The sequence below is a fragment of the Rhinatrema bivittatum genome, chromosome 16 (assembly GCF_901001135.1).
Source record: "Rhinatrema bivittatum chromosome 16, aRhiBiv1.1, whole genome shotgun sequence".
Classification (NCBI taxonomy): domain Eukaryota; kingdom Metazoa; phylum Chordata; class Amphibia; order Gymnophiona; family Rhinatrematidae; genus Rhinatrema; species Rhinatrema bivittatum.
This window is the reverse complement of record NC_042630.1, coordinates 27,956,869-28,097,612: the sequence shown is the minus strand read 5'-3', so window position 1 is coordinate 28,097,612 and position 140,744 is coordinate 27,956,869. Positions and strand designations below refer to the sequence as shown.

At 50.8% G+C, this 140,744-nt stretch overlaps 5 protein-coding genes across 8 annotated transcripts; 4 read left to right on the top strand and 1 right to left on the bottom strand.

Annotated features, from left to right (window-relative positions):
• The first annotated feature begins 8,497 nt into the window (after window positions 1-8,497).
• Window positions 8,498-23,915, top strand: SCAMP3 (secretory carrier membrane protein 3). Of its 2 annotated transcripts, XM_029581421.1 has the most exons (9): window positions 8,499-8,746; window positions 16,641-16,718; window positions 16,810-16,944; window positions 17,479-17,596; window positions 18,605-18,733; window positions 19,493-19,652; window positions 20,748-20,849; window positions 21,162-21,279; window positions 21,563-23,915. In XM_029581421.1, the coding sequence occupies exons 1-9, from the start codon at window positions 8,687-8,689 to the stop codon at window positions 21,704-21,706; spliced, it is 1,044 nt and encodes a 347-aa protein (XP_029437281.1). In that variant the 5' UTR covers window positions 8,499-8,686; the 3' UTR covers window positions 21,707-23,915. The 2 variants fall into 2 exon arrangements, with proteins under 2 accessions (XP_029437282.1, XP_029437281.1); XM_029581422.1 differs by lacking the exon at window positions 16,641-16,718 and having other exon boundaries at window positions 8,498-8,746.
• A 4,065-nt stretch (window positions 23,916-27,980) lies between these two features.
• On the top strand, window positions 27,981-44,777 carry FAM189B (family with sequence similarity 189 member B). Its single transcript, XM_029580987.1, has 12 exons — window positions 27,981-28,713; window positions 32,737-32,793; window positions 32,886-32,996; window positions 36,614-36,742; window positions 37,789-37,896; window positions 38,336-38,496; window positions 39,077-39,176; window positions 39,488-39,572; window positions 41,277-41,852; window positions 42,193-42,261; window positions 42,478-42,740; window positions 43,999-44,777. The coding sequence occupies exons 1-12, from the start codon at window positions 28,414-28,416 to the stop codon at window positions 44,170-44,172; spliced, it is 2,133 nt and encodes a 710-aa protein (XP_029436847.1). The 5' UTR covers window positions 27,981-28,413; the 3' UTR covers window positions 44,173-44,777.
• Window positions 44,778-47,348: 2,571 nt separating this feature from the next.
• GBA (glucosylceramidase beta) lies at window positions 47,349-62,643 on the top strand. 3 transcript variants are annotated; one of them, XM_029579457.1, is made up of 11 exons: window positions 47,349-47,463; window positions 48,660-48,826; window positions 48,940-49,131; window positions 49,387-49,533; window positions 52,574-52,707; window positions 52,995-53,167; window positions 53,626-53,863; window positions 61,198-61,422; window positions 61,627-61,790; window positions 61,907-62,023; window positions 62,210-62,643. In XM_029579457.1, exons 2-11 carry the CDS (start codon window positions 48,760-48,762, stop codon window positions 62,313-62,315), a joined length of 1,563 nt encoding a protein of 520 aa, XP_029435317.1. In that variant the 5' UTR covers window positions 47,349-47,463; window positions 48,660-48,759; the 3' UTR covers window positions 62,316-62,643. The 3 variants fall into 3 exon arrangements, with proteins under 3 accessions (XP_029435317.1, XP_029435318.1, XP_029435319.1); XM_029579458.1 differs by lacking the exon at window positions 47,349-47,463 and adding an exon at window positions 47,489-47,709; XM_029579459.1 differs by lacking the exons at window positions 47,349-47,463; window positions 48,660-48,826 and having other exon boundaries at window positions 49,077-49,218.
• A 2,407-nt stretch (window positions 62,644-65,050) lies between these two features.
• Window positions 65,051-84,965, bottom strand: MTX1 (metaxin 1). The gene is made up of 8 exons (XM_029579460.1): window positions 84,834-84,965; window positions 77,565-77,634; window positions 77,015-77,094; window positions 68,724-68,816; window positions 68,172-68,354; window positions 67,584-67,660; window positions 65,519-65,673; window positions 65,051-65,436 (listed from the first exon to the last, which is right to left on the bottom strand). The coding sequence occupies exons 1-8, from the start codon at window positions 84,912-84,914 to the stop codon at window positions 65,213-65,215; spliced, it is 963 nt and encodes a 320-aa protein (XP_029435320.1). The 5' UTR covers window positions 84,915-84,965; the 3' UTR covers window positions 65,051-65,212.
• An 11,311-nt stretch (window positions 84,966-96,276) lies between these two features.
• THBS3 (thrombospondin 3) lies at window positions 96,277-130,112 on the top strand. The gene is given in 23 exon segments (XM_029580903.1): window positions 96,277-96,659; window positions 102,114-102,320; window positions 103,025-103,281; window positions 103,833-103,935; window positions 104,435-104,461; window positions 106,636-106,770; window positions 106,859-107,007; window positions 107,149-107,289; window positions 109,498-109,575; window positions 109,895-110,047; window positions 110,142-110,252; window positions 117,128-117,235; window positions 117,547-117,706; window positions 118,030-118,148; window positions 118,519-118,571; window positions 124,402-124,445; window positions 124,448-124,594; window positions 125,030-125,208; window positions 125,682-125,730; window positions 125,998-126,194; window positions 126,656-126,828; window positions 127,971-128,110; window positions 129,200-130,112. Coding segments are annotated over 23 exon segments (2,877 nt in total). The 5' UTR covers window positions 96,277-96,571; the 3' UTR covers window positions 129,259-130,112.
• The last annotated feature ends 10,632 nt before the right edge of the window (window positions 130,113-140,744 follow it).

The following is a 140,744-nucleotide window of genomic DNA, read 5'->3' as shown; positions in this document are numbered from 1 at the left end:
TCACCCCCGATGCTACTACTCTAGGTGGGTCCTCGACCCTAGCAGCGTCCTCAACCGGGGGGGGGTGGTCCCCTCAGAACCTTCCAACCCCCCTGGGAGGCAGGACCAGTGGGGATCTGAGGAAAATAATTTCTAACTTCCAACTTTTTTTTTTTTTTTTTAAAACACAAATCAAAACAAGTCTAATCAAAACCACCTGAACAACCAAAAAACCCCAGAGAACAGCCAAAAACCCCCAGGGACCAGGGCTGTGACCAAACCTGCACCATCTACTAGAGACAGAGTAAGACTGAGGGGCTGTGACAGGCGAGTGACCATATATGGGTAAGCCCGACAGGTCTTGCTCTGTCTCCATCTACTGCTGCGGAGTCACAACCCAGGTGTCCTGGACTGATCCTGGTACGTACAGGGAACAACTGATGAAGGTTTTGGGGGAGTCTAAAAGGGAATAAGCTGCTGGAGGATAAGATGACAGGAAGTCTCTTCCATCTCGTTCTAGGTTTCAGGAAGTGCAGTGGTTTTCGTCCCAGTTGAGGGTTCTGCACCGTCTTTGGAGCAGAACCAGGGGTCCGGTAGGCTGCAGTCCTTTTGAGGCACCTATAGACTTCCCTGAGAGGGCTCCAACCAGGCGACTGGCGGTGGTAAGGCTTCACAATGAAGCCAGGCTGGTCCACTCTCTTGAGATGGCAGTAGAAGGCAGTCTTATCAGAATTCTACAAAGAGTGTGGACCAGGATTACCTAGGACCAATGGGTCCTACAGGTAATAAGGGGCGGCTCTGCTTTAGAATTTTTTCACCCCATCACGGAAGCTCTCGTAGAGTCTTATTGCAGTGTCCGAGGCAAGCAAGCGGCGATTCTGGACACATTGTGTCGTCTTCAGTTGCTGGCATGAGTAGCGGGAGGTGCTCTATTTACTGTGTCGTGCCAAAAAAGGAAAGAGCCTTTCGTCCCATCCTCTATCTGCAAAAAGGTGAAATGTGATACTGCAAGTTCCCCATTTTTCTGTATAGAAACGTTGAGGTGATAGCAGTTCATCCTGTGGAGTTTTTCAGGCTTCGCTGGACTTGGCGGAAGCCTATCTGCACATACCCATTCGGGAAGAACATCAAAGTTTCTTTGTGTTATGATTCTGAGGTAACTTTACCAGTTTCAGGCCCTCCCGTTCGGTTTGGCAATTGCACCTCGCACGTTCACAAAGATGGTGGTGGTGGCAGTGGCTTTCTGCAGGGAGGGGATCCTAGTTTATACTTATCTGGACGACTGGCTTATCGGAGGGAAATCTGAAGAGGTATGCCGGCAGTCTGTGTGCATGGTGATGGATATGCTGTGGTTCTTGAGTTGGGTGGTGAATTTGGCAAAGAATCACCTGAGCCCCCTACCCAGATGCTTGGGGGCAAAGTTCGATGCGCGGCAGAGTGTTTCTTACCTTGGAGAGGATTCGGAAGTTACAATCCCAGGTGATGTGGATTTTGCGGATGCCAGTGCCCAGGGCTTGGGATGATCTTCAGGTCCTGGATTCAATGGCATTTACGTTGAATGTGGTGCCATGGGCTTTGCCCATATGTGCCCTGTTGTGGTGGAATCCATTGTCTGAGGAGTTTAATCTGCCTTTACCTCTGCAGGATACTTCCAGGACCAGACTTGGCCCAATTTGGAGAAAGGGATGGGCCTGGAGGTTCTGGACTGAAATATAGGGATCACAGATGCCAACCTCAAGGGTTAGGGGGGGATCTATCAAGAACAGATGGCACAAGGGCTGTGGTTGCCAGTGGAAGCATCCTGGTCTATCAATCGCTAGGAAATGAGAGCAGTCTGCAGGGCGTTGGTGGAATTCCTTCCACAAGTCTGAGTTCATGGTCAGAGTGTTTTCAGACAATGCGACAGCGGTGCTTCTATCAGTCAGCAAGGGGGAACAAAGATTTGTGTGGTTGCCCAAGGAGCCCAAGACCTTTTTGCCTGGGCAGAGTGACATTTGCAGGGGATAGCCACTTCACATGTTGCAGGAGTGGACTACCTCAGCAGGCAAAGTTGGACCCGGGAGAATGGGAGCTGTCGAAGGAGGCCTTGGGCCTTATCCAGTTTCATTGGGGCAGTCCCTGTCTGGATCTGATGGCGTCAAGGAGCAGTGCCAAGGCAGCAAGTTATTTTTAAGCCAGAGACAAAAGGCCGCATCAGAGGGCATAAACGCTAGAATTCTTCCATGGCCGTCAAGGATCCTGCTATACATGTTCCCGCCGTGACTGGTAATAGGTCGAGTAGGCGCATCGAGAGGTATTCGGGCCAGGTGGTATTGATGGTGCCGGAGAGGCTGTGTCATCCATAGTTCACAGATCTGGTTCAGTGCGCAGTTGACGGGTACCTGAGATTGGCTCATTTGCAAGGGCTTTTAAGGCAAGGTCCTATTTTCTCAGATCAGGCAGATCACACTTGTCTCGCAACTTGACTTTTGAGAACGCCGTGGTGAGTTGCTGTCTGTCTGTGGACATTCCAGGCCCATTAGGGACAGTGACTGCGGCTGAAGCAGAAGTACAAATAGCTTGGTGACTGGATTAGTGGTATAACATCACTGTTGATTTAAAGTTACTCTGATGCGTGCTGAGCAGACCCTGGAAGGCTACAGTGTCGGTTTCCATCATAGGTGGGTCATATTTTATTTTGGGCTATTCCGGGTTTTATCTACATTTTGGGGGAGATTTCTTCATAGGTATTGCCCGCATTCAGGGAAGTGAAAACACAAGCCATAAGGAGACCACAGCGAATGGTTTCTTGGTCTGTAACAACCTAATCGTAGACCTCCATTCTGTGCCAATCTGCTTGACCAGCTATTTGACATTTCCTGCTTAGAATGAGATGCCTTACACACCCAGAAGATGGCCGAGAGAAAGAAAATCAGTTCCCTACGGTATGTAATACGGGAGCACAGGTTGCTTGTCTATCTAGCACTGGCACGTTGGTGCCTTTGAGGCACACAATCCAGGCTGCACTGGCATGTCTCTACTTTTCAGACACGCAGTACATACTGCACGAGGATGTCAGTGCTTCCAGCAAAACTATGCTGAAAACGAGCCCTATTGAGTATTTATAAAGCTACACCTTTCCTGATGTCATCCATTTCAATTTTTACAGGATGGAGGGTCTGGGGGTAGACTGCAGCAATATCGGAAAATATTTTTTCATGAAGGGGGGGGGGGCAACAGCCTCCCAGGAGAGGTGGAGGAGGGAATACCCATAACAAAATGCAGGAGAGCCTGGGACCAGCACAGAGAATGTATAGCCAGGGCTCAGCTGTAGTCTTGGCACTGCACCAGCTGTGAGCAGACACAATGGGCCTTAACTTCCATTGTGCTGTATGTTTATATTAATTCTTTTTTTCCTACTCACTCTCCCTCTAGGACAAGATGGATGACTAGTGGGTGAAGTCTGCAAGTACCACTGTAAAAATGTCCAAAGCACTTGTATTAGCCAGGGTGAGGCCAGAACAGGTCCCTGAGAATGAGCTGTCATGGTTTGTCCTGGCATAGTGGTGTCTCTACAGCCAGGCTCACTGTACCTAATCCTGTCAGGCTAGTCCGAGAGCAATGGAGCCTCTCGCTTGTTTGCTTCCTCCACAGAAGAGATGCAACCTGGGTGACTGGTAGGCAGAGCTCTGCTGTGTGGCTGTTAAGCAATAGGAACAAGCCTGTGAGGGAAATTACTGCCCAGGTGGTAGTCACAAGATGAAGAGAGAAACTGCCAGAGGAAGATGGGCAGGCCTGCTGCCTTGGTGGCAGTGCAATGCGCTATGGTGATGTGCTTCCTTGTGTTCCTTTCTCAAGTGCTACCTACCAGCTGGCTCCAACACCTGTGCATGCAGGAATCTGGAAAGAGCTCTGGTGTGTGTGGGCCCTAGCCAGAGGACTCTGTGGTGCCTAGACATTTGGCTGTGAAGAGCAATATAAAAAGTGAAAAATCCCCCAGCTCGCTGTGAATTAAAGCTCAGTGCCAGAATCACACCCACACCCCTGCCCTTGTTCTGATTTTTTTTTTTTTTTTATATTTTATTAAATTTTGAAATTATCATGACATTACATCATCAAATCATAATACGGGTATCCAGAGTTAACATGATATAAAAATCAAAACATTTTCAAATGTTACTAGCAATACAATTTTCTATAACCTGGAAATCCTAATTACCATGCAATTAACAGAAATCCAACTATTCATATAAGGAGCTGAACCAAGAAAAAATAATCAAAAATTTGAGAGTGTATGCTTCTCATTCTTAATGACAACTTTCTTAAACACCTTTATTCTCAATCATCTTTTTTGCTTCCAAAAAGGACTTCAATCCCTCTGGCTCGAAGTATATATATCTGGCATTTTCATATCTAACTAAGCACTTACATGGATATCTGACCACTAATTGAGCACCTACTTGTTCGGCAAGGGTCCTCAATTCTAGAAACTGTTTTCGTCTAATTTGGGTCGCCCTAGTAATGTCAGGAAAAATCCAGATTTGATGTTCTTGAAGTTTTACTTCTCTATTCCTAAGGAACAGTCGTAATATATTGTCCCTGTCAGAGGGGAAAACAAATTTAACTAGAACAGTCCCTTTTTTTTCTATAACATCTTCAGAAGAGGATTCTAATATTTGGGATATGTCTATTGGTGCTACCTGCTCTTCTGTTAAATTAGTAGATTTTATAAAATAAATCTTAGAGATAGGTGGATAAGCCTCTATGGGAATTTTAACACATCAGACATATATTTCTTAAACTGATCCTGCAATACAGTAAACCTGGTTAAAGGAAAATTAATTATCCTTAAGTTTAGGTATCTTGCTTCATTTTCTAATTTCTCTATATTTCTAGTTTGCATTTTTTCCCCTTGTATCAAATTCATCTGTATTTTTTGTACATGAGATAACGTTTGTTCAATATCTGACATTTTTTGTTCCTGTTTTATAACCTTCTCTTCATGTTTCATAACTCGCTGGTTCATCTGCAATGTAATAGTGGTTAGATTAGTTATGGCCTTTTCAAGAGTAACAATCGCAGTCCAAACCGAGTCCAAAGTTATTACTGAGGGTTTCTCAATTTTTATCGAGGATAAGGTGTTTAATTCTGGTATCCCAAAATCCAACTCAGTATTGAGTGCTTTGGGGTAACTCGCCTTATCTCCCTTCAGAGATGGATCTTCCTCCACCACTGGAAACAAATTAGAAGTGCCTTCCAATGTTCCAGCTGGGGTAGCCACATTTGATGGATTAACTCGTGGCTTAACTTGACAAGGGGGAGACGGAGTTGACGGAGCTCCCGGACTTAACGATGTTGACGAAGCAAGCGAATCTAACCCAGGCTCCTCTGGGTGATTTGCAGCGCTTCTCTCGGGAGATGCTTCAGAAGCAATTTTGAAAAATTTCTCGATTTTCTCTTGAGTTGGGGATACTGGGGAGACCACAGATGCCAACTCCCTCAGTCTCCCTTTTCTCTTTGTATGAGGCATTATCAGACTAGTTACTGACGGGAAATTTTCCACACTCTCTCTGTTAATTAGTTGGATACTGCTACAAAAGTGGGGGAGATAAATCAGATTCTAATATAATTAATAGATCACTTACTTGAGACGTAGAGATGAGAGACCGAGGATTCGGAGCAAAGCCGCGCGCCCGGCTTGGGCGACGCGCGCCAACGTCGACTGCGCGCCGTGAGAGGGCCGATTTTGTAGGCCCCAGATGATGACGTCAGAATCAGGAAATGCAGCGCCCGGCAGGGCAAAAAGTGATTCTCACCCTCACCAGCAAGGAAATAGAACTCCAGATGATAAAACAAAGTTCTGGCGTCTCACAAACTCCCTCAGGCTGGTCTCTCTCTCCGTCTCCCCCGCCCTTGTTCTGATTTACCTGCTATTAATCAAGTTGACTTAGAAAATAGCCACTGCTATTACTTGCATCAGTAGCATGGGCTCTACTTAGTTTTGGGGTACTTGCCAGGTTCTTATGGCCTGGATTGGCCACTGTTGGAAACAGGATGCTGGGCTTGATGGACCCTGGTCTGACCCAGGATAGCATGTTCTTATGTAGCCAAGAGGAAGCTGCTAAGTCAACAATAATCCTAGCCATGAGGATATTGCACTGTCTGTTGGAGGATGAGTACCATTAAGATAGGAAGGTTGGCGATCTGTTCCCAAATGCTTCAGCAAGCAAATGCTCCAGAAAGGTGTGCCCCATGGATTAATTACACAGCAGTGGGAAGTGGAGACTGAGCTAGCCAATGATTTCTAGTAAACTGCCTCCTGCTGCCTGTCTGGCCCTGTTCAAGTCCCAGACTGCATTTAAATCTTTATCTCCTTATCCTCCAGACCAGAAGAAAAGCTTTACTATACTGCTAGTGCATAAACTAGTGTGCCACTTGCAGTCTCGCACTATTCTCTGTCTCCAGCGGCTGGAATCACTGTACTGCTGGTACATAAACCAGTGTGCCACTTGCAGTCTCGCACTATTCTCTGTCTCCAACAGCTGGAATCACTGTACTACTGGTACATAAACCAGTGTGCCATTGCAGTCTTGCACTATTCTGTCTCCAGCGGCTGGAATCACTGTACTGCTGGTACATAAACCAGTGTGCCATTGCAGCCTCGCACTATTCTCTGTCTCCAGCGGCTGGAATCACTGTACTGCTGGTACATACACCAGTGTGCCACTTGCAGTCGCTCAGTATTCTCTGTCTCCAGCAGATGGTAGAGTCAGACCTGCATTTGGACTTGATTGCTCCCAGTGGTGACTGGGACCAGCTGCCTGGTAGAGTTAGCAGGGGGTTGGTGGCCCTTATTTTAGCTGGAAAGGGATTTGACAGTCAGTGGCTGTGCCTCCCTCAATCCTTACCCTCGGCTTCCTTTTGTAAGCTGCTCCTCTCTGGCCTTTCAAAGACTTGCAGCAGGAAAGTCGTTTTTATGTTTTCCTTTTTCTTTCTAGCTTGGTTTATGAGATGTGCCATCTCTTAAAGAACAAAAAAAACGAAAACAGCCAAAAGAACTGAAGAGACGTTGGCCTATTGTGAGACAGCTGGCTTCTCAATCCGGCCAAAAGGCTTCTGCCTGCAGTGCTGGCTGTCAGCGGAAGCAAGGCTGAATTTTGCTTTCTGTTTTGAAATTCTGAGGCCGTGCTGGGACCATGGCCATTCCAACTGAGCAGGGGAAGCAGTGCGTGGCCTGCAGGGACCTCAAGAGCAAATTACAAGCCTTAGGGCTTTCCTTTTGTCAAAATAAGGGTTGTTGTTTTTTTTATAAAAGGTGATCAGCTACAGGGAAGAAATGAGAAAAAAAAAATAGATGAAATCAAGTGGAGTAGAACAAATTGGAGAAATTACTTACCTGATAATTTTGTTTTCCTTAGTGTAGACAGATGGACTCAGGACCAATGGGTATAGTGTACTCCTGTTAGCAGCTGGAGACTGAGCAGATTTCAATCTGACGACAGCCCCTAGTACAGTGATGGCCAACCTTTTGCGCTCAGTGTGTCAAAATTCATAAAAAAAACAGAGCATAACTCGGGTGGTGCGTCACTTCTAGAAAAATCCATAATTTTGTGATATTTGTAGCTCTAATATTAAATAACAAAGTTATAATTTTAATGTTCTGTATTTATTAATAAAGCAAAAACAAATAATTATTTACCTTACCTGCTTAGTGACTTTTTTTTGCTGAATTTCATTGGCTAAATCTTCAATTAAAACACTCTCTTCCCTGGATTTTCTCATACACACACATGCTCTCACACTCACTGGTCCTCCACCCCCTTACGATCCGTCATACGGGCAATACAACCAGGAGAGTTCCTCACATCCCCTCACTCATTCCCCCCTCCGAGCACATCCCTGGCCCCCACACACTCACTCATTCCCCTCTCCCCATCCCCCTCCAAGCACATCCCTGGCCCCCACACACTCACTCATTCCCCTCTCCCCACCCCCCTCCAAGCACATCCCTGGCCCCCACACACTCACTCATTCCCCTCTCCCCACCCCCCTCCAAGCACATCCCTGGCCCCCACACACTCACTCATTCCCCTCTCCCCACCCCCCTCCGAGCACATCTCTGGCCCCCCACACTCATTCATTCCCCTCTCCCCACCCCGTCCGAGCACATCTCTGGCCCCCACACTCTCATTCCCCTCTCCCCAGCCCCCTCCAAGCACATCTCTGGCCCCCACACTCTCATTCTCCCCTCCTGATACCTGGCTGTAGCTGCACAGTCTGAAGATCCCTTTGCTGTTGCCCTGCTGCTGCCCTTCCCGTTCCAGGTCTGCCAACAAACATGTGCTCGTGAGGTATCCATCAACAAGGCTTGCAGCTCACTAGTTGAATCCTGCTCTGATTGGCTTACTGCTGCAATATAGGGATAGGGTGTGCCGGATATGGACAGGCTTCATAGCAGCAGCAGCAGCAGCCAATCACTGTAACATCAGAGCACAAGTCCCGCCCAACAAGCCCAAAAAAAACGCGACTGGCAGAAAAAATAGCCCAATTAAAAGCAACCAGCGAATCGGAAAAAAAACGCGAATGACTAGGAAAAGAAGCCCAATCTCGCGGTAAATAAGCGAGGTTGGCAACACTGACCGTTAGCCGTAGTGGAAGGCGGTGGTGCGGTGCGGCTTGCGGTCCCGGAAGTGGTGGCGGCAGCAGCAGGACCGGAAGCAAGGCCGGCATGGCTCAGCGAGATCTGAATCCGTTCGCGGAGGCCACGGATATGGATAACCCGTTCCAGGTGAGAGGGTGAGGGAAGGGGAGCTGTCGCCAAAGATTAGGATCGTAACTCTTAAATCCCCCCCACCACTAGGATAAGGGCAAAACCATATTACCCCCCCCACTCCATATACACATCCTCAGGATCAGGGTAATAACTCTTACATCTCCCTCCACCAGGATCCGGGCAATAACCTTATTATCTCGACCCCATACACACACTCTCAGGATCAGGGTAATATCCTATTACATCACCCCACCAGGAGGATCAGAGCAATAACCTTATTACCCCCCACCCCATATACATGCTCTCAGGATCGGGGTCATAACCCTGTTACATCCCACCACGATCAGGACAATAACCTTATTACCTCCACCCCACTCCATATGCACACCCTCAAGCTCCGGGTTATTACCCTGTTTCACCCCCCACCACCACCAGAATCAAGGCAATAACCTTCGTACCCCATTTCTCCCAGACCAGGGCAACCTTCTCGTTACATGTAAACCAGATTGATTTGTATTGCATACAGGAATTCCGGTATATAAAAATTAAAAATAAATAAATAAATAAATTTCATACCTACACTCGCAGACTCGGTGTGATAACCGGTTTCCCTATATGTACCCAGATCAGTCCAGACTCCAGGGTTTTGCCTCTCTTCCAGAAGATGGGGACAGAAATTTTCACAGCCGTTGGCACATAACCGGCATAGCACCTGCAGTCCTTCAATATTTCTCTGTCTCCAGCAGATGGAGGAGGTGCAAAACCTGCAGTTCAGAACCTAAGAATAAAAAAAGGGGGGATGGGGGGAAGGAAGAGAAATTCATAGGACTTTGTTTCCTTCGGCCTTCTCCTAGGAGGTTGTCAGATCCTGGTGGGACCACCCTCCGGGTCCTAGAGTTAGATGAGCAGGGGTTGGGGATCCCAACTTGCTCTTTGGACCATTTTGGAGGTGAAAGCTGGTGGTCTAGTTCCCTCACCTCTTGGAGCTCGGGAGAGGTCTGGACCATTCTTCAGATACGACCGTTCCCTTTTCTGTTTTTATCTTCTGTTCCTTATAAAGTTAAAAAAAAAAAAAAGCCAGAAATGGGAAAGTGAAGAGCAGGCAGCGTTCAGCCTCTCTTTGCTCTCCCCGGCACCGGTGGTGCAGGGAGGCTGCTCATGGGGGCAGGTTTGTCTTTTTTTTTCCTCCAGCTCTCCCTGTGGTCTGTTTCTCGCCTGCCCGAGTGTTGCTGTGTGGTCGGCGCAGTGCTTAGCGATGGCAAGGGAAGTTCGGTGTGCCGAGTGTGGAGAGGTCTACTCCTATCTCTCCCGGGCTAGCTGCTGTTCCCAATGCCTCCCTGGTGGGGAGGGAACATCGGAAGGGGCTGCAGCAGCATCTTATGTGCGGCACCGGTCTGGGGGGCTGAAAGCTGGACTGCAGGAGGCTGAGGACCCGTTCCTGTGGCCATTTTGCGGTCCTTCACAGCTCAAACGGAGCAGGGGGGAGGGGATCTCCCTCTCATGCTGTCACTGGTCGAAATCAGGTCCGGAGAGCCCATGCAGAGCAGTCTGAGGAGGATTCTGATCCTCTGGCAGAGGATTCAGAGTCCTTTGCTCCTTTTTCTCCAGAGTTTATGGTCCTAATGCTTAAGGCATTTCTGGCGCGCAAGGCAGCAGGCCCTTCGCCCAAGAAGAGGGCCAAGATGCCTGGGGCCACAAGAATTCAGAGGGTCCGGGCCCAATCTGCATTGGGGACCACCGGCGATGCTTCCTCTGAAGAATCTGAGAAGGGAATGTCCCCAGGTGGTGGCTCTCCGGACTCTTATCCGGAGCAGAGCTTCCCAAGTCCGGTCGAGGAGCTGGGACCTCTGATTCCGCATGTCCTGGCAGAGCTGGGCATAGCGGTCCCTCAAGGGAATACTGACCAGGAGGAGGTGGACCCTGTCATGGTGGGCTTGCAGGGTCCAGCCAAGATGTTCCATTTTCATAGCTCAGTGAAGCAGTTGGTGGTCAGGGAGTGGGATACTCTGGATCCTGGCCCTCAATGTGAGCAGGGCTATGGACAAGCTGTATCCGCTGCCCGAGGACAATCTGGAGCTCTTGTGGGTTCCGAAGGTGGATGTCGCTGTCTCGGCAGTTTCAAAGACGACGACCATTCCCATTGCCGGGGCTGCGGTGCTGAAGGCTGTGCAGGATAAGTAGCTTGAGATGCACCTTAAAAAGATATTTGAGGTGTAGGCGCTGGGCATACGGGCTGTGATTTGCAGAAGTCATGCTTCTGGTGTCCTTGCGTTGGATGCAGCAGTTGCAAGTGGACAGAGATTTATCTCCCTTGGAGTCTCAGCAGGTGGAGCATCTGGAGGCTGCGGTCGCTTATGGCGCGGACGCCTTATTTGATCTCATCCGTACATCTTGCAGAACGATGATGTCAGCAGCCTCGGCCAGGAGACTTCTTTGGTTGCGGAATTGGTCAGTGGACGTTTCCTCAGAGGCACAGCTTGGAGCCTTGCCGTTTAGGGGCAAGCTCCTTTTTGGAGAGAGATCTGGAGCAGGCTTATAAAGCTCTTGGGTGACAATAAAGTGCCCAAGTTGCCAGAGGACAAGTCTAAGGGACCTGAGGTGTCTTTCCCAGTCTGCTCTCGGTATCGGGCCCAGAGGTGTTTTCGGGAAAAGCAGAGTTCCGGCGGCCAGGCAAAGACAAGCCTCAGGGAGATCACAGGCCTGGAACCAGTCCTTTCGAGCCCATAGAACAGGGAGGGTTGGCCCCAGCCAAGGGTCTGGAGGAGCTAAGTCTGCACAATGAAGTGATGTGGACTCACTCCTCAATCCCTGTAATGGGGGGGTCGTCTTTCTCAATTTTATGAGAAGTGGACCAAGATCACGTCGGACTGGTGGTTCTAAGCGTGATAGGGTAACAAAAAAGAGAGAGAGCAAAAAGCCCTTTAAAAAAATGTTTTACTATGCACTCGACCGCCTGCAAATGTTAGGAGCCATAGTTCCTGTTCCTCTGCACGAGCGAGGGAAAGGACGTTATTCCATTTATTTTGTGGTTCCCAAAAAGGAAGGGACATTTCGTCCAGTTCTCAACCTGAAGAAAGTGAATTGGGCTCTCAAGGTTCCTCGGTTTCCCATGGAGACGACGTGGTCTGTCATCGCAGCGGTGCGATGAAGGTAGTTTTTGGCCTCTTTGGATCTGACGGAGGTGTATCTGCACAACGGGATCTGCCCGGACCATCAAAGGTTCCTACAGTTCATGATCCTAGGAGAGCATTTTCAATTTTGTGCCCTTCCGTTCGGTTTAGCGATGGCGCCGCGGACCTTCACCGATGTTATGGTGGTGATGGTAGCAGCGGCCCTACAGAAGGAGGGTGTGTTGGTGCACCCATATCTAAACTATTGGCTGATCGGGCAAAGTCACAGGACCTTTGCAGGCAGGCGATGGAACTGGTGTTGCACCGCTTGAGTTCGTTGGGGTGGACAGTGAACTCTTCCAAGAGCCACCTCCTACCCTCACAAGTCTTGAGTTTTTTGGGCCCTCGCATCCATACCCACATCAGGAAGGTGTTTCTTACAGAGGAGCGGATGATCAAGTTACAGTCCCAACTTTTGAGTCTTTTGCAGGCTCGGGTGCTCAGGGTCTGGGATTACTTACAGGTTCTCGGCTCCAATACATCTACCTTGGAACTCGTTCCTTGGGCATTTGCTCATATGAGACCTCTTCAGCAAGCATTGTTGTCATGATGGGATCCGGTGTCGGAGCAGTTTCATCTCCCACTACCATTTACCAGTTCGGCCAAGTCCAGTCTGTCGTGGTGGCTGCCTCCCCACCATTTGGGTCGTGGAATGGACCTAGAGGTGCCGCAGTGGATAGTGGTTACTACTGATGCCAGGCTCTCTGGTTGAGGAGCAGAGTGTCAATCTCCTTCGGTTCAAGGACAATGGTTGCTGGAGGAGGCATTGTTGTCCATCAATCATCTGAAGACGAGAGCGGTACAGCTAGCCCTCCAGGCGTTCCTACCTCTGTTGTGCAATCGCTCGGTCTGGATCCTGTCCGATGCCAAAACAGTAGCTTACATCAACCGTCAGGGTGGTACCAAGAGTTGAGCGGTGGCTCAGGAAACGGAAATGCTGATGGCTTGGGCAGAATAGCAACTGTCCTTGATAGCGGCATCTCACATCAGGGCATCCGATGATGTACAGGCCGATTTTTCCCAGCCATCAGCACACAATTAAGCTCTGGAATTTGTTGCCAGAGGATGTGGTTAGTGCAGCTAGTGTAGCTGGGTTTTAAAAAGGTTTGGATAAGTTCTTTGAGGAGAAGTCCATTAATGGCTATTAATCAAGTTGACTTAGGGAGTAGCCACTGCTAATCCTGGCATCAGTAGCATGGGATCTTCTTGGTGTTTGGGTACTTGCCAGGTTCTTGTGGCCTGGTTTGGCCTCTATTGGAAACAGGATGCTGGGCTTGATGGACCTTGGTCTGACCCAGTATGGCATGTTCTTATGGATCCCGGAGAATGGGAGTTGTCAGAGGAAGCGATGATTCTCCTTATCTCCAGATGAGGCATTCCGCATATGGAACTCAGCGTAATGCCAGAGCTCCGTTATTCTTCGGTCGCAGAAGAGAGCAAGGGGCGGAGGGAGTTGATGCCCTGGTTCTCCCTTTGCCAAGCGACATTTTGATATAGGTGTTTCCGCCATGGCCTCTGGTGGGCAAGGTACTGGTGGCTCCCGAGTGGCCTTGGTTCTTGGATCTGGTCAATTTAGCAGTGGACGGTCCACTTCATCTGGGGCATCTTCCGAACCTTGGTGTTATTGTCCTGATCCTTGGGGAGAGTAATAGGATGATTATTCTGATCCGGTGGGGGTGGAGGGGGGGCAGGAATAGGGTTATCATCCTCATCTGGGGGGCGGGGGGAGAAGTGATACAGGATTATTCTTCTGATCCTGACAGCGTGTGTGTATGAGGGTCATTAAGTAACATAACATTTAGAGAATTTTTATCTAGAGAAATTTATATGCCGCTTATCCACAGCTCTGTGTGGTTTACAATAAAACATTCATAAAGCTAATTCACATAAAATAACAAACAGCATAATAAAACAAGAATAAAACAAATTAAAAGCTGTAATAAAATCCTATAAAACAAGTAAACAGGACATCTTTCCCAGTCCACAAGTCTTTGTTACTAATCCCTAAACCTCGGCATCAGGAATCAGGGAAAGCTTGTTTTTTTTTTTGTTTGTTTTTTTTTTTAAGTCACGGAGCCCTCTCTTGACCAGTCTTGCTGCGGGAGCTGATGGGGCACCTTAACAGCCCGTCCTGAAAGGGCAGCATTTTATTAGCCCATGGAAGGAGAGTCGGTCCTTTTAACAATGTGTGAACGCGTAAAGCCAACTTCTCTTTTAATTCTCTCTCCATGTTAACACTGGGGAACTACGCTCTCTCTTCCCCACACCCGACATCAGTCGTGCCGCAGAGCAAGCATAGTAAAGGCAGCAGGGTCCATCCAGTCTGCCCAGCAAGGTTCTGACGGTAGTGACTGCCGCTCCGTGCACGTTACCCCCCCACGCCTTCTGTTAAAGCTGATTTGTCCTGTTCCTGGAGGCTGTGGTATATGACATTGTTTTACTGTGACTGCAGCTGTTCTTTGGCACCCCCCCAGATGTTGCCATCCCAGGCCACCGGCTAGTTTGCCTGAGAGTTAAGTTGGCCCTGCACAACCTTCTGGGATCAGGGCTATGGCCCTATTATTTCCCCTTCCTCCAACCCAAGATCATGACAATATTCCTGTACCCCCTCCCTACCCTAGATCAAGGCCATAAACTGAAGCCAGAGCCCTAACCTTTATTACCCCTCCATCGTTCCAACATCAAAACAATATCTCGTGTGTCCATTCCCCTCTCCAGGACCAGAAACATAATTCTGTTACCGCCCCCTATAGCTTTATCAGCTTTCATCACCCCTTTCCTGTAGGATCAGGGCTGACGTTTTTGTCTTCTCTCCTCCTCCCTCTGCAGCTTTTAGCCTTCCCTCCACCGGGATCAGGGGTTTGGCTATAGTCCCTTCTCCAGCCTCGGGGCTGCATCTTAAGTCTTGGGACCTCGCACGCTCATCTGGCCAGGACCAGAGCGAAAGATCACGAGCGCTTGACTTGCGGGAGGAGGTCATGCTGTGTGGCTGGGAGCTTATCCGTGCGGCATGCACAGGACCGAAGGGGGCTGGGTTGCATTTTTATTTGCCGTCAGGCACTGTGTCACTGTCGGTCCTCGCCCTACCCCGGGGCGACAGCTCTTCCAAACAGGAATACCCACTTTCCCCGGCTCCCTGCACCCAGGAAAGCTCTGCATTTTTTAGCCATCTGTAGAGTAAGCAGGTCTTGTAACTTGCGAGTCAGGCTAATGTGGGAAGGAGAAAAGCAGCGGTATTAGCCAAAAAAAAAGTTTCACCTTCATGAGCTAAGAGAAAAGGTCCTTGTGTCCTTTCTTAGTCTTCTAGCTAATTGCTGTCTAAGGAAGTTTTTTTTGTATTTCAATTTTTTGAAAGCCCTTCCAGCCCTGTGTAAATCCTGCTGTTGTGAATCTAAGCAAATTGGAGAGCAGGGCTGTGGCTGCAGTGCTGGTGTCTCAATAATTAATGAAAAGGCTACAGCACGGAAGGGCAGATCTTCATCAGAGCCCCTTGCAGGCGTCACACTGCATGTAAAGCATGACTACAGCACGGACAGCTGAAGGGCAGATCTTCATCAGAGCCCTATGCAGGTGTCACACTGATGCACGTAAAGCATGAATACAGCACAGACAGCTGAAGGGCAGATCATCAGAGACTCATGCAGGTGTCACACTGATACATGTAAAGCATGACTACAGCACAGACAGCCGAAGGGCAGATCTCCATCAGAGCCCCGAGCAGGCGTCACACTGATGCATGTAAAGCATGACTACAGCACGGACAGCTGAAGGGCAGATCTTCATCAGAGCCTCATGCAGTGTCTCACTGATACATGTAAAGCATGAATACAGCACGGACAGGTGAAGAGCAGCTCACACATGTGACTTAGCCCTTAGAAAGCGCTTGCATTCTTGGAGTCATTTTTGTGCTTATTGAAATGTGGTGTTGAAACATCCCTTATGTTACCGTACTGTAACATGTGTTACATGTGTGCTGTAGCAGCTTTCTTCCTGCTTCCAATAACGTGGTAAGGAAAAAGCTGTTTATTTTGTATGTGTTTCCATTTGTGATAAGGGTTGATTGAGGCCACACTCTGTTTTTTTTTTTGTCCTTGAGACCCTGCTGTACCCTGCATCTCTGAATGCTGTCACCAGGTCTGCAACGTCCTAGGGCTGGCAGGAGTGTAGAGTTTGGATGACAAACAGCTCAGCAGTCTCTCTGTACACTCCCACTCCCCTCTTCCGAGTCGCTAAGCAGGTGTAGGCTCCCTGGCGGGCTGCCTGTTCTGAGCGGTTGGGGGGCGATAGAGCCTTGCGTTGGCCTGCCTGTGCGCTTAGGGATTGCCGGAAGTGAATCTTTCCTCCTTTCTGGGCTGCCCCCGGCTTCTTAAATCTCTGCAGCAGGGCACAAGGACTTTATTTCTAACGGACTCCTCCCTGGCCCCCATTGAGCCCATTTTATCGTCTGCATCTGGATGGGGCTGGGCCGGGGATACTCCCAAAAAACCTGATGAGGTGTATTGCAGGTGTTCGAGACAGTAGACAAGGGGGGGGGGCCAAAACCTGTATCTGAATTGAAGCAAGCCGGAGATAAATCCATCTTTGGCCTGCTTGTGCGTTTTTAAGTGGAGGATCTTTAAAGACGCAGTAGTGTAGGAACCTTCAAAAGCAATCAGAAGGGAGATGTGAAGTCCATCCCTACCGAGTAGTGTACAGGAAGGGTGTGGCCGGGGGAAGTGCTGATCTTCTCTCTCCCCTAGGATCCTGCCGTGCTGAGCCAAAAGCCGAGCTCCCAGTATGCAACGCTGGACGTCTACAATCCCTTCGATAACCAAGGGGTAAGGAAATGGGCAGTGGGTGTGGAGAACCTACCAGGGAAGGTGGCACAGCTGTGTCAGTGCTCTGTCCTCTCGCCCTCTCTCTCTGCAGCGGCCTCCCCCTCCATACCAGCCCCAGCCAGCAGTGCCACCGGCTAGTGTGCCCCAGCCGCCAGCCGAAGCCTCGCAGCTCCCCCGGAAACCCAGCCCCACGGAACCCAAGAACTACGGCTCCTATGGAAGTCAGGTACATCAGGGGGTGGCAGTGCCGCTCGCAGGGCTGGGTTGCTTTTTTCTCTCTTGCAGGACAGCTGTGCCTTGCCAGATTTGTGTCTGATTGACGTGAGGTGACACAGGAGGCGGGAGGCCAAGCGTGTGGCATGAAAAGGGTATTGGTGGGGGGTGGTGAAGAGAGAACGCCTGGATAATTCATAGATTGTGAAGCCCCATGTGAAAAAGAGCAGTTAGGACAGTGAAGAAGATGAGGCACTGCAGGAGAACGCCGGTTTTCACCCTTCTCTGCTGAGGAGAAGACGGGAGACCGACTCTTCTCTTCCTGGGAGAGGAAGGCCCTCCTGGGACCTCTTGTCTGTGTTTCCTCTCCTAAGCCTCGCTGCTTCAGCCCAGGTTGCAGCTGGGTTCCTGCTCCCTAGTGCGGACCGAGCAGAGGCCACAGAAGCGTTCGGTGCTCACTTAGCCAGGGAAGGGTGGGGGAGGCTGGATGCGCCCCGGTCTGTGGCATTTGCTGAGTGCCGTTTCTGCTCTGGTTCTACTGGGACAGGAGGCCACGGCAGCCAAGGCAGACTTATTACGGCAGCAGGAGGAGCTGAACAGGAAAGCAGCGGAACTGGACAGGAGGGAGCGGGAGCTCCAGAACGCCGCCCTTGGAAGCGCTGCAGGTACGACCTCGTTTCGCCTAACATTATTTGCGCTCTGCTCCTGACTGTTTAACCCACTGTAAACCGGAATGAGCAAACCAGTAAGCTTGATGTCGCCGCTGGCAGAATGGTAGAAGCAATAGCTAAGAACAGAATCCCTGCCCGCAGAGACAGACCTGGTTTAATGGGGACGTCGTGCCTTACAGATCTCTTAGATTGTTTTTGAAGTTAGAAATAAACGTGCTGATCTAGTGTATTTGGACTTTCAGAAGGCATTTGGCAACGTCCCCTAGGGGAGACTCCTCAGGAAATGACAGTGGTGGCTAGGAGGCAGCTTCCTAGGGTGGATTAGTGATAGGGCTACGTGGTCCCTGTTCCAAATGGAGAAAGACACTTAGTGGCGTGCACAAGGACTGGTACTGGGACCTGTGCTATTTAGCAGGGAAAAGAGGAACAGCGAGCGAGGTGGTCAGATCTGCAGAGGACACAAAATTATTCCAAGTTGTTGAAAGGGCAGGGGACTGTGAGGAACTGCAGGAAGGACCTTCTGAGACCAGGAGCCTGGGCAACTGAATGGCAGATGAAATCTGATGTGGACGTGCAATGGGAAGCTCGTATGGAAAAAATAATCCCAACTACACGTGCACGGTGCTGGGTTCCACACTAGGAGTCACCACCCAGGGAAAGGACCTTGCAGTCCTTGTGGACAATACTTTGAAATCCTCTGCTCAGTGCATGATGGTGGTCAAAGAAGCAAATAGAAAGTAAGGAATGGAGAATAATACAGAAAATCTCATTTTGCCTCTGTATCGAACCATGGTGTGGCCACACTTTGGGGACTGTGTGCTGTTCTGGGTCCGTTCCCCCCGCCCCCCCCCCCCCATCTCAGAAAAGGTGCCACAGTGATAAAGGGGGTTAGCCAAGTAGACTAAAGAAAGCTCTTAGAGTTACTTCATGGGATCTGCCAGGTGCTTGTGAGCCGGGATGGCTGGGCTCATGGACCTTCCTTCTGTTCTTCTTCCCTTCCAGTGCGGCAGAATAACTGGCCCCCGCTCCCTTCCTTCTGCCCCGTGCAGCCCTGCTTTTACCAGGACATCTCGGTGGAGATCCCACAAGAATTCCAGAAAACGGTTTCCACCATGTACTATCTCTGGATGTGTGAGTGTGGGGGCGAGGGAGGGGGTGGCGGCACCGTGCTTGGACCCCTGCTTCCTGAAAGTGAGCTTCAGTGCTTAGAAATCCATTTAGCACATAGTGGGGAAACCAGAAGCAGCTCTAGGAGGAAGGCAGCCAGTCGGCGTAGTAGAGCAGCAGGGAAAGCAGATGGTGTGCTCGGGGGCATTACTGAAGGTAACAACAGCAGGAGGAGGTAATATTGGCCTTGGTTCACAAGACAGGTGGAAACGACCTGCCCTTTGTGCCTTCTAGGCAGAGGTAAGGAGGAGGAGGACAAAACCAGGAATGGATGAATGAAGCTAGATCTAGAGATACCACCGTTTACAGGGTAGCCAGATTGATACCAGTGGGCCAAACCTCTCTAGAAATCAATCGGGCTGGTGCTAGCAAGTTGCTGATAACCTTGCTGGGCGGTACCAGGCTATAGGGGCCTAGGAGGTCCTGTGTTCAGGCAGAAGCCTTGCTAGTTTTGGTTGCTGTTTAGACTATTACAAAGCTTGGGGGTAAGATGTGAGATGGGTGGAGGGCCTGGGACTTGTACCCTTCTCTACCCAGAGAGCAAGATGATAAAATCTGACTTGGGTCAGGAATGATCTCCTACAGCTGGGATGGACAGGAAGAGCTGGGCAGACTGGGGGGAGCCAGTTGGTCTTGGAAGGCTTTCCTCTGCTCTGTTTCCAGCCGGGCTGTCAGTGCTGCCGCCTTGAGGTGTGTTGATGAGTCCCTGCTTCTCTCCCTCAGTCAGCTCGGCCACCCTCTTCCTGAACTTTTTGGCATCCCTGGCCTGGTTCTGTGTGGACAGCAGCGTGGGCTCTGGCTTTGGCCTTTCCATCCTCTGGGCACTTCTCTTCACCCCCTGCTCGTTCGTCTGTTGGTACAGGCCGCTGTACAAAGCTGTCAGGTGAGTACCATCTGAGAACAAGAAAGAAAGGGTGCTGGCATTTAAAAACAAAACCTAGAGGTGGGATGATCACCAATCTGTTGCAGGAAGGAGCTGCCAGTCCCACACAGGGACCGCAGCGAGGTAATAGATAAAGCTTACGTATCCCCAGAGGTGCTCTTTTCAGAACTGATGGAAAATTTGAGAGGTCTGTGTGACTTCAGTCACAGAAATTGCGACCCTACCCCCACCCCCACCCCCGACAGCCATCCTGTTGAGTGATGTCACCTCCCCGTGGGCCTCATTCCAGGGCTAATTACCAAAAGGATCTCCGAGGTCCTGCATTATTGATTGAAACAGTGAAAAAGGAAACACTGTATGCTGAGCATTTTAACTCTGCCAGTGTTGTGTGCCAGTAAAACTCCACTGCTGTGACATTCACCCTGGGGGTAACTGCTCACGTGCTTCTCCAATGATCTGTGTGACTGTGGTTGACAGAAATTCTCAGAGACCTGTGCAAGCTGTTCGGCATTGCGTCCCCTCACACCACCAGCGAGCAGTTTTCATCATGACCTGAGACCCTGGCCCCACAGCCAGTCCCAGATTACAGAACATCCTTGGATGGCTCCCAAGAGGCCACAAGCCAACAGATATGGGATGGAAAGGTCCAAACACTTCTTTGGGCTTTGAATATAAAACCTCAGCCTTTCCCATCATTTGTAGCCAGATTTTTGGCCAGGTCTAACCTTTTCTTTGTATTTTTGCTTTATGACCTAGAATATATTTCTCACTACTTGGAGCTGGAATGTGATTTGCTTTCTCTCTAACCTTATGTGATCCACTTTGAAGTGGTTGTCCAGCTACGAAAGGTGGAACCAAAATCCAACATTTTAAATTAAATTAGAACTGTAACTGTTAATTTTTTAAATGGGGGTGAAGTGGGGCCGACTAAGAATCTTCCTTATATTGGTGACTTGTTTCAGGGACATCTCACTGTGCCCCATGATCCCCTCCCTGTTGTGCTGTATTAAAGGGTGAGATGTCTGCTGCCCACCCATGACACTACACTCATGTTTGCCTTTTGTTTTTTTTTCTCTTTCTTTCTCTCTAACACAGGAGCGACAGTTCCTTCAACTTTTTCGTGTTCTTTTTTATCTTCTTCGTGCAGGACATAGTGTATGTGCTGCAGGCCATCGGAATCCCAGGCTGGGGCTTCAGGTGAGAGGCCGGCAGGATGCTGCAGTCTGACCCCTTTCCCCTTCCCTGCGCTTGACACCAAAGTGCATCTGGTGCTACCTCTTACACCCATTTCTACAAACTCTGTACATCTGTATCCTGCTCACATCGCCAGTTTTCAGAGATGGGGAGAGGAGGGTATCTGCATATGGGGTCCCCCCCCCGTTCACTCAGTTCCTCTTCCTTCCTGTGTTAATCTGTGACATGCTGTATTGGCACCCAGGCAAGGGATGGAGCTGACAATACTTGAGAGAGAATCCCATGTGGAGTGTTAATCTTTGTATCTTCTTCCAGCGGTTGGATAGCAAGTCTCTCTGCCATCAAGCGGAATGTGGCTGTGGCTGTCATCATGATGGCCGTATCTCTGTTTTTCACCGCCACTTCAGTCCTGGGAATTATCATGCTAAAGAAGGTGAGTATTACTCAGAGATGTGAGAGATTCCTGCTCTTTTAGAATGTCGGGCAAAGTGAAGGACACACATCTGAGTCTCTGACTGAAGCCAGTGGCACAAGACACTGATTTGCAGAAACAAACTTACAAAAGAGAGCAGACTGGAACAGTGCTCCTCTGCTCTCAGATTCTGTCTTGCTCTGCAGTACTGGCCGGCTGAAATGGCATCAGTTGACCAAACAAAATGCCCAGCTTTGCATCAGGGTATTTTTAATCTGCTGCCTTCTCCCCATCTGTCTTTCAGATCCATTCTATGTATCGCCGGACAGGTGCCAGCTTCCAGAAAGCGCAGGAGGAATTTGCCACAGGAGTCTTCTCCAATCAGGCAGTGCGGACCGCAGCAGCCAGCGCAGCATCGGGAGCCGCCCGGAGCACACTGCAGCCATAGTGAGGGTGCGACCGTGGACCCCGCCGGGGATGTTTTCTTATTTATGCACATTAGGAATAATCGTCTTAAGATTCCCTTCACTCAGGCACTTTCTCCCCTCTGCATCCACTGTCCCCTCCCCTTTTTTTCTTCGTCAGGGGAAAAAAAAATTGACGTTAGCTGCACATCCCCTGGATGAGATGAGACTGCATTAACCAAGCGGAGATCAGATACCAGCTTAACACCCTCCCCCCCCAGTGAGAGTGAAGAATAAGCATGCTGGAGAAGGGCTGGTGCCACTATGTGCCAGAGCCATGAGGCCCTGCCTCCTGCCACCAGAGTTTGAGCTGCTGACCCTGGCTGCACTCACTTGGGTCTGCATTTTTTTTTTTTTTTTTTGTATTATGGGAGAAGCTGAAAATATCTGTAAAATGCAATTTGAATTGTATGGATTGGGAGGATGTTGCGTGGGGTGGTGTTTCATGGGCTGTGCATTCAGTATAGGCCTTTTTTTTTTTTTTGGTTGCTTCTGGGCGGCCATCGTGTGTCACACAGGAAACATCACAGCTGCAGCGCCTTTTACTACGTGCCACGGCCCCGATCACGCACACGTCTGAAAAGAAACACTAGGGTAGAGCCGAGCACGTTTACGGCACACAGAAACCAAGGAACCGGTGAATGCGAGAAGAGGATCTGGTGACGGTTCCATGAGGAGTGGCTGAAGGCCGTTCTCCGCTGTGAGGGAACTCTGTGTGTTAAAGGATGGAGGGGCCCCAGCTGTTCCTGTCTAGCTCAGGCATGAGGCACGGGAACAGTAGAATGCCTGCGTTCTTCCTCTCCTTTTACGTTCCGGCTATGCACCAGGCTCGTGTGGTTCCAATCCGTTCGTACTGCTGAGGAATGAAAGGAGAAGGCCATGCACGAGTCCCATGCTGGGAGAGAAAGTGCTTTCTCCTAGGCTAAGATCAGTACATAGCGGTGGCCAGCTTTGCACCCTCCTTGTTTGTGGAGGACCTGTCCCCTGCAGTCCTCATTTGTGTCCATTGCTTCAAGGCATCGGTCTCTTTACAGGAGTAAATAAATCTGATTTAACTGGAAATGCCAGATTAAGACACACTATCTTTTTTTTTTTTTTTTCTCCCACTGGCTCTTGGATAGACTGTTGTTGTTGTTGTTGTTGTTGTTGGGAGAACCCGTGGAAGAGTCTGGGCCTTCAGAATCCTAGTGCACTATACTAACCACTAGCCCACCTCTCCTCCCTGTAACCCCTAGCTTCCTTTTTGCCCTCTTAGGCAGAGGAAAGAGATGCTTTCTTTGTAGAAATATAGTGCATTACTTGAGATGATTCTCTGTGCTAAGCTGCCCCCTCCCAGGGCGTTACCCTGGGTCATTTCACAGTCTGAGCGATGGCAAGGAAGCTGGGCCAGCAGGCTGCGGGGGAAATTTCTGTAATGGACCAGCATTGCCTGTGCCTAACTTTGGAGAATTACAGAGTTTAGCTCTTGGGAAAGTTAGCCAAGCACGTGCCCAGCTAACACATTATGCAGCACCAGACTTGAGAAATGCTAGGGTCTAAGCTGAGGGTAGGGAGCCCCTGGCCAGTAACGTGTTAAACCCGCTACCTTGATCGAGATTGTGGGCGCCCACAGCGTGGTGCTGTGCTGGTGCCTCCATCCCTGCTGCCAGTCTGGAAATCCCACAGAAACCAGCAGCAGCACAAGGGTGTGAGGGGAATCTCTCTCTGGGCCTTTCCTTCCCTCTCACACACACTTAAGGCCAAAGCTGAGGCCACAAAGGTGGCCTATTTTAGCATCTTTTCTTTGTTTCACATTTAGACTTGCAGTCTGTGCCTGGGGTCAGGAGTTTGGAGCCTGCAGCCCCCTCCGTTACGGGACCCGTCCCCTGCGGTGCCAGTTGTGCTGCAGCTGTGATCCCGCACATGGGGACCTGCTGTACTGAAGGGTCTGGAGGGAGGCAGTGGCAGGAGGAGGGAGCCTTTAACTCTTCAACATTACACCCCCTCCCTGCTTGTTAATAGAGATCATATGGAAATGCAATCGTGGATCTTTTTTTTATTTTCTGCCATTAATCTACTAACTGGATGCATCCCGTCGGGCGTTGGTTTTTTTTTTTTTTTGTTTTGTTTTTTAATTATGTTTCTTGCTGTGCCAAAAAAAATGCAGATCCAGTTTTGATTTTATTTAAAGAATAAAGAATGTTTAACTCTGTATGCTTTGCTGTTTCCTTCAGAGATGACTTAATAGAGAGACAGATGCAGATGGGGGGGTTATAATATATTTTCTCTCTGCCTTTTGAAGTTTTGTTTGGAGGTGTTTTACTGTGCCTTGATGTTAAGTTGCCTGTTGCTTTCTCTGCTACTCCTAGTATTTGCAGGCTCCATCCTGCTGGCAACTTAAAGCTAAGGCTAGCGAGGGTGTGGGGAGAGGGCTGCGGCGATGGAGGGCCACCATAGGATCGAGAGAAGCAGCCTCCGGTGCCTTGGGCCATGTGTGCCTTTCGATCTGTGCTTTCTTGTTTGCGTTTTTTCACTACCCAGTAATCACATGATTTGATTATATAAGAGGTGGAAAAAACCCCAGAAGAACCCAGTAAACAGGGAGCATCCCAACAACTTTATTGGCTACTAGCGGTACCCGGCCACGCATTGCAGTGGCAGAGTCAGGTTCTTTACCCTCCCTCCCCCTTCCCCTTGCTTATTTACCTCAGTCACTCATCCTCCTCCTCCTTGATCACTCACCCCCCTTCCCTCCCCTGTCCCCACTCCAACTCTCTCGCCTCACACTCACCTCTCCCCTCACTGTCACCTCCCCCCGCCTGCTGCCTACCCTTCAGATCAGAAAACCTTTGTCTTTCTATTTCGGTGGGAACCCCCAAAACCCCCCCCCAATCCCAACCCTTTAAATCAAATAATAACCCCCCACCCTCCTGCCCCCTCCCAAGATCTGGGAAATTAAAATTGTTGCTGCTACATGTGGTCTGTCCCTGGGCGTCTGTGCGCGCTATGTAGCCAAATAGGGGAGTGCCTAACCAAATTTGTTTTGTGGTCTGGGGAGGGCTATTTTGGTGCGTTCCGGAGATCGTGCAAGTTTAGTGTATGTATTTGTGTGTGAACCTCCCCCTTCCCCAAAAAACAACCCTATGAGAAAAGTTCTCTTAAACTAACCACCCCCTGCCCTCCCCCCAGAGTTGCTGAATGAATGAAACCTACCCCTCCCTAAGATGTTCGCAATAAATTAATTACCACCCCCACCCTCCAGACCCCCCGAGACCTGATAAAAATGTCTGTCAGTGGAGCGGTTGTTCAGGAGCGGTCCGGGAGCGATGTATTGGCGTTGGTCCATCGGCTGCGAGCACTGAAACGGGTTCCGACGGCCCTTTGCCCTTACTATGTCAGTGGGGTGGAGCAATGGCAGCGGTAGGTCCTCTGACATAGTAAGGGCAAAGGTCCCCCGGCTGCCAGTCCTGAAAATAGCGCCGAGGGGCCCTCGCCCTTCCTATGTCACATGGGCTACTGCCGCCATTGGGGTCCCCGAGTGGCATAGTAAGGGAAAGGGCCGTCGGCGCCATGTTGAGTGCTGGCAGCCGACAGCCGTAGTGCAGGAGATGTGTCCCAGACCGGTCCTGGCCCCCCGCTGGAGCCTCCCGGACTTCTGTCAGGTTTTGTGTGTGTTGTGAGGGCCTGGGAAGTAAATAAATTGGGCATATGTGTGGGGGGGCATGAGGAGGGTGGTGGGTGTATTTTATCTGTAAAGGAAATAGTTATCTTCTGGCGAAAAAAGTGCACGAATGTGTTAAAATGGAAGTGAACCGTGGACCTGGACTGGCGAAATGATTAGTGTAGCGTGTGTTAGTGTAAGGTGTAACAGATGATGCTTATGTCCAGCAGATGTCGCTGTTTTCTCAAAAAAATGTTTAAACCTATTTTACCTGTCACAGGTGTGACATATCTGTAATGTAAGTACAGAAGAACCTTCCTGTATGCGAAATGAAGGTTGTGTCCAAATTTGAAAGCAATCAGTTCAGTGGTTTCTGAGATTAGTGATTTTGTCCAAACTATTTAACATTTTTATTTATATAGATGTGCAAGTTAAAAAAAAACAAAAAAAAAAACCCAACAAATCTGGGCACCTGGTCCATTTGGTTCCCGGAAACTCAGGGGTTGCTCCTGCTTCCAGTATTCTGCATGTCTGAAAAATATTATTTAAAATAATAGCCGTAAAAGCCATTTTATCTTAGCATAGCAGTGGGTGCTGTTGGCTGGGATGGTTATGGTCTAGCACTGATTATTAAGTACCCTGTGTTTTCCCCCACTGTTTAGGCTGCTTTACTGCATCCATTTTAATGGATTTTTATTCGCGTTGAAAACAAATGGCTCCTGTGTTTGCTTTGTCTCCGTGTGCCCATTATCTCCTGATCCATGCAAGCTACTGCAACCGCAGCTTCAGAATTGGTAGATCTATGCACCGGAATAGCATTTTCCCAGAAAACCCAGGGATCTAACGCAGAATGGAAACACTTAGAGAAAAGGCACTCTTCCCAGTTCATTTGCACTTTGTATGTTTTTGTGAATTGCTGCTGTGGAAAGCTTAGTGCTGCAAGAGTGCTACAGAGCCATGGTACGGTGAAACATACCCCATTCTGTACCTGCCAATAACATCCCTTCTCCCCCCTCCCCAGGATCCACAGATCTGCTTGGAAGAGGCCAAACCATCTTTACCTCTGATGGAATTGTGTGTGGTGTTCGGAATTAAAAATAGATTAGCGTTTAGTCTTTTTTTTTTTTAATGTTATTTTGCTGACTGTGAAATGAGCCTGTGGTTGAATCTGCCTTCCAGTATCTTGAGAGAAAGCTTCCATTAAAGCAGTTAAGTACAGGCACAATGCCCTAGGGATCCCCTGCTCAGTCAGCGAGAGGATTTGATGTTACTGGAGCTGAGAGGCAAAAATGGGGGGGGGGGGGGGGGAAGAGGAGAAGGGATTAAATCCACTCCTAGACTTTTCAAAATCCACAATGTTACTTGGCTTCAGAGCTTTCTGGCAGATGTGCAGCCAGACAAAATTCCTGAGCCTGACCTGATGAACTAAGAAATCTGCATTCTAATTCCACCACTAAAACATAGCCGGTCAATGTACTACTTATACATTTAAAAAAAGTCAATTTGATATTGCAGAAGCAGATGATTATGATTTGAATAATGGATGCCGACTGTACAGAGCCACATGTATGGGCCGCCCCTAGTCCTTGGAGCTTACCCTCTAGGCAAGATAAAGCAAAACTGAGAATAAGAAGCCAATAGGTATGTAGCAGCTGCAAGGCTGAGGAGGCTGCTCTTCTGAAAGCATCCCTTAAATACACTGCTTGAATTGAAAAGGGCTTTTGAGACACCGCTCGGACTCCAAGTCCCAGGATGCAGTCCAGAGTGATGTCAGGGGGGCGGAGCTTGGGCTGCTCCCTGCTGCTGCAGCCTCAGCATCCTCCTGGCGCTGCAGGAGGGGGGGAGTGCAGGTGGCAGGTCCCTGCCGCTCCTCTCCCCTCTAACCACCCCAGGGCAGGAGGAGGAGCTGCCCCAGCATCGCCCCCACCCCCCGCCCCCCCTCCGGCAACACAGCTGGCGGCCACATTCCAGGACTCCGCTTGCAGAAGTCAAGGCAAGTTTGGGGCTGTTGGCTCTCTCGGGCTTCCAGCCGCTTTCCTCTTCCACAGGGCAGCATCTTCCAGGAAATTCCTTCAGCCCGGAGCATCCAGGGCATCTCCAGATGTGGGGGGGGGGGGGGGGGAGCGAGCTGCAGCCCGTGGATTACAATAAAAGGGCTGAACTTGCCTACAGGGTGCACGCAGGGGCTGCAAGATCCACCTCTCTGTCTTTGCCTCCCTCCAGCCTCTGCTGCATGGTGAACCCTGGGCTCTGCCTGGTATCTTGCAGCTCCTTTTTACCCCTTCCCAGGGGCCAGAACTGAAGAAATGCCTTTGACCGGATACTGTATAATAGGAGAACAAATCCCCCCGCCCCCCCCTCCCACATGCCTGAGCAGATCAAGTGACAGAGACATTGCTGCCGATCGATGCACCCACACTGCACCTTGCTGGCTGAGCTTTTCCCTTTGAAATCTCTCCGTAAGATGTGAACACTGTTTCCCCCTCCAGCGGAGCAGAAGTCCAGAGGGGGCCCCCAGGTGCAGAGATTGTGGATTTTACATGGGGCCTCCCCCCCCCCCCCCCCCCCTCTGCTCGTTCAGAAAGATCCGGTCCCGTGGGTCGCTGGGGGCCGGCGTATTGTCATTAACATCTTTTCCTAGCTGAACTTGAGCATCTGGGACAGTTCGCCTTCCGTCTGCGGCTCCTAAAAATCCATTACAAATCGGTTGTTTGAGGGAACTTTAGGACCAGGAGCTTTGTCTGATCCGGAGCCAAAGCGTCGACGCTGTCCCTGCCTTCAGTCTGCTCCTTCCTGAGTTCTAGAGATGAAGGTACCTTTGTGTCTAAATGGCTCCTTGTCTCTGTAACCTGCTATCTTGAGGCGGACAGGATGGATCCTGTCAGCGTCTGAGGCACTTGGGAACACAACTCAGTGCAGGGCAACCCCCCCCAGCCCTCCTCGGGCTTCAGGCTCCAAGTGCAGGGCCCTGCAGACACCGAATTAAAAGTCCCTGACAAGAGCGCGTGGAGCCAGCGAGTGGAGGGCCGCTCCCTCTCAGACGATTTCTGCATGCCAGTCCTCCTAGGGCTTCTCATGAGGGTGCAGGCTGAGCGCCTCCGCTGGGCTTGCATCCTCTCTGCTTGTGAAGCCATGCCGTCCCCTTCCGATTCCAGCCTGTCCCTGACGGCCAGGGCATCCCGCAGCCTGTCCCATCTCCGGGTGCAGAGAGCCTGGTCGCAGATCCTCCTGGCCCTGGGCTTCGTCCAGGTCACCTTAGGAATCCTCATCGTCACGTTCAGTCTGGTGGCAGCAACCATCACGCCGTCCCTCAAGATCAAGCACTCCTGTCCATCCTGGGCCGGCTTTTCGGTAAGTGTGTGAAATTCGTGGCGGAATAGTAACTGTCCAGAGCCCCAGGTTCCAGTTTACCAGGTCTGGTACCAGATCACGCTCATTGCAGCCTTGTGAGTGCAGAGGTTCCTTCTGTCCCCGACAACAAGAGAGTGTTCTGGTCTATCGTGTTTTTTTTCCTACTGTAAGACCCTTTCTAAATCCAGATACAACTGCAATAACACTCAGAATCTGTCTGATATAAACTGCAAATCCAATTACCCCAAACACCCATAACTCGTAAATGTCCTTTCACTCTGGCTCGGCCGTGCTGCATTTGTGCATTGAGTGAAAAAAGCACCGTGTGTGGTCTGATATCCACGGGTGTAAGAGTCTCTTTGCCTATTGCAGCCTCTCCCATAGGATGTTGCTGTAAAAAATCACAGATCAAACCTACAAGGCATCTGAAGAACTGCAAAGGACTTATCCCCGCTGCTGGAATGGGCCAGTCTCTTCCCCCTTCCCTGCATGCCACCATGGCTCTCCCAGAAACGATGTCTAGCTTAGGTTGTCTTAATTCAAGCTCCCTTTCTTTGCCTTTCAGATTGACAATTGACACTACTGACCACCAATATCCCCCCTTAGTACCAAGGCAAAAGCTAGGCGAGGGCTTCAGGGAGACAGAGTAGTGGTAGCTGCCTTGTGAACTGGAGCAGGGCACATGCATCCTCAGTCAACCTCTCGAACCTGAGCGCAGGCTCTGAAACTCCCAGATCAGAGTTGTGGTAATGGCTTCTTTGTTTCACTGCCAGCTGCTGCTGTCTTTTCTATTTTGGCAAGCAGCAGGTCCATTAGCACAAGGGCTAGCTGCAAGTGCCTGCCAGGGGGAACCCAGAGGATCCTTAGCTCTGGGGGGAGAGAGGAGAAAAACCTGGAATAAGAAGATAAGATCCTTAGCTGGGGGGGGGGGGGGGGGGGGGGAGTGAGAAGTAAAGCCTGGGATAAGCACAGAGGATCCTTAGCTGTGGGGGAGTGAGGGGTAAAGCCTGGGGTAAGCACAGAGGATCCTTAGCTGTGGGGGAGTGAGGGGGTAAAGCCTGGGATAAGCTCAGAGGATCCTTAGCTGTGGGGGAGTGAGGGGTAAAGCCTGGGGTAAGCACAGAGGATCCTTAGCTGTGGGGAAGTGAGGGGGTAAAGCCTGGGATAAGCTCAGAGGATCCTTAGCTGTGGGGGAGTGAGGGGTAAAGCCTGGGATAAGCACAGAGGATCCTTAGCTGTGGGGGAGTGAGGGGTAAAGCCTGGGATAAGCACAGAGGATCCTTAGCTGTGGGGGAGTGAGGGGTAAAGCCTGGGGATAAGCACAGAGGATCCTTAGCTGTGGGGAAGTGAGGGGTAAAGCCTGGGATAAGCACAGAGGATCCTTAGCTGTCGGGAAGTGAGGGGTAAAGCCTGGGATAAGCACAGAGGATCCTTAGCTGTGGGGGAGTGAGGGGTAAAGCCTGGGATAAGCACAGAGGATCCTTAGCTGTGGGGGAGTGAGGGGTAAAGCCTGGGATAAGCACAGAGGATCCTTAGCTGTGAGGGAGTGAGGGTTAAAGCCTGGGATAAGCACAGAGGATCCTTAGCTGTGGGGGGAGTGAGGGGTAAAGCCTGGGATAAGCACAGAGGATCCTTAGCTGTGGGGGGAGTGAGGGGTAAAGCCTGGGGTAAGCACAGAGGATCCTTAGCTGTGGGGGAGTGAGGGGTAAAGCCTGGGATAAGCACAGAGGATCCTTAGCTGGAGGGGAGTGAGATGTAAAGCCTGGGATAAGCACAGAGGATCCTTAGCTGTGAGGGAGTGAGGGTTAAAGCCTGGGATAAGCACAGAGGATCCTTAGCTGTGGGGGGAGTGAGGGGTAAAGCCTGGGATAAGCACAGAGGATGCTTAGCTGTGGGGGAGTGAGGGGTAAAGCCTGGGATAAGCACAGAGGATCCTTAGCTGTGAGGGAGTGAGGGTTAAAGCCTGGGATAAGCACAGAGGATCCTTAGCTGTGGGGGGAGTGAGGGGTAAAGCCTGGGATAAGCACAGAGGATCCTTAGCTGTGGGGGAGTGAGGGGTAAAGCCTGGGATAAGCACAGAGGATCCTTAGCTGTGGGGGGAGTGAGGGGTAAAGCCTGGGATAAGCACAGAGGATCCATAGCTGTGGGGGGAGTGAGGGGTAAATTCTGGGATAAGCACAGAGGATCCTTAGCTGTGGGGGAGTGAGGGGTAAAGCCTGGGATAAGCACAGAGGATCCTCAGCTGTGGGGAGTGAGGGGTAAAGCCTGGGATAAGCACAGAGGATCCTTAGCTGTGGGGGGAGTGAGGGGTAAAGCCTGGGATAAGCACAGAGGATCCTTAGCTGTGGGGGGGAGTGAGGGGTAAAGCCTGGGATAAGCACAGAGGATCCTTAGCTGTGGGGGAGTGAGGGGTAAAGCCTGGGATAAGCACAGAGGATCCTTAGCTGTGGGGGGAGTGAGGGGTAAAGCCTGGGATAAGCACAGAGGATGCTTAGCTGTGGGGGGGAGTGAGGGGTAAAGCCTGGGATAAGCACAGAGGATCCTTAGCTGTGGGGGAGTGAGGGGTAAAGCCTGGGATAAGCACAGAGGATCCTTAGCTATGGGGGAGTGAGGGGTAAAGCCTGGGATAAGCACAGAGGATCCTTAGCTGTGGGGGAGTGAGGGGTAAAGCCTGGGATAAGCACAGAGGATCCTTAGCTATGGGGGAGTGAGGGGTAAAGCCTGGGATAAGCACAGAGGATCCTTAGCTGTGGGGGGAGTGAGGGGTAAAGCCTGGGATAGGCACAGAGGATCCTTAGCTGTGGGGGAGTGAGGGGTAAAGCCTGGGATAAGCACAGAGGATCCTTAGCTGTGGGGGAGTGAGGGGTAAAGCCTGGGATAAGCACAGAGGATCCTTAGCTATGGGGGAGTGAGGGGTAAAGCCTGGGATAAGCACAGAGGATCCTTAGCTATGGGGGAGTGAGGGGTAAAGCCTGGGATAAGCACAGAGGATCCTTAGCTGTGGGGGGAGTGAGGGGTAAAGCCTGGGATAGGCACAGAGGATCCTTAGCTGTGGGGGAGTGAGGGGTAAAGCCTGGGATAGGCACAGAGGATCCTTAGCTGTGGGGGAGTGAGGGGTAAAGCCTGGGATAAGCACAGAGGATCCTTAGCTGAGGGGGAGTGAGGGGTAAAGCCTGGGATAAGCACAGAGGATCCTTAGCTGTGGGGGAGTGAGGGGTAAAGCCTGGGATAAGCACAGAGGATCCTTAGCTGTGGGGGGAGTGAGGGGTAAAGCCTGGGGTAAGCACAGAGGATCCTTAGCTGTGGGGGAGTGAGGGGTAAAGCCTGGGATAAGCACAGAGGATCCTTAGCTGTGGGGGAGTGAGGGGTAAAGCCTGGGATAAGCACAGAGGATCCTTAGCTGTGGGGGAATGAAGGGTAAAGCCTGGGATAAGGACAGAGGATCCTTAGCTGTGGGGGAGTGAAGGGTAAAGCCTGGGATAAGCACAGAGGATCCTTAGCTGTGGGGGAGTGAGGGGTAAAGCCTGGGATAAGCACAGAGGATCCTTAGCTGTGGGGGAGTGAGGGGTAAAGCCTGGGATAAGCACAGAGGATCCTTAGCTGTGGGGGAGTGAGGGGTAAAGCCTGGAGTAAGCACAGAGGATCCTTAGCTGTGGGGGGGGGGGGGGGGGGAGTGAGGGGTAAAGCCTGGGATAAGCACAGAGGATCCTTAGCTGTGGGGGAGTGAGGGGTAAAGCCTGGGATAAGCACAGAGGATGCTTAGCTGTGGGGGAGTGAGGGATAAAGCCTGGGATAAGCACAGAGGATCCTTAGCTGTGGGGGAGTGAGGGGTAAAGCCTGGGATAAGCACAGAGGATCCTTAGCTGTGGGGGAATGTGGGATAAAGCATGAGATGAGCATTGAGGATCCTTAGCTAGAGATGAAGTGGGGTTTATGGGACTGAAGCTTTGAGCTCTTTATCTGTTCTGATATTCTGTTTTTCTTTGTAGCACTTAACTCTTTTCTCTTCCTCTTTGCTCACAGTTAGCCCTCTCAGGCCTGGTTGGTGTTGTTTCCTGGAGACGACCTTTTACCCTGGTGGTAGGTGTCCTGGAGTTCTCCTGGCATGGGGCAGACATGGCCAGAGGCCACCACCGGGTTCCTGACGTCATGTCCTTCTCTCTGTCTTTCAGATCACGTTCTTCACCTTGCTCTCTGCGCTCTCTGTCATGCTCAGCTTGGCTGGCTCCATCCTGTCCTGCCAGAATGCCCAGTTGGTGAAATCTTTCGAAACCTGCCAAAGGGTACAGAGCTATTCCCAGTCCAAGAGACTATACAAAAATAGTTACCTGCAGGTCTGTCGCCCTGATGGGGAATACCCTGCTAATTTATCATTTCCATGTATATGCATAGACGGGATTATCACAGAGCTCCTCAGCAGGATACAGAGGCTGAGCCAGTTCCATGCTGGGACTTGCAGGTTCAATTTCTTAAAGAGCATGGAACTACAAATCCCAGCATGCAATGGGCAGACAACCAGGCCTGGCTCAGCCTCTCCCTACTGTCGTAAAGCTACCTTGCATCCTACAAGTTCATGCACCGGTGATGTCTCTGCCCCAAAGGCCTTGTGGTTTGCAGGGGAGTTGAGTGGCTTTGTGAAGGTCACACGTAGGGGAGAAAGGATCTGAGTTCTGAGCTGCACAGCTCTCTGTCCTGGCTGTCACCTGCAGTAATTCTCAGTAATAATATGACCTTTCTTGAGTGTTCTGTAAGGTGCCAATGGGCCCCATTCCAACATGCTGTTTGGTAAATCTCATGGCCTTAGAGGGCATGTGCAAGCCGGATCAAGGCTGGACAGGCATGTCAGGATCATCAGAAATGCCAGGCTGGGTCAGACCAAGGTCTATCCTGCCCAGCATCCTGTCTCCAACAGTAGATCCAGGGTTAAGTGATGGCTTTCCCAGAGTCACAAACAGTCAGAGGCGTTGCTGAGCCTCTAAAATATCTGCCACACAGGCCCATAAGCACCCCCCATCCCCCCCCCCCCCCCGAGGTTTTGAAAATTAACTCGCCATCATCAGCTTCTCCCCCGCCACCCCCTCTAAAGAAACGTCCTATAAAAAAACACTTAATTGGACCCTGCCCTGCGCTCCCATGCAGCTGTTATCAGGAAGTCATCATACATGACCTGTGACAGGGAAATGGTATTCGATCCTGGTCCCATGCCACTCTCCACACCCACCTCTTACCTTCATCCATACGGATACAGGATGCCCCCGCTACAAGCATTTTGCACCATTGTCCCAAGGTGCTGGGGATGCATGTCACTGACACGTCTAGACAGAAGGACTTTCTGTAAGCAACGAAGAAACCTCCGACCAGTTTCAGCCGTCTGGTAAAGCTGCCACAAAATGATGCAACAGCATCAGTCCAAAAAAATTCTGCATGGGAGTGAAGGCCCGATATAAACCCTGCACCCCAAGTTCCACAGTATCCTGCATTCATAGAAAATCCTCCAAGAAAGGGTGCAGAGCAGAAGAAGGACACTTCCCCCTTAGCACTCACCATAGAAAAATAACAGCAACACAAACTCCCAGAAACATTGCATAATAATTCAAAGCCCTGCAAAAAATGTACTCAGAATCTATAGAAAACCTGCCATACTTTAACACCCTAACTGCCAGACTCCAACAGTGACAACCCTACCCATGAAAAGGCAGCACTGCAAATATTACACCAGGACCTAAAACACCAAGCCACCTGCTATGAGGACAACAGAACAAGTTAGGCTGCTATAGATCCCTGTTCAGAAGCTACAAGCTAGGAGAATCCCTCACCTCGATCACACATGCAGAACTTAGACAGACTCTCGCCAAATACAGAATAAAGGGACCATAAATTATAAATAGAAACGTGGATAAAAACTGAACTGGAAACTGCAACAAGTCAGACTCTGCATGCAGTGCAACAGTGGAAAAAACAGAAACATCACCATGCCTCATAAAACAATAAAATAAAAAAAATATAAATGCTCAATCAGTAAAGTAAAACCATACTAATAACAAAAATCCATATTTTAAAACAAATGATGAAAAGCATAGTATCCAATAAATAAAACTCATAGAAAGATGTTTAAAATGTTCTCAAACATCAGTAAAATATTTAAAAAGAGCAGATACATCAAATAATACCCAGCTATTAAAACTAAAACAGATAAGCTAATCTACTCTCCATATCTAGAACATTTTGATTTCCCATCACCCTGAGATTGTTGTGCATTAGTTGGGGGGGAGGCCTTTCTGTGCCATACACATACACTCCCTCTCTCTGACACACAAACACATACACACACAATGTTCTCACGCCAACACATTCACAGACATTCACATGCTCTCACACACGCTCTCACAATCACTCATGCTCTCACACACACACTCTCTCTCTCACTCAGGGCCTCCCAGGCCTCTTCTTGGGTCGCCATGGGATGAGGTGTGCGGCAGACAATCCTACCCTTATCGCCACCAGAGACTCGGAACAAAGAGCATGGGCATAGGCCCCGCATTTCCAAAGCTATCAAAGCCCTGCAAACAGCCAAGGGTGGAAATATTTATGGAGGAAATGGATGCTGGTGCACTTGGGGAGGGGGAGGTCTGATCTCACCAGCTTTCGCTGGGAATGGAAGTTTGGCAGCAGAATGGGTTGTGGTGGATTGTGTTGTTCACTCTTGCTGCTCCCTGGATGTGGACACAGGTGCGCTGTGAATGAGGGGCAGGTCACGGAGCCCCGACTGGCTCCCTATTTCTGCCCAGATGTTCCTCCAGAGGATGTTCACATTGAGCAGCCAGAGAGGGAAGCCATGTCAGTGGGGTCACAGAGGCTGGTGGTGCCTGGAATCATTGCGGACAAGAGCCCACCTCGTCAGAGGCAACCTAGCTCGTGTCTCACTAGAGTTGTCAATCTCTAAGGTGCCACCAGCCTCTGTGCCGTTTTGCCTTTAATCAGGCGAAGGTTGAGAATCTGGACCTTGGAGTAGGTAAAGCCAGTGTAAAGCTCTGGAATTCATTGCCTGAGGATGTGGTAAATGCATTTAGCAAAGCTGGGTTTAAAAGGATTGGACAAGGCCTCGGAGAAGAAGTCCATAACCTGTTATTAACCAGGTAGGCTTGGGGAAAGCCTCTGCTTCTCTATGGGCATTAGCAGCATGGGATCTATCTACTCTCTGGGATCCTGTCAGGATCATGTGACCTGGATTGGCCACTGTTGGAAACAGATAGTGGGCTTGATGGCCCTTTGGTTTGACCCAATCTGGCAGTTCTTGTATTCTCTATGGATCAGGCTCCCTTGCTATGGAGTGCAGTCAGTTTAGAAGCAAGGCCTGTCTTTTTAATGTTTAAGGTACCATTCTAGGTTAGTGTCACAGTGATGCTCACATCATGTCCTTGTATTGTGTGGCAAGGCTCAGGGTGTGAGAAAGTTAGGACTAGCATTCCTGGAGTGTGCTATCTTCTATGGGCTGGACGTTGTGTACGTGGTGTGCAATATTGTCATTATTTTATATGTTCGATAGTATGTGGCATTATTTGTATTTTGTTATTATTTTTACTTGCATTTGCTTTGTTTTATCTGAAGTGTATTTTTAATTGATATCGATTATTGATATTTATTGTTGTATTAAATGAACCACTTTGCTTGCAAGACAAAATGTTAAAGATCTTTCAAATGCAGCAGCTGGAAACACTGGCCCCTGCCTTAGGATGAACCTGCTCTAGGCATCCCTGATACCCGAGCCTAGCAAAAAATGCCACCCAGCTTTAGAAAGCTTTCTGATGGTGCAATGCAAAACATTTCTGCTGGAGCTTTGTGCATCCTGTGACCTCTGTTTCTATCCTTCTCCCCCCCCCCCCTCGATTCTGGCTTTGAGGAGCGGGATTGGTGCGTCTGCTGTCAGGTCCTCTCGGAGCAGTCCCTCCCATTGTCCTGCAACAGGGAGGATGAGATCCTGACAATGTATCCAAACCCAGACTGCCGTGGTATCCGCACCATCCTGAAGGTAATGCGGGTACCAGAAGGGGTTGGAGGGGAGTGACTGTGAGCAGCGGGTTTGGGGGGGTCTGAGGGGGTTGGAGGGGAGTGACTGTGAGTAGCGGGTTTGGGGGGGGTCAGAGGGGGCTGGAGGGGAGTGACTGTGAGCAGCGGGTTTGGGGGGGGTCAGAGGGGGCTGGAGGGAAGTGACTGTGAGCAGTGGGTTTGGGGGGGTCAGAGGGGGATGGAGGGGAGTGACTGTGAGCAGCAGGTTTGGGGGGTCAGTGGGGACTGGAGGGGAGTGACTGTAAGCAGCGGGTTTGGGGGGGGGTCAGAGGGGACTGGAGGGGAGTGACTGTGAGCAGCGGGTTTGGGGGGTCAGTGTCTGTGAGCAGCGGGTTTGGGGGGGTCAGAGGGGACTGGAGGGGAGTGACAGTGAGCAGCGGGTTTGGGGGTCAGTGACTGTGAGCAGCGGGTTTGGGGGGGTCAGAGGGGACTGGAGGGGAGTGACAGTGAGCAGCGGGTTTGGGGGGTCAGTGACTGTGAGCAGCGGGTTTGGGGGTCAGAGGGGGCTGGAGGGGAGTGACTGTGAGCAGTGGGTTTGGGGGTCAGAGGGGGCTGGAGGGGAGTGACTGTGAGCAGCGGGTTTGGGGGTCAGAGGGGGCTGGAGGGGAGAGACTGTGAGCAGCGGGTTTGGGGGTCAGAGGGGGCTGGAGGGGAGTGACTGTGAGCAGCGGGTTTGGGGGTCAGAGGGGGCTGGAGGGGAGTGACTGTGAGCAGCGGGTTTGGGGGGTCAGTGACTGTGAGCAGCGGGTTTGGGGGTCAGAGGAGGCTGGAGGGGAGTGACTGTGAGCAGCGGGTTTGGGGGTCAGAGGGGGCTGGAGGGGAGAGACTGTGAGCAGCGGGTTTGGGGGTCAGAGGGGGCTGGAGGGGAGTGACTGTGAGCAGCGGGTTTGGGGGTCAGAGGGGGCTGGAGCAGGTTGTCTGTGATCAGGGATCAGCACTGGGTATCCTCAGATCGCGCCCGACGATGCTCACAGTTGTTGATTTCTTCTGGTCTCTGTGTATCCTTAGGATCTGCTCTTCAGTGTCTGTGGTCTCACCATTCTTTCCACCATCATCTGCATCCTGTCCGCCGTCATCTGCTGCATTCATATCTTTTCTCAAGATGTCATTCATGTTGTAAGTGGGGTCTCCAGTCCTCCCACATTCCCAGGAGTTGTGCCCTCTCTCCTCCTTTAAGGCTAAACTATCAGACCACTGCCCCGTGCTGAGGACCTGTCACCAGGGGCGGCTGCAGGTCTCCTAGGGCAGACTGCATCAGTCCCAGTTCTGATCCACTGCAGATGTCATGAGCTGTGCAGCGGTTTTTGGAGGGGAAGGGAAGAGGGGATTGTCGGACATTGTGACACTAAAAGGCGAGGAGAGGGTAACCAGCAGACATGTCCAGAGCAGAAGGTCTGATGATAGTTTTCCTTCAAGGTCACCCCTATTCATGCTCATGCCTCAGCCAGCGTCCCCATTCGTTTCTGTGCTGTTTGAAGGTCGGTACAAGGTCATAGTCGCAGCAGGAAAGGCCTCTCCGGGTCCTTTCTCACTTCTTTCGCTTTGCATCCCTCAGCTCATTCCTCAGAGGTCCACCTCTGTCAATCTGGAGTGCCTGTCCGCTCAGGATACCTTCCTGCAGAACATGGCAGAGAGCGAGGAGTTTGTGCCCCCAGTGCCACCCCCTCCGTACTACCCTCCGGAATACACCTGCAGCTCCGAGACCGATGCTCAGAGGTGAGATTGCCGAGGGACACCAAGGGGGGGCTGGGAGGGATTCGGGATTCTCCCCTGTGGTGGGGGTTTACCAAGTCATCCAGCAGGAACTGAACGAGTCCTGGTTTTGCCGCGGCCCGTGCAGGGACTTGGAACCAGGGCTGGCGCAGGCCGTTCCTCATGCCAGGGATCCATCTGGTAAGGCCGCGTGATGGCAGAAACCAGGATGTTTCTCTTACACGTCTGACTTTGGAGCCTCCTCTGCCTTCCTACGGCGCTCACCTGAGCTAGGCCGAAGGCCGAATTTCAGGGGTTGGCACTCCTAGGCAGGAGAGGGTGCCAGACTGCCCTGGAGGGGAGCCCCTTTGAAGCCCGTCCATCGGGTCGGGTATTTGGCGCTTTCAAATACTCGGGGCCCTAGGTAGATGGCCCCATGCCGCCTGCGCAGCCCCAAAGCTGATTCAGCACCGTCCCTGGAGACAGCTCTGGGAGCTTTTAAGGTCAGAGGGAGCAGTGGGATAAAGGCGGGGGTTGGGGTGACTCCCACACCGCGGGTTATTTAAAGAGGAGCAACTGACGCGCTGATCCTGTCTCATTGCAGCATCACGTACAACGGATCCATGGACAGCCCCGTTCCTCTGTATCCCACGGACTTCCCCCCATCCTATGAAACCGTCATGGGGCTGAGGGGAGACAGCCAGGTAAGGGGCGGAGGAGGCGTGTGATGGGACGATAGTAACCAGAGGGAATCCAGGACCGCGGGTGCCAATCCCGCTCTACCACCTTGGTGTAGCTTCACTTTACATTTCCGTTACAGGGGTAGGAACAATCTCGTTCACCCCCCCTGCTCTTGTCAGCTTTCATCCAGCTCACAAGCAGTGCGATTAGTGGCAAAGCCATCTGTCCATCCCAGAGGTGGCTGCATGCAGCACTAATTGCCACAAAGCTAATGGAGATGCTGTTTGGATAACATTTGGGTAGAAATGTCAATTATTAATTTGGTTCCTTTCAGGCAACATTGTTTGACTCTCAGGCTAACGAAATGCCTCACACAAGTGCCCGTGACAGAATTAACTCAGCTGCACTGAGTGGGGAAGGTAAGAAAACTCTACTCCAATCCTACATATGGAGAGAGAGACATGGAAAGGGAAAGTAAGACTTGTGATACTTCTTTATTGTGGTGTCCATGGACAGTGACTCTCTGGTAACATGATACTTGTGCACTGTAATGTCCATGGACAGTGACTGTCTGTTGACGTGATACTTGTGTACTGCTGTGTCCATGGACAGGGACTCTCTGGTGATGTGATATTGTGTACTGCGGTGTCCATGGACAGTGACTGGTGACATGATACTTGTGTACTGCGGTGTCCATGGACAGTGACTCTCTGGTAACATGATACTTGTGCACTGTAATGTCCATGGACAGTGACTGTTGACGTGATACTTGTGTACTGCGGTGTCCATGGACAGTGACTGTCTGGTGGTGATGTGATATTGTGTACTGCGGTGTCCATGGACAGTGACTGTCTAGTGGTGACGTGATACTTGTGTACTGCGGTGTCCATGGACAGTGACTGTCTGGTGACATGATACTTGTGTACTGCGGTGTCCATGGACAGTGACTCTCTGGTGACGTGATATTGTGTACTGCGGTGTCCATGGACAGTGACTGTCTGGTGGTGACGTGATACTTGTGTACTGCGGTGTCCATGGACAGTGACTCTCTGTTGATGTGATACTTGTACATTGTAGTGTCCATGGACAGTGACTCTCTGGTGACATGATATTTGTGCATTTTAGTGTCCATGCACAGTGATTCTCTGGTGACATGATATTTGTGTACTGCACTGTCCATGGACAGTGACTCTCTGGTGACGTGATACTTGTGAATTGCAGTGTCCATGGACAATGACTCTCTGGTGATGTGATACTTGTGTACTGCGATGATACTTGTACATTTAGTGTCCATGGACATTGACTCTCTTGTGACGTGATACTTGTGTACTGCGGTGTCCATGGACAGTGACTCTCTGGTGACGTGATATTGTGTACTGCGGTGTCCATGGACAGTGACTGTCTGGTGGTGACATGATACTTGTGTACTGCGCTGTCCATGGACAGTGACTCTCTGGTGACATGATATTGTGTACTGCGGTGTCCATGGACAGTGACTGTCTGGTGGTGATGTGATACTTGTGTACTGCGGTGTCCATGGACAGTAACTCTCTGGTGACATGATATTTGTGCATTTTAGTGTCCATGCACAGTGATTCTCTGGTGACGTGATATTTGTGTACTGCAGTGTCCATGGACAGTGACTGTCTGGTGACATGATACTTGTGTACTGCGGTGTCCATGGACAGTGACTGGTGACATAATACTTGTATACTGCAGTGTCAATGGACAGTGACTGTCTGGTGACGTGATACTTGTTAATTGTGGTGTCCATGGACAGTGACTGTCTGGTGACGTGATACTTTGTGCATTTTAGTGTCTTTGGACTTGTGTACTGCGGTGTCCATGTATAGTGACTCTCTGGTGACGTGATACTTGTGAATTGCAGTGTCTATGGACAATGACTCTCTGGTGACGTGATACTTGTGTACTGCGATGATACTTGTACATTGTAGTGCCCATGGACATTGACTCTCTGGTGATGTGATACTTGTGAATTGCAGTGTCCATGGATAATGACTCTCTGCTAACTTGATACTTGTGCATTTTAGTGTCCTTGGACTTGTGTACTGCGGTGTCCATGTATAGTGACTCTCTGGTGACGTGATACTTGTGAATTGCAGTGTCCATGGACAGTGGATCCCTGGTGATGTCTGAGATTATCGATATGCCCAATGAGAGCAGCTCCTCAGAAGACTCCTGTCTGCTGGAATTACAGGGTTCGATGAAATCCGTGGACTACATTCTCTTCCGCTCCATTCAGCGGAGTCGGGCAGATTACTGTCTGAGTGTGGACTGTGTGCAGTGTGGTCACCACTTGCACAGCCCCACCCTGGGCCTTCAAGGACCCTTCGAGGAGTGCCCGCGCCCCAGGGTTAGGAGTGAAAGGTCCTACTCCTGCTCGACCCCCAGTGCTTGCTACGATAGTCTTCCTGAGGCTGGCGGGGCTATGACCCACAGCTGCAACAGACTGGAAGCAATTGGACAGTCTTTGGGACCCTGCCTTCCAGAAGTCCGTGTGAAAGGGAAAATACCCGTGCATGGACAAGGGAGCTTAAGTTCTTCACGCCAGGCCTCAGAGCGTCCCCAGAGACGGTGCAGTGAAAGCGCACGTCTATTAACCCCCGGCGGGGGGTGCACCCTCCAGTCACTTACCAGATCACACAGCGACCCTGCAATTTCCTCTTCTACTGACACTGGTGAGTAACATAATCAGTCCAATTGAATTTCTGATGTAGGAGGAGACTAACAGACAGGCCAGAAAAACAGGGGGGGTGAAATAAACAGAGATACAGTAACTTCTGTGGGAGGAGGGGGACAGATAGGGCACAGCAGGGGCAATAATCAGATACAGTAACTGTTGAGAGACAGAGAGAGGGGGCAGGAAGGGGACAGAGACAATATGGGTGGGAAGAAGAAATCTTGCAAGGATTTATCTGAACTCTCTGTGTATCGGAGACCAGATGCGTTTCCATCCCCACACTGCCCTGGGGCCGGGGCTCTCCGATGGGTTAATGCTCTGTCTGTTTCCCCTTCCAGCGGATTTCAGGGATCCTCTGTACAGCAAAGCTCTGCAGGACGAAGCATCCTTCTCCTCCAGGAACACAGGTGAGGAGGGAGTCCCTGGGCAGTGTTTACTGTAACGTGGAGTAAGAAATTCTAAACCGGTAAATCTTGGTTTCGGAAACCACCGGCAAGTTCCTTGAGGAATGTTATCCGTCAGGACCCGGAGTCTTGCTCAGAGTAATAAGCGCAAATGTTTGGCCCGTCTCCCCACCTGGCTGTGTATGACTCCTTGCCTCTCTCTGATCTCCCCCCCGGCAGTGCTGTGCTCCGAGGCTTGCCTCCTCCGCGGATCCCAGTGCGACTCCCCGCAGCTGTTCAGGGCCATGTCGTTTGGACGGAACAAGCTTCGGGTGACCAAGAGAGTGGTGCAGAAGCTGTCGCAGAGCGGCGCCCGCTCCCTGGGCGACCTCAAGGTGTGCCGCGGCACCAAGGTCCTGGTGGCCAGGTTTCTGCAGAGGTCCAAGCGCAACCTCGCCCCGGGAGCAGAGCAGGCTGGGAACAGCTCCTGCTGCCAGAAGCAGGTAAAAAAGCAGGGCAGGTAGGCTCTGGAGAGCTTGGGCCTATGAAAGATTTCACAGCTGTCATAGAAACCTGCTGCTAAAGCTCTGCAATCTTAGTATTCCTGTTGACAATTATTATGAAGGCTCTATTACTTGGAAAGTAATACCTTTACATGTGGAAGTCTGACCCGACCAGATGTCTCATGCAGACCTGGATTTACTCTGTGGGGCACCGGGACAGGAAAGTTTGGGAGGGGGGGTGAGGCGCATTTCCTGCCCCACAGACTGCCAGATGTTGTCCGAAAATTCTTTATTTGAATGGAGACACAAGATTCATACTTTTGCCCGACTCAGGCCGAGTTTCGCCCCACCGGGGCTGCCTCAGGGGCTGTATGTAGATTTTTATAAATTCAATATTCAATATATTTATATACATGATTCGAGTGTCTGATAGCTGCCAAAAACGTGATCTTTGCTCAGGGCAAGATTACTTCTCAAAGTGCTACATAAACTGTGAAAAACGTCAAACGCTGCGCATTACAGTTTATGTAGCACTTTGAGAAGTAATCTTGCCCTGAGCAAAGATCACGTTTTTGGCAGCTATCAGACACTCGAATCATGTATATAAATATATTGAATATTGAATTTATAAAAATCTACATACAGCCCCTGAGGCAGCCCCGGTGGGGCGAAACTCGGCCTGAGTCGGGCAAAAGTATGAATCTTGTGTCTCCATTCAAATAAAGAATTTTCGGACAACATCTGGTGTCTAATCCACTATTTGCCTACACGGCGTTCTTAGATCACCTACCCTCTTGCTTCATCAGTCCCACAGACTGCCAGTCCTGCCTTGCACCTTTCAAGAGCCGGCTGCGGCCACACCTCCTCCATCAAGGAATGTGTGGGGAATAAGTCTGCACTCCAGTCGCCAGCCCCTCTGGGCTTCTCTGTGGGGACTGGGCCTGTGAAGGTCCGAGCCTTGGTTTGCTCGGGGGGTGGTGGTGGTAGAGGCAGCAGAAGGAGCAAGGCAGGACTCCGAGGTTCGCTCTTGGTGGGGGAGGGGAAGCGGGGCACGCCGGCACCGACGCTGTCTAGGGATGGCATTTGCCCAACTCCCATCACTGGTCACCCGGCATCTCCTGAAGCCCCTGAATGCTTCCGTAGCACTGTGGAAGCGACGAGTAGTAGGAACAGGGTGCCCTGGGCGGGGTTTAGGGCTCAGTTTGTGGTGCGCCACCTCTTCACCTCATCCTCCACACTCTCTCTTTTGCGGCTCTAGATCCCAGGAGCACCATGGCAGGCGGGGCTCGTCCCGTCTCAGGAGGGAATCCACCTGCAGAGCTGCGGCGACCTCAGCTCCACCTCGTCCCTACGGCGCCTCCTCTCCGGAAGGAGGCTGGAGCGCAGGCGACCCCACAGCCTCAGCTGGGTTTACAAGGAAAGCATCCTCTGAAGGGAGAGGGAGGCAGGGGGCTTCTCCACTGAGGCTTTCCCACCTGAGGAGACTTGCAGGGAAGGGAATGGCCCAGGTTTGCCAACCCCGCCTCATCCTTTCATCCGGGAAGAGAGAGAGAGAGAGAGAGAGAAAAGCGCCGGGGTTTGTCACTCAGGGTTCTCAGGCCAGGTGGAGGCCCCCATCGAGCCCTGCGCTGATCTCCCTAGGACGCACTGAACGACCTCTCAGCTCTGTGGTGGAGAAGAGGAAGGAAGACCAAGATCAGCTTCACTCCCGGCCGTGCCGGAAGGCGGATTTCCTTTCCTTATGCTTTGATTTGGTTCGGTATGGAGCAAGCATCAGGTCCTGCTCCTCCAGCGATGATGGAGCAGGACGCAGTGACTCCTCCGCCCCCCCCGGTCCAGGAAACTCCACCAGGCCAGGAGCCTCCTGCTCGGCTCCACCATAATGGCTTCTCTCTCCATCCCCCACTCCCCTGTTTCACCACCTTCCCCTGCCCTCCCCTCCCTTCACACACACCTCCTAGGAATGAGCAGGGCCAGGGACACCGTTTTGAGGAGGGAGGCCTGGCTCCTACCCTGTGTATTCTGCTGGCAGTGGGGGGGTGGATGGCAGCTCGGGGAGGGAGTGGGGCCAGTATAAGGCGGGGAGGGATCTTATTTTTGCAGTGAGTGTAACACCTTACACAGCATGCTGGGAATATTTCAGCTGTCCGAGAGAGGGGGGCGTTCCTCCGGGGCAGAAGCTTTTGTGCTGTTTGTCACGTCGGCCAATTAAAATAAAGAGGATCCCCATATAACGAGTGCTCTGAAATAAATGAAGGGGGCTCCAGTCTCTTTCTTTCCTGTCCTGCTTCTCCTCCCTAACACTCCAGCCTGGGCCTTCTCAGCCCTCGGGCAGCTCGCCCTGGAGCCCTGTAGGTGGAAGGAAAGTCACCCCCCCCAAAAAACTGAATGCAACGCCTGCGAGGAGAAGGAGCGCAGCTTCTCCTTCTCAAGTGGCAGGGCTCTGCCTAATTTAGCAGATAAAAGGGATCTAGAGTTTGTGACATCCTTCGAGGCCACACCCAGCATGATCAGGAGCGCTGCAGTTCTGCTCATCACCCTCTCCCCCCATTCCCATGCAGACACACAGATGTCAAACCGATACCGGTAAAGCAGGAATACAGCACAGACAGCTGAAGGACAGATCCCCATCAGAGTCCCATGCAGGCATCACACTAATAGACATAAAGCATGAATACAGCACAGGCAGCTGAAGTACAGATCTCCATCAAAGCCCCATGCAGGTGTCACACTAATAGACATAAAGCATGAATACAGCACAGGCAGCTGAAGGACAGATCTCCATCAGAGCCCCATGCAGGCGTCACACTAATAGACATAAAGCATGAATACAGCACAGGCAGCTGAAGGACGGATCTCCATCACAGCCCTGTGCAGACATCACACTAATAAACATAAAGCATGAATACAGCACAGGCAGCTGAAGAGCAGATCTCCATCAGAGTCCCATGCAGGCTCATACTGATACATGTAAAGCATGAATAAAGCACAGACAGCTGAAGGACAGATCTCCATCAGAGCCCCATGCAGGCGTCACACTGATACATGTAAAGCATGAATTCAGCACAGGCAGCTGAAGGACAGATCTCCATCAGAGTCCCATGCAGACTCATACTCATACATGTAAAACATGAATACAGCACAGACAGCTGAAGATCAGATCTCCATCAGAACCCCGAGTAGGCGTCACACTGATACATGTAAAGCATGAATACAGCACAGACAGCTGAAGAGCAGATCTCCATCAGAGCCCCATGCAGGCTCATACTCATACATTTTTTTTTTATTTATTTCAAATTTATATACCGGCATTCGAGACAGCAGTCACATCATGCTGGTTCACATAAAACAGGGGTGCATAGTAAACATAACTATAACAATGGTGCTGAAAAGGCAGTTACATATAACAGGGTGATAAGAACTTGGCTGAGAAGGAAGAGAAAGGACAGGATTAATTCACACAGGTAAACGATAGAAGATATGGTTAATCAAGATATGGTTAATCAAGGTGTAGTTGGAGATTAGTAATTGGTGTAGTTGGAGATTAGTAATTGGTGTAGTTGGAGATTCATGTAAAGCATGAATACAGCACAGACAGCTGAAGATCAGATCTCCATCAGAACCCCGAGCAGGCGTCACACTGATACATGTAAAGCATGAATACAGCACAGACAGCTGAAGAGCAGATCTCCATCAGAGTCCCATGAAGGCTCATACTGATACATGTAAAGCATGAATACAGCACAGACAGCTAAAAAGCAGATCTCCATCAGAGTCCCATGCAGGCTCATACTGAAACATGTAAAGCATGAATACAGCACAGGCAGCTGAAGGACAGATCTCCATCAGAGCCCTGTGGAGATGTCTCATTTGTACACATAAAATAGGAATATGGTTTCAGATCTCCATCAGAACCCCATGCAGATATCACACTTATACACGTAAAGCATGAATACAGCACAGAGAGCTGAAGAGCAGATCTCCATCAGAGCCCTATGCAGGCATCACACTGAAACACGTAAAGTATGAATACAGCACAGACAGCTGAAGATAATCTTTATCAGAGACCCATGCAGGTGTCGCACTGATTCACATAAAGCATGAATACAGCAGACAGCTGGAGAGCAGATGTGCAGAAAGGCAATTGATTTTTTAAATAAGAAGCGTGTTCATAGTAAAGGTGGCACCAATCCTGTTGTTTTTATTGCTAGACATTTGATATTTCGCTTTTTAGCAAGCATGGCCTTAAAATGGAAAACAGCAAATTTAAGAACAGATAATACCTTTCAATTACTCTACAATTAGTTTCAGTTCCAAAGTTGGCATAGCGGTAAGAATGCAATATGTAATTTATGGCCTTCGAGATAAGTAGTCAGGTGGTTAGATTCTGCCGTAAAGGAGATGAAACGTCAGATCAAGAACAGGATATTTTGACCTCAACCTAGGGGTGTGGATGGGAATAGCTGTGGATTATAAAAATGTAGAATTAAACAAAAACATTTCAGCATCCTTCAATCTTTGTAGCTCTGGGCAAGTGCCAGGTAACACCAGGATGAGCCAGTCCTGGACTTCCAGTCAGCCAGGAGGGGAGGAGGCAGAGCTGCAGGATGACCCTCCCCTGACGTCATCTTGGCCTCGCCCTCCACTGCTTCCGGGTGAGAGTCAGCTGATGATCAGAAGTCTGGGTCCTGTGACCACTTCTCCCCGAGGGCTGCCAGTGTTGGTGAGTGTTACAGGAGCAGGAAATGAAGGGGCTGAAAATACCGGAGGAGACTCCAGCAAAATGCAACGAGTACTGGAGCTGAAAATGCAGAGTGCAGGGGCTGAAAATACCTGTGCCGACTCCAGCAAAATATAGAGTGCAAAGGCTGAAAATATCAGGAGAGACTCCAACAAACTATAGAGGAGCCTGAAAATAGCAGAGGAGACTCCAGCAAAATGCAGGGACTGAAAATACCAGGGGAGATTGGTAAATGCAGAGAGTGCAGGGACTGAAAATACCAGGGGAGGCTGGTAAAATGCAGAGTGAGCAGGTGACTTTGGCTCAAAGAGTGGGAGGGAAATCTCGTTGACTTTGTGATTGAAATCTGTAAAATCCCCAGGTGTCATCTCTGACCAGCTTCCGGGCTGGTTTTCTTCTATACACCAAATTCTTTAGGTGGCACCGTGGAGGCCGGAGGTGGTTACACCTTATTGCCCTCTCCGTGCACTGTCAAGCTTTGTGCGTGTGGCACAGATGACTTTATGCGCACACTGGCTTCTGATTGGGCCAGTCGTGACTCGTGCGTGCACGAGGTTACTTGGGATCCTCGTGCACATAGGTGAGAAGGTCTGGGGACAGGGAGGACATCGCTGCAAGCTGCTGGAAGATTTTTAACCTTTGCATGCTAGCAGGGACAACCTTTGCACACTGATTTGAGCCGTTCTAGGTTTTGCTGTCAGCCTCACCCAGATAAGTCAGAAGGCCTTAGCTGAGGGCTTTCTAAATTTGTCCTGGTGACACTATAGCCTGTTGTGGACAACCGCAATGAATGCGTAGGAGATAAATGAGCAGACACTGAAAACCTAGTATATGAACATTCATCTCCTGCACTTTCAGTATGAAGTATCCTTAAAACCCAACTGGCTATGGAGTCCCCAGGATAGGATAGGATGAGAGGGCCCACCTTAGCTGCACCTTTCCAGGTTATAGAAAAGGATAATTCTAATTAAATGTAAAGTAAAACCTGAAAGAGTTTCCCAATGGGAGACTTAACGTACCCAGCTCAACTGTAGAGCAGACTACACCTGCTGGTTTGCTTTAAGCTTCAGCAAAGGAATGAGAGCTTTCACTGTAGCCCTGATCTGATGTAATTCATCCAACTGATAATCCTCCTCCCCACACACTCTCCATTCTCCCACTTACTCCATATCTTCCAGAAAAGACCTCCCCAGCTCTACTCTGCTCAGCTCTGTCCTCCGTGGTGAGTGCTCCAGACCAGACTTCTGTAAAAAGCTGGGGAAAAAGAGGGAATGCACCATGGGGCCATGGCACGCTAGGATCTTAGGCTTGATGGCAGTTATCTGCATAATGTGCTCAGCCATGGGTGAGTAGCAGGTTTTTTTTTTTTCTCTTGTGGTGTCAGGAGTGGGATCCTGATTTAGCTGCTCCGAGAGCATGGTGGTGATTCTTCCCTGTCCGTCTTCTCTTCCTCTCAAGGTGGGCGCCCGTGTGTCCCGTTAAACTTCGGGCACAGCTCTGTGGTTTGTGTATGCAACGCCACTTACTGTGACACCCTGGACCTGCTCATCATTCCCAGCCTGGGCAATTACAGCATGTATGAGAGCAGCCAGGCTGGGAGCCGGTTGGAGAGCAGCGAAGGGACAATCCAGAGGAACCACACATCCTCAGGTATAGATAGCGGCTGTCAGCACATGCTATCAAGTCGGCATGGGCCGCCACGCATGTGCTATTGGGGATAAGCACGTGTTATCAGAGGTAAGCTACATCAGCAGAGGTCTGCTACTGGAGGAGTGTGCATACATATACGTTTCCTGTGCTGAGCATGCACTGCACTGCACTGCATGGGGCTCTGCTTTGGCGATTTCTTTGACTGTACTGATGAGAGTCTCTTGCTGATCCCTAGAACATGTGCCTTCCTTGTAGGGCTCATGCTGAAACTAAACACAGCAAAGAAGTATCAGAGGATGAAGGGGTTCGGCGGGGCAGTGACTGATGCGGCAGCATTGAACATCCTGGCACTGTCCACAGACACCCAACAGCACCTGCTCAAGTCCTACTTCTCAGAGAAGGGTGAGCTGGAGTCTGCTGGTGCCCCTTTGGGTTCTCATCTCACTAAGCAATCATTAGTTGGGCTCTGTCAAGCATAGCACTGAAAATACTGTTGAGCCTGGATTGGAAGTTAGAACCCTAGAAAGAATGGGCAGGGAGGGGCCTTGGAGCATCACCTAGAGACATAGAAAGAATGGGCAGGGAGGGGCCTTGGAGCATCACCTAGAGACATAGAAAGAATGAGCAGGGAGAGGCCTCAGAGCATCACCTAGAGACATAGAAAGAATGGGCAGGGAGAGGCCTCAGAGCATCACCTAGAGACACAGAAAGAATGGGCAGGGAGAGGCCTCAGAGCATCACCTAGAGACATAGAAAGAATTGGCAGGGAGAGGCCTCAGAGCATCACCTAGAGACACAGAAAGAATGGGCAGGGAGAGGCCTCAGAGCATCACCTAGAGACATAGAAAGAATTGGCAGGGAGAGGCCTCAGAGCATCACCTAGAGACATAAAAAGAATTGGCAGGCAGGGGCCTCGGAGCATCACCTAGAGACATAGAAAGAATGGGCTGAAAGGGACTTCGGTAGTTCACTTAGGGACATAGAAAGATGGAGCTGGAAGGGACCTCGGGAGGACACTTAGGGACATAGAAAGATGGGGCTGGAAGGGACCTCGGGAGGACACTTAGGGACATAGAAAGATGGGGCTGGAAGGGACCTCGGGAGGACACTTAGGGACATAGAAAGATGGAGCTGGAAGGGACCTCGGGAGGACACTTAGGGACATAGAAAGATGGAGCTGGAAGGGACCTCGGGAGGACACTTAGGGACATAGAAAGATGGAGCTGGAAGGGACCTCGGGAGGACACTTAGGGACATAGAAAGATGGAGCTGGAAGGGACCTCGGGAGGACACTTAGGGACATAGAAAGATGGAGCTGGAAGGGACCTCGGGAGGACACTTAGGGACATAGAAAGATGGAGCTGGAAGGGACCTCGGGAGGACACTTAGGGACATAGAAAGATGGGGCTGGAAGGGACCTCGGGAGGACACTTAGGGACATAGAAAGATGGAGCTGGAAGGGACCTCGGGAGGACACTTAGGGACATAGAAAGATGGAGCTGGAAGGGACCTCGGGAGGACACTTAGGGACATAGAAAGATGGAGCTGGAAGGGACCTCGGGAGGACACTTAGGGACATAGAAAGATGGGGCTGGAAGGGACCTCGGGAGGACACTTAGGGACATAGAAAGATGGGGCTGGAAGGGACCTCGGGAGGACACTTAGGGACAGAGAAAGATGGGGCTGGAAGGGACCTCGGGAGGACACTTAGGGACATAGAAAGATGGGGCTGGAAGGGACCCTCGGGAGGACACTTAGGGACATAGAAAGATGGAGCTGGAAGGGACCTCGGGAGGACACTTAGGGACATAGAAAGATGGGGCTGGAAGGGACCTCGGGAGGACACTTAGGGACATAGAAAGATGGGGCTGGAAGGGACCTCGGGAGGACACTTAGGGACATAGAAAGATGGGGCTGGAAGGGACCTCGGGAGGACACTTAGGGACATAGAAAGATGGGGCAGGCAGGGACCTCGGGAGGACACTTAGGGACATAGAAAGATGGGGCTGGAAGGGACCTCGGGAGGACACTTAGGGACATAGAAAGATGGGGCTGGAAGGGACCTCGGGAGGACACTTAGGGACATAGAAAGATGGAGCTGGAAGGGACCTCGGGAGGACACTTAGGGACATAGAAAGATGGGGCTGGAAGGGACCTCGGGAGGACACTTAGGGACATAGAAAGATGGAGCTGGAAGGGACCTCGGGAGGACACTTAGGGACATAGAAAGATGGAGCTGGAAGGGACCTCGGGAGGACACTTAGGGACATAGAAAGATGGAGCTGGAAGGGACCTCGGGAGGACACTTAGGGACATAGAAAGATGGAGCTGGAAGGGACCTCGGGAGGACACTTAGGGACATAGAAAGATGGAGCTGGAAGGGACCTCGGGAGGACACTTAGGGACATAGAAAGATGGGGCTGGAAGGGACCTCGGGAGGACACTTAGGGACATAGAAAGATGGAGCTGGAAGGGACCTCGGGAGGACACTTAGGGACATAGAAAGATGGAGCTGGAAGGGACCTCGGGAGGACACTTAGGGACATAGAAAGATGGAGCTGGAAGGGACCTCGGGAGGACACTTAGGGACATAGAAAGATGGGGCTGGAAGGGACCTCGGGAGGACACTTAGGGACATAGAAAGATGGAGCTGGAAGGGACCTCGGGAGGACACTTAGGGACATAGAAAGATGGAGCTGGAAGGGACCTCGGGAGGACACGTAGGGACATAGAAAGATGGGGCTGGAAGGGACCTCGGGAGGACACTTAGGGACATAGAAAGATGGGGCTGGAAGGGACCTCGGGAGGACACTTAGGGACATAGAAAGATGGAGCTGGAAGGGACCTCGGGAGGACACGTAGGGACATAGAAAGATGGAGCTGGAAGGGACCTCGGGAGGACACGTAGGGACATAGAAAGATGGAGCTGGAAGGGACCTCGGGAGGACACGTAGGGACATAGAAAGATGGGGCTGGAAGGGACCTCGGGAGGACACTTAGGGACATAGAAAGATGGAGCTGGAAGGGACCTCGGGAGGACACTTAGGGACATAGATGGAGCTGGAAGGGACCTCGGGAGGACACTTAGGGACATATAAAGATGGGGCTGGAAGGGACCTCGGTAGTTCACTTAGGGACATAGATGGAGCTGGAAGGGACCTCGGGAGGACATTTAGGGACAAAGAAAGATGGAGCTGGAAGTGACCTCGGGAGGACATGTAAAGTCATAGGTAAGGATGAATGGGATCTCAGGAAGTCACAGAACCACAGACACATAAGACTGGAAGGAACCTCTGGAGGTCATGCAATTCATTCCCTGCCTCAAGTTCTAGCCCTTCACCCCTAAAAAGTGATCGCCAGCCCCGTTCCTGGAGTATGTGGACCTGCGCTCCCTCAGTGCCCCTTGAGTCTTATTTCATCGTCGCTTCGTTCTTTCATGCAGGCATCGAGTACAATGTGCTCCGAGTTCCCATGGCCAGCTGCGATTTCTCCACACATGCTTACACATACGATGACACTCCAGGTGACTTTGAGCTGAAGAATTTCAGTCTACAGATGGAGGACACCAGGCTGAAAGTAAGTGCCAGTTGTCATGGGTGAAGAACCAAAATATCGAGGTCCCTGTTTGGGGTGGGGGAGAGTTTCCAACACATAACGTTAGTGTTTTGTATAATAGGACCTGCTAACATCTCCCCTTCATTGTGAGGGTATCTGACGACGACTCCACCTACCAACCATTCCCCTCTTCAATACCATTCGAAGCACCAAGTGTCACAAACCAACTGCGCCATTAGGGACTCTCCTAGGGGAAAGGCCTACGGGCTACTTCATCTCTACTGCTGCCTGCTTGTCTTTCTTTTCAGATCCCCATCATCCAAAGAGCAATGGCAATGACCAAGAAGCCCATATTTCTATTTGCCAGCCCTTGGACCTCACCATCCTGGCTAAAGACTAATGAATCCCCGATCGGCAAAGGCACCTTGAAAGGGGAGCCCGGTGACAAGTACCACAAGGCCTGGGCCAATTACTTTGTCAGGTGAGATGGAGCTGGGAAAGAAGGGGCACCCGCAGAGGTCAGAAATCGCCCTCAGGTGGTTAACCCGATCAACAGCTGATGGAAAGTGCTGGCCAAATCAGCCAGGTTTTTCATGGTCTTTGGCTGCTTCTGGATAAGTGAGCGAAGGAGTGGTTTTCAACTATGCATAAAGTCCAGTGGGGAATGCTGTGGGTTGTGTCTTGCCTAGGAACCTGCCAAGTCTGGTCTTTGCCTTGAAATGAATGACTTGGTTATTCTTGGACATTCAAAAGCCACCTAGAACGTACCCAAGTCAACAACTAAGCCATGTCAGGAGCAGAGCACTGGGGAAAGGCAGGTCTAGATACTCATGGGTTGGGTCTTGGATGTGAATATCTATAACAGCAGCTAGTCCCAGGGGTCAGGAGATGGAGGATCTGGTTGGTGGGATTAATAATTCACAATCATCCTTTCTACAGATTTTTGGATGAATATGCGAGATACAACTTGACGTTCTGGGCCGTGACTGCGCAGAACGAGCCAAGTGCCGGGATGCTAAGCAAGTACCCATTCCAGTGCCTGGGCTTCACGGCTGAGCACCAGAGAGACTTCATCGCCTTAGACCTTGGCCCGGCTCTAGAAAGCAGCCAGCACAGCCACGTGCAACTGCTCATCCTCGACGACCAACGCCTGCTGCTCCCGTACTGGGCCAAAGTCGTGAGTTCAGGAAGCGTCTGTGCCTTTGAAAGGGGATTCGCTTACCTGTTTTGGATGGGGGATGTTGTTTTATACAGGAATCCCCTTGCAGTTATCCAGATGCTAGCACACTGAATTTTTAGCGGCTATGCAAGTCTAGAATGCCGCCTCCTCTCTGGAGCTCTCTTGCCATGAATTTCTTGGATGTAATCTCTCTCTCTCTCTGTCTCCCGTGTGTTGCCATGGCTTCAAGCTGCTCCCATGCCTGCAGGATCGCACACAAAATGCTGTCCGCACACCCCACTTCTCCTCCTCCAACCTATACCCACACACCTCAATGTACTTCTAGGCAGGTGCCCTTTTATCTTGCTTTTCAAAATTGCCCTCAAAGTGATAAAAGGACGACAGGATTACAAAATACAGAATTCTGGGTTCTGGTCCGTACTGCCACGTTTCCAGCAGGGTATAACAGATTTTGCTGCCGTTTCTTCTCTTTTCCCCGGGATTATGCTGGGTGTGTGTGTGGTTTCCCCTGTAGGGAAAGTCTTTGATTTTCTCTCTCAGCTTCTGGGAAATGTGCGCCTGGGATCCCTTTGTATTTTGCACAGCGCGGGAGGACGTGCATTTCTGCTTTTCCTGCTCCAGAGTCTGACTTCTGGGGCTTTTATTCCTCTTCCTAGCTTGCAGGCCTTGCTTTATTAGGCGTGCGCCTGCCCATGTTTTCCGTGGGTGACCTCGTTGTAGTGCCTGTGTCAGGGAGGAGTACTGCTGTTCTGTGCCTGGTGTAATACTTGCATTGCTGCCTGTTCCTAGGTAGAGATTTTACTGTTTTTGAGTCCGGGAGTTAATGCTGTTTTGGCAGAGCGCGTAGATGCTAATGGGTAGGTTTTCGCAAGGTTTAACCAGCTAGCTTTGGCAGTTAGTGCGGTAAGTTAACTGTTCAGGAAAGGGCAGGTCGAGGGCGCTCAGGAGGGGTCAGGACTGTACAAGTGACAGGCCTTTGGTGGAGCTGGTGACATTTTCAGCCAGACTTGAAGCAATTAGCTCTGCCGCTCTGCGGCTTTTTGCAGATTGATTTTTGCAGGGTTCTGTGCTTCATCACATGGTGCCTGTTACATAACATAGTAACATAGTAATGACGGCAGAAAAAGACCGTCTGCCCAGCAAGCTTCCCAAGGTAGTAACTGCCGTTCCATGCAGGTTACCCCCATGTTTCTGTTAAGGGTGGTAACTACCGCTCCGTGCGGGTTACCCCCATGTTTCTCTTAAGGGTGGTAACTGCCGCTCCGTGCGGGTTACCCCCATGTTTCTCTTAAGGGTGGTAACTGCCGCTCCGGGCGGGTTACCCCCATGTTTCTCTTAAGGGTGGTGACTGCCGCTCCGGGCGGGTTACCCCCATGTTTCTCTTGAGGGTGGTGACTGCCGCTCCGGGCGGGTTACCCCCATGTTTCTCTTGAGGGTGGTGACTGCCGCTCCGGGCGGGTTACCCCCATGTTTCTCTTGAGGGTGGTGACTGCCGCTCCGTGCGGGTTACCCCCATGTTTCTCTTGAGGGTGGTGACTGCCGCTCCGTGCGGGTTACCCCCATGTTTCTCTTGAGGGTGGTGACTGCCGCTCCGTGCGGGTTACCCCCATGTTTCTCTTGAGGGTGGTGACTGCCGCTCCGTGCGGGTTACACCCATGTTTCTCTTGAGGGTAGTAACTGCTGCTCCATGCTGGTTTAGCTTTTTTATTTATTCCCATCCTCTAGCCTTTTAGGGATCCCACAGTGTTTATCCCATGTCTCTTTGAAATACTTCACAGTTTTAGTCTTCACCACTTCCTCCGGAAGGGCGTTCCAGGCATCCACCACCCTCTCAGTGAAGAAATATTTCCTGACATTGGTTCTAAGTCTTCTTCCCTGGAGTTTCAAATCATGACCCCCTAGTTCTACTAAATTGTTTCCAATGGAAAAAAGGTTTGTTTAACTACCATGGATCATTAAAACCTTTCACGTATCTGAAGGTCTGTATCAGTGTATGTTAGTGGAGGGAGTTTGCGTGGCTGTTATTGAGAAGCCACTTTGGGTAGGCGCTAATTTCTGAAAGTAAAATGTGCAGCTTGGCGGGAATAGCTAATAGGGCCATCAACATGCATTTGCATGTTGATGGCACTATTATTTTCGGGGGGTTGGACGCGCGTTTTCGACGCGCTATTACCCCTTACTGAATAATCACACATACACACGTTCTCATGTGTATTGGCCTGTGTGTAAGTAAGAAAGAGAGCATGTGTGTGACTGAGAGAGAGGAGAAATTTACAGACACCCACCCCCTCCTATTTCACAGCAATCTCAGGGCACCTGGAAAACGAGCATTTTCAGGTATGGAGAACAAAGCATCTTTTAATCCTTATTTTTAATTATTGGGTCTTTGGGTCTGCTATTCTGAAATATTTTATTGGTGTCTAGAAATTTTTGATATAAGTTTTTAATTATTGGATATTCCATTCATCAGCTGTTTTGAAAAAAAATCTGTTCTTTTTATTAGAATGGCTTTACTGCTATAGATTTTATATTTGTTGCTTTATTTTATGGGGACTGGTGATTTCCATTTTTCCTTTGTTGCACTGCATACAGTCTCTGGCTTGTTGCGGTTTCCAGTTTAGGTTCTGACTGCATGTTTCTGGTCTCTTTATTCTGTTAGGTGAGGGTCTGCACATGTGACTTGAGGTAAAATATTCTGCTGGCATGTAGTTTCTGGATAGGGCTCTATTGCAGCCTGTGGCTTGTTTTCCTAACAGAAGTATTGGAGTTTTAAGGCCCAGTGTAATATTTTCAGTGTTGCCTTTTCTTAGGTAAGGCGGTTACTGTTTGAGTGCTGGACGTTGATGCTGTTCTGGTAAGGGAGGTTTACTATTATATAATTTACGTTCAGAGAGAATACTCTTATTTTTCCTTGTGTCATTCTTAACAATTAAGGAAATATTGTAATGAACAGTGTGTTACGCCTGTGAGAACCATCTGTCAGTTGTGTCCTGACTGAGAAAAGGTTGAGAACCACTGATCTAGAGTATGCTCAACCTCCTCTTTATTTAGCAAGGATTGGAACTTGTGTGGATTTGTTGGCCTTTTCTGGAAAACCATTTGGGTTGCTTTCCAGATTTTAACTTTCTGAACCATCTTACCTACATATAATAAATTACAAGGGCAACGGATAATGGACACAACTGTGGCAGTATCGCATATCGTTAATGTTCTCAAAAAAAAAAAAAAAAAGTCTTACCAGAAACAGGATGTACAAAAGAGTAAAGGGATGACAGTTTACAAACCACACAGCCAATGCAGGTTCAGCAATTTTGTTCTTTATGATAGCTTCTACCATTTTGCCTGGCACAGATGTCAGACTCATTGGTCTGTAGTTTCCTGGCTCACCCCTTGATCCCTTTTTAAAACCTGGCATTACACTGGCAACCCTCCAGTCTTCAGACAATGTTAATGATAGTTTACAAATTCCCAATAGCAGGACTGCAATTTCTCAGCTCTTTCAGCACTCTGGGATGTATACCATCTGGTGCAGGTGATTTGTTACTCTTTAGTTTGTCAATTTGCCCTAGTACATCTTTCAGGTTCACTGAAATTTTTCAGTTCCTCTGAATCATCACCTTTGAATTTCATTTCTGGCATGGGTATATTTCTTACATCTTCCTCAGTGAATGCTGAAGCAAAGAATTCATTTAGTCTCTCTGCTATGGCTTTGTCATCCCTAAGTACTCCTTTTACCCCTTGATCATCTAATGACCCAACTGACTCCCGTCTCAGGCTTTTACCTCAAATGTTCCTGAAAAAGTTTTTATTATGAGTTTTGGCTTTCACGGCAAGCTTGTTTTCAAATTCTCTGTCTTCCTTAATCAATGCTTTGCATCTGATTTTCCAGTATTTATGCTGTTTTCTGGGGGTTTTTTTATATTTGGATCCCTCTTTCATTTCTTGAAAGATGTTCTTTTAGTTAGAATAGCCTCTCTCACCTTTTAACCATGCTGGTAGTTATTTAGCCTTCCTTCCATCTTTTCTAATCCGTGGAATACATCTGTTCTGGGCTTCCAAGTTGGTATTTTTAAATAATGTCCATGTTTGAGCTAAACATTTAACCTTTGCAGTTACTCCTTTCAGATTTTTCCTAACCATTTTCCTCATTTTATCAGTCACTTTTTGAAAGTTAAATGCTGTTGCAGAAGATTTTAGTGCCCTCCCGCATTATGAAGTCAAATTTGATCATGTTGTGATCACTACTGCCAAGTGGCTCCAACACTGTTACCTCTTGCACCAAATCCTGTGTTCCACTAAGGGCTGGGTCTAAAATAGTTTCCCCCTAGTTAGTTCTTGTACCAGCTGCTCCATGACGCAGTCGTGTATTTCATCCAGGAACTTTACCTCTCCAGCATGTGCTGAATGAGACATTCACCCAGTCAATATTGGAATAATTGAAATCACCCATTATTGCTGTGCTGCTGATTTTGTTAGCTTTTCTAATTTCTTTTAGCATTTCATTGTTTGTTAGTTCTTTCTGGCCAGCTGGATGGTAATACACTCCCACTACCATTTTATTCCCTTTTTCACCAGGAATTTCTATCCATAAAGATTCAATGTTGCATTTTGTTTCCTGCAGACTTTTATCCTGTTGACTCAATGCTCTCTTTAACATATAGGGCCACCCCATCCATCAATTTGATCCATCCTATCCTTGGAATATAATTTGTACCCTGGAAGCACAGTGTCCTATTGATTATCTCTGAGATGCCAGTTCTATCTTCCTCTTCATCCAGTGCTATACACTCTAACTCTCCCATTTTATTTTTTAAACTTCTAGAACTTGTGTACAGACATTTCAAAGTATGTTTCTTGTTTGTATTAACAACCTGTGTATCTGTTGACAGGGATAATTTGGACTCTTTCTGCACTTTATTTAAAGACACCTGGTCCACTTTAGCATTTATTGTAACCTCTGTACTGGGATGCCCTATTTTCCCTGTTCAAAGATACTTCTGAGTGACTGTTGGCTTTTTCCCATCATCTAGTTTAAAAGCTGCGCTATCTCCTTTTTAAAGGTTAGTGCCAGCAGTCTGGTTCCATTCTGGTTAAGGTGGAGGCCCATCCCTTCGGAAGAACCTCCCCCTTCCCCAAAAGGTCCCCCAGTTCCTAACAAACCTAAAACCCTCTTCCCTGCATCATTGTCTCATCCACGATTGAGACTCTGGAGCTCTGCCTGCCTCTGGGATTCTCTTGTAGACCTTCATGGTGGGGGATAAAATGATCTGCATGCAGCAGGCATTTGATTTCTGGGGCTCAGGGTCTCTCCAGTAATGTGGGGAGGATCATCTATGTAGATATTGAAGAGGGGCTCAGGCTGCATCCCCGACTCACTCTTCCTTCTTGCCTGAAGCTGCCTTGGCTGCAAGTTGTTTATTTTTACCTTATGGTTGATGGATCAATACATGGATTTCATATCAAAGACTTTGCCACTCCAGCGCCATGAGAATCACCCACCCCCCCCCCCCCCCCCCCCAGATGTTGCTCTATCTGACATTCACAGCCTATGAGAGGCCACCAGGAAATACATACAGTACAAGTCCTGACGGCCAAGATTGAACCAGAGCAATCGATCCCTTTGGCGCTGATCTCCCCTCCTGCAGCTGAAAAACCTGTCCGCCTTGGCATTTCCTCGAGACCCCATGAGGGCCCACACAGCCCATCCAGGACAGGGTGCAACCTTTCATTGTCTGAATCCTCCTACGTGACCTTGATCCCCAGCCCCTCCAGCACACGGGGAATGAAAGGACGCAGTTCTTCCTTACAGAATAATCTCACATTCCTAGGGTCGTCCCCTTTCACGACAGGAACCTCCTCCATATCAGGCACACTCCCACTGGTGCGCCCACATGATCAAGGCCCGGATCACCTCGCGGACTCTCCTGTAGACCTTCACCTTCTGAAGGTCTTCACCCTAATCCCAGGAACCAAAGAAGTCCCCCTGACCTTGCCTGCATAGCTACTCTAGGCCTCTTAGCAGAGAGCTGGGACTCCTGGGTGGACAAACGCTTACTCGCTGATTTCCTCTTTGCCAGATAGGCCTTATGGAATAGCAGGACACAATCTGTGGAAAAGTCCTCAGAACCACTGGATCCCCTTATCCAGAGCGTCCTCATCTGGCTCCCCTGCCCCTTCCCAGTCCTCCACCGAGCGTTGATCCACTGGAGAATGCAGGGGAGGGAAGTCCCTAAACTGTCTGTCTCCTGCCACATGGCCGCCCCTCCTGACCTCACCGGGGCCTCCTGACCGAGTCCTGAACAGCATGCGCAGCGATTGCTTCCTGTCAGCTCTTCGGAGGTTCATTCCCCAGCCGGGGCACGGCGAGGCCCCTCTGAGGCGCGATCGCCTCAATCCGCAGGCCCAACACACTTTCCTGGGCTCAGCAGGAGGCGCCATGCTTGTCGCGGTCGGTGTTGAAAATAACCTCCCGAGCGCCACAATCGCTGAGTTACTCTTGCTGGCACTGTCCCGGACCTCTGGTGCTGCCGAGCCGTGTCCGTGCCTTCTCACTCGCACCCTTCTGGTCTTGCCGTTCAAATATCGATGCCCAATCAGCCCTGGTCCTCTAACTCTGCTTCCTTTTTTTTTTAATTATTAAAGAAACGGCAACCAAAGAAGCCAATTTAAAAGAAAGATATACTTCCCTGCTTCTGGCTGTCGACTGAGGGTGAGAAGGCCTCAGAGGGAGTGAGGGAACCAGGACCCCTGTTCACCCTCCCTCTGGAAAACGAGGGTCGAGTCAGATCAGGGATCTCCATCCCCCCACTTGCCCTGTTCTACCCGAGGGATGGTCCATGAAGGCACCTAACACCTCAGGGAGCACTCCAAGCTCTTTCCTTCTCACTTTGTTCCTTTTTTGATTTTTAAACTCCAGACTGCAGCTTTGCACCTCTACCATCTGCTGGAGACAGAGAAATACTGAGGGACCGCAGGTGGCACTCTCGGACGTGTAGCAGTGCCTGAAAAGGTTTTGTTCTCTGCCTCCATCTGCTGACAGGGATGCAAAACCCACGTGTTATGAACAGGTACAAAGACTTCTCCCCCAGTTCCAGTTTGCAGTAGTGTACGGTTGAGGCCACAGTGCCAGTAAGAATCAGAAGCTTTTACAGAAGCAATGAAACATACAGATACTCTCCCTGCGGGGGTATTTCTTATGTGCAGGTTAAGGTAAAGATGTGGGTAGTGGTTCGGTGCTTGGGGAGCAGCCCAATCTGACGTCTCTGCAGACAGTACAGGACCGCAGCTTGCTAAGCTTTACTGCTGACGCAGAACCCTCTGGCTCTCCTCAGGTGCTGAGCGACCTGCGCGCTGCCCGCCACATCCACGGCATCGGCGTGCACTGGTATTTCGACTCCTTTGCCCCCTCTGACGTGACCCTGGGGACCACTCACCGCCTTTACCCGGATTACTACCTCTTTGCCACAGAAGCCTGCACGGGTGTCGCGCCCTGGGAGAAAGGCGTCCGCCTGGGCTGCTGGGACAGGGGCACCCGGTACAGTCACAGTATCATTCAGGTAAACTGCCCCTGACACGTTAGCGCCGATGGATTGTGTTTCCATCCTAATTAATTTCATCCTCTCTCTCTCTCTCTCTGCACACACAGTTGCATGTGGAAATATACGTGTGAACTTTTACAGTTACATATTACAGTGCGTGTAGTGCTGGACAAGATGATACCCCTGCCTCCTCCCCCCCATCCCCACCTTTTCTGGCTGCAGGATCTGAACCAGTACGTCACGGGCTGGACCGACTGGAATCTAGCCCTGAATATGAAGGGAGGGCCCAACTGGGTGGAGAACTTCGTGGACAGTCCCATCATCGTGGATCCGGGCCAGGACCGGTTCTACAAGCAGCCCATGTTTTACCACATGGGACACTTCAGGTGAGGAAGGGGCTGCTTCCTGCCAGTGGACTGCATGTGCCCGCTTTACTCTCTGGGGAGCTGCTCCTCCACTACTAATCCTTCCTTCCCCCCCCTTTTCCTCTGTGTCTGAGCAGCAAGTTTATCGTGGAGGGCTCTCAGCGTGTTGGACTGGAGGCCAGCGAGGAGACCAGACTGGAGTCTGTAGCCTTCCTGCGTCCAGACGGGGTGGCAGCCTTGGTGATCTTGAACAGGTGAGCGGCTTGGGGGCCTGTGTCTGCTTTGGGTGACGTAAAGCTGCTTGGGGAGAGTGTGGGGGTTTTTGCAGGGCTCAGTTCACCTCTCCTTCCAGTGAAGAGATTTTATGTTCTCGGCTCTCCCTTTGTTCCCTTTTGCCTTTCAATTTCCCTACCATCCTCTCTTGTTCCTCCTTGCACCAGGACACCAGACAACGTGACCTTTGTGATCTCTGACCCTGAGGTCGGGCAGATGCAGACCACGTCTCCTGCAAACTCCATCCAGACTTATCTGTGGAAGCGCCCGTGACGGTGGTAGCTAGGCAGTGGAGAAGGGGAAACGCCGGGGCCCAGCCTCCTCCTGGGTCTGTGAAGAGGGAGACATGTGAACCGCCGGGGAGGGTGGAAGGAGGAGAGCCAGGGCTGCTGGGCTGAGGCCGTGTCGCACCTCGCTAGGACCACAATGAAACCGCAGCAGGGGGGGGGAGATCTCATTGTAATGCGCATTGCTCTCTGAAGACCACACTTATTTCAGTATCTCCGAGATCATCCAAGCAGGAGCAACAGAATTTGCCTTCAGTGCTTGTTTTGTCTACATTTCAGATGCTGCTGTAAGAGATTAAAGTTGCCTAAACCTGCTCCTCTCTTTCTGGTGTGTTATTCTGTCCTGTCTTCAGGAATTAACCTCTGTGCTTTCACCCCCTCTCTCTCTCTCCTCCTTCCTACTGTGCTGGGGAGAGGGGAAGGGTGCAAAACCTGGCAGTAGCGATCCACACCCTGTCAGTCCGCACACAGGGAGCCTTCCCCTTCAGGGAAGATGGGGGGGGCTCAGATTTGGAGGTGCGAGGCTGCAGTCTCAGAAGCAGGAGCAGTTTTTTAAGTAATGCATCACCCAAGAGGTCGCAGGGTCCGTGTCCACAGCCGGCACGGGACCTGTCAGAGGTTTCTGGCTTTCGTGCACCAGGGGGAGCCCTGACACAGGAATGATTCTGGCAGGTCAGTGCCACATTGCAGAGGATAACAGAAAGGCCTGCGCACATGGCTCCAGGCCTGCCCTGTCGCCACTGGGCGGTCCAGCCTGCAGCAGCGACCTATGCTGGGGCAAGAATGACGGCTGCTTGGAGCCCGACACTGGATCTGCTTGTGCCGGCTCGGCTTCCTACGGGTCGTGTGCTGCAGGGCCAGAGAAAGTATTCCTTGCATCCGGGGAGTCAGGCTGCTGCATTTACTCGCCTGGCTGCAAGTCCCTGCTTCCCTTCTCCTTCCCATTCCTCTCAGTGGCTCTGACTCGTTCTTGGCTTGGAGACGGTCAAGGGCTAGAGTTTGTGGACTCAGGTGCCATCTGTTCTAGAAAAGTTCTTGTCTTTTTTGGGTTTGGTTTTTTTTTTCCCCCATGGTTCCTGGTATGTGTTGGTTGTGGGTTACAAAAGGAAAAGCCAGAGCAGCTGTCACCCTTGGGTTGAGACGTCCTGATCCGCTACTGCAGTCTATTAAAACGCTGCCCCTCTGCCAGGGTCTGGGGTGGCACGTAGGGGGCAAGAGAAGGTCCTGGGTCATAGAGGGGACTGAATCCGCTTGTGGATGCGAGAGGTGGGGGGGGGGGAGGGAGAGAAGGCAATATTTGGAAATGGGAAGATATGGCAGGCGGGGGGAAAGCTAAGGGAAACCGTGAAGCGAATTGTTAGCAGAGACAGAAAACCTCCTTCGGTTCAGCCTGTAAGTCATTCCAACCTTGGCACGGTCCCAGCAGCCAGTGTTTCCCTGAAGTCGAGTGCATTTTTCCGGCATGATGCAACCTCAATTTTATGGGGAAAAAGTGAGTGCGGCAGCTTGGGCTGAGCCTCGCCCCGGTGCCCGTGAGTGACTCAGCAGGGGCGGGAGGTTGCCAAGTCCTTACGCTGATTTAGCAGTCACAAGACCGCGAGCCGTTCGTTGATGCATGGGGGGGGCGCTGGGAGGGACTGGTAACATCTGCTAAAGAACCCCCGTCTCACCCCTCAAGGAACGCCAGGGGACGGGGCTGGGATGCGGGGGGGGGGGGGGGAGAAGAGCTGCCTTGGTCGCAGCCCCACCGATCCCAGCCTTTTCCCCAGAGCATCGTGTCTCTCTCTCTCGATCTGGCAGCAGTCCAAAGTCTGACCTCAGGCAGCCTGAATGTGCTTCTGTCCTGGAAACGCACCCAGAGAGCCCCTTTCCCCGGCGTAACTGGGCATTACCGCAACTGCAGCTCGTGATTAATCTTCCGGCTGCTGGAATGTGTCTGCCGCAGAGTCCCCAGCATGAAATCTCTCGCACAGCTGAGGATGCTGAACGCCAGCTCCTCCCTACCGAAGCAGCAAAGCCAAGTGTAAGTCCGCGCGGGGGCTCCCCAGCTGTTAGGAGGCTCAGCGTTGACAGCCGCTTGCACAACCGGGGCCGTGACATGGTCCAGGCGTGTCTCGGCGCCGACGTACAGCTCGCACAACACAGGCGAGCTCTCGGCCCTGGGACGGAACGAGGCTGCACGTGCTCCGCGTTCCCCCGACACGGTTCATGGTGTTGGGACCGCAGAAGCCAGTCCTGCTCCGTCGTCACATCCTGGGGTCTTTCTCACATTAAACGCCTGAAGCAGGACTGGCTCACTTGTTCCTCCTAGAAAGAAGCCAGCCGAGTACCCTGCAGGTACTGCATCTCCATCAGGGCAACTTTTCAAAGCCGGTTACGTGGGGGGAAAGTGCCCTCACTCTGGCCAAAGGGACAGGTGGTTTGCCATCAGCTATGCGCGCACCGCAAAACACAAGCCGTACCCGCGTCATCTTCCTTCACAAGTCCACCTGCCCAGAAGGAGCAGCACAGAAGCAGAGACAGGTTAGGGATGGCGGGAGTCAATAAATCCAGCCCGACAGATAGGGCCTCCTAGCGAGCTGCAGATCAGGAGCCCCGCGACGGGCCTGTCCCATGGGCAGAGAGGCTCTAACGCACGCAGACACCTCGCCGTTAGTAAAACCTTTTTCTACTGGACTGGCATTCCTGGTGCTGCTGTCACGTCACAAGATCAAAGCCAGGGACTATAGCAAGGGGCATACTTTTACTTTCCAGATTACTTACAGCCTCACTGTACAGGAGGCAGAGTTATTAAAAAAAAACCAAACAAACAAACAAAAAAATTCAAACAACTGTCTCTTGTGACCCATGACCCGAGACCGGAGTGGTTTCATGCTGAGCTCCTCAGGTCTCCTCCTCCTCCTCCTCCTCCATGTCGAGCCGCCCAATTACGGCACTGCCAGACGACCCCGCGTGGATGGAGATTATCCCGCTCAGGAAAGCGTATCCAATCATGGCGACCAGCCCCGCTGCCACCGACAGGATCTGATTGCGCCGTTTGTGGGGTTCCTCCTCGCCGTCTGGCGCGTCAGCCGGAGCCGTCCTTGGGGACGTGGGCTGGGAGACCCCTGCAAGGGAACAAGCAAGCCAGTTACAACTAATCCCCCTTCTGCCTGTGTCCTGCTCACTGCCGAACGGAGGGGCCCTTACCTCCATCCCAGGCAAAGTAAATGCTCAGGATTGAGATGCAGTAGTTACACAGATTGTCCAAGGTCTTCAAATGCTGCTGTAATTTACTGCTGGGTAACTTTGCTTTCAGGAGAAGTGCCAAGTGGCTGAAGATGTAAGCATCGAGGGATGCAGGGCTGCAAGGGAAAGAAAGAATACATGGGGGTAGTACCTCACAGCATCACAGCTATTAGAGAGCAAAGGGGAAGCCTGAAGAGTCACTACAAGGAGCACAATGGTGAAAGAAGCACACAACTGCAGTCCCAGCCTCTCCCAGCAGGAGGCACAGTAAGGAAATGTGCAGAAGCGCTGCGTGTAGTGGAAGGGGTGGATGGAGCTCACAACTCCTGCAGACCCAGTCTCTACCAGCAGGAGGTGCTATAGGGAATGGTGAAGGTACACTGGTTGGGAGGGCTGTGACAGGGGATCTCACAGCTCCTGAAAGCCCAGCCTTTCCTACAGGTGACGCTGTATATAATGGTGCAGGACCGCTGGCAACAAACGAGCTTTTGAGATCACTTAAGGCAGCTGGAGACTCTTCTGAATAAAAGCCTCTTGTTTCTGAGTCTTCCTGCACTCAGCTCCTTGTACTTAGAAATGACTCACAACTAAAGAAGTGTTCGGCCTCAAAGATTATGCAGCCATCAGTACAATTCCTCTAAAAGAAGTAGTACTTCTTGTGCTGGCTGGCTCCCACTTACATGTCACTGGCCCCGACAGGAATACAAAGGGTTTGAGCAGTAATGCACCAAGGCAAACATTATATGGATCATTTCGCCAACCCACAGGAAATGCCGATAAAGCATAAGCATATTCCTTCACCAAGGCAGAAGGGTTTGGTGAAATTTAACAGCAAGAAGAAATAAGCAGGAATGATGAGAGAACGACTTCAAAGAGCAGCAGCAGGCCAAATACTACAGTCATCTCTCGGAACCTTCTGGGACCTGGATGGGCATTGCCATGGATCCTCCAGCACAGCTGGTTCCACGTCCACTGCCAAAGCCAAAGGAAGATGTAAGGATGCTTTGAGGGAATTTTCTATGAAGCCAGATTAGTTTAGTGGAGGTGAAGAAAAAGAAAATTACAGCACAATGAGATTGAGCTGATCAGATTTGTAGAAATAGCCAAGGCTGCTGAAATGCTAAAATGTATGCTAAAGGTTAGAAAGTATGTTAAAGGTCAACATTAAGTTTCATTTTTGCCTTCTGGGCTCAATTTACATGAAATCATATAATTTACAAATTTCAGTCTTATTAGCATTTATGAGATAAACTTATAATGCCAACCAGTTAGAAAAATGTTATGTTAACTAAGTAACTAGTTTATTGGTATGTAAATTAAAGGTAGTGACCTACTTAGCCTATTGTATAAATAACGATCTCTAGACTGCTTCTGAATTGCCTTTGCTAGTAATTGTACTCTCCTCCTGAGATATCACAATTTTGAATAAATTATTTTTCTCTCGTTAATTTGTAAAGACATTTCTGTCCTGTCCCCCCACCTGAGACCCATCTTTCTTCACATTAACAGTCTTCATCAGATATATTTTATCAGCATTTCCTGGGGGCTGCTTGCCTTGGTGCATTTCTGTTCAAACCCTTTGTATTCCCGTTGGGGCCTGTAATGTGCAAGCTGGGCAAGGATGTTCTCCTGCCAGCCAGCACAAGGAGTGCTACTTCCTTTAGTGAGATGGTGCATGACTTTCTTCTAAATATGGTACAAAGTACTTCCTAATCATATTGCAACAGGAAGGCACAGCTTTGTCAGGAGAAGAAGGAACCACACCATTCTTATTGCCCTGTCATGATTGGTACGTCCTTGCATAGGGACATCATTCTTCTCACAGTAACACACAGAAGTGGAGGCAGAGCTGGGATTAGAACTCCAGAGTTCCATTTCATAGTTTTTAACTCTATAGTGTGCTTGGTGCATGAGACTATGTGCCCAGCTATTCTGCAAGCTCTCAGTGCCAGGAGGCACAAACTGCTTTTATGCCAGTAATCCAAAAAGGACCTGCTGTCACCCTCGGCTCCCAAATGCTACTTACGAGTCTCCGAAGAAGAACTTCTGCGTCCCCAGCCTATGCGACAGGAGGGATAGGCATTCCTGGGCCTCTCGATATAGCTATGAGACAGAGAAAGAGAAAGGTGATAACGGCCCTCTGTAGGCTCCTGGTGCCATCGCTGAAGCCTCTTCCCTCTCCCCAGTGAAAGAGTGAATGAATGAGGGCAACAGATAGATGCCAGAAGGTAAAATGCCCTTGAAAATATCAAAACTCACATGACTAATGTAGGACAGAGCAGGTTGCTGAGTCCTCTGTTCTTGTTTGCTTATGTATCAAGGCAAGTAGAGAAGTGAACTCTAACAGAATATCATGCCTACCATGGACAGTGCAACATTTCAAAGCTGAGCAAGACAGAAATGTTCCTTTCAAACGCTATGGTGGATCAGCCACAGATGCCCACTTGACGCTCAGAGTCAGACGGCGCTGCGTTTCATGCCTGGCTTAACGAGCATGCGTGAAAACTTCGTCCCGTCGCTGGGAGGCTAGAAGAGCATCAATGTGCAAGCATCCAAAAATCAAGAGATCTTCCTTCTAGAGCTGCGACAGCCTCTCTCGCTGCCAGAGGGTTACCTCCTTCTCCAGCTCCTCCTCGTCCTCGATCCAGGCATCTCCGCGGATCAGCTGCAGCCTCGTCACGTGCTGCCGGTGCATCTGGTTTGGCAGGAAGAAGTTGAAGGGGAAGGGGATGGTCTCCGCGTACCACTTCCTGGTGTGCTCCACGTAGTTTTTGGCATCAATCCAGAAGGTGTGAATCTGCAAGAGGGGCCAAAAAAAAAAAAAGGATTCTTCTGCAAAAAAACACAATTAACTGGGCACCCCCTGTCCAACAAAAGGTAGCGGCAGTGCAAGCTTCTCACTCGCACACTGTCCCACCAGAGAACAGGTACGGCGCAGGCAACTACAGTGCAAGCTCCTCTCCACTCCCCTCCCCCAAACCCGGCAGCAATGCAAGCTTCCCTCCCATGCACAAGTACAGCTTCACCGGTCTGCCCGAAAATTTGCTGCAACAGGACCGCCAGCAGGATAAGAGCAGAGATTGGGCGCACACTGATGAAGTCTCCCTATCAAGCCATTTAATGAGACACTAATGGTGAAGACGGCCTCAGGCACGCCAAGACTCACCAGGGCGGGAAGCAGCTTCTCCTCCAGCAAAGACACAAACGCCAGGGTGTCAGCCCCCTGCCTGGCCGACAGGTCGTAATCCGCATTGTATTTCTGAGAAAAGAAAGCAGAGGGAACGGTAAATGAAGGAAAGCCACAGAACGTGGTCAGGGCCACGACTCGGCAAATGCGCCCCGGCTCTGGCGGAAGCGTCTTTGCCCCCTAAAGCGAGAGCCTGTTGGAAGAAAACCTCTGGATCCCTTAGGTTTATCCTCAGGCAGCTTGGGGACCTTGTCGTCGCCCAACGGCTTTTACCAGTTGTTCCAAATCCTCCCCAAACAAAAGCTTGCCCTTGAGGGGAAGAGCTCCAAGTTGAGCCTTAGAGGAAGCATCAGCCGACCACTTACGTAACCAGAGGAGCCTCCCGGCGGACACTGCGGATACCATTGTTCGGGAGGAAGTACGAAGCAGGTCATATAAGGCACCCGCCCCATAAGTCACGGCCGCCTCCAGGCGCTCCGCTTGCACCGACTCCCGAGCTGGAAGATCTCTTGCACTCAGCAACTGCCGCCCCCGCCTGAGGCTTGCCCGAAGCATGTAACTGCCGCCCTCGCCTGAGGCTTGCCCGAAGCATGTAACTGCCGCCCCCGCCTGAGGCTTGCCCGAAGCATGTAACTGCCGCCCCCGCCTGAGGCTTGCCCGAAGCATGTAACTGCCGCCCCCGCCCGAGGCTTGCCCGAAGCATGTAACTGCCGCTCCCGCCCGAAGCTGCCCGAAGCATGTAACTGCCGCTCCCGCCTGAGGCTTGCCCGAAGCATGTAACTGCCGCTCCCGCCTGAGGCTTGCCTGAAGCAGGTAACTGCCGCCCCCGCCCGAGGCTTGCCCGAAGCATGTAACTGCCGCCCCCGCCCGAGGCTTGCCCGAAGCATGTAAACTGCCGCTCCCGCCTGAGGCTTGCCCGAAGCATGTAACTGCCGCTCCCGCCTGAGGCTTGCCTGAAGCAGGTAACTGCCGCCCCCGCCCGAGGCTTGCCCGAAGCATGTAACTGCCGCTCCCGCCTGAGGCTTGCCCGAAGCATGTAACTGCCGCTCCCGCCTGAGGCTTGCCCGAAGCATGTAAACTGCCGCCCCCGCCCGAGGCTTGCCCGAAGCATGTAACTGCCGCCCCCGCCCGAGGCTTGCCCGAAGCATGTAACTGCCGCTCCCGCCGAGGCTTGCCCGAAGCATGTAACTGCCGCCCCCGCCCGAGGCTTGCCCGAAGCATGTAACTGCCGCTCCCGCCCGAGGCTTGCCCGAAGCATGTAACTGCCGCTCCCGCCCGAGGCTTGCCCGAAGCATGTAACTGCCGCTCCCGCCTGAGGCTTGCCCGAAGCATGTAACTGCCGCCCCCCTCCCGAGGCTTGCCCGAAGCATGTAACTGCCGCTCCCGCCTGAGGCTTGCCCGAAGCATGTAACCGCCGCTCCCGCCTGAGGCTTGCCCGAAGCATGTAAACCCGCCGCCCCCGCCTGAGGCTTGCCCGAAGCATGTAACTGCCGCTCCCGCCTGAGGCTTGCCCGAAGCATGTAACTGCCGCCCCCGCCCGAGGCTTGCCCGAAGCATGTAACTGCCGCTCCCGCCTGAGGCTTGCCCGAAGCATGTAACCGCCGCCCCCGCCTGAGGCTTGCCCGAAGCATGTAACTGCCGCTCCCGCCTGAGGCTTGCCCGAAGCATGTAACCGCCGCCCCCGCCCGAGGCTTGCCCGAAGCATGTAACTGCCGCTCCCGCCCGAGGCTTGCCCGAAGCATGTAACTGCCGCTCCCGCCTGAGGCTTGCCCGAAGCATGTAACTGCCGCTCCCGCCTGAGGCTTGCCCGAAGCAGGTAACCGCCGCCCCCGCCTGAGGCTTGCCCGAAGCATGTAACTGCCGCCCCCGCCCGAGGCTTGCCCGAAGCATGTAACTGCCGCTCCCGCCTGAGGCTTGCCCGAAGCATGTAACTGCCGCTCCCGCCTGAGGCTTGCCTGAAGCAGGTAACTGCCGCCCCCGCCCGAGGCTTGCCCGAAGCATGTAACTGCCGCCCCCGCCCGAGGCTTGCCCGAAGCATGTAACTGCCGCTCCCGCCTGAGGCTTGCCCGAAGCATGTAACTGCCGCTCCCGCCTGAGGCTTGCCTGAAGCAGGTAACTGCCGCCCCCGCCCGAGGCTTGCCCGAAGCATGTAACTGCCGCTCCCGCCTGAGGCTTGCCCGCAGCATGTAACTGCCGCTCCCGCCTGAGGCTTGCCCGAAGCATGTAACTGCCGCCCCCGCCCGAGGCTTGCCCGAAGCATGTAACTGCCGCCCCCGCCCGAGGCTTGCCCGAAGCATGTAACTGCCGCTCCCGCCCGAGGCTTGCCCGAAGCATGTAACTGCCGCCCCCGCCCGAGGCTTGCCCGAAGCATGTAACTGCCGCTCCCGCCCGAGGCTTGCCCGAAGCATGTAACTGCCGCTCCCGCCCGAGGCTTGCCCGAAGCATGTAACTGCCGCTCCCGCCTGAGGCTTGCCCGAAGCATGTAACTGCCGCCCCCTCCCGAGGCTTGCCCGAAGCATGTAACTGCCGCTCCCGCCTGAGGCTTGCCCGAAGCATGTAACTGCCGCTCCCGCCTGAGGCTTGCCCGAAGCATGTAACCGCCGCCCCCGCCTGAGGCTTGCCCGAAGCATGTAACTGCCGCTCCCGCCTGAGGCTTGCCCGAAGCATGTAACTGCCGCCCCCGCCCGAGGCTTGCCCGAAGCATGTAACTGCCGCTCCCGCCTGAGGCTTGCCCGAAGCATGTAACCGCCGCCCCCGCCTGAGGCTTGCCCGAAGCATGTAACTGCCGCTCCCGCCTGAGGCTTGCCCGAAGCATGTAACCGCCGCCCCCGCCTGAGGCTTGCCCGAAGCATGTAACTGCCGCTCCCGCCTGAGGCTTGCCCGAAGCATGTAAACTGCCGCTCCCGCCTGAGGCTTGCCTGAAGCATGTAACCGCCGCCCCCGCCTGAGGCTTGCCTGAAGCAGGTAACTGCCGCTCCCGCCTGAAGCTTGCCCGAAGCATGTAACTGCCGCTCCCGCCTGAGGCTTGCCCGAAGCATGTAACTGCCGCTCCCGCCTGAAGCTTGCCCGAAGCATGTAACTGCCGCTCCCGCCTGAGGCTTGCCCGAAGCATGTAACTGCCGCTCCCGCCTGAGGCTTGCCCGAAGCATGTAACCGCCGCCCCCGCCTGAGGCTTGCCCGAAGCATGTAACCGCCGCCCCCGCCTGAGGCTTGCCTGAAGCAGGTAACTGCCGCTCCCGCCTGAGGCTTGCCCGAAGCAGGTAACTGCCGCTCCCGCCTGAGGCTTGCCCGAAGCAGGTAACTGCCGCCCCCCGCCTGAGGCTTGCCCGAAGCATGTAACTGCCGCCCCCGCCTGAGGCTTGCCCGAAGCATGTAACTGCCGCTCCCGCCTGAGGCTTGCCCGAAGCATGTAACTGCCGCCCCCGCCTGAGGCTTGCCCGAAGCATGTAACTGCCGCTCCCGCCTGAGGCTTGCCCGAAGCATGTAACCGCCGCCCCCGCCTGAGGCTTGCCCGAAGCATGTAACCGCCGCCCCCGCCTGAGGCTTGCCCGAAGCATGTAACCGCCGCTCCCGCCTGAGGCTTGCCCAAAGCATGTAACTGCCGCTCCCGCCTGAGGCTTGCCCGAAGCATGTAACTGCCGCTCCCGCCTGAGGCTTGCCCGAAGCATGTAACCGCCGCCCCCGCCTGAGGCTTGCCTGAAGCAGGTAACTGCCGCTCCCGCCTGAAGCTTGCCCGAAGCATGTAACTGCCGCTCCCGCCTGAGGCTTGCCCGAAGCATGTAACTGCCGCTCCCGCCTGAAGCTTGCCCGAAGCATGTAACTGCCGCTCCCGCCTGAGGCTTGCCCGAAGCATGTAACTGCCGCTCCCGCCTGAGGCTTGCCCGAAGCATGTAACCGCCGCCCCCGCCTGAGGCTTGCCTGAAGCATGTAACCGCCGCCCCCGCCTGAGGCTTGCCTGAAGCAGGTAACTGCCGCTCCCGCCTGAAGCTTGCCCGAAGCAGGTAACTGCCGCTCCCGCCTGAGGCTTGCCCGAAGCAGGTAACTGCCGCCCCCGCCTGAGGCTTGCCCGAAGCATGTAACTGCCGCCCCCGCCTGAGGCTTGCCCGAAGCATGTAACTGCCGCTCCCGCCTGAGGCTTGCCCGAAGCATGTAACTGCCGCCCCCGCCTGAGGCTTGCCCGAAGCATGTAACTGCCGCTCCCGCCTGAGGCTTGCCCGAAGCATGTAACTGCCGCTCCCGCCTGAGGCTTGCCCGAAGCATGTAACTGCCGCTCCCGCCTGAGGCTTGCCCGAAGCATGTAACTGCCGCTCCCCGCCTGAGGCTTGCCCGAAGCATGTAACTGCCGCTCCCGCCTGAGGCTTGCCCGAAGCATGTAACCGCCGCCCCCGCCTGAGGCTTGCCCGAAGCATGTAACTGCCGCTCCCGCCTGAGGCTTGCCCGAAGCATGTAACTGCTGCTCCCGCCTGAGGCTTGCCCGAAGCATGTAACTGCCGCCCCCGCCTGAGGCTTGCCTGAAGCATGTAACTGCCGCTCCCGCCTGAGGCTTGCCCGAAGCATGTAACTGCTGCTCCCGCCTGAGGCTTGCCCGAAGCATGTAACTGCCGCCCCCGCCTGAGGCTTGCCTGAAGCATGTAACTGCTGCAGACGGCGGCTCCAATGCAGAGGGCCGAGACCTCAAAAATCCCTTTGAGCAGAACCTCAAGCTTCCTACCTTGGAGATCTTTAAGCGGTGCTCTTCGTGACCGCTGAAACTGAAGCGTCCACTTTAGGAACCTTCAGGAGGTCTAAGATCTCCTCAGGCAAGGGGTACAGTTTGTCCATCCCCCCTCCTGGACCAACAGCTGTTGACGCATCTGATGCAGGGGAAAAGCCTAGGCTGGGCCCTGTAAGCCGGCCACAATGGGATCGACAGTGTCTTGGCCCGGATCAGCCTGGGGAAGGGCAAGCTCCAGTTCCTCCAGGACAGAGGGAATGAGGGGGCTTCCAATTCCTCCCTGTGAAATAAGCGACCGGCTCTTGGATCATCCCCATCCAGGGGCAAAGGCTTTTCCGGGACCTCATCCAGATCGGCGCCACTGCCGAGAGGAGGAGCTGGGACTGCGTCCTGAGGCAAAGGCCTCATGGGCTCCAGAACTCCCGCGGGAGCTTCAGCCGGACTTGCTCCCTGATCTTCCGGACTCAGACCGAGCCCGGGGGCTCCGTTCGCCTGGGGACCCTGTGTCAGAACGCCCACCTGCTGAGACCGGCTGGCCAAATAGGCTCTGTGCATCAAGCACACAAAGTCCGGAGTAAAAGCAGGCTGGTTTGCCAATTCCCCCCCTCCAGGGGAACGGGTTCCTCGTCCAAAAAATCTGAATAATCATCCCCAGGATCCCCCCCCCCCCTGGACTTCTTGCGGCAGGGGACAGAGCCGGCGGGAGATCCCCCCTCCCCCAGCCGCCTTCTGAGCCGCAGAAAAGGTTTTTTTTAAGATGGCCGCCGCGTTTATGGGGGAACGTATCGGCATCATCCTGCTGCGAAGTGGGGCATTTACCCGCAGCGCGTGTCCTGCCATCCTACCTGAGGTTCCCTCCCGACCAGGGGGGAGGGGCACAATGCGAACACAGATCCGCGTGAGAGAGCCGCCATGCTGACTCTCCGCAGCCGGAACCAGCCTCACGCGGCATGGCCGCTGCGAGGAGGAGCGAGCAGATCGGCGCCCAGCCAAAGAACACCCCCCCCCCCAGCCTGCCGAGGCGGTCCCCCGCTAGAGGGAGAACTAAGACCGGCCCTGCCGCCGCACAGCCGTGTGACTAGTACTATAGCGCTTAGGAGGGCAGGCTTGATCCCGGCAGAGAAGGGGGGAGGGGAGGGACCGGACCATCGGTATCACCCCGGCCGCCTCACCAACAAAAAGAGAGCACTGCGGACTTCCAAGCCCGGCTCCCGCTGTACCTGCTACCAGGGGGGGTGGTCCTCCCAGGACCTGCCAACCCCCTGGGAGGAAGGAAAAAAACAAGATGCTGCTTCTGTCCTGCTGGCTAAAACAATAAAACTGCTCGGAGACTGTTCTTTCTTTTTTAGGAACCCAAACTCCCACCTCCATCTGCTGGAGACAGAGAAATACTGAAGCGATGCAGGTAGAGGGAGTAACAGTTTTAAAACAAGCTGCAGAGATTGTAATATAATTGCCAAACTTGAACAGTCACAGAAACCTAAGAATCTCTTTTCCCTGTTCCTGCCTCGCCGGCTGACGCTGCTAGGGAATCGAAAATGGCCGCTGTTTCCGCGCTGATGGGGAAAGCCTCAGCATTAGGACCCCCGTCACCTGCAAGGCTTGTTCTCCTGGTGCGGTCATGCTCGATGCAGACCTCCCCCCCCCCCCGAACGCCATGCCTCACACACTGTTCCTCCCCGCCCCTGCGGCACCACCAGCCCCTCAACGGCAAGAAGGGACACAGGCCCTCAGCACCACGGAGCTCAACACCCGGTCTCCTCCGCAGGCAGTGAAGCTGCTGATAAACCCCATTGCTGAGCTCCCCGAGCTGCTAAGGTTGCTTCCCCCTGGGAACCTCGCCGCTGCACAGACTCCTCTAACAAGCTCCTCGTTCTCTCTCTCTTTTTTTTTTTTTTAATTCTTGGAGAACAAATAAAGATACATAGAAACCAATACTTTTCTTTTGGTGCAGAGGTTCAGGTTGCAGGACAAACCGTATAAAAGGGACACTTCCCTGCTCCACTGGGCTTGCAGTGCAGAACTGGCAGCAGATTCCACTGCAGTCTCGTGGGGGATGAGGGATCTGGACCACCAGATGTCCACCCCACAGACCTCCAGACCGAGCTATCAGAAGGGTCACCAACCCAGGGGGGGGATGGCCCCACCAGCACTTCACAATCCCCTGGGAGTGTTGGTGAAACTTTCTCTGTCTCCATCTGCTGGCAGGGAGGCAAAACCCAGGCGTCTGGACTGATCTATGGCACTACAGTAACAAAACTTAGCAGGTGAGAACTAAATTTTCCTTTTTACCATCTTTTACAATTCTATCCTTCATTACCCCCACTCCTCACTTCTCATCTAGGAGCTTTCCTAGAAGTATTTTGGGAGTGTCCCGTGATAAACTCTTTTTGGATGCACATTTTATTGCATCGGCCTCAGAGTGCACTGCTACTAACCAGCTAAGAGCTAGGAAGGGACACGAATACACTCAGCGACCCCTCCCCAGCACACACAGCCTTATAGGAGGCCTGCAGTCTCTCCTCTCACCTAACAGGATGCTGTTCCTGTACCTTCCCCCGATGACTAAGAAAGCGGCTTTCACACGGAGAGAAACTGCAGCTGCTGAATACACCAGGACAAGACCTTCCATCTCTCAGCACAGCTGGGCAGCTGTTTCATTGCTAAGCATGGCAGCTTTCACTTCCAGAGTGACTTCTGGGTCCAGGTGGCCTGCAGGGGGATCAGCGCTAGAACTTGGATGCTCTCCAAACCTCAGGGCCTGACCTCGGGTGGTCTGCACACCCCGGAGCCTGACCTCAGACGGTCTCCAGACCACAGCTGGCACTGCGCGTCGGAAAGACTTCCCGCTGACACACAGGGTCTCTCATGCCCTGCAAAGACTGAGGGAATGCATGTGCCCGGCTGCCCGTCATTCTTTCAATGAATTTCATTGTATGAGATCTGTGACTCATTCTATGCAATTTTTTTTTTTAAACAAAGTTTTGCAGACCTATTTTTCCTGGACGGATGGCCATGTGTGCGCTTTTGTGTGTGTGTGTGTCAGGACTGTGTAGCCAGCTCTATAAATGGCTCTCTGACCCTTTGATGCATGCGGCTGGGGGCAGAGGGTGACAGGAAGCTCTCAATTTGGTTTGGGAAACCTGGGGCATGCACGGAGTGCCTCTAAAGTCAGAGACCTCTTCACACCTAGAGGAAGCCGAGTTAATAGCACATAATCACATGAATATGGTGTATCAGGGAGGCCCCCTTACTGGGAAATACGGTCCCTGAACTGGGAAACATTATAAATAACTCTAAATGCTTTCATTTGTGCAATGTCACTGACAGACTGTGAAGTATGATCAATGGACCCTGCTGAATACCGAGGGGGAGGGGGGGGGGGCGTGCTGGCAGTAAATCACAGAGCCACACACGCTCCTACAGGCCTCTCGTACGCCTTGCCTCGGGTTCATGCGAGGAAATGACAAATTTAACCCTCTGTGCTTTCTCCCTGTCCGCTTGCGTTTGAAACGGCGTTGCCCAACCTGGCCCTGCGGAGACCAGGGTGGCTCACCTGCTTCCGAAGGTGGGTGATGATTGCTTGCGTCTGGGAGAGGACACCGCTGTCCTCCGTCGTCAGGGCCGGTAAACTTCCTGCAGGGAAAGGAAAGTATCAGGAAGGTGCCTCCCACATAAAAAAGTCACTTTTCCATGCTCACAGCCACCGGCACAGAGGTGGAGGGTCCATTCCGTGCTCAGGACCTTTCACCACACGGTCAGCTTTTAAGAACTTCTGAGAAAGTTTCGGCTGCATCCCTCACTTCTGATTTAGAAACATACACATATCTAAAACTGGTGCAATCCGTATGTTTTTTGGACCTGACTAATAATCCAGCCCCTGGTTTTTTTTTTGGCTCCTTCCGTGATAATTAACCTGAATCATTAGCTATTACCGAGGGGGAACGTGGCTTCTGTTTTGATTCTCTTTGATTTCTTCTTGTCTCATTTTTTCACATTAACTTACAAACTCAGGCTCACATCCTAACATACGTTGCTCTCTCCCTCTCCACTCATGAATTCCAAGCACATGCTCTGGCATCTGGACACCCTGCAGCCTCCCTTACCTGATGGGCTTCTCCAGGGATTAGTGATCTTGTGCACTTTGAGAGGAGCTCCGGAGAATCTGGCATAGGTCTACAAGAAGGGGAGAGAGGGGGACCGTTAAAACGCCTGGTGACGGTTCCCTGCAGGGCTGGGGAATTGTTAGACATTCCCCCCCCCCCCCACAGAATGAAGCCCCAGAAAGCCGCAGGCTACGCTTGTCTTCAGATAGCACAAGATACACAGAAAAGACGGGAACAGCTACCCTCAGGCGATATCCGCCATCCCATACTCTGAACCGTAGGGGGGCAAAGACAAATCATTACAAAGCTCTCAGTTTCCCCACCAGCTATTCTAATATCATCTCACCATCAGGCAGTCCCAATCCCCCCACAGGTACCAATCAGTGCAGTAATCTTGGGCACAAGGGGACCTGCAGACAGAAATGTGTGGGGGAGAAGAGTCTGCCCAGCCGCACCACTGCTCAGCTCCTCAATTTATTTATTTATTTATACATTTTTATATACCGACCTCGGTTTACATTGAAACAATGGAAGTTACATAATAACATTTGTTTAAAGCGAACAGTTTTTTTAGCATGAACAAGGGAAACTATGCATAAGAGATACAGATCAAATTATAGAGTTAGTTTGGAGATATATTGAATAGAGAAATACGTGTAGACATAAAACAGGAAAATACCCAAAGTGCATTCATTGATAATAAACAGGCAATAAGTGTGCAAAGTCAGGCAGCTCCAGACAAAGTTGTCTATCTGGTGACATGCACCAAACAAGAGAATGCAAAAGACCAGGATGTCATCTCCCATCATTAGGCTCCATCTGGCGTTCTGGGATTCAGATTTCAATACCCATCCTCAGAAAGGATAGTCAGTTGTTTGGAAGAAAGCATAAAGAACCACAGTTAAGCAGATACAGTAACGTGTTTACATATGCTAAAAGGGGTTCTCCAAACTGGATTCACTTTCCTTGCATAACAGATAACTACAATCCCTACCACCTCCCCCCCCCCCCCCCCCCCCCTTCAGGGATCCCTGTGCTTGTCATGGGGCAGAGGAGGCAGGTAGAAGCCTCAGCAGAAAGGTGCAGCCCACAGCAGAAGGGAGCAGGACATTCAGGGGACGCCTGCTCGGTTGTTTCTTCGCTGGGGATAGTGATGTAATGGATGGAGTGAATGGAATGACTGCAGCTTCCAAGCGAGCCAGCGGAAAGTGAAAAGGCGCCAGGGCGTGCAGCCTTGTGGGATTACGTCACGGGATTTCAGGCAGCGGCTCTCAGCCCAGTGAGATGGCAAGTTCTGTGGTTAGCGTAATCTCGGTGCATCTGTGCAATCTTTGGTGTAATTACAGCTTGGGCTGCGAAGTTCTGCCTTGCCCTGTCCCCCTGCTCCTGCCACAAAAAAAAAATCTGCAGATGTTTTCCTGGGGCCATGAGCAGGAAATCAATACTGTGCTTATGCCCTAGCAGGCATTCTGGCCCGGCCTGAAGGCTCAGCGGGAGACTCCGGTTGGCTTTTTTGGAGCCAGATCCTGCTCCCCGGAGGAGGAGGGAGTCCCACGTATCCTTCAACTGCGACACCTATCAGGATGGTCGTTGGAAGGGTTGGGTTCTAGGCCGGGGTATTAACAAGGGAAAACCCCTGCACTCATCTCACCTGCTTAATAAGTACCTAGCCATAAGCTTCCGTTCTGCATTTTGGGCCATTTAAAACTGTCACCCTACACCTACCCACTGCGAGATCTCACAGGATAACGCAGAATTTACAGAGAGGACGAAGGTTAAGTCTAAATCTCGAGTGCCTATGTGTCTTAATACACAGATACCCTCGAGGAAAAGCAGGATACGGGAGATACAAGGGACGTTTAAATACCTCCAAGCTATCAGTGCCCAGGAGGCGAGCCTCTTTCGTCGGAAAGGGGATAGACTCAGGAGTACTGAAAGGAAATGTTTCTTTACGGAGACAGTGGCGGGTGTGTGGCGTGGCCTCCCCTTTCAGTTGGTGGAGACAAGGACAGCATCTGGATTCAGGAAAGCAGCTGAGCAGTTGGTGTGGCTGGGCAGAGTGGGTAGGCCACGTGGCCTTTTTCTACCCTCAGGCCTCTGCGTTTCTAAAGCAGATAAAAGAGCAAAACAAAAAAAAACAAAAAACAAGGGAGAGATGGGATGAGGAGGCCTGAGGGAGGACAGCCCCGTTGAAGCTAGATGGAGGTTAAACGAGTTTAGTCAATGTTATTTTTGAATATTATATTTTGCTTTCGAGAGCCTATCTTTGGTCTTGAGGAGTTTCTCTCTCTGTGCTTGTGGGAATTCTCAGGGTTGGATGTTTTTTTTCCCGGCGGGCTGCCTCGCCTTTATACTTAAAAAAGAAAAGGGATGTATCTTTTTGTGGACACAAAATACAAGTTTTCCCGGATGTCGCCCGAGCCACCCAGGCAAGGAGGAAAAGCTTCTTGTTATTAAAAAATCGAGTAGTGGCTCTGGGGGTGACTTTCTTTCTTAAATTTCCTTGTGTTTGTCATCTCAATAGCTGGACCACATCTCTGGAGCTCTCTACCCGACAGTCTAAGACTACAAAGCGACACAAAAATATTCAAAAAGCTACTCAAAACATGGCTTTTCAAACAAGCCTACAAGGAGGGGATTGGATAAACCAATCAAGATGTCAATACACCCGTAAAGACAATAATCCCCACTACCCAACCAACCACCTAATATCTCTCACTACACCTCAACCATACCTCTTTAACATCTCATAACATACTGCCAGACTTATCACTCAACCCTCAATGTTACTCAGTGTTAATGATTATTATATATTACTATTTATATATCATTTATTATTTTTTCTTATATTTATTCATCAATCAACCTAAATGGTTACGCAATGCTACCCATTGTTACTCAATGTTTCTAATGTCACTCAATGTCACTCAATGTTACTCAATGTTACTCAATGTCACCCAATGTTTCCATTGTTACCTAATGTTAATTAGTTCCCTGATATTTTAATGTAAATCACTGTTACAATTGTAAACCGGAGTGAAGGATGACACCAAACTTCAATATATAAAAACATTCAAATAAATAAATAAATAAATGATCCAGGGAAAAAATGTGGTTTTGTGGATCCAGTTCATCTAGAAACATTCTTGTTGGATAAGACTCAAGCTGAGAATTTAGAGATAAAAGGTCATTAAACTAAGAAATGCTCCCTCCTCCTATTACCTATTTCGAATTAAAACCCAAGATGCTTGACTGGGTTTATATGAGACAGTATATTCTGGTATCATATAGTTTTTCCGTGCGTTCTCCCCCAGTTGTGTTATGTGTAGAACAATAATAATTATATTGGAGTAAATTGTGAAGATAGATGTTGCTTTAATATCGTGATACATATTTCTCAAACCTTTTCAGGATGTAATCATTGTAGAAAATTAATAAAGTATAAATTTAAAAAAAAAAAAATTGCATTTTAAGAGCCTTCCCCACAGTCCTGACAGGTACGAGGGGACAGAAATGCCAGAGTGTGGGGTGGGGAACGACTGTGGGGAGAAGAGACAGGATCGGCTGCACCATGAAAGCAGACCCGAGCTCGTGGCTTTCCGCGGGACAAACAATTCACGATAGCAGCTTCTTCCCTCTCAGCTGCCAGAAACATTAGAAATACAGGTTCCGGGCTTCCCAGAAGCAGCCACCTCTCTGCTCTGATGCAGTAGTGCACGCTTTCCTTTCTGACTTTCAGGCCGACGCAGTAATTGGGTTTATATGTAAGGGGTAATAGCGAGTCGAAAACGTGTGGCCAACCCCCCCAAAACTAATAGCGCCCGCAACATGAAAATGCATGTTGATGGATCTATTAGTCATTCCCGCGTGATACAGAAAGCAAAATGTGCAGCCAAGCCGCGCATGCCTTTGGCAGGCGTTAATTTCATCCGGCACCGGGAAAGTGTACAGAAAAGCAGAAAAAACTGCTTTTCTGTACACCCTCCGACTTAATATCATAGCGATATTAAGTCGGAGGCCCCAAAAATAAAAAAAAATTTAAAAATCTGCCCGCTCAATTTTGCCGGTGTCCGTTTTCCGAACCTGTGGCTGTCAGCGGGTTTGAGAACCGACGCTGGCAAAATTGAGCATCGGCTGTCAAACCCGCCGACAGCCACCGCCTCCTTTTACCATGGGCCCTCATTTGCATGCGGGCCGATACTGAATCGCGCGCCCAGGACACGGGCCTGTGCGCTCGCCGACTCTCCTGCGCTTCTTTCTGTATCGGCAGGACGGAAGGCTTCCGGGGACTCTTGGCATTACGACACTGACAATAAATACCATGAAACCAGGGTAGATCCACAAGAGCTGAATGAACTACTCCACCTATACCCAGGAGGGATTCAGCTCAGGACTGGGGGATGAGTCCACATGTAATTAAGAAGGTGTAGCACTTTGTATTTATGGGACCTAAATAAACCTAAAAACAAAACTAGAGCAATGCTTGCACAGATACACAGAAAATGGCAAGCTAGCAGTTTACCGTTTTAGCAGCAAACAATCCTCAGGACCAGCAAAAGTCCAATTCAATATCTGGCCCACAGCAAGCCCATGTGCGCTCATATTTTCATTTCTCACCCTTCAATAAAAATCCAGATCTCCTCTAACTCTAGTTTAAGAGCACGGGGGTCGTCTATACATAGGTGGAGTTTCCAAAAGGTAGCAAATGTGAAACGAGCTGAGCTCCTAATATTCTAAACCAGGACGGTTTAGTGCCTTTTTTAAATGACAGCATGTGGCTGGCTCAAGGACCTGAGTGGTCAGCACTTTGCACAAAGCGAGTCAGTAAACGTTGAAGGAAGGATGGAGGTCATTTATCTACTGGGAAGTGGTTTAGTGGCAGTAACAACTGAACAATGCGACATTAGGCAGCAGCAAGGTCAGGAGATACTTTTTCAGAGAGAGGGTGATGGATGCCTGGAAGAGATGAGGACGAGAACCGTGGTGGAATTCAAACGCAGAGGATCCCTGCTGGCTAGAGGAAGGAAATGAAGAGCAGTGTAACCAGCCCAGGGCGGCATCTTGCGGGGCAGCCTGGATGGCCCATTTGGTCTTCATTCTCTAGGTTACTATGATACATTACAACATCGTTTATTTGACCCGGCAGTTTATTCTTGCTGCTTTGCGCTTCCAGCTCAACTGGAACTGGCCTCTTTGGGCTATGGTGCCACCAGCCCATCATTCAAAGTTCCCCAGGGTTTCCTCCCCTAATCTTGACCCTCTCCTCGTAGCCATTCCAATGATAGTTCGGATGGGAGCCACGAACAGCAGCGCCCTGCGGGCTGGCCCAGTTGTGCACTGCCATACAGGAGTATTCTGGTTCGATCCCCAAGTCTAGGCTTCCACTCCCCAGGTTGGCTGAGGGAGGCTGTGTTTTACAGCCCTCAGGGCAGGGAGGGCAATCATGGTCATTACTCAAGGGCGACATCTAGTGGCTAAATTCAGGGCCCATAATTGTAGGGTTCCAGAAGGAGACTGGTGCAAAGCCCCCTAACCCAGTCTAGGTATGGCAGGGGAGGGGGGGGGGGGGGGGCAAGGTCAGCTAATATAAAATTGAGAAACAAATCCTTGGTCAATTGTAAATGGAAGCTCACAGCACCAGATCCCAATCCTGATTCTGACTGAACAAGAGGAGACCACAAGGTCCAGAACAAAAGGAACAGGAGCCAGCTGTGCATTATGTGTTGGGATGGTAGCCATTTGGTTAGGCAGGGGTCAGAGGTGTGTGGTCTCCAACAAATCTAGCAAACCAATCAGCTAGATGAGCTGTCCATCTGCTTTTTCAGAGACAGGGCCCAGGGTCTGTGATCTGTAGGCTCTGTCTGGCTGCTGTTTCATTTGATGTATGGCACAGCAGGATCTCCAAGTCAGCATCTGGCTTCCAGGATGTGTTTTTGTGTCAGACGGTGGATACCCATTGTCAGTGCAATACCTCAGTTGCTTAGGAGCGTGTGCCTTACTACTGCTGTTTTCATAATCCAGGTAAAACCACCTCCCCCATGAAAAGGTCATCAACCTGGAGTCTGTGCCTATCCTGAGAGCTCTGGGAACCAGTGAAAACTAATGAACGGGGCTAAGGAGTATACAGCTTATGAAATATTCAAAGAACGGTAGGGGAGCTGGAAGCCCTATAGGAACAGACCCTAGGACAACATCTAACCTACTCTGGGAATTCTAACCTCAACCTCAGAGGAAGCTAAGGCCTGGGGATTTTAGCAGAACTCATTTCCGTGCTCCTGCATAAGCTGCTTCTCTGCACAATGGACTCTATTGATGTTGATGTTCCAGCCCTTGGGGGGGAGACTGGGCTCCCCCACAGGCTGCAAGGGCTGCCTGACCACGTCCTACCTAAACCTCTCACCACAAGCAGATGGAATTTTTTCAAAGGCGCCCAGTGTCCTTGCCCCTGTCTGTTTCCGCAAGTGTTCCTGGGTGGCGCCTGTGACCTCTGAATGTTCAAGTGTGCTGTATGCAACAGCTCTGGAACAAAACCTGGCATTACTTTCCTGCTTAGCAGCAGTTGTGGTGCGGCATGAACAGGACTTTACAACCCAAGGTACAGAGGCCTTCCAACATGCATACAAAGGTCGAGTGTAGCATTAACTGCACCCCTAACTCATCAACTCTAATTATCCACTTGCCTGTTTCTTGACTCTCATTTACCCTTTTAGGTATTATTCCCAGATCTACTTCCTAAATTCCCCTTTCCCCTCCATTTATTTTATTTTATAATTTTGGGGGGGGTTTTTTGCAATCCCTTAGGCTGACTCTGCAGTTCAGGCGGTGCATGCAGCATTCTCTCCCTGACTAAGAACAAGGTCCGGAGGGGTAGATGAAATCCTACTAAAGCGGGCAGAGCATCCGATGACGATCAGTACGGCAGCACCGCGGCTTGCTGCCATTCACCATACCGAGAGCAGCGAAGCCCAGAAAGGGGGCTGAAGAAAATGCTGTCAGCTACCAACTACAAGAATCTGTACTGGGGCTTATTACAGATGAATGAATAATTACAGTTAGCCACAAAAATGTAAAACTAGAACCACCTCCCCCCTCAATGCATGTTATATTCCCATATACACACGCGTTATAAATAAATCACGCTCTCTAAATAGACGCTTCCTGCTTCGCCCTCTCCAGGTGCATTCTGGGACTTATAGTCCTGGCCCTTCTGGTACGAAGAAGGCCTCCGTCTCACTCTGTCTCCCTCCCCCATCCTCGCCCTCGCCTCACCAGCACTGCCAGGCAGTCTACGTCCACAGACGGCAGACCCCAGTCTCCTTTCCAGCAATACAGCTCCATGGGCGCCGCCATCTTCCACTCCGCCTGGCTCTCCGGCCCCGCCCCCTTCCTTCCAGGCGCTCGGCGCCGGACCACGCCCGCGCCCAGCAACTGCGCGCCCTCCCCCTAGCAACCGGAACTTCGACTCCTCCCCTCCCCTGACAACCGCCCGCCCCCCTCTTTCCGGGTGTGCAGCTCCGGGACACGCCCCTCTGTTCTCAACCGCCCCGTCCTGCGCTTCCTGGAGCTTGAAGCGCATGCGCCAGATGCATGGTGACCTCATGACCGGGGAGGGTCCCAGACATTATAAATCCCACCATGCACTGCATCTCCTCTTACGACTGTCCCGTTCTTTTGTGCTGGTTGTGTGTTGGGGCTCTTCTCTCCCACCTCCAGACTGTTTCAGAATGACCTTCATACCCCTTACCGTCTCTTATTTATTTGTCTTTATTTCTATAACGCCTTTGCCAAGGCCTTAGGAGGTGAACAATAAAAACATGGAAAATTAGGAACAAAAACATAAACTTCAAAGCTGGTGCACATCGGCCTACTCCTTCACGCTTGTACAAACGTAAACCCTGACATGAAAAGAAAAAGAAAATATAATCCCTCAGAGTTTAAAAGGGGCAGCCCTGTTAGTCTGTTGATTACCTCCAGCTTCCTCTGTTCCCCCCTGTCCCTTGGCCCTGCATACTTAATTGCCCACTCCTGGAAGAGTCTTAATGGAGACCCCCCCCCCCAACACATACAGGTACATATCTCCCTGCTTTCCTGTCTGGTGCAGAGGGTGCCTCTGTAACCAGGGCTCTCCCTTACGGGCTACCTCTTTACCCAGGCTTGACTCCCCTATTTGTGCCCTCTTCTGCCTCTTTCCTGTGAAACTTGTCTCTAGTACCGTTTCATTTAACCCTCCTGGTGCCTTCCTAGGAAAAGGCAGAATATCCCAGTGATATAAATAAATAAAACATTTTCATTGGGGATAGCCTCAAAACTCAGGTCTGTGGCACTAGTTAAAAACCATACTTGCCATAATGGGTAAGGCCAAAGGTCCATCAAGCCCTGTTTCCAACAGTAGCCAAGCCAGGTCTCAAGTACCTGGCAGGTCCCAAGAGGTAGATAGATTCCAAGCTGCTTATCCCAAGAATAAGCAGTGGATTTCTGCAACTCTACCTTAATAATGGTTTATTGCCTTTTCTTCCAGGAACTTGTCCAAACCTTTTTTAAATGCAGAGTTGAGTAAAAAAATATTTTCTCTTATTACTTTTAAATGTATTACCCAGTAACTTCATTGTGTGTCCCCTGGTCTTTGTACTTTTTGGAAGAGTAAACAGCTGATTGACGTTTACTCATTCCATTCCACTCATTATTTTACAAACCTCTATCATATCTCCCCTGAGCCATCTCTTCTCCAAACTGAAGAGTCCTAACTTCTATAGTCTTTCCTCAAGGGAAAATCATTCCAACCTCTTTATCATTTTAGTTGCCATTTTCTGTACCTTTTCTAATTCTGCTATATCTTTTTTGAGACATATTGACCAGAACTGCACACAATATTCAAGATGAGGTTGCACCATGGAGCGATACAGAGGCATTATGGTATTCTCAGTTTTATTCTCCATTCCTTTCCTAATAATCCCTAGCATTCTATTTGCTTTCTTGGCTGCTGCTGCACATTGAGCCTAAGATTTCAACGTATTTTCAATTATGACACCTAGATCCTTTTTCACAGTGGTGACTCCTAATGTGGAACTTTGCATTGTTTAGTTATAATTTGGGTTACTCTTCCCTAAATGCATCACTTTGCACTAGTCCATATTAAATTTCATTTTCCATTTGCATGCCCAATCTCCCAGTTTTGCAAGGTCCTCGTGCAATTTCTCACAATCCTCTTGTGATTTAACAACTTAGAATAATTTTGTATCATCAGCAAATTTGACCAACTCATTCTATATTCCCATCTCTAGTTAATGTATAAAAATATTAAACATAGAAACATAGAAACATAGAAATGACGGCAGAAGAAGACCAAACGGCCCATCCAGTCTGCCCAGCAAGCTTCACATTTTTTTCTCACACTTATCTGTTTCTCTTAGCTCTTTGGTTCTATTTCCCTTCCACCCCCACCATTAATGTAGAGAGCAGTGATGGAGCTGCAACCAAGTGAAATATCAAGCTTGATTAGTTATGGGTAGTAGGGGAAGTAACCGCCGCAATAAGCAAGCTACACCCATGCTTATTTGTTTTACCCAGACTGTGTTATTCAGCCCTTATTGGTTGTTTTTCTTCTCCCCTGCTGTTGAAGCAGGGAGCTATGCTGGATATGCTTGTAGTATCAGTTTTTCTTCTCCCCTGCCGTTGAAGCAGGATATGCATTGAAAGTGAAGTATCAGGCTTATTTGGTTTGGGGTAGTAACCGCCGTAACAAGCCAGCTACTCCCCGCTTTGTGAGTGCGAATCCTTTTTTCTTCTCCCCTGCTGTTGAAGCAGAGAGCTATGCTGGATATGCGTGAAGTATCAGTTCTTCTTCTCCCCTGCCGTTGAAGCAGAGAGCTATGCTCTCTGCTTCAACAGCAGTGGTCCCAGCACAGTTCTCTGGGGCACTCCACTAGTCACTTTTCTCCATGGAGAAAATTGACCATTTAGCCCTACTTTCTGTTTTCTATCTTTTAACAATTTCTCAATCCAAAACGGAACATTTCCTCCTATCCCATGACTTTTTAATTTCCTCAAGAGTCTCTCATGAAGTATTTTGTCAAATACTTTCTGAAAGTCCAGATACTCTATATCAACTGGCTCACCTTTATCCACATATTTATTTACGCCTTCAAAAAAATGTAGCAGATTACTGAGGCAAAACTTACTTGGCTAAACCCATGTTGGGCTTGTCCCATTAAACTATGACTATCTACAGTATATGTTCAGCAATTTTGTTCTTTATAAAAGTTTCAGTCACTTTTCCTAGCACTGACATTAGGCTGATTAGTCTATACTTTCCTGGATCACCCCTTGATCCCTTTTTTAAAACTGGCATTACATTTGCCACCCTCCAATCTTCAGGTGCCATAGCCAATTTTAATGATAGATTCCAGATTAATAATAATAGGTCTGCAATTTCATTTCTCAGTTCTTTCAGGACTCTGAGATGTATACCATCTGGTCCAGGTGATTTGCTACTCTTTGGTTTGTCAATTTTCCCTATTACATCTTCCAGGTTCACTGAGATTTATTGATTTATTTATTTATTTTTATTGTTTTATCTCCTCTGAATCATCACCTTTAATATCACTTCTGGCATGGGTATCTGTCTTATATCCTTCTTAGTAAACCCTGAAGCAAAGAAATCATTTAATTTCTCTGCTATGGTCTTGTCCTCCATCAGTGTACTTTTTACCCCTCAATCCTACTGACTCTCTCACAGGCTTTTTGCCTATAAAGTACCTGAAAACGTTTTTTTTAAATGAATTTTTGCTTTTTCAGCAAGCTTCTTTTCAAATTCCTTTGTAGCCTTCTTATCAATGCTTTGCATCTAACTTGCTAGTGCTTATGCTGTTTCCTGTTTTCTTCATTTGGATCTCTTTTCCATTTTTTTAAAGATGTTCTTTTTACTATAATAGCCTTTCTCGCCTCATCTTTAAATCATGCCAGTAGTTGTTTGACCTTCCTTCCACCTATTCTAATGCATGGCATACAACCTGTCTGGGCTTCCAAGACGGTATTCCTGAACAGCATCCCATTCCTGATGTAAATTCTTGACCTTTGCAGCTGCTTCTTTCAGTTTTTTCCTAACCATTTTTCTCATTTTATCATAATCTCCCTTTTGAAAGTTAAATGCTATCACAGAAGATTTCTTTAGTTTCCTCCTTCCAGTTATTAAGTCAAATTTTATCATGTTTTGGTCACTATTGCCAAGTGGCCCTAACACCATTACCTCTTTCACCAAATCCTGTGTTCCACTAAGGATTAGGTCTAAATAGCTCCCCTCCCTTGTCGATTCTTGTACCAGCTGCTCCATAAAGCAGTCACTTATTTCATCTAGAAATTTTACTTCCTTGGCATGTCTTGCTGTGACATTTACCCAGACAGTTATTGCCAGGATAATTGAAATTGCCCATTATTACTGTGTTGCTAATTTTGGGCCTTATTTACTAAGCATTTTTCCCATAGACACTGAATGGGAGAAAAGCCTTAGTAAACCAGGCCCTTTGTTAGCTGCCCTAATTTCTAATAGCATTTCATTCTGCTCAGGTGGATGGTAATATACCCCCACTGCTATTTTATTCTCCTTCTCATATGGAATTTCAATCCATGATGCTGCTCTACATTTTGCTTCTTGCAGAACTTTTATCCTGTTTGACTCTATGCCCTCTTTAATATATAGCGCCAGACCTCCCCAATTTGAACCATCCTATCATTGTAATATAATTTGTATCCTGGTATCACAATGTCCCACTGGTTACCTTTCTTCCACCAAGTCTCTAAGATGCCAATTATATCTTCAGGGCTATATATTCTAATTCTCCCATCTTCATTTTCAGACTGCTAGCATTTGCATACAGACATTTCAAAGTATGCTTTTTGAATTTGCATTAACAATCTGCCTATCAGTTGACAGGGGTAGATTAGGATCTATTTGCACTGTCTGCTCTTTACTTAAAGGCTGCTGGGTTACTTTAGCATTTATTGAAACCTCTCTATCAGGATGCCCTACCATCCATGTTTTGTTAGTATCCTTTAAAGATAATTCATTCCGAAACATGCCTTCTGAGTGGCTGTCGGCTTTCCCCCATCATCCAGTTTAAAAACTGCTCTATCTTCTTTGTAAACACTGGCGCCAGCAGTCTGGTTCCACTCTGGTTAAAGTGGAGCCCATCCCTTCCCCATAATGAAGTGGGGCCCATCCCTTCCCCATAATGAAGCCCAGTTCCTAACAAAGACTCCACACCATGGTCCAGTTTGTAAAGAAGGATTCACCAAGAAAGACTGTCCCTGCTGACTCTCTCGAGTGGCAGGGGAAGATGAAACTCCTCCGAGAGTGGGTTCCACCAGGTGAGAAGAGCCCTCTGCAGGAACCGCATATACACAAATGCCCATGGCACCAACTCCAAGGTCGAAGCCATAGAGCCCAGGACCTGCAAATAATCCCAGACCTTGAGCACAGCCAGCCCCAACAACCAACGAATGTGCTCCAACCTGCTTCTGCGTGAGAAACACTTTGCCACTCCAAGTGTCAAAATGAGCCTCTAGATTCTCCAGGGACTGCGATGGAACCAGATGACTCTTTGCTAAGTTCACCACCCAGCTGAGCGACTCGAGCCTCTTTCTGAACTGACAGACAACCGAGGGCCTCCAACTTCACCCTGATGAGCTAGTCGTCTAGAAGGGTGTACCAGAACTCCTTCCCAACATAAATCTGCTGCCACCACCACCATAACTTTGGTAAAAGTGCATGGCACCCTAGCCAGACTGAACAGAGGAGCCTGAATCTGAAAATGCTGACCCAGAATCATGAACCGCAGAAACCGTTGATGGTCTGGGCAGATGGCTATGTGCAGATACGCTTCGGTCAAATCTAGAGAAGCCAGAAACTCATCCTTGCGCACCGCCACGATAACCTTCAGTGCTGCATTTACTCTCTTTAAGTCCAGAATTGGGTGAAAGGTGCCTTCCTTCTTTGGCACAGTGAAGTAAATGGAATCCCTTCCCATGCCTCGCTCTTCGCGGGGGACTGGAATTACCACACCTAGCCTCTGCAACCGGTCCAACATTTCCCAAACCGCTAGCTGCTTGTCTAGAGGCCCACAAGGGGAAACTAGAAACAAATCTTAAATGGGACAAGCAAATTCTAAAGCATAGCTGTCTCTCACTACACGGAGAACCTACTGGTCTGTGGTAACTTTGGTCCACTCCCTGTAAAATCACGCCAATCGGCCTCCTACCACAGGAACGACGGAGTGGACCACCCTCACCTCACTGCGAGAACTTAGCCCTAGCTGTGCTTCCCCCTGTAGTGTTCTGGAAAGGACTTCGGCCCCCTCAAAAGGACTGACTCCAGAATTGATGCCAAGATAGAATTGCTTCTCTGGACCTGGAGCTCCCCTTGCCGGGCAAGACCCCCCTATTATCCTGAAAGTGGGTCTGAGCCTGAAAGAACCTCTTGCCCTTAGGTTTATCCTCTGGCAACCTGTGCACCATGTTTTCTCCCAGATGCTTCATTAGCTGCTCTAGGTCCTCGCCAAACAAGAGTCTCCCTTTGAAAGGCAGAGACCCCCAACTGAGACTTGGATGACACATCCGCTGATCAGTTATGCAACCATAACAACCTCCTGGCTGATACCGCAGACATCACAATCCTAGACAATCTTCTGACTAGGTTATAAAGAGCATCCGTTCCGAATGCCACTGCTGCCACTAAGCGCTCAGCTTTTTTAGTCTCCTCGCCTGACTGCGGCTGAGCGTCCTGTAGCTGCTGTACCCAGCGCAGACAAGCCCGCTGCATAAAACTAGTACAAATGGCCACTCATAAGCTCAGGGCCAACACTTCAAAAATCCTTCTGAAATGTACCTCCAATTTTCGATCTTGAATGTCTTTAAAAGCTGTGGACCCCGCAACCAGAATAGTCATCTTCTTAGCGACCTCCGACACCGAAGCATTGACTTTAGGAAGGGCTAGGAGCTCCAACATCTGTTCAGGCAAAAGATAAAGCTTCGTCGTAGCCCTCCCCACTCTCAAGCTGGCGTCGGGAGTTCCCCACTCTCAATCCACCAGCTTTTTCACAGACCTGTGGTATGGGAAGGCTTTTGCTGGACCCCTCAGCCCATCCAGCACCGGATCAGCCCCTTCCAAATCCGAGTCCTCCTGAGGAGCCTTGATCCCGAGCTCCTATAGAACCTGAGGAATCAAGGACCACAGTTCCTCCTTATGAAAAAGACAGACCACCCTGGGGTCACTTCCTTCAGTAACTGGAATCTCTTCCGCACCATCTACCTGATCCGTGCCGCCCGCATCCGGATCAATTGCCTGATCATCCGCCAGTGGCACCCTCGTTCCATCTGGGGCATCATCTGAATCCTCCGGCTCAGCCACCGTGTCTCCTGAAAATGGAGAAGGGCCCAACAAACGCTTGATGGGAGAGGTTCGCTTTCTCTTTGCCTGGCCAGGTTTGGAACCCGTAGCCAGACCCTCTGAACGCTGGACCCGGGCCCCCAAACACGACTGTGCAGCACGCTGCTTAGCTAAACAGGCTTCATGTAATAACAAAACAAAGTCCGTGGAAAAAGGCCTTGTGGAGTCAGAAATTGTCTGAGAGGACTCAGGAATTGGGAGAATGGGAAAATCCTTCCTATTCGAGCCCCCCTACTACCCCCCAGAGTTCGAACACACTGGAGAAAGCCTCAGAGGAGAATTCCCCCTCCCCCCCTGCCAGCGCAGCAAAGGCCACTCGAGTATTCAAAATGGCCACCATTCTTGCACCTAGAGAAAAGCCTCGACTCAGTGCAAACCCCGACGAGTTTGAGGATCAGGAGTGGGAGACAGTTTCTGCTTTTTCTCGGCAGTAGGGCCATCCAATGACCCCTCACCACCCGATGCACAGCCAAACACAATTCAGCCATGACCGAGCTGAGCTGCACATGCGGTAGATAGAGCTGTGCACCATCACACAAGCAGGGGGAAGCTTAGCTTCAATCAGCCGTCCACCTCGCACGTTGTGCCACTGTAAAGCCAAAAACCCCAGCTATCAGAACAGAAAAGGCAGGAAGTCATATGTTTATATATATATATATATATATATATATATATATATATATATATGTTAACCTGCCATTGGACGCGCATTTTCCCTTACCCCTTATTCAGTAAGGGGCGGAAAACGCGCGTCCAACCCACCGAACCTAATAGCGCCCTCAGCCCTATTAGGTATGCCCGCGCGATTCAGTAAGTAAAATGTGTAGCCAAGCCGCACATTTTACTTTCAGAAATTAGCGTCTACCCAAAGGTAGGCGCTAATTTCTTCGGGCACCGGGAAAGTGCACAGAAAAGCAGTAAAAACTGCTTTTCTGTGCACCCTCCGACTTAATATCATGGCGATATTAAGTCTGAGGTCCCGAAGGGTAAAAAAAAAATAAAAAAAAATTTTGAAGTCGGCCGGCAGCTGTCGGGTCTAAAACCGGACGCTCAATTTTGCCGGCCTCCGGTTTCCGAGCCTGTGGCTGTCAGCGGGCTCGAGAACCAACACCGGCAAAATTGAGCGGCGGCTGTCAAACCCGCTGACAGCCGCCGCTCGGGGCCAAAAGGAGGCGCTAGGGATGCACTAGTGTCCCTAGCGCCTCCTTTTACCCGTTTCTACCGCCAAACCTAATTTAAATACTGCATCGCGCGAGTGGCCTGTGCGCGCCTGTTCACCCGCTCTCCCGCGGACTTTACTGAATCGGCCCGTAAATGACTTCCCTAAGGCAGCCAGAGAGAAAGTGGCTTGCCTCTATGGGACCGGAAAGCTGGCTGCACTGAGGCACAGGACGCTGCTCTCAGTGCTTGGGCCAATTGTTCCCACATGGCCGCCTTGCGAGCCCAGCAGCACAGGCTTGGCTCCAGCATCCCTGCAATCATTTCTCAGTAAATGTCATCTGGCGGGCATGCTTTCCGCTCCCATCAATCATGCGTCCAGTGAAGGGAAAGGTGTGGAAAATAAACCCCCCAAACCTGAAGTTTCCGAAGATTTGCAGCCTCCTGCTCTGAGCGGATGCTAGCCTGGCAGCCAGAATAAATAGCCCGAAAGGGAAATGCGCGAGGGGGAGGGGGGGTTCTCGCCAAAATGGATTTCAAATAAAGAAAAGCACTTTGTAGCTGAAGGTTGAAGTCCTGGCAGCGCCCCCACCACCACCACCCACCAGGACGCTCCATTTTCTGCCCTCTTCATGCCTGGAGGCCTTGGTTTCTGTATCAGGAAGGGTTGGGGGTTTGCAGATCAGCTCTGCCCCAGACATCTACTGAGGATGCCACATCCCCAAGAGCCTTCTGGAGGTTAGCCGGGATCATTCTAGTGAGGGTGGGTGAAGTGCAAGGGCACTCGGACCTCGCAGCCCGCTCCATTAGGGACTTTCTAACACTGAAGCAAATCCAAAGGCAGGAGGCCATGGGCCACCAATTTGGTGGGCGTACCTGCTGTTTTTATATAAGATTATTGGGAGAGGAGAGGGGAAAAATATGTGTGTGTGTGTGTATATGTGTGTATATACATATATATATATATATATAGATGTGCATGTATTATCTATCTATATATGTGAGCTTATGTGTCTGTATCTTTCTCTGTATATATACATTTGTTGATATGGCTGTATATATGTGTATATATGTACAGTTGTGCGTGTATGCATTTATCTCTGTATATTTATATGTGTCTGTGTCTATATATATGTGTGAACAGCTGTGCGTGTATGTATTTATCTCTATGTATAAAAAAAAAAATATATATATATTTGTGTGTGTGCAAATCTGTCTGTATAAATATATGTGAATATATGTATAGCTGTGCATGTATTTATCTGTGGATATATGTGTGTGTATATATGTACAACTGTGCATGTATGCATTTATCTCTGTATATTTATATGTGTCTGTGTCTGTATATACGTGTGAATAGCTGTGCGTGTATGTATTTATCTCTGTGTATAAAACAAAAAAAATATATATATATATGTATGTATGTGTGGGTGCAAATCTGTCTGTATAAATATGTGAATATATGTATAGCTGTGCATGTATTTATCTGTGGATATATATATGTACAGCTGTGTGAGTATTTTTCTCTGTATATAAATGTGTATATCTGTGTCTGAATATATGTGTGCATATATGAACAGCTGTGGTGTATGCATTTATCTGTACATATGTGTATATATTACAGATGTGCGAGTATGTATTTATCTCAGTATATATGTGTGTGTGTCTGTATATATGTGTGTATATGTGTACAGCTGTGTGTGTATTTATCTCTGTATATATATATGTGTGTATATATGAACAGCTGTGCGTGAATGTATTTATCTGTGTGTATATATGTGTGTGTGTGTTTTGCCTGTGAGGTGTGGTGTGCATTGCCGTGGAAACAAAACAGAGGTGAGGAGCTGCTGAGGCGGAGGAGGGAGGAGTGGGATGATGATATCTCCGGTTACTGTCTGTTCTGGGGGGATGCATGGCTTCTCCTTGGATTCTGGGGTTTCTTCTTGGCTGCTCTTGCTCATGGCGGCTGCCTGCAGGGTTTGGAGAGGCTCTCCCAGGTGCCAGGTGAGAGACACACCTGTGCATGTTTCTATCCCGTACCCATGGCGACAGAAACAGAAAGCCGACATGTCTGGAGGCTGTTCTGGGGCGCTCGGCTCCTGGCAGTTATCCAGCATGCCAGGAAATACCTCTCCAGGATGCTCCTGGACCCCAGCCTGCTGTCACTTTCCTCCTGCTGTTCTGCCCTGAATGGAGGGCGGGGTGCCAAATGGCCCAGGTCAACTCCTAGACCCTGACCCAGTCCTGGTTTTAGCCCACTGCATGCCTGCAGTTGTCGTTCTGAGTTTCCTGTGGGGCTAGGCCCGTAAGGATGCCATCTGTAAGTCCAGGGATGGCAGAGGGAAAAGTCATTGCTAGTCTGGTTCGGGATTTCCTACCCAGCAAAACGAGAACTGGACCATCCTCATTGGGTTGACCTGGGTCAACTGGAAACCCTAGTGGGAGAAGAGCTGCCTCCAGGCGGATTGTGGCCATCCCAACCACTAACTACACAAGCCAGCGGTGCACTTACGCTCTAAAGCCTGCTGGCGTGGAGCTGCAGCCAGGGCTGCGGATATTATATCACCATGGATCTCCTTTCTGTCCTGCCGAGCAAAAACTCAGTTTCCCCCTGTGTCCCATAATAGGCGGAAAAAGCATCAGGTCATCAATCCATGCTGGATTCCCCCATGGCAGGGGCAACTAGGGTAGGTAGGGGGTAATTAATTCACAGAATGGGGAGCTTCACTAGAGGTGGAGGGGGTCACCCAGAGGTGGAGGGACAGCCGCTACTGATAGGTGCCAGTCCATGGAGATGCTGTACCAGCAGCCTCTGAGCCCCCTCTCCTCTGCCAATGGGTCCCTTCCACATCCCGGATTACCATGGTGTCCCCACCCTGGGAATAAACTTTTACCACCTAAGCCACCCCCAGTCCCCTGTCTCAAAACAAGGTAAAACCTGCAGCTTGTCTCCCCTTCACATGTCAGGGGACATTGCAGGCACTAATGGTATCTGGAAGATGGATTTCGGTTTGCAGAATTTGGATGCATTATTCAGTGTTTGTTTTGGGCACAGTGTTAGAGGGGGGGAGCAGGGAAACGTCAGAGCCCTGAGCGGAGTTAGAGGAACGAAAGGCAGAGACGTGGGTTTCAGCTCCCAGCTGGTCCTGCAGGCGAGGGGTGGCTGCCTGGGCTCCCTGCACAGCCTGGGAGGGGAGGAACGTCCAGCCCCAGCTGACTGCCTGTGTCATCAGAGCTCGGAGAGGCAGAGGGAACGCTGCCTGCCAGGGGGAGCAGGGATGGGTGCCTGTGACTGACAGATCCGCTCCTCTCAGTCAGCCCCAGCCAGGGTCTCGCTCCGGGCTCCGCTCTCCTTGCAGACGCCGCAAACTCCAAACTTCCATCTCCACAGGAGCTCAGAAGCCACAGCATGGAGCTGACAGGACCTGCACGACTCCTACTGCTGCTTCTCTTCACTTCTTTGTGCCCGCAGATGTCAGCCAGGCAGGAACTGCAAGGTAGGGGAAGGCTCTGAGAGTCCTGTTCACAAGTGTCTCTTTCCCTCTGTTCACAAGTGCCTCTTTCCCTCTGTTCACAAGTGCCTCTTTCCCTCTGTTTATATGTCTATATCCCTCGGTTCACATCTGTCTCTGTCCTGCTCACAAGTGTCTCTGTCCCTCTGCTCACAAGTGTCTCTTTCCCTCTGCTCACAAGTGCCTCTGTTCACAAGTGCCTCTGTTCACAAGTGTCTCATTCCCTCTGCTCACAAGTGCCTCTGTCCCTCTGCTCACTTGCCTCTTTTCCTCTGTTTTATATGTCTATATCCCTCGGTTCACATCTGTCTCTGTCCTGCTCACTTGTCTCTTTGACACTGTTGCATGTCTGCTCACAACTACTTCTTTCCCCTGTTCACAAGTATCTCTTTCCCACTGTTCACAAGTATCTCTTTCCCTCTGCTCATGTGTCCTTTTTCCATTCAGTTCAATTTAATTCACATAATTTGAATGGAATAGCAAGTGTACAACTTTTATTAAAGTTAACCCTTGTGTTTCTGTCTCTTGGAAGAATGTCAGGACCCCGTCTGTATTGAATCCATGTTAATTGCATCTTTGCTAATATTATTTATGTAACTGCTGGTTTGGTAGCCCTTGGCTTCCTTTTGTATACCAGCAGTAAATTAAATACAGTAAATTGGAATCATCACAGAAAATGCATGGTTTGTTTGAAGCAGTTCTCTTAGATTCACACTGAGACTTGGGAGTCGTGGCAGCAGCTTGCAGGATTTCCCTGGAGTGGAGCAAAAGCAGAATTTTCTTCTCCGCAAGGTGTTAAGAAAAGATTGGGGAAGGACACTGAAAGAGAGGCTGCGGCCCCTGGAATCCACCTTACTTACATGCAAGTCCCACATACATGCAACCTGCACATACATAGGATGGCAGAAGGCTTGCAGCCTGCCTATAGGTCTGCAAGAAGCTAAATCCCCCCCGTAATATCGGCCCATGCTCCTGCAGTGAGAACAGAAGGCCCTTGTCAGGAGAGTCAGGCATGACCCCAGCTGCCCTCTGGGCCCCTCTCTCAGGGGAACTCACCTGCACTTCAAGGGAAAGAAGACGGGAAGGTTGGGATTAACAGGCAAGTGGTGACTGGGAAGCAGCGAGGCCAGTCCCAGCCAGCACAGCTCGACAGCGCCACCATGTGGACGATGAAATCTTCAGTGCAGGACTGTCTGGAGCCAGGCTCTGCCTGCAGGAGTGAATGGAGGGGAAAGGGAGCCTTCAATACATTAACATATGAATACACTGAGAATACTACTTCCCCAATGTCCCTGTAACCTCCTGGGCTCTGCTCCCCTCTCTCCCCTATACTGTAACACTAGATGAGTTCCCCTGTGTCCCTGTAACCTCCTGGGCTCTGCTCCCCTCTCTCCCCCCTATACTGTAACACTAGAGGAGTTCCCCCATGTCCCTGTAACCTCCTGGGCTCTGCTCCCCTCTCCCCCCTATACTGTAACATGAGAGGAGTTCCCCTGTGTCCCTGTAACCTCCTGGGCTCTGCTCCCCTCTCCCCCTCTCCCCCTATACTGTAACACTAGAGGATTTCCCCTGTGTCCCTGTAACCTCCTGAGCTCTGCTCCCCTCTCCCCCTATACTGTAATACTAGAGGAGTTCCCCTGTGTCCCTGTAACTTCCTGGGCTCTGCTCCCCTCTGCCCTCTATACTGTAACACTAGAGGATTTCCCTTGTGTCCCTGTAACCTCCTGAGCTCTGCTCCCCTCTGTCCCCTATACTGTAACACTAGAGGAGTTCCCCTGTGTCCCTGTAACCTCCTGGGCTCTGCTCCCCTCTCCCTCTCTCCCCCTATACTATAGCACTAGAGGAGTTCCCTCGTGGCCCTGTAACCTCCTGAGCTCTGCTCCCCTCTCTCCCCTATACTGTAACACTAGAGGAGTTCCCCTGTGTCCCTGTAACCTCCTGGGCTCTGCTCCCCTCTGCCCCCTATACTGTAACACTAGAGGAGTTCCCCTGTGTCCCTGTAACCTCCTGGGCTCTGCTCCCCTCTGCCCCCTATACTGTAACACTAGAGGAGTTCCCCTGTGTCCCTGTAACCTCCTGGGCTCTGCTCCCCTCTGCCCCCTATACTGTAACACTAGAGGAGTTCCCCTGTGTCCCTGTAACCTCCTGGGCTCTGCTCCCCTCTGCCCCCTATACTGTAACACTAGAGGAGTTCCCCTGTGTCCCTGTAACATCCTGAGCTCTGCTCCCCTCTCTCCCCTATACTGTAACACTAGAGGAGTTCCCCCGTGTCCCTGTAACCTCCTGTGCTCTGCTCTCCTCTCCCCCATCCTGTAACACTAGAGCAGTTCCCCTGTGTCCCTGTAACCTCCTGGGCTCTGCTCCCCTCTGCCCCCTATACTGTAACACTAGAGGAGTTCCCCCGTGTCCCTGTAACCTCCTGAGCTCTGCTCCCCTCTCTCCCCTATACTGTAACACTAGAGGAGTTCCCCCGTGTCCCTGTAACCTCCTGAGCTCTGCTCCCCTCTCCCCCCTATACTGTAACACTAGAGGAGTTCCCCTGTGTCCCTGTAACCTCCTGGGCTCTGCTTCCCTCTCCCCCCTATACTGTAACACTAGAGGAGTTCCCCTGTGTCCCTGTAACCTCCTGGGCTCTGCTCCCCTCTCCCCCCTATACTGTAACACTAGAGGAGTTCCCCTGTGTCCCTGTAACCTCCTGGGCTCTGCTCCCCTCTGCCCCCTATACTGTAACACTAGAGGAGTTCCCCTGTGTCCCTGTAACCTCCTGGGCTCTGCTCCCCTCTCCCCCCTATACTGTAACACTAGAGGAGTTCCCCTGTGTCCCTGTAACCTCCTGGGCTCTGCTCCCCTCTCCCCCCTATACTGTAACACTAGAGGAGTTCCCCTGTGTCCCTGTAACCTCCTGGGCTCTGCTCCCCTCTGCCCCCTATACTGTAACACTAGAGGAGTTCCCCCGTGGCCCTGTAACCTCCTGAGCTCTGCTCCCCTCTCTCCCCTATACTGTAACACTAGAGGAGTTCCCCTATGTCCCTGTAACCTCCTGGGCTCTGCTTCCCTCTCCCCCCTATACTGTAACACTAGAGGAGTTCCCCTGTGTCCCTGTAACCTCCTGAGCTCTGCTCCCCTCTCCCCCCTATACTGTAACACTAGAGGAGGTTCCCTTCTTGTCTCTCATCTATTACTTTGGCATCACAGGTACAATTGTCATGTATTTATTTATTTATTTGAAGAGTTTTATATACCGTTATTCGGAAAGCCATCATAACGGTTTACAAAGTGAATAAATTTTAACAAAGAGGTTTTGAGATATCATAACATGTTGTAATTTCAATAATAAACGTAACCAAGTAAGTCTCTGAAGATATAAGGTTGAATGTGGAGGGAGGTTATTTAGGATGAGAATTAAGGTCATGCCAATAAAGTTATCTGATTCTGGTCCTGGGCTCTGCTCCCCTCTCCCCCCTATACTGTAACACTAGAGGAGTTCCCCTGTGTCCCTGTAACCTCCTGGGCTCTGCTCCCCTCTCCCCCCTATACTGTAACACTAGAGGAGTTCCCCCATGTCCCTGTAACCTCCTGGGCTCTGCTCCCCTCTGCCCCCTATACTGTAACATTAGAGGAGTTCCCCCGTGTCCCTGTAACCTCTTGAGCTCTGCTCCCCTCTCCCCCCTATACTGTAACACTAGAGGAGTTCCCCTGTGTCCCTGTAACCTCCTGGGCTCTGCTCCCCTCTCCCCCCTATACTGTAACACTAGAGGAGTTCCCCTGTGTCCCTGTAACCTCCTGGGCTCTGCTCCCCTCTGCCCCCTATACTGTAACACTAGAGGAGTTCCCCCGTGGCCCTGTAACCTCCTGAGCTCTGCTCCCCTCTCTCCCCTATACTGTAACACTAGAGGAGTTCCCCTATGTCCCTGTAACCTCCTGGGCTCTGCTTCCCTCTCCCCCCTATACTGTAACACTAGAGGAGTTCCCCTGTGTCCCTGTAACCTCCTGAGCTCTGCTCCCCTCTCCCCCCTATACTGTAACACTAGAGGAGGTTCCCTTCTTGTCTCTCATCTATTACTTTGGCATCACAGGTACAATTGTCATGTATTTATTTATTTATTTGAAGAGTTTTATATACCGTTATTCGGAAAGCCATCATAACGGTTTACAAAGTGAATAAATTTTAACAAAGAGGTTTTGAGATATCATAACATGTTGTAATTTCAATAATAAACGTAACCAAGTAAGTCTCTGAAGATATAAGGTTGAATGTGGAGGGAGGTTATTTAGGATGAGAATTAAGGTCATGCCAATAAAGTTATCTGATTCTGGTCCTGGGCTCTGCTCCCCTCTCCCCCCTATACTGTAACACTAGAGGAGTTCCCCTGTGTCCCTGTAACCTCCTGGGCTCTGCTCCCCTCTCCCCCCTATACTGTAACACTAGAGGAGTTCCCCCATGTCCCTGTAACCTCCTGGGCTCTGCTCCCCTCTGCCCCCTATACTGTAACATTAGAGGAGTTCCCCCGTGTCCCTGTAACCTCTTGAGCTCTGCTCCCCTCTCCCCCCTATACTGTAACACTAGAGGAGTTCCCCTGTGTCCCTGTAACCTCTTGAGCTCTGCTCCCCTCTCCCCCCTATACTGTAACACTAGAGGAGTTCCCCCATGTCCCTGTAACCTCCTGGGCTCTGATCCCCTCTCCCCCCTATACTGTAACACTAGAGGAGTTCCCCTGTGTCCCTGTAACCTCCTGAGCTCTGCTCCCCTCTGCCCCCTATACTGTAACACTAGAGGAGTTCCCCTGTGTCCCTGTAACCTCCTGAGCTCTGCTCCCCTCTCCCCCCTATACTGTAACACTAGAGGAGGTCCCCTGTGTCCCTGTAACCTCCTGGGCTCTGCTCCCCTCTGCCCCCTATACTGTAACACTAGAGGAGGTCCCCTGTGTCCCTGTAACCTCCTGGGCTCTGCTCCCCTCTGCCCCCTATACTGTAACACTAGAGGAGTTTCCCTTCTTGTCTCTCATCTATTACTTTGGCGTCATGGGTACAATTGTCATGCAATAAAGTTATCTGATTCTGGTCCTGGGGTCTTGTCCCTTCTCTCCTTAAGTGCTTTTTGCATGCGAGTCGGTTTAGAAATGATTATATGACAATAACTGGCATATTCCCTGGACCCCCAGTGAGAGGAGGAACAAGATGGAACACAACATATATTGTTTATTCCCTTCACACAGTTTTACACTCCGAGAGCCACTAATGGACCGGGAAGTAATGCTGGAGTTCCAGTGCCAGCCCTCACTGTGTGACTTGGAGAGTTGCCTGACCCGGCCTGAGCTCACTTAAGTTATTAATCCTTGGGGGTGGGGCCTGTAGCCGCAGAGTTTGTCTTGCATGAGAGTTGCAATAAATGATAATTTAAAGACGTCCCCTTCCTTTCCTCCTTCCTCACCCTGGCAGTGGTAGACCTCCTTACCGTCAGTGAGGCCAGGCAGATGTCCAGCGTGGTGGACAAGGTCAGGACGGAGATGCTGGCAGTGAACGACCTGTACCTCATCACCACCCTTCGCCTGCCCCCCAAGCTCGGGGGGGTCCTCTTCGGACTCTACTCCAAAAAGGACAACACCAAGTGGCTGGAGATCTCCATCGTTGGGAAACTCAATAAAGGTGAGGCCCGAGGGGCTGGGGACGTGAGCGGCCCACGGTGGTCGCTGGAGGACAGTGCGAGAATATGCCTGCAGCTGTTTACCCAGGCCACAGCGTCACGGTCACAAAGATGCAGGGCCACAAAGTTGTATTATTGGGTGGGCTGAAGGAAGCTCAGAAGGCTATGGAGCCAAACCTTCTGATTCCCTCACCCTCCTGTAGCCCATTCCTTCCTTCCTGATCGCACGTATGGTGGTCAGTTATATCTCTGGGTCCCTAGAACTTGACTCTGCCACTGCACTCTCCCATACCCCTGGGGGGGACCAGACTGAGTGCAGACCAGGTTTTCTGGAAAGGTCCTCACTTCACCTTAACCATAGGTTCTGGATGACCCAGCTGCTTTGCTACTGCTGGACAGTCCCAGATCTTTGCTATAGAAATCAGCCATTGGCTTCACCCTGCCCAGCCCAGAAATTACTCTGATTCAATGCTCCTATAGTCCTTCCAGCTTGCTCTTGGATGCCCTCCTTCTTGTCTCCAAATTAAGCAGGGGAAGTCCCTTTCTTACTGTATCTGAATGCTTTGTCTTCAACATTCGCTGCGTGCTGTGTCTCCAGCACCTTCTGCAGACGTCCATTTGCTATCGGTGCTACAGCAGAATGCGTGATTAATTTCCCCAGAGGCCCTTTGAGCGCTGACCATCCCCTGCCTCAATTGCCTCGCAGTTCTTCTGCGGTACGTGCGGGAAGACAGCAAACTCCATGCAGTCAGCTTGCAGAATGCCAACCTGTCGGATGGACGGAGCCACACCATGATTGTGCGGGTGAGCGGCCTGCGCAGGGACACGCTCTCCCTGGAGCTCTACGTGGACTGCAAGCAGGAGGACTCCAGCATGGGGCTCCCGGACCTGATGGTTATCCCCGCGGCAGAGGTTGACTCTGCTGAAATTCGGACGGGGCACAAGGCATACCTGAGGATGCAGGTGAGTGGTGCACACCCCCCTCCCCGGGACTGGTCTGGGTGGAGGAAAGCCAGGTGTGTGTCTCAAAAGGTTGTGTTTTGTCTGAGCAAATGTTTTATTTATTCATATATGAATGAATTATAGCCACATGGTATTTGCGGACAACCAGTTCCCATTTTTAGAATAAGGAGAAGTTGAATTTATAAACAACTTTTGGTTGACATCCATTGAAGCTCTCTGTGTAAAGTCGACACTGCGCAATTATCCAGGCACATTTCGTGAAATCGTACACATTTTTTTTCTCTAATGCAGTTGGGCACTGAGCTCTAGCCGTACACTGAGGTTCCCCTCCCTGCCCATTTCCTGGTCTTCCCCCTTCTCTGAGCCTGAGGGTGCTGCAGAGGTAACCTGAAGCAGATGTTTGAGCGGTGCCTCTCGCAAAGCTATGACATCATCATAGTTTGTGATGTCATCAGTTTTGTAGCCACAGTCAGCACCTGCCCTCACAGTGAGGGAGAATGCTTCCCCCCACCCCCCTCCTCCTCCCTGATTGGTTCCTCTTTCTCCGTTAGGGCTCCATTGAATCCATGAAGTTAATCCTGGGAGGATCCATAGCGAGGGTTGGAGCCCTGAGTGAGTGCCCCTTCCAGGAAGACGAATCTATACAGAACACAGGTAATGCCAGATTGCATGCGTGTGTGCAACACGCAGCACGAGGGAAGCGAAGGACCCATAAGGCCTGCTCAGTCTGCTTACTTTCAGTCCCGGTGGAACGCCAGAGACCCCATCCGGATTTCCGGCCTTCCCCTCACGTCTTTGCCACTAGGAAAGCTCTAGTGCAGGGCAGTGGGAGACTATGCATGTGTGTGATATGCAGAGCTATTCGTGCGACGTACGGACAATTCCAAATTAGCTACAGGTGACAAATTAACATGTAGCATGCTGAATACAAGGGATTCCAAATTAGACACACGCAGGCTTAACATAACGAGCAGGACACGCATGTACCAGGCAGAGCACGTAGAATGGCACAGCACACCCATGCACACGGAGCTCCAATTACACATCACGTAAGCACCTGGAACTCTATATGACACGCATGTCCAAGGCATGATATGCTCCATGATCTTGTGATTGGGTTTATGACGCCTTTCTCCTGTCTCTTTACTTCCAGTGAATGGAGTGATCAATTCCATCCTAGGTGAGTTCTGCCGGCGCAGGGCGGGCAGGACGGGGTGGGATTGGGGGAGACACCAGGTGCTGTGAGCGTGCCGGAACGGCAGAGAGAGGTTGAGATCTGAGCGCTGCCTGCGGAGATCCTTCTGGCGGTCTGCGAGTTAGGGGATCCTCACTTCTTAAGTGCGCAGTGGCGTTGACAGAGCTCCAGACTTTTATGCATGATGGGGGCTGTTTCTACACCGTGCGCCTCGGGACTAAGACGGTGGGAAAAATGTCCATAGAAAGTAACGCACAGAGCTATGAAATTGTAATCTGGGCTTATTATTGTCATTCCCCATCCTACACACGCCACCAGGAACGCCCCCTAATACGGCCAAAAGGACGCACGCTATGGCACATGGTCCCCACATGGGCAGCTTTCAGACCCAGGTACATGACTTTGGCTCCTGGTGTTTGAAGTTAGAATAGAAAAGAAAACTGTAAAAGTGAAGGGAGCGAGCATGTTACAGACACTCTGAACATCACCCATGAGGTAAGGACACGGACATGGAAACAGGGGTTTAGCAAAGGACCCATATGATAACCTGCATGGAACAGTACCACCCCCTTCTTCCCTCCCTCACGCCCTCTCCCTCTCTTTCCCTCTCTCTCTCTGGGGCTGGGGGTAGAGTCCCTCTGTGACCCTGCGGTCATGTCTCTGGTTTACATGGGACAGTGCTCCCTAACCTCCCCTCCTCCCCTCCCTCGTACCCTCTCCCTCTCTCTCCCTCTCTCTCTCTGGGGCTGGGGGTAGAGTCCCTCTGTGACCCTGCGGTCATGTCTCTGGTTTACATGGGACAGTGCTCCCTAACCTCCCCTCCCTCGTGCCCTCTCCCTCTCTCTCCCTCTCTCTCTCTGGGGCTGGGGGTAGAGTCCCTCTGTGACCCTGCGGTCATGTCTCTGGTTTACATGGGACAGTGCTCCCTAACCTCCCCTCCCTCGTGCCCTCTCCCTCTCTCTCCCTCTCTCTCTCTGGGGCTGGGGGTAGAGTCCCTCTGTGACCCTGTGGTCATTTCTCTGGTTTACATGGGACAGTGCTCCCTAACCTCCCCTCCCTCGTGCCCTCTCCCTCTCTCTCCCTCGCTCTCTCTGGGGCTGGGGGTAGAGTCCCTCTGTGACCCTGCGGTCATTTCTCTGGTTTACATGGGACAGTGCTCCCTAACCTCCCCTCCCTCGTGCCCTCTCCCTCTCTCTCCCTCGCTCTCTCTGGGGCTGGGGGTAGAGTCCCTCTGTGACCCTGCGGTCATGTCTCTGGTTTACATGGGACAGTGCTCCCTAACCTCCCCTCCCTCGTGCCCTCTCCCTCTCTCTCCCTCGCTCTCTCTGGGGCTGGGGGTAGAGTCCCTCTGTGACCCTGCGGTCATGTCTCTGGTTTACATGGGACAGTGCTCCCTAACCTCCCCTCTCTCGCGCCCTCTCCCTCTCTCTCTCTGGGGCTGGGGGTAGAGTCCCTCTGTGACCCTGCGGTCATTTCTCTGGTTTACATGGGACAGTGCTCCCTAACCTCCCCTCCCTCGTGCCCTCTCCCTCTCTCTCCCTCGCTCTCTCTGGGGCTGGGGGTAGAGTCCCTCTGTGACCCTGCAGTCATTTCTCTGGTTTACATGGGACAGTGCTCCCTAACCTCCCCTCCTCCCCTCCCTCGCGCCCTCTCCCTCTCTCTCCCTCGCTCTCTCTGGGGCTGGGGGTAGAGTCCCTCTGTGATCCTGCGGTCATGTCTCTGGTTTACATGGGACAGTGCTCCCTAACCTCCCCTCCCTCGTGCCCTCTCCCTCTCTCTCCCTCTCTCTCTCTGGGGCTGGGGGTAGAGTCCCTCTGTGATCCTGCGGTCATGTCTCTGGTTTACATGGGACAGTGCTCCCTAACCTCCCCTCCTCCCCTCCCTCGTGCCCTCTCCCTCTCTCTCCCTCGCTCTCTCTGGGGCTGGGGGTAGAGTCCCTCTGTGACCCTGCGGTCATGTCTCTGGTTTACATGGGACAGTGCTCCCTAACCTCCCCTCCCTCGCGCCCTCTCCCTCTCTCTCTCTGGGGCTGGGGGTAGAGTCCCTCTGTGACCCTGCGGTCATGTCTCTGGTTTACATGGACAGTGCACCCTACCTCCTCATTTCTCTGGGTGAAGGTGTCCATTTGGAAGTCTTTTCTGTGCTTCTTCCTCTTACAGGGGAACAGACCAAGGCTCTGGTACGGCAGCTGGCGCTCTTCAACCAAGTGCTGATGGAGCTGAGAGAGGACATTAGGGACCAGGTGAAGGAGATGTCTTTGATTAGGAACACCATCATGGAGTGTCAGGTGTGTGGTAAGTAGCGGAGTGGGCTCTCCGTCTGTCTGCCCCTGCCCCGGCACTTTCTTCTGGGCCCTGTCACCCCCCTCTCTCTCTTTCTCAGGCTTCCATGAGCATCGGTCACGCTGTAATCCCAGCCCCTGCTTCCATGGCGTTGACTGCATGGAGACCTACGAGTACCCCGGATATCGCTGTGGGCCCTGCCCTCCCGGCTTCAAGGGGAATGGGACATACTGCACTGACATTGATGAGGTAAGGGCTCATCCCTACTGTCCGCCTGTCTGTCCATCCAGTCCTATACTATCTGTCTGTCTGTCCCCTGGTTTCTGTCTATTAATATCTCTCTTTCACATTCCATCTGTCTTCCTGGGTTTTTTTTTGTTTTTTTTACAGTGTTCTCATGCCAATCCCTGCTTCTCTGGCTCCAAGTGCATTAATACTGCCCCTGGATTCCGATGTGAGCCCTGTCCCTGGGGCTACAAGGGCAACTTCATCTCTGGGGTAGGAGTGGACTATGCTAAAGCCAGTAAGCAGGTGAGATACTTGGAGACAAGTGAGGTTTTAAGTGCAGGTGAGATACCTGGGGACAGGTGAGGTTTTGCACTCAGATGAGAGATACCTGGGACAGATGAGGGTCTGAACTCAGGTGAGATACATGGGGACAGGTGAACCTCTGAGCTAAGGTGAGAGATACCTGGGACAGGTGAAGTTCTGAGCTCAGGTGAGATACCTGGAGACAGGTGAGGTTTTGCACTCAGATGAGAGATACCTGGGACAGATGAGGGTCTGAACTCAGGTGAGATACATGGGGACAGGTGAACCTCTGAGCTAAGGTGAGAGATACCTGGGACAGGTGAAGTTCTGAGCTCAGGTGAGATACCTGGGGACAGGTGAGGTTTTGCACTCAGATGAGAGATACCTGGGACAGATGAGGGTCTGAACTCAGGTGAGATACATGGGGACAGGTGAACCTCTGAGCTAAGGTGAGAGATACCTGGGACAGGTGAAGTTCTGAGCTCAGGTGAGATACCTGGAGACAGGTGAGGTTTTGCACTCAGATGAGAGATACCTGGGACAGATGAGGGTCTGAACTCAGGTGAGATACATGGGGACAGGTGAACCTCTGAGCTAAGGTGAGAGATACCTGGGACAGGTGAAGTTCTGAGCTCAGGTGAGATACCTGGGGACAGGTGAGGTTTTGCACTCAGATGAGAGATACCTGGGACAGATGAGGGTCTGAACTCAGGTGAGATACATGGGGACAGGTGAACCTCTGAGCTAAGGTGAGAGATACCTGGGGCAGGTGAAGTTCTGAGCTCACGTGAGATACCTAAGAACATGTGAGGCTTCAGACTCAGATAAGATACTAAGGGACAGACGAGATTTTGGACTTAGCTGAGAGGTACCAGGTGATATGTGAGGCTGTGAGCTCAGGTGAAATACCAAGGGACATAGAAACTTATTGTATCTGCTGCGTCATGCAGGTTACCCCCATGCTTATCAGTTTCCCAGACTGTAAACGTCAGGGCTCTGGTTGGTTGCTGTCTGAATCCAATTCCCTGTTACCCCTTGCCTTTGAAGCAGAGACCAATGTTGGAGTTGCTTCAAAGTATCAGGCTTATTGGTTAAGGGTAGTAACCACCGCATCAGCAAGTTACTCCCATGCGTATTTGTTTCCCCAGACCGTAAAAGTCGGAGCCCTCATTGGCTGCTGTTTGAATCCAATTCCCCTTTTCCCACTGCCATTGAAGCAGAGAACAATGATGGAGTTGCAACAATAGTATGAAGGCTTATTGAGAGTAACATCTGCACCAGCAAGTTACCCCCATGCACTCTTTTCTTCATTCCCATCCTCTGGCCTTTAGGGATCTCCAATGTTTATCCCGTGCCCCTTTGAATTCTTTCTCTGTTTTCATTTTCACCACCTCCTCCGGAAGGGCATTCCAGGCATCCACCACCCTCTCCGTGAAGAAATATCTCCTGATGTTGGTTCTGAGTCTTTCCCCCTGGAGTTTCATTTTGTGACCCCTAATTCTACTGATTTCTTTCCAACGGAAAAAGTTTGCCAAATGTGCATCCTTATCCTTTCAGGTATCTGAATGTCTGTATCTTACTTCCCCTGCACCTCTCTCTTCCAGGGTATACATATTCAGATCCTCTCCTCATAGGTCTTCTCATATAGACCCCACGCCATTTTGGTCGCTCTTCTCTGAACTGCCTCTATTCTCTCTTTGTCGCTTATGAAATACGGTCTCCAGAACTGAACACAATACTCCAGGTGAGGCCTCACCGAGGACCTGTGAAAGGGCATTATCACCTCCTTTTTCTTGCTGGTTATTCCTCTCGCTATGCAGCCCAGCATTCTTCTGGCTTTAGCTATTGCCTTGTCACATTGCTTTGCAATCTTCAGATCCCCAGACACTATCACACCAAGGTCCCTCTTCCAGCCTGTGCGCACTAGTCTTTCACCCCCCATCACATACAGCTGTTTTGGATTGCTGCACCCCAGGTGCACGACTCTGCACTTCTTGGCATTGAATCCCAGCTGCCAACAGGGGAGGTTCCAGAGTCAGGTAAGAGATACCTGGGACAGGTGAGGTTCTGAGCTTAGTGAAATACCAGGGGACACGGGAGATTCTGAAGTCAGGTGAGAGATACCTGGGACAGGTGAAAACATAGGTGCATATATCCCCTTAGACATGATATGTGTTTGTTTCTTTTCTTCCCATCCCCTGGCTGTAGATTTGCACGGATATTGATGAGTGTAATGATGGGAATAATGGAGGCTGTGCGGCCAACTCCATTTGCACCAACACTGTGGTAAGTGCATGATGCTGCCTCCCTCAGCACCCCAGGATCAGTCCTGTCCTGCCACTGCTGGGCTTGCTTTACTTAATCTTCCCTCTCTAGCATTCCAGAACAGGAAGCAGTAAAAGCAGTGCCAAACCCCAAAATGCCATAGGCAGATCTGGTCCTGGAGAAGGGACCCTGTCTGTGGTCTCCACATTTCATGTATGGCCTCCAGAGATTGATACTCAATTAAGGGTGTCACGGCCCACGAAGAGTCCAGGACCTGTCAACAGGATATTGTGAACTTATCCGGTGATCTACAGCTTGTGTTTTCCTGTGCTCGTTGCAGGGCTCCTACAAGTGTGGTCCCTGTAGGACGGGCTTCATTGGAAACCAGAGCCTGGGCTGTGTTCCCAAGAAGTCCTGTGTCAGCCCTGCCTTCAACCCCTGTGATGGGAATGCGCACTGCGTGTTTGAGAGGAACGGCGAGGTCTCCTGCGCGGTAAGGACCCCCCCCCCCCCCCTTGAGATCAGGGTGAGGGAAGGGATTCTCCAGGCTCAGGTGTGATCCGTGGTCTCTCCTCTTCCTGCTGCAGTGTAACGTGGGCTGGGCAGGCAATGGCCACGTGTGCGGCCATGACACCGACATCGATGGATACCCGGACCAGCCGATGCCCTGCATTGATAACCACAAACACTGCAAACAGGTGAGTCTGGGAGCCCTGGGTGTGGCGTGACAAAGCATATTCCAGGTCTTTTCAAAGTGACTTCATTATGAACCTATGGGACTGGGTGCCTGGTGCTGCCTGATCACATTCTCTGACAATCAGGGGACTCCTCTCATCTCCATCTCCTTTCTCAGGGGGTCCCTGCTACTCCACATTGAGATAAGTGCCCACACATGGGTTGGTTTTGTGCACACCAAGACAAGAGTGAACCAGGCTATGTTAGATATGATCTCAAGCTCTCAAATTTACTACTAGGCCACTTCTGGAGTTCATAGGATGTAATATGTACAGGCAACATATCAAGGAAGTTCTTTTTAATCAGGCAAGTGGCATGCTATACAATTGAAACTATTTCTGTGTCTTTCTGCAACATTTTCTTTGTCTCTAATTGCATCATTTGATACTTGAGGATCTGTTCTCTCTTCATAGAAACATAGAAATGACGGCAGAAGAAGACCAAATGGCCCATCTAGTCTGCCCAACAAGCTTTCACACTTATTTTTCTCATACTTATCTGTTACTCTGACCGCTGAGGTCAGGGCCCTTATTGGTAACTTTTTGGTTCTAATTTCCTTCCACCTCCGCCATTGATGTAGAGAGCAGTGCTGGAACTCCATCAAAGTGAAGTATCAAGCCTGATTGGTTAGGAGTAGTAACCGCTGCAATAAGCAAGCTACTTCCATGCTTATTTGTTTACCCAGCCTGTGCAATTTAGTCCTTGTTGGTTGTTGTCTGAATATAAATCCTCCTTTCTTCATTCCCCCCTGCCATTGAAGCAGTGAGCTGCGCTGTATATGAATTCAAAGTGAAGTATCAGGCTTAGTTGGTTCGGGGTAGTAACCGCCTCAACAAGCAAGCTACTCCCACGCTTATTTGTTTACCCAGACCATGCAATTCAGTCCTTGTTGGTAGTTGTCTGAATGTAAATCCTCTTATCGTCATTCCCCCTGCCATTGAAGCATAGAGCTACATCGGATATGCATTGAAAGTGAAGTATCAGGCTTATTTAGTTTGGGGTAGTAACCGCCGCAACAAGCAAGGTACTCCCACGCTTATTTGTGAATGCAAATCCTTTTTCCAACATTTCCTCTTGCCGTTGAAGCATGGAGCAATGTTGGAGTCACATTAACCGTGTGTATGTTTATTGAATAAGGGTATTAATCACCAGGTAGTAGCCGTCATTCCCACAAGTCACCCCCAAGTCTCTTCTCTTCATTCACATCCTCAAGACTTTATGGATCCACAGTGTTTATCCCACACCCCTTTGAAGTCCTTCACAGTTCTGGTCATCACCACTTCCTCCGGAAGGGCGTTCCAGGCATCTACCACCCTCTCCGTGAAGAAATACTTCCTGACATTGGTTCTGAGTCTTCCTCCCTGGAGCTTCAAATCGTGACCCCTGGTTCTACTGATTTTTTTTTCCAACGGAAAAGGTCTGTCACTGTCTTTGGATCATTAAAACCTTTCAAGTATCTGAAAGTCTGTATCACATCACCTCTGCTCCTCCTCTCCTCCAGGGTGTACATATTTAGGTTCTTCAATCTCTCCTCATAAGTCATTCGATGAAGACCACCCACCTTTTTGGTCGCCCTTCTCTGGACTGCCTCCATCCTGTCTCTGTCCCTTCGGAGATACGGTCTCCAGAACTGAGCACAGTACTCCAGGTGAGACCTCACCAAGGACCTGTACAAGGGGATAATCACTTCCCTTTTCTTACTCGATATTCCTCTCTCTATGCAGCCCAGTATTCTTCTGGCTTTAGCTATCGCCTTGTCACATTGTTTCGCTGACTTCAGATCATTAGACACTATCACCCCAAAGTTTCTCTCCTGCTCCGTGCACATCAGCCCTTCACCCCCCATCAAATACATTTCTTTCGGATTTCCACAAACCATATGCATGACTCTGCACTTCTTGGCATTGAATCTCAGCTGCCATATCTTCGACCAGTCTTCCAGCTTCCTTAAATCCCGTCTCATTCTCTCCATTCCTTCCGGCGTGTCCATTCTGTTGCAGATCTTAGTATCATCCGCAAATAGACAAACCTTACCTTCTATCCTGTCCGCGATGTCACTCACGAAGATATTGAACAGGACCGGTCCCAACACCGACCCTTGCGGCACTCTGCTCATCACTGTTCTCTCTTTCGAGTAAGTTCCATTTACCATCACACATTGTCTTCTGTCCTTCAACCAGTTTGCTATCCAGGCCACCACCTTGGCACTCACTCCCAAGCTTCATGTTTTATTCACCAGTCTCCTGTGCGGGACCGTATCAAAAGCTTTGCTAAAATCCAAGTAGATGACATCAAGCGCTCTTCCTCGATCCAATTCCTTAGTCACCCAATCAAAAAAATCAATCAGATTTGTCTGACAGGACCTTCCCCTGGTGAATCCATGTTGCCTCTGGTCCAGCAATTTTTCCGACTGTAGATAGTTCACTATTCTTTCTTTCAGCGCGACTCCATTACCTTCCCCACCACCGAGGTGAGGCTAACCGGCCTGTAGTTTCCAGCCTCCTCTCTGCTCCCACTCTGTGAAGTGGGACCACCACCGCTCTTCTCCAATCACTCGGCACCACTCCCGTTTCCAGGGATCTATTGAACAGGTCACGTAGTGGACCCACCAGCACATCTCTGAGCTCTCTCAGTATCCTGGGATGAACCTCATCAGGCCCCATGGCCTTGTCCACTTTTAGTTTTCCTAGCTCTTCCCATATATTCTCTTCTGTAAATGGAGTTACATCTACTCTACTCCCCTCCAGTTTCTTGTTAACTAGCGACGGTCCTTCTCCTGGGTCCTCTTTAGTGAACACAGAGCTGAAGTATTCGTTTAATATTTCTGCCATCTCTTCGTCTCTCTCCACACATTGATCCTTTTCACCTTTCAATTTCACTATACCACTTTGGACTTTTCTCCTTTCTCTGATGTATCTGAAAAATGTTTTGTCATCTTGCTTTACCTCTTTGGCAATCCTTTCTTCCACTTGACTTTTTGCTGTCTTGATTACTTTCTTCGCCTCCGTCAGTTTTACCAGATATTTTTCCTTGTGATCCTCCCTTTCAGATCCTTTATATTTCTTAAACGATGTTCTTTTAACTTTTATTTTATCAGCCACCTCCTTTGTGAACCAGACAGGTTTCATTCTCTTCTTGCTTTTCTTTACTTTTCTAACATATAGATTAGTCGCTTCAGTAATTGCTCCTTTTAGTTTGGCCCACTGTTGTTCCACATCTCTCATTTTCTCCCATCCTTCTAGTTCTTCCTCCAGGTACTTCCCCGGGTCTTCGTGCTTCTTCTCCGTATCCTTTGTGTGATATGAAACACCATACCGTTTGATGATCACTGGTGCTGAGGTGGGCGCCCACCTGGACATCAGAGACATTATCTCCATTAGTGAGCACTAAATTGAGTATAACTCCCTCCCTCGTAGGCTCCATTACCATTTGTTTGAACAGAGCCACTTGCAGGGCATCCACTATCGCTCTACTATTGTTAGATTCTGCAGAGGGGATTTTCCAGTTTACATCCGGTAGATTAAAATCTCCAACATTCACCATGACTCCCTTCTTACTCATCGTTTGGATGTCTTCAATCAGATCTCTGTCTAGTACTTCCATTTGATTTGGAGGCCTGTAAACCACGCCAATAAAAATGGATGCCCCATCATCTTTTTTTAGGACGGCCCATAAAGCTGCTTCTTTTCCCCATCTTCCCTGCAGCTCGGGTGCTTGGATATTGTTTTTGACATAAAGAGCCGCTCCTCCCCCTTTCCTGTCCTCTCTGTCCCTCCTTAACAAGTTATTGCCCGGTATTGCCGTATCCCAATCATGTGAATCCGTGAGCCACGTCTCCGTGACAGCAATAATGTCCAAGTCCGCCTCCACCATTAGGGCTTGCAGGTCTGGGATTTTATTGCCCAAGCTACGAGCATTTGTGCACATAGCTTTCCAGCTGTTGTGGTACAGGTTAATGTTTTTCTTGGACTCTCTGTGTGACTTATTTAGCTGACTTTTGTTATCCACTTTGCCCTTTTTTATTGCATTTGTATTTGGGGGGTGACATTCTACTGTCACTGACTATTTGAATAGCATTTCTGCTGGCCAATGATCCTGGGAGGCTTTTAACTGTAGTGTTTCCCTCGCTGAGAGTTCCCAGATTAGTGCCTCTGATGACAGAGTCACCCAGCATAATAAGGTTTTTTTTTGTTTCTGATTGAATTATGGAATTTCTGTATGCATTGGGTTTCTTCTTTCTTTTCAGATAACACTTTAATCTCTTTCTTCGGTATTTAATACAGAGAAGGCGTTTTGGACTTGTGTCACTTGACACGAATAGTCTAGGGATACTTCTATCAGGAATGCTGTCCTTCTGCTTTTCTACTCTGCCATAATGTCCAGTTTTCATGCCACAGGGCTCGCTCTTCGGACTGGTTCTTTTCAACATTTTTGTGAATGATATTGCAGAAGAATTATCGGGATAGGTTTGTCTATTTGCTGAAGATACCAAAATCTGCAACAGAGTAGACAGCCAGGAAGGTGTGGAGAACATGAGGAGGGATCAAGTGAAGATCGCGAAATGGTCTAAGGTCTTGCAGCTAAGATTTTCGGCTAAAAAATGCAGAGTAATATATTTGGGCTGCAAAAAAAAAAAACAAGGAAAAGGTACAGCAGTGAAATTCTTCTAAGCATGAAAGAAGAGTGGGATGCAGGGTGATTGTATTTGATGATCTTAAGGTGGTCAAACAGGTGGATAAGGCAATGGCAAAAACCAGAAAGATGCTTGGCTGCATAGGGAGAGGAATGATCAGCAGGAAAAGGGAGGTGATACTGCCCCCTGGACAGGTCCCTGGTGAGACCTCACTGGGAATACTGTGCGCAGTTCTGGAGACCACACCTTCATAAGGATATAAACAGGAAGGAGTCGGGCCAGAGGGAGGCCACTGAAATGTTCAGTGGACTTCGTTCTAAAGCATATGAGGATAGACTTAAAGATCTAAACATGTACATCCTAGAGGAAAGGTGAGATAGGGGAGCTATGATAGGGACATTCAAATATTGCAAAGGTTTCCATGTACAATGGAAGGAGGCTATAGAATGAGGGGTCATGGGATGAGGTTGAAAGGGAGTAGACTAAGGAGTAATCTAAGGAAATGTTTCTGTACAGCGAGGGTGGTGGATGCATGGAACAACCTCTCTTTGAAGGTGGTGGAGACAAGGACAGTGTCTGAATTTAAGAAAGCATGGGATAAAAAACATGGGGATCTCTGAAGGAGTGGTGGGCTTGTAGAGCTGAGTAGGTTGTATGGATGGGCAGACTGGATAGGCCATAATAGTCTTTTTCTGCTTTCATGTTTCCAGCATCAAGCTTTTTATCGGGTGGAATAGGAATGTGCCAGGTGGTCACGACTTCTTCACCCTCTGTAGTCCTCGGTGGTTTTCCGAAACAGCGATGTTATAGTGTTTCTAGTTTCCAGTGGATGAGCCGTGCCACCTTTATTGTGTGTTTCTCTAGACAGGCCTTTTGACCTCAGCGAGTCACCCAGCGATGAGATGTGCCCCCGTTTCCAGTTCTGTTTTCCAGACTCTGCATTTGTCTGTTTTTACCAGTTTTTCTCTGCTGCCCATGAACCATCTTGTCTGTAGTCCTGCACTGTGATTATCAATCTCTCATCTTCAAACCTTCTCAGGAGAACGTAAACCTACTCAGACATTCCATGTCAAATTTTCTGATGTACCTGTTTGTCTTTCCCACTGTATCTGTGCTTTTTGCCAAGTGATTTTCCTTGATTGTTGACCTTATTCTGTAAAAGGTTTTTGCTTTTGTTTTGCAAATTCTGTTGCCTCTTTCCCCACGTACTTTGATAGGTTCTCACCTATTCCTTCTACTTGTCAGAAGGCTTGTCCATGTTTAAGGAAGGAGATCAATTTTGGCTGTTCACATTAATACTTCAGCAATTTTTTATCCTGTGGGTCTGTTGATGCAGTTAGGTATGCCTGGAGGCCTATTACAGCAGCTCTATATGTGTGATCAATTTGTATAAGATCCATATCACCTTCAGCTCTTAGGATGTACAATTTTGGCATACACTGGTTCTTATAGATTATCTAGTGGAGATGGAGGAATTATCTTGTTCCTACATTCAATTATTCAAGATTTTTGTAGAGCCAGTTTATGATTCCAAAACTGTATGAAAGTGCAGGGATTGAAAGATGATTGCTAACTCGTATCTTATTCCATGCTGTTAAAGCACTTTTCGATATCAGTGTCAGTTATAATCCTCCATCTATAAAGTTTCAGTTATAATCCTCCATCTATTAAGAAAAATGAAAAAAAGTTATAAAAATAATTTGTTTAAAGCATTAAAATTTGAAGAAGGTGAATGATTGAGAAGACTGGTTGGTGTCTTTTTTGAAAGTCACACAATGTCAGGCTTGCTGACACCTTCTTAGGCTATTATTTATAAGTATTTGCTGGGTTCCACTTTTTTGGTTTCTGATTCTGTTTGTAGAATGAGATCCCCAATCTTTGATTCCAACCCTTGTTTAATGCATGACAACCTATCCCCTGGTCTGGCTGCAGCTGTTCAGCTTTGCACACTCCCTCCCAGCTTAGAAGCCCCCCCCCTTCCAATCTTTATTCTGGTTAGTGATAATAAATATCGTCTCCTTCAGCATTTATCACACTTGCCTCTTCTTGTGCACCATATTACCCCACACTTATCCATGTTACCTTTTATCTCCATTCTCCAATGAGCCCATCGGGAGAATCAGTGAGGCCTGCCTTGTATTTACAGTATGGGGGTGCCTCTACTGCCTTCCTGCTCGCCATATTACCCTTTCCTTCTCCTTGCAGGATAACTGCCCCCTGACCCCAAACTCTGGGCAGGAGGATGCGGACAACGATGGAATCGGGGACCAGTGTGACGAAGATGCAGACGGGGACGGGATCAGGAATGTGGAGGTGCAGATTTAGGGGTTCCATCGTGTGTCCTGTGCCCAGGGCAGGGCAGGGGAGGGAGGTTAGAGCCGCTGCGTAGAGCCACAGCAGTCTGGGGTGAGGTGGAGGGGGAGGAGCTGGAGGCTTTTGGTAAACTGAGCAAGGTTGCTTCCTTCTCCCAGGCCAGATCGCTGGTCTTAGCAGAGAGACAGTGTTAGTACAGGATACAGGGAGCCTTGGGCGTAGGTGTGCACTGATATTGCGCATGCGTTAAGTGTGCAGTGTGCGCACACCGGTCTTGGCTCCCTGACGAACTTTGCCTCTGGTACCCACAGGATAACTGCCGCCTGGTCTCAAATAAGGACCAGCAGAATTCGGACACCGACTCTTTCGGGGATGCCTGTGACAACTGCCCCAATGTTGCCAACAATGACCAGAAAGACACAGATAGTAATGGAGAAGGAGACGCCTGTGACAACGATATTGACGGAGATGGTAAGTGGCGGGGAGGCCGGGTCATAGGGCTGTCATCCACGGGGACATTAGGCGAACTAGGCTAGTCATGGCCCCTGTCATCTTAGTACAATCTCAGGGTTAATCCTATATTAGAGAATCTCTTGGTAGGAGTCTAGGACAAGGCTTGGGGCAAGCTCAGGGGAGAGAGGTCCTTCTAGGGTTGGGATAGGACTCTATGGTGGAGAGGCTAAGGTGGAAATGGGCTCCCAGAGGAGGACTTGACAGCTCAGTGGATAGAGATTGTGAAGGGACTGGCTAGGATGAATATCAGGATACACTGACCTTCTGGCATAACTCCCCAGGTATCCCCAACGTATTGGACAACTGCGCCAAGGTGCCGAACCCACTGCAGACAGACCGGGATGAAGATGGCGTGGGGGATGCCTGTGACAGCTGTCCTGAGATCAGCAATCCAACTCAGGTATAGGAGCAGGCCAGCTATGGGTGCAGACCCCTGTCCAGTCAGAAAGCAGGGTCTTCATGCACTGATATGGGGAATCCCTCAGAGCAACTAGAATTAACCTGTTTAGCATTTTCTGTTTTGATTTGGAGTGCCCGACCCACCTCTCCAGGCTCCCTCAGATGATAGCCCTCAGGCAGTCCTGGATTCAGTACTTACCGTCATCTTTCCCTACCTCTCGCTCCTTCCCCCACCCTGTCCCCCAGAGCTAGAGTTTGCAGCTGGCTATGGTGTATGCGGCCGGCCCCAGGTGTGTGGCTGGCTCCAGATCCCTGAGGATTGCAGCTTCCAGTACCCAGATATTCACTCAAGACTCTCTTTTTTCCTCCAGACAGATGCTGATAGTGATCTGGTGGGAGATATGTGTGACACCAATGAGGACAGGTACTGATACAGATGTGGTGCTGGTTAGATCCCAGGGTATGTTACTGGTACAGACTTGGGGCTGGTGTAGAGCCCAGGGTATGTTACTGGTACAGACTTGGGGCTGGTGTAGAGCCCAGGGTTGTTACTGGTACAGATGTGGGGCTGGTGTAGAGCCCAGGGTATGTTACTGGTACAGATGTGGGGCTGGTGTAGAGCCCAGGGTATATTACTGGTTCAGACTTGGGGCTGGTGTAGAGCCCAGGGTATGTTACTGGTACAGACTTGGGGCTGGTGTAGAGCCCAGGGTATGTTACTGGTACAGATGTGGGGCTGGTGTAGAACCCAGGGTATGTTACTGGTACAGATGTGGGGCTGGTGTAGAATCCAGGATATGTTACTGGTATAGTTGTGGGACTGGTGTAGAGCCCAGGGTATGAACTGATGCAGCTGTAAGGCTGGGGTAGACCTCAGGATTTGTTACTGTACAGACCTGGAGCTGGGTATAGCCCAGGCTATGTTACTGGTACAGATGTGGTGATGGGATAGAGCCCAGGGTATATTACTGGCACAGACACAGAGCTGGGGTAGACCCCAGGGTATGTTACTGGTACAGACCTGGAGCTGGGTATAGCCCAGGGTATGTTACTGGTACAGATGTGGTGATGGGTAGACCCTAGGGTATGTTACTGGTACAGATGTGGTGATGGGTAGACCCTAGGGTATGTTACTGGTACAGATGTGGTGATGGGTAGACCCTAGGGTATGTTACTGGTACTGACATGGAGCTGGCCTTACCAGGTTGTGACACTTTCAAAAAAACCCACAAATGTTGGAACGCACATCTCCTCAGGAGCTTCCCTTGTGAGTCCTTTCCAAAGTGTCACAACCTGCGAAGATGAAAGTTTCCGCCTAGGTTTGGATGCCTGACATTTTTGGTTTTTTTGTAACACTTTATTTAACATATAATGCACACCTAAAACTACAAGACAATTATTATCAAATAGGCAAGCAAGATCCAGGAAATCCATGCAACAGGGTAACTTCCGTTCGACAGACCTATCTGACCCACGCAAAGCCCTTGAGACCCTCCTCTCCCCATTCACCAGTGACAAGAATTCATTTTTCAAATAAGTCCAGTACTTTCCCCAAATGTTGTCATCCTTGTCCAGTTCCCTCGCAACGAGTAGGTGATCCTTCTCCATAAAAGCCATTTCAGTTAGCTGTGACTGCGGGCGAAAGATACTAATGAAACAGTATGTATTTATTTATCTATTACACTTTTACACCACGCTAACAGCAAGCTGACCAAGGCGTTTAACATCAATAACGTACAATAAAAATACAATACACGCACAACAAGATTACCCTGATTAAAACATTGGAACGGCCACGATTTCACCTTTTTTCTACAACCCAAATAGCTGGCCTCCGGTCTAATAGCTAAAGCAACAGAGGCCCCACTACTGAGGACATCTTCTTCCTGGACCCTTCCTTTTTCACCTGCTTGATCCCTGGAGCCATAAAAAGTGTCTCTCCTGAGGAAGGCAGCATCTGCCTGGGAAGATATTTCCGTACCCTGCTCGCCACATAGCCGGCTCCCTTACCACGATGGACCTTATACATTAGGGTTACGGCCTTAAATACATTTCTCTCCCTCACTGGTATCCAGGATAACACACTCAAAAGCGGCCTAGCACTAATATGCCTAGGGCAGCCCCAAATCAGTCTGGCTGCCATATTTTGCATCATCTGGAGTCTTTGCAAGCTCTTCCCCGTAACTCCCGTCAATAACCCGTTGCAATAATCAAAATGCGGCATGACTGGTGCCTGTGCTATAGTCCCAAACACTCCCCCATTCACTCTATTCCTTATTTTTCACAAGTGCCGCATCTTTAAAAATATCCTCCTCACCATCAGAGATACATGCAGCACAAAGGACCATTTATCATCATAAATCCCCCTCCCCAGGTTCTGAATTTCATGAACATCATCACAAATTTCTTTCCCACCCTTAACTGAAGGCCAGGCCCGGGAACCCGTTACTAGAAAACCATCCTCTCTTGTTTCCTCCTCATTCAATATCAACTTATTCTCCCGCAGCCAACTCCCTAAATGCTGCAGACCATTCTGAACCCTGTCCGAGTTCATTCCAGGGTCCTTTCCCAGAGGGCAAACAATCTGGACATCATCTGCATAAATATATCTCTGAAATCGCAAGCCATGAAGCGACGCCCCCCAGTGGCTGCAAAAGGACATTAAAAAGGAAATGGGGGAATAAAGGGGAGCCTTCAGGTACATCACAATTTAAACTATAAACCTCCGCCCTCTCATCCCTTGTATGCACTTCCAGCAGTCTCTCCCTCAAATAAGAAAAGAGCCAATCTAGGCCCCCGTCTGAGGCTGCCTGACATTTATTGTGGTTTATTTAATGTAGTATACAAATATCAAAGCACCGTATAAATCAAAAAGACTGCCATAAATAAATACAATCAAATATAAACTACACATACAATACAACAATAATTAACATAGGCGCCGATATTTAGCTCTGCTTAGTCAGACGAATAGGGTCTTATCTGGCTAAGTGACAGCCACTGAATATTCGGCTATGTTCAGCAGCCCTCACTTAACCGGAGAAGTATTTATTCCACTAAGTAGATAGATAGCCAGATAACTTGGGGATGAGCAATGGACGGATCGAGACGGGCTTACATATCCAGTTATCTTAACCGGATAAGTTAAGAGTTGCTCAATAGCAGGTCGAAAGTTAACCAACTATAACTCATCCGGCTAAGTAGAACTTATCCGGTTATATTCAGCAGCATAGCTGTGCCGCTGACTATCCCTTCTAAGGTATCCGGATAAGTTTCATCTGGATAACAAAGATAACTGGATCTCTTTGAATACTGGGCCCATAGTAACTTAAACTTGTACTAGTAATTACATCAATAAACTTTATAGAAACTGCAAATCAAGCATACAATCCTGGCTGAATATTGTCCCAAGCGGTCAGTAAAAGAACAAAGAAAGGACAATCACTAAGAACCAAGAGGTTCACATTCAGCACCTTTTGTCCGGCTACGTTCGGACTTAGCCGGACAGATGGCTGGATTTAAAAAAAAAAAAATCCCACGGCGCTGACCGGCCCTGAGAGAGCTGAGTGCCCTAAGCTGGCCAGCAGCTGACTATGGAGCTCCATATCTTTATCCCCGTCTAAAATTTAAGATAATTTGTCTCCTGCCTGAACTGAGAGGGGACTTTATTCTATAATGGTTCCACAAAAAAAAAAAAAAATCAGGAAGTCTTCGGGTCGTCTCAGCCCTGACTTTTATGGTCTGATGCACAGACGTTAGGGAAAAAGCACAGGACGGCTTTTACGGCCAAGTCCACAAGCCAAGCACGTCGAGCAGTGCTATCTGAATTTTCAAGAAGGCTCCTCGCCCAGTACAAATTGTTGCTATGTTAGTATATAAGGCTTGGGGGTAACCTGCAAGGAGCGGCAGTAGTTGCTACCCTTAAAAGAAAGCTGGGTGTGACCTGCATGGGGCGGTAGATACTGCCGGAGGAAGCTTGCTGGGCAGACTACATGGACCATTTGGTGTCTTTTCCGCCGTTATTACTATATTACTTTCCTCTGTGACTCTGATGGGGTTAGCTGAGCGCTGGGCTAGACCCGAGCATTAGCATGAGGCCTGGTCAGTTAGGCCAGGGACTGTCTGGCCTGACCTCTGCTTCCTGCTAGTGGAGATGACCACAGGGGGCACGAGGAAAATTATAGGGGAGCAGGAGGTCTGAGAGATATTGGAGATAACCTCTAGGTAGAGATTTAAAAACAGAAATAAGAATTTTTAATTGGGATTCTAAAAGTAACCGGGAACTAGTGAGGCTCAGCTAAAAATGGGATAATGGGATCTGAGCTTTTTTTTTTTTTTTGCTCCAAATAATAACTTGGCCGTGTTACTGTGAACCATTTGGATGCATTTAAGTGCTGTTTTAACGAGGAGCGTTGCAATAACCAACGTGATGTAAAGCCATAGAATGAACCATGGTCTTTAAGTCCAGCCGATGACCTCCCCCCCACCCCCGAACCCGCCCACACTGGGACCTAGTTTGGCCCTGGATGGTTTGGGTGAACCTGTCCAGCCTGGACCAGTCCCTGCCCATGCCAGCAGGCTGTCCGATGGTGGTGCCGGGCCCGCAGGGGAACACAGCTCGGGCTTCCCAGCTGCGTTTGCGCTCTGCAGTGGGCACCCGGGAAGGTGGGGGAAGGGTTTTCATCCCCAGCTCACTGAGCTGATGTGAGTTGGCAGCTGCACACATTGGAGGGGCGGGCAGGGGAGGCCTTAAGCCCAACTCTTCCTGCTGGGGACCTTTATACTAGCTCAGCCATGTGGTAAAGAGCTCAGGCACTCCTCCAGCTGTCACAGCACCCACCCCCCCCAAATCCTCCAACTCCCCAGGAGGATCCAAAAGCCAGACACGGCTGAAAGGGTCCTAAGCAGCTCCAAATCTGACTGCAGAGTTCAGCCACCAGATTTTACTGGCAGCAGAAACTGAACCAAGCAATCCCTACCAGGATTTGTCTGCACACTTAAATCTAGCTCTTTGCTGGCACAATCCTATGCTTAAAGGTTCTTTCTTTAAGGAGAGGAGATCCTAAGATTTATTGCAGAGCTGGAAAATGATGCATGGTCCGAGCTTTGTATGGGGAGTATCAGTACTGGAACAGGGAGTGCTGTGGGGCAGGACTGAGGTGCATGGTCAGAGCTGTGTATAGAGGGTATCAGTACTGGAACAGGGAGTGCTGTGGGGCAGGACTGAGGTGCATGGTCAGAGCTGTGTATAGGGGGTGTCAGTACTGGAACAGGGAGTGCTGTGGGGCAGGACTGAGGTGCATGGTCAGAGCTGTGTACAGGGGGTGTCAGTACTGGAACAGAGAGTGCCGTGGGGCAGAACTGAGGTGCATGGTCAGAGCTGTGTACAGGGGGTGTCAGTACTGGAACAGAGAGTGCCATGGGGCAGGACTGAGGTGCATGGTCAGAGCTGTGTACAGGGGGTGTCAGTACTGGAACAGAGAGTGCCATGGGGCAGGACTGAGGTGCATGGTCAGAGCTGTGTGTAGGGGGTGTCAGTACTGGAACAGAGAGTGCCATGGGGCAGGTCTGAGGTGCATGGTCAGAGCTGTGTATAGAGGGTATCAGTACTGGAACAGGGAGTGCTGTGGGGCAGGACTGAGGTGCATGGTCAGAGCTGTGTATAGGGGGTGTCAGTACTGGAACAGGGAGTGCCGTGGGGCAGGACTGAGGTGCGTGGTCAGAGCTGTGTATAGAGGGTGTCAGTACTGGAACAGAGAGTGCCATGGGGCAGGACTGAGGTGCATGGTCAGAGCAGTGTATAGAGGGTATCAGTACTGGAACAGGGAGTGCTGTGGGGCAGGACTGAGGTGCATGGTCAGAGCTGTGTACAGGGGGTGTCAGTACTGGAACAGAGAGTGCCATGGGGCAGGTCTGAGGTGCATGGTCAGAGCTGTGTATAGAGGGTATCAGTACTGGAACAGGGAGTGCCATGGGGCAGGACTGAGGTGCATGGTCAGAGCTGTGTATAGAAGGTATCAGTACTGGAACAGGGAGTGCTGAGGGGCAGGACTGAGGTGCATGGTCAGAGCTGTGTATAGGGGGTGTCAGTATTGGAAGAGGCAGTGCTGTGGGGTAGGATTGAGGTGCATAGTCAGAGCTCTGTTGGGGGGGGGGGGGAGGGGGAGGTGTCTCCATACTGGAACAGGAGTGAAATGTGCAGCTGAAGAGCAGGCAGTGAATGGTTGTGGCTTTTGACTTTTCCTTACTGCCAGTGATGGGGACGGTCACCAGGATACGAAGGATAACTGCCCAGAGATCCCAACAGCTCCCAGCTGGACTCGGACAACGACGGCATTGGGGATGACTGTGACGAGGACGATGACAATGACGGGATCCCGGACTACGTTCCTCCAGGACCCGATAACTGCCGCTTAATCCACAACCCCAACCAGAAGGATACGAATGGCGAGTGCTCTCGGGGGGGTGATGGGGGTCATTCCCAGGCCGGGGCACCCCTTTTTCACACTCTGGACCGCCTCTCAACCCTCTCCCAAACGTATGCTTCAGGAGCGGCCGCGCAGGCACCTCTGGGGTGCCAAGAACAGTCGAACAATAAAAAGGGATCGCCCAGGGACACAGAGGGGAGCTGGTGGCAGAGCTGGCAGTGGGACCCCCAGACTCCTAGGCCCAGGCCCCTCTACCCCCCACTCACCACTTACTAACCTTTTTTGACCCCCCTAGGTCCTCAAGGTGCCGCCTGACCAATCCACTACCAGGGCAGCAGTGTCCAGTTGCCAAAGCCACATCAGCCCCCGGGAGAAAGCTCGAGAGCCTGTCTCTGGCTCCCAGGACCTGCCTCCCTGCCATCCCTGAACGTCTGCCGTCTGCTCTTTCCTACAGGGGATGGTGTAGGGGACATCTGCGAGGAGGACTTTGATAACGACACCGTGATCGACCCCCTGGACGTCTGCCCCGAGAGCGCCGAGGTCACCTTGACGGACTTCAGGGCCTACCAGACCGTCATACTGGACCCGGAGGGAGATGCGCAGATTGACCCAAACTGGGTTGTTCTGAACCAGGTAACCAGCAAGCTGGGATGGGCCTGAGCCAGCAACGGCGTCACTTTGGAGGAGGAGCGGAATAGGGGAGGGAGAAGCACGCGGACTTTAACAGGAGCGGTGCTCGCCCCCCCGCCCCCGCCCCCGATCGCTCCCGGAGGTCTCTCGGGAACTTCTCCCAAGGATCCTGCAGGCTCACCCCCCCTTCCCCCTGCTTTATTCTAACATCTAGCCATGGCCCACCAAAAGACCCACCTGAGATCGGAGAAATCTACTTCTCAGGGCCGTGTCTGTGGAAGGGTCTTACTAGCCTGAATCTCTGCGACACAAGCAATGGCAGGGTGCTGCAGCTATGATCCAGCTCCGCCGATGCTGTTACCCCATCTTGGGGCAATTATTTGTACCGCATTACAAGGGGGGGGGGGGCTCTCTACCTGCTGTCAGGTGCTCCTAACAGACGGCCACTTCCTTCTCTACCTCCTCTCTTCCCGCAGGGAATGGAGATCGTCCAGACAATGAACAGTGACCCTGGCCTGGCAGTAGGTACGTGAGGATGGTACCCCCTCGTCCCCACCTTCAGCCTGGGGGCTCAGATGGAGTTTTCCCATATGTAAGCAGCATGGAAAGTGATCCCTGCATCAACGTCACCAGATGTGAACCTCTCCCCGAAGCCATATGCTTAGCTTTCTCCCCAATAACCAGATGTGTCCCCTTTCTTTAGTAATCAAATCTCTCCCCGTGCTTTTCCTCTCTTGGCTCCTCTTTTAACTGATTTGACTCCTTTATCTCCCTGCCTCCTGACTGCCACAGGTTACACTGCCTTCAACGGCGTAGACTTTGAGGGCACCTTCCATGTTAATACCATAACAGATGACGACTATGCCGGCTTCATTTTTAGCTACCAGGACAGTGCTAGCTTCTATGTGGTGATGTGGAAGCAAACAGAGCAGACATACTGGCAGGCCACACCCTTCCGAGCCCTGGCAGAGCCAGGGCTGCAGCTCAAGGTTAGTAGTAGTGGCGGGGAGGGTGGCTATGCAATCTCTGCACCTGGCAAAACCTTCACGTTCAAGGTTTCAAATTACTCCATGCCCCTTTAAAATACACCCACCTGTTGTCCGTCTGCCCTGCTGACCAATGAACAGTAGATGTTGGCTTATGACTGCTAGTTATTGACTTATGGCTGATGGTTGTTGAGTGCTGACTGATGAAAGTTGACCATTGGCTGATGGATGTTGACTGATGGATGTTGAATGACTGTTGTTGAGTGTTGACTGACGAAAGTTGACCAGTGGTTGATGGCTGATGGATGTTGACTGATGGCTGATGGATGTTGAGTGACTGTTGTTGAGTGTTGACTGGCTGTTGTTGAGTGTTGACTGGCTGATGGATGTTGCCCGTTTGCTCATTCCTTCACCAGTCTTCAGTCCAGCAGTGCACCTTATCCTCCCACCCTTTTCTCCTGCAGGCTGTGAAGTCCAAGACAGGTCCTGGGGAGCAGATGCGGAATGCCCTCTGGCATACGGGGCACACCCCAGACCAGGTGAGGCTACTCTGGAAGGACCCCCGAAATGTGGGCTGGAAGGACAAGACTTCATATCGCTGGCAGCTTATGCACAGGCCCCAAGTGGGTTACATGAGGTGAGCAGCAAAATCCCAAACCCAGCAAGGGAGAGGATGAAGGTAGGGGAAGAGGCCATGAAGTAGGGTAGTGGGATGTTAATGGTGGCCACTCTTAAAGCTTCCAGTTCTCAGTTGAGTGAAATGGCAGATTTATCATTAAACAAATATAGGTAAGGGCTTAAAAGAAAGGGGGGTAATTACCCGCCCCTAATCCCCTTTCCTGTGGTGGCAGCACTGTGGGGATTACATTTTTGACGTTCCTTGGAGAAACTCCAGTGGTGCTTTGCAGACTCCTGGTACGGTGTGGAATAAATCTGGGCAGGCACAGAGGCGGGCTTACATCAGTCACCAGATGTTTCTTCTACTGCCACTTCCCCTCTACCCTCCCCCCCCCCAAAAAAAAAAAGATAGGAAAACAGGCTCAGACTGGGCCCAAGAGATGCTTTTTAAGAAGAAAGAAACAAGAACAAAACAAATCCCCATTTACACAAACCAATTTCACTGGTGACTTCACAGGCCGAGGCCAGACCTGAGCGGCGCATTGTCCGCATCGCCATAGTAACCCAATCCCTGCCCGGAATGCCTTGGAGAGGCGCAGAAAGACGTTCCCAGGCAAAGGCCGGGATACAAAGCACCAGGCCTGGGTTGGGGGGGGGGGGGGGGCCTGGGGCTGAGGCCAGGTGCAGGGGCCTGAGAACTCTCCCTCCCTGGCTCCCCCGCCACCGCCCCTCCCGTGCAGGGTGAGGTCATGGATCCGCTCTCAGGGAGGTCTCTGCACGCCTCCATCACCCAAAAGGTCTCTCCACCAGCTCCCCCCACCACTTGAGGGGGGCCTTAAAGGATGTGGGCAACTCAATAACAGAGCCCAAGGCCCTCAGGCACCTGCAGTGTAGCTCTGTAGGTGACAGGGTGCCCCCACTTTCAACCCCCCCCCCCCCCCCCCGCCACCACCACCAACCAGTCCTGTTAAATCTTCCTCGCACGGGTCCTCGGTCCCAGCAGCTCCTTAAGAGGCTGACCCTGGGGGCCCAATCCCTGCATGAAAGACTCAGAGGGCTGGAAAAAAAGGGAGACTGTGCTAGTGCACAATGTCAGAGCCCCCCCACCTCTCTCCTTCCCATTCCGGGGTCTCTGTAAAGTCCTGTGTCTTCTGTCTTCAGGGTGAAGCTGTACGAGGGGCCGAGCCTCGTGGCCGACTCTGGGGTGATCCTTGACAGCAGCATGCGAGGGGGCCGCCTGGGGGTCTTCTGCTTTTCTCAGGAGAACATTATCTGGTCCAACCTGCAGTATCGGTGTAATGGTGAGAGCTGTCTTATATCCAGAGCACACTTACACTAGTATAACAGCAAGGTTCACTTAAATCCAGAGCACACTTACACTTGTGTAACAGAGAGCACTCCCTCACATTTAAGGAACATTCGTACTGATGTAATGGTGAGAGCTGTCTTATATCCAGAGCACACTTACACTTGTGTAACAGAGAGCACTCCCTCACATTTAAGGAACATTCGTACTGATGTAATGGTGAGAACTACTTTATATCCAGAGCTTACTTACACTACTGTAACAGCAAGGTTCACTTATATCCAGTGTACACTTACACTGGTGTAATGCAGAGTGCTCCCTTATATCAAGGGCATAGTCACATTGATGTAATGGTGAGTGCTGCCTTATAGCCAGTGCACACTTACACTAGTGTAACAGTCAAAGTTTATTTATATCCAGTATACACTTACACTAGTATAAAAGAAAGCACTCCCTTATATCTAGGGCACATTTTCACTGATGTAATGGTGAGAGCTGCCTTATAGCCAGTGCACACTTACACTAGTGTAACAGTGAAAGTTTATTTATATCCACTAAACAGTTACACCAGTATAAAAGAAAGCACTCCCTTATATCTAGGGCGCATTCACACTGCAGTAATGGCGAGATCTCCTTTTTATACAGAGCACACTCACACTAGTGTATAGTGGGAGCTCCCTTATATCCAGAGCATGCCTATCCTCGTGAAACAGTGAGAGCTGTCTTCTATCCAGGGCACACTCACACTGGTGTAACTAAGATGTGTTAAGTGGTATAATTTCAGTTGGTGTCTTAAAAGTGATGCACAGAGCAGGAGTTGCAACGCTAAACGGAAGGCATAGAGGTAACTACACTGAGCAGCAGTAACAACTCTAAACACTTTTCTGGGCAGACTGGATGGACCCTTTTGATCGTTATCTGCCTTCATTTACTATGTTGCTATAAACACCCCAGCATGGCTGGACCCCAAAGTGGACAGGGGAAGGAAGGGCAGTTTCTGATGCCTACAATTTTGTCCTATTGTGGGTGTGCAATGAACCTTCTTATCTTCCTGCCTTCCTCCCCTCTTTTCTTCCCTGTACAGACACCATCCCAGAGGATTTTGAGCCTTACCGGAGGTACCTGCTAGAAGGGAGGGAGTGAGCGAGTCATCGTGTGGCGATACCAGCTGGGCACCAGACCGACCCCCCCACGTCCTCACTCTTCACCCATCACCTGCGGGAGCTGGGGAGGAGCTGGCAGACCCAACCCCATCTTTCCCACTGTGCCGCAGACTGGGTGCCAGCAGATTTGGAGCCTCCGTCGCCCCGGCACTCGGTGACAGCCCCATTTGTGACACGCTCTCACCCTTAACCACGGCACCACTGGCAGACAACCTCAGGTTCCTACCCCCATAAATCCATGGCCCAGCCCAACCCAGCTGTCCCATCAGCACCCCAGAACCCACCCGTACCTCCCTAAATGGTGATGGAGGAGCACATCCCATTCTTATTTAATCTGACTCCTTCTGCACTAACATTAAAGAGTCAGCTCTATGGACAAACATTCCCTGTAATCTGTATTAACATAATCCCAACCTGAGACCTCTCAGGCGGAAGAGTGACCTCTCGGGAAGAGACCAGGGGGTGACAGGGTCCTCAAGTCTCCAGCCCTGAACTCTGTATGATTTTTTGGTTTTTTCTTTTTTGCATGTCACCGGAGATCCTTCCATCGGAATATTTTCTTTTCAGCAGTCCCCATGGAACCTGTTAAGTTCTCACCCCGTAGACAACATTGCAGCCTGCGGCCGCAACTCCAGGACTCCCTGAATGCTTTCCACCAACACCCAGCACGACAAGTCTCTGCTGAAGGCGCTGGGACTGCCTTCCTGTTCCATGCTCAATGACCACAGTCATCTGTTTTGTACATAACCGCAAAGTCCCCTCATTACTGGTACCAGTTCTGCTATCGAGGACACTGGCCTCCTGTGTTACCCATAAAGTCTGGATTGTTTTGTAGTCTGTGAGCTTTTTTTTCTTGTAGGGGGGAGCACACCCGTCTTTACCCTTGTCCCCCCTCTTCGGGTAAGTCACCTCACCCCAGGACTGCAGCTTTTCCCCCCCGGCCTCACCACAGCCCCCCTGTGCCTTCGAGGTTCGTGTTTGCTCATGCTGACTGCCTTCAGAGTGGCTTTGACTGGAGGCGGGAGGAAGGTCAGCCCAACGCCGGCCTTCGGATCACCAGCTGGTAAATTTTAAGTGCTAACTACAAGTCTTAAATCCGTGCTCTCCAAACCGTAGTCTAGACCCAGTGGCCTATCCTGGAACCTAGAGGTAACGTCCTTCGGGGGGGATCTCTGGCCAGCAAACTCCATGACACGGAACAGGACAGCAGTGCATAAAATCGTTTAGACCCAATTACACTCACATCATTGGATAAGGGGAAAATTAAACCACCACATTTGAATCTCGATCTTGAAAAATGCTTTATTGTGAATTCATGAGATCTGATTGGAGTCATCTGGGGGAGCCACTGTCTCAAATTGTTTTCAAAGTGATGGGCACTGAGAAGCACAGGGGCTGGAGGGGCTCAGCCTCTTCAGAGTGCAGTGAGGATCCGGTGGCCTGGGCAGATGTGCCCCTTCCCCCCAACTCTCTCCACATGAACAGCTGCAGCGCCCCTCTTGAGGCTACAGTCTCCCCTAAGCCTCCAGCAGGACGACACTGCTGGCCGGGGAAGCAGAGGTGGCCCTGACAGGGCACTGCTGTGCGGAAGCTCACATCCTCCGAGTCCCAGGCGACAGCTCCCTCCCTAGGCCGGGCTGGCCTACGGACCCGGTCCTGTGCCGGACCGCGCACGGCGGGCTCCTGCTGGCGCGTGGCTCGGCGGCTCAAACCCTTCCTGACTCTGGCCGGGACGAGTGCAATGCCATTGGAAACACTCACGCAGATTACAGCTCTCCCAACCTTAGAACAGAAGGAAACACAGCGGGCAGCTGCCGGGCTCCGAGCAGCGAGGAGAGGGGCGATCCTCCGGGGGGGGGGGGGGGGCGAGGAAGGGGGGGTCTAGACTCAAGCAGACAACCTGTCAGCACCTGCAGAGTCCCTGGGGCCTGGAACCCCGTGGAGGAGGTTTATGCCGGGGCTTCACGACCCGGGAGCTCCTGTGAGGAGGGCTACTCCCATTTCTGGAGGGTCTAGGAAGGGGTTAGTCCAGCCGTGTGAGGATCCAGTGTCTGCTGTAGAGAAGCCCAGGGAGGCAGGAGGCCGGGACGAGTGCAATATTGGTAGGTAATGGAACAACAATGCACAGCACCCCGTACCACCTGACCCCTCAGAACCAATCAGGGAGCACTAGGCAACTAGCAGCTCTTATAATCATAAGAAACATCACGGGCAGGGCCTGTTAATTTCCTGCGATTTCAGGCTGCGCATAAAATGATGCCTAAAAATATGTACATTATCCTGGCCCTGATGCCTTAGATCAATCCATCCCCCAATCTGCCTGATGCTAGGGACATGCCCCCCAGCCCTGGAGCAGGGGAACCATCCAGAACACATTTGCTCTGTTGTACTGTAAAAGCCCAACCTGTCCCTGTTCTGGAGCCCTCGCCCACCTCAATCCCAGTGGAAGATGGGTGAGGAAACCTGAAATATTCCTTCCTGCCCAGTAATAAAATGTTGCAGTTGCATTAGCAAAGATAAGAACAAAAGCATAATTTTGTGTGGCAGAAGAGGTTGATATCTCATGTAAATAAAGCCCCATTGGCATCCTAGGGATGTGGGCTTCTTGGGCCTCTTCTGGAGATCCTTGTGAGAGCAGGACTGGGAATCAGCAGACCTCTAGGGCCAAGAGTTTAAGGATCACCTCTACATGTGACTGTGGGAATTCTGGCGTGTCACCTTATCTCCCGAGTCACCATTCTAATCCCGGCTCTGCCATGATGTGACCCTGAGTGAGTCACCTTATCTCCCGAGTCACCATTCTAATCCCGGCTCTGCCATGATGTGACCCTGAGTGAGTCACCTTATCTCCCCTAGACACCATTCTAATCCCGGCTCTGCCATGATGTGACCCTGAGTGAGTCACCTTATCTCCCGAGTCACCATTCTAATCCCGGCTCTGCCATGATGTGACCCTGAGTGAGTCACCTTATCTCCCGAGTCACCATTCTAATCCCGGCTCTGCCATGATGTGACCCTGAGTGAGTCACCTTATCTCCCGAGTCACCATTCTAATCCCGGCTCTGCCATGATGTGACCCTGAGTGAGTCACCTTATCTCCCGAGTCACCATTCTAATCCCGGCTCTGCCATGATGTGACCCTGAGTGAGTCACCTTATCTCCCGAGTCACCATTCTAATCCCGGCTCTGCCACAGTGTGACCTTGAGTGAGTCACCTTATCTCCCGAGTCACCATTCTAATCCCGGCTCTGCCATGATGTGACCCTGAGTGAGTCACCTTATCTCCCGAGTCACCATTCTAATCCCGGCTCTGCCATGATGTGACCCTGAGTGAGTCACCTTATCTCCCCTAGACACCATTCTAATCCCGGCTCTGCCACAGTGTGACCTTGAGTGAGTCACCTTATCTCCCGAGTCACCATTCTAATCCCGGCTCTGCCATGATGTGACCCTGAGTGAGTCACCTTATCTCCCCTAGACACCATTCTAATCCCGGCTCTGCCACAGTGTGACCTTGAGTGAGTCACCTTATCTCCCGAGTCACCATTCTAATCCCGGCTCTGCCATGATGTGACCCTGAGTGAGTCACCTTATCTCCCCTAGACACCATTCTAATCCCGGCTCTGTCATGATGTGACCTTGAGTGAGTCACCTTATCTCCCCTAGACACCATTCTAATCCCGGCTCTGCCACTGTGTGACCTTGAGTGAGTCACTTTATCTCCCCGAGTCACCATTCTAATCCCGGCTCTGCCACAATGTGACCTTGAGTGAGTCACCTTATCTCCCCTAGACACCATTCTAATCCCGGCTCTGCCACTGTGTGACCTTGAGTGAGTCACCTTATCTCCCGAGACACCATTCTAATCCCGGCTCTGCCACAATGTGACCTTGAGTGAGTCACTTTATCTCCCCGAGACACCATTCTAATCCCGGCTCTGCCACAATGTGACCTTGAGTGAGTCACTTTATCTCCCCGAGACACCATTCTAATCCCGGCTCTGCCACAATGTGACCTTGAGTGAGTCACTTTATCTCCCCGAGACACCATTCTAATCCCGGCTCTGCCACAATGTGACCTTGAGTGAGTCACCTTATCTCCCCGAGACACCATTCTAATCCCGGCTCTGCCACTGTGTGACCTTGAGTGAGTCACTTTATCTCCCCGAGACACCATTCTAATCCCGGCTCTGCCACAATGTGACCTTGAGTGAGTCACTTTATCTCCCCGAGACACCATTCTAATCCCGGCTCTGCCACAATGTGACCTTGAGTGAGTCACTTTATCTCCCCGAGTCACCATTCTAATCCCGGCTCTGCCACAATGTGACCCTGAGTGAGTCACCTTATCTCCCGAGTCACCATTCTAATCCCGGCTCTGCCATGATGTGACCCTGAGTGAGTCACCTTATCTCCCGAGTCACCATTCTAATCCCGGCTCTGCCACAATGTGACCCTGAGTGAGTCACCTTATCTCCCGAGTCACCATTCTAATCCCGGCTCTGCCATGATGTGACCCTGAGTGAGTCACCTTATCTCCCGAGTCACCATTCTAATCCCGGCTCTGCCATGGTGTGACCCTGAGTGAGTCACCTTATCTCCCGAGTCACCATTCTAATCCCGGCTCTGCCATGATGTGACCCTGAGTGAGTCACCTTATCTCCCGAGTCACCATTCTAATCCCGGCTCTGCCACAATGTGACCTTGAGTGAGTCACTTTATCTCCCCGAGTCACCATTCTAATCCCGGCTCTGCCACAATGTGACCCTGAGTGAGTCACCTTATCTCCCGAGTCACCATTCTAATCCCGGCTCTGCCATGATGTGACCCTGAGTGAGTCACCTTATCTCCCGAGTCACCATTCTAATCCCGGCTCTGCCATGGTGTGACCCTGAGTGAGTCACCTTATCTCCCGAGTCACCATTCTAATCCCGGCTCTGCCATGATGTGACCCTGAGTGAGTCACCTTATCTCCCGAGTCACCATTCTAATCCCGGCTCTGCCACAATGTGACCTTGAGTGAGTCACTTTATCTCCCCGAGTCACCATTCTAATCCCGGCTCTGCCACAATGTGACCCTGAGTGAGTCACCTTATCTCCCGAGTCACCATTCTAATCCCGGCTCTGCCATGATGTGACCCTGAGTGAGTCACCTTATCTCCCGAGTCACCATTCTAATCCCGGCTCTGCCATGGTGTGACCCTGAGTGAGTCACCTTATCTCCCGAGTCACCATTCTAATCCCGGCTCTGCCATGATGTGCCCCTGAGTGAGTCACCTTATCTCCCGAGTCACCATTCTAATCCCGGCTCTGCCACAATGTGACCCTGAGTGAGTCACTTTATCTCCCCGAGTCACCATTCTAATCCCGGCTCTGCCACAATGTGACCCTGAGTGAGTCACCTTATCTCCCGAGTCACCATTCTAATCCCGGCTCTGCCATGATGTGACCCTGAGTGAGTCACCTTATCTCCCGAGTCACCATTCTAATCCCGGCTCTGCCATGGTGTGGACTTGAATGAGTCACTTTATCTCCCTGTGCCTCCATTCTAACCCCGGCTCTGCCATGGTGTGGACTTGAATGAGTCACTTTATCTCCCTGTGCCTCCATTCTAAACCCGGCTCTGCCATGATGTGACCTTGAGTGAGTCACTTTATCTCCCTGTGCCTCCATTCTAATCCCAGCTCTGCCACTGACTCTCTGTGTGACCTTAAGTGAATCACTTTATCTTCCCAAGCCTCTGTTCTAATCCCGGCTCTGCCACTGACTCTCTGTGTGACCTTAAGTGAATCACTTTATCTTCCCAAGCCTCTGTTCTAATCCCGGCTCTGCCACTGACTCTCTGTGTGACCTCTGGCATGTCTCTTTATCTCTCTACACCTCGGTTCTGTTCCCAGCTCTGCTACTGACTGTTAGCATGTCAGTGTATCTCCCTCCGCCTCCATCCCAATCCCACCTCTGTCACTGACTCTCCCCGTTCAAACCACTTTATCTTCTTGTGCCCCTGGGATCCAGTTAACGGGTAGGGATATGGATAGCGGGCAGAGGCGCCTGTTATCTAGAGAGATCCAGCTTGTCTGTTTTCACTGGCTCAGCTCCTGTGAGGGCATTTCCTCCGCATGCTGCTGTAGTGGATGGGGGGGGGGGGGGGGGGCAGCCCTGGCTGGGGCATGATTGGGGTCTCAGCCTGCCCTATCCCCATGGGGGATGAGATGCAGGAGAGCGGGAACATCTGGTACCATGGGAGGTGATGAAGTCACTATGCAAAACTCCAGAGGCATCTTTACCAGGCAAAATCCCCTCCCCCCCCCCGATTCTAATGAGCGTCCAGTTAGCCACGGGGGGACTGTCACATCCCCAAAGAGCTGACCTGCGACCATTAGAAGCGGGGAGGGCTGTAAGGAGGGGGAGGAAGCGGCAGAATGATTACTGGTGCTAGGAAAGAGAACACGTCTTACGCTGCCAGGATCTTTCCCGCCCCCCTCCATAACCAGCCATGGAGCCATCACCTCTCCCCCTTCCAGATCTGCCGCTAACTTCGGGCTGCGGACAGGGGGCACGGGACAGGGGAGGGGGAGGGGCCCCCACCCAAGGCTGGGGGAAGCCGCTGAATAGAAGCTTACAGAGCGGCCGAGAGGCGCTGCCATGGGAACCGGTATCCCAGCAACCGCCCTGAATACCATCCACAATGCTCCTGCAAAGAAAGCGCGCGGACCCATTCACCGCCTGCCAGCCTGGGTCCCCCCAGGAAAGGGGAGGGGGCTCGACCCCCGAGAGGAGAGGGGAAAGTCCTCCACCCCCACCCCCAGCAAACAAAAGTCCTCAAGACCCCCCCCCCTCCGGGGAAGAGGGGAAAGTTCTCAAGATCCCTCCGGGAAAATGGGAAAGTGCTCAGGGTCCCCTCCCCCCCCCCCCCCCCACTATCACCTCAGTCCCCCAGCTCTGTTAGGGAGTTGAGCTAAGATCCTAATAAGCCCCCCCTCCCCCCACTCCCTAAAGTTGCCTCTGTCCCCCTGGCAGAGAAGCCTTGCAGGTGCAGTAACTTCCCCCTACCTGCTGCCCCGTCCCGTCCCTGGCGGGGCGGCGGCGGCTCCGGTCCTGCTCCCGGGCTGCTGCCGCCGGACTCGCTCTCTCCCAACCGCCGGCCACAATGGGACTGGCCAGGCTGAATAGCCAAGGGCTGGACCCGCCTCCCGGTCCCAGCGCAACAATGGGGACTGGCAAGGGGCGAGGAGGGGGGGGGGGGAGCCCGCCAGGGGGACTCCCCCTGCATCCGTGGGGCTGGGAGGGGCGCCAGAGGTTTGCAGTGCCCCCCACCCCGAGACCCTGCAGGGTGGTGCTGCTCTCTGCCCACCCCCACCCTCTCGTGCACGGAGGGCACTGCTAGAAAAGCTGCGGAAGAAAACGCCCCCCCCCCCCACCCCCGAAGTTTGCTGCTTTAGGGCTGAGAGGCTGGGGTGGCAGCAGGTCCCAGGTCTCCTCCAGCTGCTGCTTCCCTCCCGCGCGGGCTGCACCTCTGGCTTTGCTGACTTCGCCTTGCACTTTCTGGCAACATCTGTCGGCAACAGGACGCGCGATGGTTGCCGCCCAGATGTGCACCCCTGAAGGGCGACCAACAAACCTGGGGGAAGTGAAGGGAATGCAGTCAGGGCTGGGGCCTGGAGGGAGGTTTTAGGGGTGGGGGGGGGGGGGGTTCACCTTCCACCTGCCACCTTCTCATCTCCCTTCCCTGATGCACCTGCCGCCTCCTCCCCCTGCCCTGCTACTCACAGCTCAGGATGGGCTCCCTCTCCCCAGGACCTGCTCTGATGGCCTCGGGGGGGGGGGGGAGCCAGAGCGAAAATACAAAAATCTGAGCCCCAAGAAACTTTGCGGAGCTCCGCTTAGTTTCTCTTTGCGTCAGTGATCATCACAGACCCTTGATGCTCGTAATGTATTAGAGATCTTGTGGTCGTTATTGGGGGTTTTTTTTGGTTTTTTTACATTGGTATTCGATTTTGCAAACGCGTGCTTTTCATGATGAGAACATGACAAGCGCCAGGCCGAGCCAGACCAAGATCCATTGAGCCCAGCATCTTGCCTCCGACGGTGGCCAATCCAAGTCACGAGTACCCGGCAGATCCCCAATATGAAGTGCACCTGTCTGTGCGATTCATCAGCTAGGTTTAATCTAACTGTTGCCCGATTATATTTTACTGACATAGGGAGGGCAGTTTCGCCAAATGGGGGGGGGGGTGTCTGTTTTGCGCATACCTGGACAGGAATGAACTTCATCGGTGAGCTATGGCGTGTTGGGGATGATCTCAAGCTCTCGACTTTTCAGCCAAATGCCCTTCTTATGGGCCAAGTCAGTAAAGTGCACTGGGCCGTGCGCACTGTTCAGCATGCGTTTTGGCCGCGTGTTTTCCAGGGGCGTTTCGAAAACCCGCGGCCATACCCCCTGAAAACTAATAGCGCTCATCACATGGAATTGCATGTTGATGAGCCTATCAGTCATTCACCCAGGATTCGAAAAGTTAAATGTGTGTCCAGAAAAGCAGAAAATACTGCTTTTCTGTGCACCCTCCGACTTAATATCCTAGTGATATTAAGCCGGAGGAACCAAAAATGTGAAAAAAAAAATGTTGTTGTTTTTTAATGTGCCGGCCGCTCCGGTTAGGAGAATGGATTCTCAATTTTACAGGTGTCCATTTTCCTAACCGACGCTCGTAAAATTGAGCATCGGGTTCCTGAAACCGCTGTCAGAGCTACCTCCCCTGGGCGCGTGATCGCCCCTGGCGCCTCCTGTTAGCACGACCCCCCTCATTTAAATACAGGATTGCACGCCCAGGAGAGGTGGCTGGGCGCGCGTCAGGAGAGGGGGCGCTGGTCACGGAGCGCCCCCTCTCCCTCGATCTTTACTGAATCGGCCGGCGTGTGCTTGCAAGGTGCCAACCTACAGTCTCCCTCTGGAGTTCACAAGGTGCTCTTGGAAATCCTTCTTAATCAGACCAAGTGGCACCCAATATGACTGGGACTATTCCTGCCACATTTTCTTGGTCTCTGATTGCCTCCCTTGGTACCATGGGGGTCCACAGAATAATTGCTGGGTTGCTGACACCTCTACGGGCAATGCCGTTCTTGTCTTCTCCTTCTCCACCATATCTGGTTTTCTAGCTTCGATCTTCCTGTCCTTGGGAACAGGAGTGTCCCAGGTGATCTCAACTTTATTCTTTTTTCTTCTGACATGGGCAGGTCACATCCGGTAACCAGACACATAACCCTTTCCACTTCTAACTTCCCACTCTGCTTCTGCTAATTCTCCTTCCTTGTTTGCTGGTCTGATTCTTTAAAGAGTTTTTTTTCCCTCTTGTTCTGCTAATCCTGTAGCTGCTTTACCTTCGCGTAACTGCTGGATTTTCAGTGTTTGGTGTGAGACGGCGGCGTGTTTAAATAAAGTGGATCTGGCTGGTATTGAACTGAAGCATTCTGTGGGAATGCTAAAAATGCAAGGGAATTAATTCTGGGTGATCAGTTCAAACAGCCACAGATGAGCCCTGCCAGATCCCCCCAGGCTTGACTATTACTGTTGGGGGAGGGGGGGGGGTGACACAACTCCCTCCCCTGCCCCCCCCCCCCACTCACCCCAGCCCCCCTGAGCAAAATTGTCATTTGGCATCCTGGGTGAATGACTGATAGGCTCAGCAACATGCAATTCCACGTGATGAGCGCTATTAGTAACATGTTTGCTGTATAAAAGAGCTCAATGGCAGATACAATTAAAGCAGCATCGCAATGTTCTCATCGCAAAAAGCCACCAAACGATACTTTGTAATCCAGAGCATTGCCAGGCCGATACTTAAAGTAAAGTATTAAGCATTTGGTCAAAGATATGTCAGTGCTTTCATCAGCGGTTAAAGTGTGGAACAGTGCCGAAGAAATTTCTTGCATTGTATCATTTTGAACAATGCTGTTGATGACGTCAAGAAATTCAAATGCCTAATTTTTACTTCTCCAACTATCTGGCAGCTTTACAGATTTGGCCATGTGTTCATTTGTACCTGTAACAGCCAGCACAGAGGAGTTCAATTTGATGGCTAGCAAGACGCTGTCAATCAGGACCTTTATCTCATCTGGATTTGAAGGCTTCCGTTCTACAAACGATTTGCCTCCTTTGCTTTTCTTCTGGAGTCTCTAGTAACAGGTTCTTCAACCCACCACGAAACAGTGGATTCATATTTTCAATTTTGTTCCACTGCCAATGTGAGATTTACGAAACTAGTTTCCAGTTTCCAGACCTCGTTCCAACTTTTACCTGTAGAAAACTCTCCTACAGCTTTCGCTTCAGCGCAGATCAGACAAATGACTCCTTTATCTTCATCAGAGGAAAATATTTCACACAGGGCTACACGAGTTAGGCCGTGCGACTTCATGGTATTCGTTTCAACAGTCTCATCTAGCCATTCAGATTTAAATGATGTAGCTGTTCTCTTGCGTTTACCACCTTTATTCATTTCGGTTTTTTATGCGTTCAAATCTTATTATCTTAATTGTAATTAACTTAAATATTATCAACTTATTTAAACTTAACCAGTTGACTCTATCTTTTTCTAATATTCTTTATAAATGATTTATACTACCACATGGCGTCATATACACTCACTCATCTAGCTGCTGACGCAGAGCATAGATTCTTGTATGCGTTGCTAGAGTCGGCGGCACGGGACATACTTAGTTTTTGGGTGCTCGGGGCGCTTACGGCCTGTATCGGACGCCGCCGGGCTCGACGGACCCTCGGTCTGACCCTCTACGGCCATTTATTGCGTCCTGTTCGCGGAGCGGGTAGAGATCGGGGGGGGGGGGGATCATCGCGGGCTGAGGAGAATATCTGGGGGATGGAAAGGGATGAGCCGGGGGTGGGACCGCGTGCGGGCGTACGCCCGAGAGAACGGATCGGCGCCGGGTTTACGTGCTCGCGCCGGAACCGGTTGGGCTACGGAGCAGGACCCGGGACCGGACGGGGTACGCGTGTATTGTGTAGCCTAGCAATGCTAGCATCCCATCCACTTTGGAGCAAGTGTTTAAACCAATACTATGACTAGAGATGAGTCAGAGATCTCGTAACTCACAGACAGGCCTATCCTGTAAAGTGCGGCCGTGTTTACCCTGCTCCTAAGCCGCTTCTAACTCACGTTTCGGCCGCGTTAGCCCTTCCTGCGATCCCGAATCCCCTTTAACCTACTCCTACCGCGTCCTAAATTCCCCGGGTAACCCCTTCCGCCCGCGGCATGCATATTGCATGCAAACGAGCGAATTAGCGCGATATTGCATGCAAACGAGCCAATTAGCTATTCCCCTAGCATCCCGTAACCCGCGCCCCGACTAACGCTACCTTTCCCTGCCGTTTTGTCGCGCGTTTAACCTGCAAATTTACCGCCTACCCTGACCCAGGCGGTAGAGGCATGGGTAAGGGTAGGTGGCAAGCTTT

Bases quoted from the DNA above. Each gene is read 5' to 3' on its own strand.
- SCAMP3 (XM_029581421.1), top strand. From the start codon at position 8,687: ATGGCTCAGCGAGATCTGAATCCGTTCGCGGAGGCCACGGATATGGAT. The intron at 18,734-19,492 runs GTGAGTGTGGGG...TCTCTCCCTCAG, and splicing joins CATGTACTATCTCTGGATGT to TCAGCTCGGCCACCCTCTTC. The intron at 20,850-21,161 runs GTGAGAGGCCGG...ATCTTCTTCCAG, and splicing joins ATCCCAGGCTGGGGCTTCAG to CGGTTGGATAGCAAGTCTCT.
- FAM189B (XM_029580987.1), top strand. From the start codon at position 28,414: ATGCCAGTCCTCCTAGGGCTTCTCATGAGGGTGCAGGCTGAGCGCCTC. The intron at 32,794-32,885 runs GTAGGTGTCCTG...TCTGTCTTTCAG, and splicing joins GACGACCTTTTACCCTGGTG to ATCACGTTCTTCACCTTGCT. The intron at 41,853-42,192 runs GTGAGTAACATA...TTCCCCTTCCAG, and splicing joins TTCCTCTTCTACTGACACTG to CGGATTTCAGGGATCCTCTG.
- GBA (XM_029579457.1), top strand. From the start codon at position 48,760: ATGGGGCCATGGCACGCTAGGATCTTAGGCTTGATGGCAGTTATCTGC. The intron at 49,534-52,573 runs GTGAGCTGGAGT...TCTTTCATGCAG, and splicing joins GTCCTACTTCTCAGAGAAGG to GCATCGAGTACAATGTGCTC. The intron at 53,168-53,625 runs GTGAGATGGAGC...TCCTTTCTACAG, and splicing joins TGGGCCAATTACTTTGTCAG to ATTTTTGGATGAATATGCGA.
- MTX1 (XM_029579460.1), bottom strand. From the start codon at position 84,914: ATGGCGGCGCCCATGGAGCTGTATTGCTGGAAAGGAGACTGGGGTCTG. The intron at 68,817-77,014 runs GTGAGCCACCCT...TTCTTTTCTCAG, and splicing joins TCACCCACCTTCGGAAGCAG to AAATACAATGCGGATTACGA. The intron at 65,437-65,518 runs GTAAGGGCCCCT...GTTCCCTTGCAG, and splicing joins TTACTTTGCCTGGGATGGAG to GGGTCTCCCAGCCCACGTCC.